The sequence below is a fragment of the Panthera pardus genome, unplaced genomic scaffold, assembly GCF_024362965.1.
Source record: "Panthera pardus isolate Hobbes unplaced genomic scaffold, ASM2436296v1 HiC_scaffold_25, whole genome shotgun sequence".
In the NCBI taxonomy this organism is placed as follows: Eukaryota; Metazoa; Chordata; class Mammalia; order Carnivora; family Felidae; genus Panthera; species Panthera pardus.
The window spans coordinates 48,092,353-48,232,619 of NW_026526821.1; the positions used below are offsets into that span (position 1 = coordinate 48,092,353).

General features: G+C 43.1%; 5 protein-coding genes across 9 annotated transcripts; 3 read left to right on the top strand and 2 right to left on the bottom strand.

Moving 5' to 3' along the window:
* The first annotated feature begins 15,333 nt into the window (after positions 1-15,333).
* Positions 15,334-18,635, top strand: NXT1 (nuclear transport factor 2 like export factor 1). The gene is made up of 2 exons (XM_019462360.2): positions 15,334-15,693; positions 17,888-18,635. Exon 2 carries the CDS (start codon positions 17,947-17,949, stop codon positions 18,367-18,369), a length of 423 nt encoding a protein of 140 aa, XP_019317905.1. The 5' UTR covers positions 15,334-15,693; positions 17,888-17,946; the 3' UTR covers positions 18,370-18,635.
* A 20,398-nt stretch (positions 18,636-39,033) lies between these two features.
* Positions 39,034-49,792, top strand: GZF1 (GDNF inducible zinc finger protein 1). Of its 2 annotated transcripts, none has more exons than XM_019462352.2 (6): positions 39,034-39,158; positions 41,539-42,937; positions 44,333-44,427; positions 46,014-46,181; positions 46,935-47,092; positions 47,646-49,792. In XM_019462352.2, the coding sequence occupies exons 2-6, from the start codon at positions 41,562-41,564 to the stop codon at positions 47,994-47,996; spliced, it is 2,148 nt and encodes a 715-aa protein (XP_019317897.2). In that variant the 5' UTR covers positions 39,034-39,158; positions 41,539-41,561; the 3' UTR covers positions 47,997-49,792. The 2 variants fall into 2 exon arrangements, with proteins under 2 accessions (XP_019317897.2, XP_053746448.1); XM_053890473.1 differs by lacking the exon at positions 39,034-39,158 and adding an exon at positions 39,512-39,783.
* A 1,796-nt stretch (positions 49,793-51,588) lies between these two features.
* NAPB (NSF attachment protein beta) lies at positions 51,589-92,513 on the bottom strand. 4 transcript variants are annotated; one of them, XM_019462354.2, is made up of 11 exons: positions 92,325-92,513; positions 76,619-76,698; positions 73,841-73,957; positions 71,963-72,009; positions 71,737-71,814; positions 64,639-64,694; positions 64,372-64,456; positions 57,059-57,163; positions 56,012-56,080; positions 55,591-55,641; positions 51,589-54,595 (listed from the first exon to the last, which is right to left on the bottom strand). In XM_019462354.2, exons 1-11 carry the CDS (start codon positions 92,420-92,422, stop codon positions 54,485-54,487), a joined length of 897 nt encoding a protein of 298 aa, XP_019317899.1. In that variant the 5' UTR covers positions 92,423-92,513; the 3' UTR covers positions 51,589-54,484. The 4 variants fall into 4 exon arrangements, with proteins under 4 accessions (XP_019317899.1, XP_019317901.1, XP_053746449.1 ...); XM_019462356.2 differs by lacking the exon at positions 92,325-92,513 and adding an exon at positions 86,332-86,546; XM_053890474.1 differs by lacking the exon at positions 92,325-92,513 and adding an exon at positions 81,048-81,214.
* A 14,848-nt stretch (positions 92,514-107,361) lies between these two features.
* CSTL1 (cystatin like 1) lies at positions 107,362-112,532 on the top strand. Its single transcript, XM_019462350.1, has 4 exons — positions 107,362-107,453; positions 108,095-108,511; positions 111,570-111,683; positions 112,415-112,532. The coding sequence occupies exons 2-4, from the start codon at positions 108,293-108,295 to the stop codon at positions 112,496-112,498; spliced, it is 417 nt and encodes a 138-aa protein (XP_019317895.1). The 5' UTR covers positions 107,362-107,453; positions 108,095-108,292; the 3' UTR covers positions 112,499-112,532.
* A 7,686-nt stretch (positions 112,533-120,218) lies between these two features.
* CST11 (cystatin 11) lies at positions 120,219-122,782 on the bottom strand. Its single transcript, XM_019462753.2, has 3 exons — positions 122,555-122,782; positions 121,824-121,928; positions 120,219-120,302 (listed from the first exon to the last, which is right to left on the bottom strand). The coding sequence occupies exons 1-3, from the start codon at positions 122,780-122,782 to the stop codon at positions 120,219-120,221; spliced, it is 417 nt and encodes a 138-aa protein (XP_019318298.2).
* Between the last annotated feature and the right edge of the window lie 17,485 nt (positions 122,783-140,267).

The following is a 140,267-nucleotide window of genomic DNA, read 5'->3' on the forward strand; positions in this document are numbered from 1 at the left end:
AGGAGGAGGAAGAGTGGGGGGGGGGTGGAGAAAAAGAAAACAAAAAGTAGGATACAACAGAATGTTAGGAAAAAAGGCCAGAGAATATGAGTTCATGAAAAAAATCTTAGAAAATAAAGATATAATTGGCAAAATAAGACAAATAATAAACCAATAGAAAGGATAAAAGATTAAGTTTTTTTTTTTAATTCATAGATTTATTAATCAGGGATATCCAGAGAACCAGGCCTAAGAGGATATATAGAGACACAGAAAGAACAAGGGATGGGGAGAGAGAGAGAGAAGAAAGATATTTATACTAGCAATTGGCTCATGTAATTATGGAGAGCAAGAAGTTCCGTGATCTGCAGTCTGCAACCTGGAGAACCAGCAAAACAATGATACATCATTGCTGGGAACAAAGACCACTGATACCTGAGGGCAGAAGAAGATGAGTGAGTGTCTCAGCTCAAGGAAGAAGAACAAAACTTCCCTTCCTGTCTTTTTGTTCTATTCAGGCCTTCCATGGATTGGCTCAAGCACACTTGCATTGGTGAGGGCAATCTGCTTTTCTCCTACAGTTCACCAATTCAAATGCTAGTCTCTTTCAGAAACACCCTCACAGACATACCCAGAAATAGTATTTTACCAGGTATCTGGGCATCCCTTAGCCCAGTCAAGGTAAAATTAATCATCATATCAGGTCATAGGCAAGAGGGAGAGAGGGGGAGAGAGAGATGCCCAAATTACGAGACAAAAGAAAAGGTAGAGAAAGTAGAGAGGAGAAATTCATGCAGGAAAAAAATGGGATAACATTTCACAAGTTGAAGAAAACCCATCTGAATTGGAAAGATTCAAAGGTCCATAAGGAATGGCTTTACTAGTAAAGGGTATTTAGTCAACAAACTATATTCTTGAAAGGCTGGTAGAATGTAGAGGGTGATTAAGGCACATTATTATTTTGTCAACAACAAAGACAACAAAGATAAAAACAATTAGAAATTCTAAGAAAAAGGGGCGCCTGGCTGGCTCAGTCAGAAGAGCATGCAACTCTTGCTCTCAGGGTCATGACTTCAAGCTCCATGTTGGGTGTAGAGATTACTAAAAATAAATAACTCCCCCCCCCCCCAAAAAAAAAAAAGAAATTCCAAGGAAAACAAAATGCTGCACCATAAAGACATGATCCAAATAGGAAACAAAGGAAAGTGAACATGATTTAAGACGTGTAGGACAAGAGAACAAATGGAAGTTTTGATCCGAGAACATCATCCTTGGGGTGGTACAGATGTTGGGAGAGAGAGAAAAGAGCAAATCCTCACATACTGTGTGGATCTGTAGTGATCCATAGTTACACAAACATAGTAATGTAAACTCTGTTTATTCATTTTCAATATTTAAATTCCACTAGACAAAGAATAAGAGATATAATCATTGTTTTAGAATGGGAGGTGAATATACTCAAGCTTGACACTGTAAATGCAAAGATATTCTCAATTAAATTAGTTAGGATTAGATTTTATAGCATCTAACAAATGAGCCCCAAATAATGTAAACAAAATAGATTTGTATTTCTCAGTCACTTACAAGAAGCTTGCACATAAGCAGTCCAGAGCTCTTATGGCAGCTTCATGAAATTACAAGGGAGCCAAGTCCTTCCATCTCCACGCTACCATCCCTAGGATATAGCCCACATCTGCCTGGCCTAAAAGGGCAGCCAGAGCATGAGCCATCACATCTGAATTTCAGGTAGTAGAATGGAGAAAAGAGGGAAATGGCCCAAGGCCCAACCTCCTTACTTTTGGGGAGTCCCACACAATACTTCAAGTTATGTCTCATTAACCAGAAGAGTCATATGTCACAGCTAACTGTGAGAAACTAAGAAGCACAGTCTTAAAAATGAACTATTGGGACCTCATCAAGATAAAAAGCTTCTGCATAGCAAAGGAAACAATCAACAAAACTAAAAGGCAGCCAACAGAATGGGAGAAGATTTGCAAATGACATATCAGATAAAGCGTTAGTATGCAAAATCTATAAAGAACTTACTAAACTCAACACCCAAAAAAACAAATAATCCAGTGAAGAAGTGGGCAGAAGACACGAATAGACACTTTTCCAAAGAAGACATCCAAATGGCTAACAGACACATGAAAAGATGCTCTAGGGAAATACAAATCAAAACCACAATGAGATACCACCTCACACCTGTCAGAATGGCTTAAATTATCAACTCAGGAAACAATAGATGTTGGTGAGGATGCAGAGAAAGAGAATCTCTTTTGCACTGCTTGTGGGAATGCAAACTGGTGCAGCCCATCTGGAAACAGTATGGCGGTTCCTCAAAAAATTAAAAATACAACTACCCTACAACCCAGCAATTGCACTAGTAGGTATTTATCTAAAGGATACAAAAATGTTGATTCGAAATGGTACATGCACCCCAATATTTATAGCAGCACTGTCAACAATAGCCAAATTATGGAAAGAGCCCAAATATCCATCAACTGATGAATAGATAAAAAAAAAATATGTGAAATATATATAATGGAATAATACTTGGTGATGTTAAAGAATGGAATCTTGCCATTTGCAACAATGTGGATGGAACCAAAGGGTATTACACTAAACAAAATAAGTCAGTCAAAGAAAGACATCATATGATTTCATTCATATGTGGAATTTGAGAAACACAACAGATGAACATAGGGGAAAGGAAGGAAAATTAAGATAAAAACAGAGAGGGAGAAAAACTACAAGAGACTCTTAAATACAGAGAACAAACTGAGGGTTGCTGGAAGGGGGGTAGGGGTGGGTTAAATGGATGATGGGCATTAAGGAGGGCCCTTGTTGGGATGAGCACTTGTTGGGTATCATATGTAAGAGATGAATCACTGGGTTCTACTCCTGAAACCAAGACTTCACTGTATGTTAACTAACTTGACTTGAAATTAAAAAAAAAAAAATGGGGCGGGGGGGGGAGCAGCACAGTCTTTAAGCTGGATAGCCATGTGTGACAGCAACTCGCTGACTATGTACAAAGGTGGGACTTCAGAAGAGATGGTTGAGAAAACCACTAATTTCCTCTGAGAGCACAGAGAGCCAATATTCTCTACCATAGATGGAGTAAGAAGCATAGAGGTGGTCATTTATTTAAAGCTACAAAAGTTAACAAAAGGCCCCGAATAGCCAAAGTAATTTTGAAGAAGAAGACCAAAGCAGGAGGCATCACAATCCCAGACTTTAGCCTCTACTACAAAGCTGTAATCATCAAGACAGTATGGTATTGGCACAAAAACAGACACATAGACCAATGGAATAGAATAGAAACCCCAGAACTAAGCCCACAAACGTATAACCAACTAACCTTTGACAAAGCAGGAAAGAACATCCAATGGAAAAAAGACAGTCTCTTTAACAAATGGTGCTGGGAGAACTGGACAGCAACATGCAGAAGGTTGAAACTAGACCACTTTCTCACACCATTCACAAAAATAAACTCAAAATGGATAAAGGACCTGAATGTGAAACAGGAAACCATCAAAACCCTAGAGGAGAAAGCAGGAAAAGACCTCTCTGACCTCAGCCGTAGCAATCTCTTACTCGACACATCCCCAAAGGCAAGGGAACTAAAAGCAAAAATGAATTACTGGGACCTTATGAAGATAAAAAGCTTCTGCACAGCAAAGGAAACAACCAACAAAACTAAAAGGCAGCCAACGGAATGGGAAAAGATATTTGCAAATGACATATCAGACAAAGGGCTAGTATCCAAAATCTATAAAGAGCTCACCAAACTCCACACCCAAAAAACAAATAACCCAGTGAAGAAATGGGCAGAAACATGAATAGACACTTCTCTAAAGAAGACATCCAGATGGCCAACAGGCACATGAAAAGATGCTCAACTTCGCTCCTCATCAGGGAAATACAAATCAAAACCACACTCAGATATCACCTCACGCCAGTCAGAGGCCAAAATGAATAAATCAGGAGACTATAGATGCTGGAGAGGATGTGGAAAAACGGGAACCCTCTTGCACTGTTGGTGGGAATGCAAATTGGTGCAGCCACTCTGGAAAACAGTGTGGAGGTTCCTCAGAAAATTAAAAATAGACCTACCCTATGACCCAGCAATAGCACTGCTAGGAATTTACCCAAGGGATACAGGAGTACTGATGCATAGGGGCACTTGTACCCCAATGGCAATGAGAAAGAACGAAATATGGCCCTTTGTAGCAACATGGATGGAACTGGAGAGTGTTATGCTAAGTGAAATAAGCCATACAGAGAAAGACAGATACCATATGTTTTCACTCTTATGTAGATCCTGAGAAACTTAACAGAAACCCATGGGTAGGGGAAGAAAAAAAAAAAAAAGAGGTTAGAGTGGGAGAGAGACAAAGCATAAGAGACTCTTAAAAACTGAGAACAAACTGAGGGTTGATGGGGGGTGGGAAGGAGGGGAGGGTGGGTGATGGGTATTGAGGAGGGCACCTTTTGGGATGAGCACTGGGTGTTGTATGGAACCCAATTTGACAATAAATTTCATATATTGAAAAAAAAATAAAGCTACAAAGGTTACCACAGCAAGAACTAAACATGATGAAATTTGCTAAGAATCTACCTTGTAACTAAGCTATTATTGTAATGGGATCATTGGAGATTATCTAAACTTGATAAATCAAGCAATTGAATTACAAGCTTATTGTTTCAATTTATAGAGATAACAAAGAGACAAAAAAATAGAAACAGTTGCAAGTGTTTGCCCCAGGGATGTGGATTGGGAGGAAAAGAGGGCAGTACAAGAGACACTAACTATGCTTTATAAACTCTTCCGTATGCTTTGATAATTCTATTATGTGCCAGAGGTTTGACTTCAGTTTTTAAATTAAATTCAAGGCAGCCTCTGCTTCCACTCAGGATGGAGGATCAGCACTTACTAGAAAGTGGATAGAGCCATGTGGCCATTTGCTGGCAGCTGCCCTCTGCACCCCAGGAAGCCAGGACATCCAAGGACTGTGGAGGGCATGGCTGGGAGGCTTGAGGCATGGGCAGTTCTCCTGCTCAGGGCCCCCCAGGGCTCCCCAGCAGAGACAGGATCCCTCACTGCCCTGAGCACCTCTAGGCACCACAGAGTAGGAGGACCACATTGCAAGTGTTGGCCTGTGTTGACCATCTGATGATCCCCTGGGGAGAAGCCAAGGAGCCTATATGGGGGCCAGGGTCATAGCACCGCCTCCCCAATGTGGTTGGGACCTGGTGGACAAGAGTTGGCTGACTGAGGGACCTGAGCTGATTCTTCCACCCACTCACCCTTTTAGTCATTTTGTCCCATTGTACACTGTTCGTTCATTGCCTTGAAACCACCGCAGGATAGAAGTTCAAAATGCCAAACATTTGACTAAAAACACTAACAAAGAGGCATTCTGAGACAGCACCTCAGAGACCCTAAATGACAGCACCAGATAATGCAAGGTCTTCTGCTTTGGGAAGGTAAAGGGACATCCACTCTTCCAAAAGACTTCTAAAACTTCCTCTTGGGGAAAGAAAAAACAAAACAAAACAAAACAAAAAAGTCCCTCTGCACAGCTACCTGTCAAGTCAAATGAGGTGTCCTGGGACTTTGCAACATTTTTAAATGTTTGATCCAGGAATGGAGAGATTTTGTTCATGATAAGAACAGCCTCACAGTCCCTGAGCCATCCATCCACTTGGGAGGCTGGCTCAGAATCCAAGAACAGCTCTCTCCAAAGTGTAGACTGCACTCCTGTGGCCGCTGCTGTGAATAGCAACCCAGAATGAAGGGCTGGAGGAGTCCAGACAGCTTCCAAGGTAGGAAAAGTATTCTCCATAGGCAGGTCTGAACTAATTGTCAGGAGAGTGGAAAATATGCTTGAATTTTTAATATTTTAACATTATTAAAGACATTAAATTATAATTCCAGGCATGAATGGGGGGTGGTCATTTTTATCAGCAGAAACTAGAAAATTTCTGCCTCAGTGAGCATTTCCCACCAGCCCTGACCCTGGAGCACCTCTGAGCCCTGGTCCTCATGTGCTTTGCCCTCTATCTGAGAGCAGAGATTCTCAAAGTGTGGTCTAGCAGTTCCAGCATGCCCTGGAAATTGCAAATCTTGTCCTCACTCTGTCCTGTGGCAGAAACTCCAAGGTTAGGCTCAAGCATCTGTAAGCTAAAACACCCTCCAGAAGGTTCTGATGCTCCCTCAAGTTTAGGAACCTCTGCTTACAGTTTGTTAACATTAGATGTGGTTGGGCTTATTACTGCTTATCACAGAAACTGACCTGATAACTGAAATACTGACCCTTCAGGGGACCAGGGGAACCCCTTTGGAGATTCCCTAGGAGTTTTAATGATGAGAGAGAGTCTTGTCTTATCATTCAAGGCATTGACTGGTTTCCCTCAGCATTGAACCCTGAGACCAATCACTCAAGTGCAAACAGCATATTAGGGAGGTGGTCACAGAATGCATCTGTTGGGTTGTAGGAAGAAGCCAGTATAGGGTGTGTCTCTGGGGAGGCTCGCACTGTCAGTGACTGGGGCTAGTCCCTGGGGAGCTCTTAGGGACAGTATAAGGCATATCTCACACAGGGGTCACGGAAGCAGGGATACTTCTCTTCCATCACCTTTCTGTCATTGTTGAGGGAGGCTCTTGGGTATAGCCCCCAACCCTGGGGGCTTCCTGCCCTGCCCTGGGGGAGGCCCAGGTCTGTGGCCAGAGGACCCTCATCCAGGAAGGAGGAAACAGAAGGCACCCCATCACCTGCTCCAGGCAGCTTTCTTAGGCTGATGGCAAAAAGGAAAATTCTTGTAACTCGTGTCTGAGCTCCGAGCCTCTGGTTCCTTATTAGAATCTTCCTCACCATCAAGGCACAAAGTCCATGAAGTCCAGAATAATTTTCTTTTTCTTTTTCTTCTTCTTCCCCTTCTCCTACTCCTTCCTCTTTCTCTTCTTCCTCTCCTCCTCTGTCTTCATTGCAGACACCCAAATCTCTTTCACTGAGGGGTATGGGGCCCTGGAAGGTGGGCCTGAGTCCCCCTCACTGCATTGCTTCCTGAGTCTTGTGACTACATCACATTGTGCAGCTCAGGCAGGTTGCTGTCTTCCCCAGACACCTCCATATCTCCTGGTTGAGAGCTGCCTCCCGGAAAACTAGGATCAGCCTGAGATCAATTCACCATTCAAACATCTCTGCTCACTCTGGGCAAAGCAGGGTCAAGACAGCCTGCTGTGCCCAATCCTCAGGTGGGAGAGAGCCTTTCCACAGATGACTGAGATAGATCAGACAGCAAAGAACAAGAGCTGTAAATGGGGCACAGGAACTGTTCAGACAGGGGATAGACAGTTCAGGAAAGTGGAGAAGGTTGGGAGGAGAGGGGTACCTGGACCTGACCTTGAAACTGGAGGGAACCTGTGCAGATGTGGGGAATTCCAGGAGCACAGGTGTGGTGGGGGAGTAGCCTGAGGCCTGGGGAAGCCATGAAGGACCCACTGTGGCTGGAGCTTGGTATGGGGGAGAGGAAGAGCAGGAGCCCATGTTGCATGATGAGAGCCCTGCCCTGGGCAAATCTTTTTGAAGAGCATGCTTGGGTTCCTGATCAGAAAAGCCAATATCCCTGTAAGGAAAGGAAGGGAAGATGGGAATAGATGTTGGGGTGCTGTCATGACAATCTGTGCCCCTGTGAGTCAGGCATCGCCTGTCTATCCACGTGTCAGCATTAGAGTTTGGTGCCCCAATTTTACAGGTGAGGAAACTGAGCCCCCAAAGGGTTTGGTCATTCAGGTCTATCTGGCCCCAGGTTCCCATGATCTTTCTGCTCTATCCACCTGCATTGTTTTAATGGCTCCAGAGAAAGACAGTGGAGCCTGAACTCCAGGATCCACATAGGAGCTGCAGGGGCATGAGTGATGGTGAGACCAAAGTAAAGTGCTGGAGGAAGGTGCCTGTGTTTTAGTCCAGAGGGACAGGCTAACTGACACACAGGGAGACAGAGCCTCATGAAGCAAGAGGAGCTTAATGCTCTGTAGACATCACAAGTCACTCCAAAGTGAAACCCCTCACCCATAAGCCATTTCTCTCCCTTCCTCCCTGCCTGCTGGCACACACCAATCTGTATTCTCTCTCTGGATTTATCTAGTCTAGATATTTCATATAAATGGACTCAAACAACATGTGACCTTTTGTGTCTAGCTTCTTTCACTCAGCATAATATTTTGAGGGTTCATCCACATTGTAGCATGTGTCAGTATTTCACTTATTTTGATGACTGCGTAATATTTTGTTGTACGGCTAACCCACAATTTGTTTATCCACTCATCCATAGATGGCTGTTTCCACCTTTTGGCTATTCATGTCCATACACTTGTTTGAGTACCTGTCATTAATTCTTTTGAGTGTATGCTTGAAAGTAAAACTGTGGGGTCACATGGAAACTCCATGTTTAGCTTTTTGAGAAACAACCAGACTGTTTCCACGGTTGCTGCACCATTTTACATTCCCTCCAGCAATGTATGAGGATTCTGATTTCTCTACATCCTTGCCAACCTTGTTATTTTCTGCTTTTTGATTATAGCCATTGTAGAGGATACAAAGGGGAACCTCACTGAGGTTTTGATTTGCATTTCCATTTGCATTTTATTCGACATTTTACAGGGTCATCAACCATTCCCCGAAGCTCCCATGTTGCTAGTTTTCATCCCCTCAGCTCACTGAAGGCAGGGATCTGGAAACATTTTATTCTTCCCCATATGGCCAGCTCGGAGAACCATGGTACACAGAGATGCTGGTGCCCCACCCCCAGATCTGCAGTCAGTCCACATGGTTGAGTGTCTGGGGGTGATAACGCTGGCACCAGCCATCTCACAGGCCACACCCACTAGTGATGTCTATGAAGGACACTGAGTATGCCAAGTCATTCGGGTGTTCTGTGCACTACCACTTACAATGTCTGCTGCAGTGAATACATTGTGCCCACCATGGGCCTGGTACCTCCCATTTCAGTGGTGTCAAATAACAAAAAATCAACTGAGTAAATTTGAAGATCTAATTGGCTTTATTCAACAATTCATGAATTGGCAGCATCCCATCTAGCAAGTAGAAAGGAGCTCCCCTGAGGTGTAGAAAAGGAAAGGTTTTTAAAGGCAGAAAGGGGGCAGAAAAGGAAATTATTAGCAAAGAATGCATTGTTTTAGGTCAAGTTGCCTTCCTAAGGGGAATGGAAGGGTCTTTAGGGTGCATTATTTCACTAGTTTTAACTAGGTCATTCCATGGTGACTGGTTAAAAGGTTACATGCTGGAGGGTGGGAGGGGGGCACTGAAACTTCAGTTAGGTTAGGTATTAAGTTTTGTTTGCTGGTGGGAGGTTTAGCACAAGTGATCTCATTTTGGGCCTGCTGTATCCTTTTTAACAGTGGGCTAGGGCTGATTTCCAAATGCCTAAGGGCTTTCTCCAGATGTGGAAGGGAAACCTCTGGGCCCCTCTTGCCAGCAAGGCCAGAAGTGCCAGGGAAATGACACCCTCCCAGGCAGCCCTCAACTCTCAGGAGTTGGCGTGTGAATACCATAGCTCCCTCCTCTTCCAGCCCTTCAGGTGGGCTCATTCTGAAGACTGTGTTCTGTGCTACTCTATGCTGAGTTCTGCATCATGGTTAGGCTCCATTGGCCATGGTGGGAACTGACTAAGTAATCTACTAATATTCTGATTGGGACCACCAATTCCAATGTGTGGGTTTTGTCCCCTGCAAGAAACAATTCTCCAACATCAGTTGGATGTCCTACAATTCACTCAATGCTGACACTATCTACCTGGAGAGAACATCAGATCCCACAGATAAAGGACTAAGTCCTACAAGATTGCCCCACACACACTTCTAATGTCATTTGCAAGTCCAGGTTGTTACCTGTGTTTCTGATTTACTGGCTAGGACCCCCTCCTTGGGTTTAATTCATTTTCTAGAATGAGTCACAGAACTGGGAGAAACATTTTACTTACTAGATGACTGGTTTGTTATAAAAGGATATAACTCAGGGACAGTCAAGGTATAGCACAAGGTGTGGAGAAAGGATACAGAGCTACCCTGCCCTCTCCAGGCATGCCACTCTCCCCAAATCTCCCTGTTATCACCAACCCAGAAGTTCTCTGCTCCCTGGCCTTTTGGGTTGCTAGGGCTTTATTTCATAAGCACAATTGATTACATTATTGGTAGTGGTAATTAAAATTCAATCTTCAGACCCTCTGCCCTCCGCAGTGGTTCACTGTGGGACTGAAAGTTCCAACACTCTAATCACAGGGTTGGTTCCCATGGCAACCAGGCAAGGTCCTCAGAGATCTAAGGGCTTTCCCCCAAATTACCTCATTAACATAACAAAAGCCTTTAATTAACACATTTATGGCTCTCAACACTTAGGAAATTTTGAGAGCTTTAGGAGCTCTGTGCTAGGAACAGATGATCAAATATATATTTCCCATCATAAATCGCAATATCACATCTACGCTATCCCTCAATTCTCCACTCCCCTACTGGTGCTTCTGCACCTCCCAAAATCTGTGACTTCCACCTCTTGGACAATCAGTGCAAACCAAGACATCTACACACCAGCCACTTCATATACATTAATTCACGAAACATGCTTAGAAACAGAAAACAAAGACCATCCCCTGAGGGTTAAAAGTGAGGGGGGTGGACATTGACTGGAGCAGACAGATGCAATGTCATATTTAAGAGAAAGGAGGCTTCCAGCCCCTAAGGCTATGATGTCAGTGAACAGATTGAGGTATTTGCCAGCAAAGTACAGAAACTCACAAGAAAAGGGGTAAACGTGGGTGGTGCTGGTAGGAAGGAGCTCTGCTCACTGAACTTGGTATCTGGTCCCCCCTTCTATCTGAGCACTTCCCTTCCTTGGAACACAAGTCCTTCAGCCCTCTCAACTCTATAGCCCTTTGGCTGCAGGGATCACACATATCATCGCCTCTCCTTGTTCTGACATGTGCTCACCAGGCCTTCTGCCCATGCTGCTGAGGCTCCCCCTCCCCTGCTCACAGAGAATATGCTTGTCTCCCAAAGAAGCATGTGCGAAGCTGGGAAACTGGTTCTGGCTGTAGATGAACAGCTGACACCTTCTCCAGAGTGCAATCTGGACTAATGCTCAGTGATCAGGAGGGAGCCAGCCTCAGGACCTTGGTGAGTTCTTTGAGGTGCTATCACCTTGCAAGGCCTCTTGGAACGCCATTTCAAGGTTCCTTTGGCAGCAGGTGGCAAACCTGATTCATACAGATGTAAATTTAAAAGAGAGGTATTGTCACTTGAGACTTTCTCTTGATACCTCAGGGCAGGGCTTCAGCAAGACTCTGGGATGATGGTGAGGAAGAGTCCTGACTGTCCCTGTGTAGCAGAACAACATGAACCCTACTGGCTTAATTGGACAATAATCGTTTATTTTGCTCACAAATCTGCAATTTGGCTAGGCTAGGAGGCCTCGTTTCTGCTCTATGCCACACCAGCCCTGGGAAGCCCACCCATGACTAGAGGGTTCATTTCCAAAGCTGTCTACTCAAGGACTGCTGGCTTCCAGGGTGGCCTGCCCATGTGGCCTGGGCTACTGACAGCACACAAGAACCGAAAAAGCCTGGCAGAGGCTGTATCTCACAAGTTATACGTTCACATAGCTCTGCCTAAGCCCATCAAGGGGGCCTAAGGCCATCTCCTAATGGGGTGAGGGGAGTGTGGCAAGATTCTGGACAGGCACATGGGACTGAAATATTTTTGTGGTCATTTTTGGAAAATATAATCTGTCACAATAAGGATGAAAAACTACTAGGAATCAAGGTAGCCACGCTCCATAGCTTGTGAGTGTGTATGTGTAAGTGTGAGGTGTGTGTGTGTATATGTGTGTATAATCTAGCTCACCCTCTTTCCCTGCTTCTGGTGGCATAGCTCTTCACCTCTTCTTCATTCACTCTCTGTGCTTCTCAAGACCACACTCAGCTTGTAGGCCTCAATTTTTCCTGCCTTCCCCAAAAATCAAGTCCTCAAGGGACAAAGAAATGTAGCCCCAGTTCACTCTGGTCCAGCAGCAACTCATTTGACTCTGCTAAGACAGGGGGGAAAAAACAAAAAAACAATACACATTTGGTTTTGGTGACAATGCATTGGGGGCACACCTGCCCAGCCACTGCTGTAGATTGTCTACCTCCAAGTGATGCAGCCTCTCGTGGCAAGCAAACGTGTTAGATCCTGCACCAGAGAACTACATTGACAATGGGGGAGAACTCAACCCTGTGTTTACAGACTGAAACATTCTTAAGTCAGGACTGTCTTCAGAGCTGCTGGAGGCACAGCATATGTGACCAGAAGTGCCCTTCCTCCATGAATGGACTCCATACAGCAAATGGGGCCACTGGCTCCACTGCTGCTTAAACCAGGCTCATCTTCCAGAAGGCCCACATGTGATTGGTGACAAATCCTACCAATCTGTCACTACACTTGTTCCAAGTTTAAAAGCCAGTTGTTGGAGGAATTGTTGGTGAATAAGCAAGTTGCTATTAATGCAAAATGTCAAAGCGTACTAATGTTTTCTGGATCCTTACTTTGTGCTTGGCCTGTGTTAAGCACTTACCATCCATTATTTCATTTGCTCCTCACATCAACCTAAGGAGATGGATATCATTACTGTTCCCCTTCTACTGATGAGGCAGCTGAGCCTCTGGGAGGTTAACTCACTGGCCTCCATCACTCTGCTAGTGCACCAAGCCACACTATTAAGTTATAAATACCTTGATGCTGACACCCAACTTTAAACAGTATTAAAAAATAAAGCAAATTCACTGGAAGTCCAAACTTCAGGTCTGATTTGGTTCCCAACACAGTCACTAAAGGCCTGAATTCTTCCCCTGTTCCCTGTCTCTCTGTCCAGGGGCTCCCCCTAAGGGTGGCAAGATGGCTGTAGCTGCACCATCCATGTTCCACATGTTTGGGAGGAGAAAGAAAAAGCATGTTTCCCCCAGTCCTCTAGCAAATACTTTCTCCAAGCTCAGTGACCTTAATTGGGCCACCCCAGAACTGTGTTCAGTGCAACTGCCATTTCTCTTAAGGCCAAAAGTATCTCTAACCTCCCAAATTTAAGGACTGCAGGGAGGGAGTAAAAAACAGGCTTGTTTCCAAGAGTAGCAGAGTGGCTGTTAGAGAGGAGTCATCACAACTAGAATGTTGTGGAGCAGTGACTTGAACCCAGGCCTGTTTATTCAAACAGTACTGACTGAGCCTTTGCCATGGGTCAGGCACAATTGTAGATGCTGAGACACAAACCTGAAAAGTTCTTGCTCTCCTAGCCTCCTGTTGCTGGCTCTGCTGCCTCCTAGGGATAAAGCCCTGTGCTCTTACAAGGATGTGAAGCTGGACTTATGTTCTCCTAACCAGCTTTTCTAGTTTTGAAGCAGTTTTGCAACACTTAATTTCTGCCTCTCAGCCTCCTCATCTCTAAAATCAAGAATAACAATAACTCCCCCAAAGTTACAAGAATGAAATGGAGAAGGCTTACATGGGAAACATGATGAAACTTAAAGCAGGACGACATCCAACCTAACCGGCACACAGTAAGTCAACCCTCATTCCATTGATGCTGTGATTTGGATTTTTGTACATGTTCCTAATTTCACTGTCCTGGACTTTATAAAGACAACGTCTGTATGAATACCGCTCCACAGATGCTATTTCACCCTCTCTACTCAGCCCCACCTTATTTCTTATAATCCAAATTCTTCACCTACTTGATAAGTGGAGGAGAGGGTTTGCCTGTATTAAATAGCCCATCCAGTTTCTAAATTTATCATGAAGCCTGACAGGAAGGGTTCTCTCAGGAATGCAACCAAAGGTACACCAAAGCCAGGAAGGTATGGGTTAAATGCACCACACTCTAAAGACATGACAACATCTGGGGCACCTGGGTGGCTCAGTCGGTTGAGCGGCCGACTTCGGCTCAGGTCACGATCTCGCGGTCCGTGAGTTCGAGCCCCGCGTCGGGCTCTGGGCTGACAGCTCGGAGCCTGGAGCCTGCTTCTGATTCTGTGTCTCCCGCTCTCTCTGACCCTCCCCCGTTCATGCTCTGTCTCTCTCTGTCTCAAAAATAAATAAATGTTAAAAAAAAAAAAATTTAAAAAAAGACATGACAACATCAGTAAACTTCACAGTGCCCAGAGGGTTCCCAGTTTTGCAACGAATTAATTCAGTCTCTCAGACCAGTAGATGGAGTTGAGGACCTGGTGTCTAAAGAAACCTTTTTTGTTTGTTTGTTTTTTTCCTGTAAACTATGTTTCTCAAGTCCCACATGAACTGTTTCCATCCGGGTGAGACTGTTGTTTTAAACAAAAGTTCAGTAAAAATTCAGCCCAACTTCCAGATTGGCTGAAATGAGCTAGTTCCAGGGCTGGAGAACAGGAACATAATACCAACCGGTCTATAGGCCATAGCTGGAATCAGGCAGTTTTCCTTGGAGCTTCTCAATTACCAGGACATGAGAGGAAATTGCCTTCGTTTCCCTTTCTGGCACACTTTTGTTACTTCCCAGACTAAGACTTTCTTCCCACTCTCCGCTTGAATCTTCACACGCATTTAGTTGAATTTCCCACTTAACTAAAGTGGGTTTTCCTGTGTCATTAGGACTCCTAGAGCCCTTAGGTGCTTAAACTATAAAGGAGAGTAACCAGCTGACACACTTCATCAGGCAGAGTTCAACAGGGGCTTTGCGGGCTTCACTAGCTCAGTAGAATTAATAGTTCTGTGCCACCCCAGGACATCCTGGTGCCGCACTTGCTATGCCTGTTTTAAAGCCTTAGTTGGGTCACAGTCGGCTGCTGGTGGTGATTTCCCGCGATTGCATCAAGTCGTCTTTTAACTAGAATTTTGACTAGAATTACCCCAACTGCAGGTGAATGGAAGTCGTAGGGCAAGGAACTAAGCGCGCCTCACACATTTTCCGCGTCTCTTGTCATGCGGCCTCCAAGCTGCGGAGAGAGACCTTAACCACCTCTAGCTCCGGAGGCGGGACCTGGGACATTTTATCCAATCAACAATCCCACCTAACCAGTTGGACCGGTTTCTGTGACTAGTTGGACCAATGAAAACTCGAGCGCGGATTTTCTGCGGGAGTCTAGAAAAAACGAGCTTCTCCCGGAAGCCAACACCTTCTTTGAGCCACACCAAGGCGGAGCTAGTCTCCCTGCCTTAAGTACCATTGGCTGACATGGCTGCCCGTCACGGGGAGGCGGGAGCGGGCGGAGCCGTGGGAGCTGGAGTCTGCGCAGCACACCGCGGGCCGCGCGCGGGAACCCGTGGTCGGCGGTGAAGATTCCTCGGGTTTCGGGAACCCGGCGACCTAGGCGGATCCAGGAGGAAGGGTGGGAGAAGAGCGGCTCTTCCGGCTCTTCCTGAGGCGAGCGGCGGAGGAGTGCGGAGCAGCGACAGCCCTGCTCTGCGACCTTCAGGGGTCGGCCCTCAGTGGAACTGGGGGCCGAACGGGTGCGCCCGATTGGGGCGCCGCCGCCCACGCTGAGTGGGGGACGCCCGCGCTGGCCGAGGTCCCCGCCCCGCTGACCAGGGACGCCCGCGCAGATTCGGGCCGCTCACTTGACCGAGGTCGCCAACCCCGGCCTACCGGGGACACCGCTCTCCGTCGACCCCGGACGTCACCAGCTACGCAAGTAGGTGTCCCTCACGGTTCCCCGCGCTTGGCAATCTGAAGACCCCAAGGCTCCCAGGGTCTCCCGAGATCTCTGCCACGTGCATTCCCCACGCCCTCCCCCCCCCCCCCCCCCCCCATTGTCAGGAAGCAGCCAGGTTTTGTTCTTTCCCTGGTAGTGTAGCTGCTGTGCTGCTTCAGGTGTTTGCCGGTGCGAAGTGCTGGGCAGTGAATCCGCTTTGCGGTGACCAGTGCGTGCACTGGAGCAGGTCTCGGGCCAGAGATGGTTAGCGTGGGCGGGCCTTATGTGTTTGATGAAAAGCGACTCACCGCCAGAAATAAGGCCTGTTGCATCCTCTCTGGTCCAGCGCCAAAGAACTTGACGGTGTGGCCTCCGAGAGAAGGCGGCATCTTCACAGCCTCTTATCTGACTTTTCAAGATTCTTTTCCCTGATCTGAGAGAAAAGGGCAAGGCGCCAGCTCTGTAGGTAGCAGAATCATGAGAAAGGGAGGTGGTTATCCTACTGGTATGGGGTCGGGACAGGTTGCTAAGCTGTGTTTGGAAAGTGGCTTTGGCAGAACTGAGCAAGGGTGGAGGAGGGGACGTCTTTGAGAATTGAGAATGAGTTGAAATGGTGGAGGGTCTGGAGCACGTCAGGGTGAGGAATACTACGGATGTCAGGAGGTTGGGAATTCCAGCAAGATAGAAAGTGAAGCCTGTGAAAGGACGGTTTCAAACCAGCAGGACTGGAATTGTGCTTTTAGAGCCTTGATTTCCTAAGCAGAGGACTTACAGAATAAGCAAGTAAAAGGACAGCATAGCTTTGACAACATTTTCAGAGGCCACACGCGTTCTTATAAATGATAAATCAGAGTGTACTTACTGTCAGGACCTTAATCCATCCCCTGGGTTTCTCCCTTCTCATTTGTGAGATTCTTTCATCGTTTCGTGGTGAGCAGTAAATGAGATGATGCATGTAAATAAAGTGCACAGCAGATTCCCAGCTGGGGCCTGTCTGTTGAGGCTTGACTTTAAGCTGGTGGAGGGAGTGGGAAGAGCTCTAACTGTGCCTGGTCCTGTCCTTGCTGGTCTCCAGGACCAAGCTCCTTGACTGCTTTTCACAGTTCTTGACACAGAGGCCTCCACCTTTCTCAGCCCTAAAAGTAAGGGACTCTTTCCCAACTCTATGTGAAATCTTGTATCTATTTTTCATAACCTGATATTTTTAAAAAAGATTTTTGAAATAAAAAAATGTTTTAAGTTTGTATATCCAAACATATCCATTATTTTAGTAATGTTCTCTCATTAATTTTTTCTAGTGAAATCTTTTAATGACACAAAAAGGAACAGGGAACTGTGACAGTTGTACCATACTCTGAGACAAGCAAATAATATTTCTTTATGCTTTTGCATTTTTTTTTAAGAACTGTGACATTTCAGCTACAGTTGAGATTCTTTTTTGATGCCACCATCCCCCACCCTCCATCCCATAGAACTTGCTTGATTCTAACCTGTCTTTCCATTGTGGCTCACAGGACTTGCCTGGTAGGTATTAGTGTTCACAGAAGCCAGGTGTCTTCTCTTCTCATTCCCATTCAGCTACTGGTTTGCTTGTCATGAGCGTCGTGACCACCATTTTGGTACTGTCCTAGTGACATTTGTTCTCTTATTCTCTTAAGAAAATTGCCTTCTTTTTACTCTCCCAGTATCTGTTGGGTGAGTTCATGATAGGCGTTCTCAGACTGTCCCCAGCTGAGGAGCATATGCCATCTGATTGATCTTTATTGGGCCACTGTTTCCTTCCACTATCTTTATCCAGGATCTGCTGCTTCTCCACTGCCCTACGGGCAGTCACACCTGGTCCACACTTCCAGGAAAAAGTGACCTTCCATAGTCAAATGTACTACCTTTTATAAAATGAGATTTTTAAAATTCACAGTAATAGCTACGATGTTTTGATCATGTAAGTGTCAGGCTTTTTAAGCACTCGGTATACAACATCTTATTTGATTCTCATGTTACAACTTTCATTTTAAAATGAGCAAACTGAGGTTTAGTAAAATTAGATGTTGGTAAAATTTGAGCCTGGAGTCGTTTCTCTATGGTATGTAATTGAAAAGGAAGAATTGTAATAGAAAAGGAGAATTGTTCCATTGTTGGGGCAAAATGAACTTGGGCATTCACATGGGTTCTCTTCAACCTTCCTGCCCCACAGCCCCGGCTCCCTCGGGCGCAGGAGCACCTGAGCAGAGGCTTCCTTCAGCAGGGCCGGAGATGGCATCGGTGGACTTCAAGACCTACGTGGATCAGGCGTGCAGAGCTGCTGAGGAGTTCGTCAACGTGTACTATACCACCATGGATAAGCGGCGGCGCTTGTTGTCCCGCCTGTACATGGGCACAGCCACCCTGGTGTGGAATGGAAATGCTGTTTCAGGACAAGAGTCCTTGAGTGAGTTTTTTGAAATGTTACCTTCTAGTGAGTTCCAAATCAACGTGGTAGACTGCCAGCCTGTCCACGATGAAGCCACCCCGAGCCAGACTACAGTCCTCGTTGTGATCTGTGGGACAGTGAAGTTTGAGGGCAACAAGCAACGGGACTTTAACCAGAACTTCATCCTGACCGCCCAGGCCTCACCCAGCAACACAGTGTGGAAAATAGCAAGTGACTGCTTCCGGTTCCAGGACTGGGCCAGCTAGTGGAGGCAAGAAAGGTCTCTGTTTCAGTCCCAGCTCTGTAGGGAAACATAGATCTCAAAATGTGGAGACACAAGTTCCTTTCTGTTACTCCAGGCCACACCACCCCATCTTAACTTTGCATTTTCTGGAGTCCCATGAGCCCCTTTCTGAGCATATTCTTGTTTGTCATAGATGCCTTTTCAAAGTAGTAAACTTTTCTATTTTTCTACGTGTTCAGTAGATATCCTGGTTCTGGAAATTCTGACAAATAAAACAATACAAATGTTGCCTCTTTTCCCTTGCTCAATGTGTTTGTCCAGATTTTGAGGCAGGAGGAATCAAAAGAGGATTAGAGGCAGGAAGCTTAGTACAAAGTACCTGCAAAGGTGTGAGGTCCAGGACAGAGCACTTACCTGGCTCAGGTGTGCTGGAGTTGGGGCTCTACCCAGATCTCAGGGTAGGCTGGGAATGGTGTTTTATTCCCAAGTACCTGGGTGTTTTAACCTGTAGTTCACTTTTAGAGTACATCAGAATTGCCTAACAGATGGCTGGGTCCTACCTCAGAACCTGAGCTGAGTTGAATGAATACCAACAGGTGAAATACTAAGGAGTTAGTTAATAACTACTTATAAATGAAGCAGCTGTATTAACTACTCTTATAAAGAGGGGTGAACTGCTTTTAAGAGGGAGACATACTGAGGTGGGGGGAATAGGCATCAGTATTAGAAGCTAGTTTTATTGACCCTGAAGGTCAACTCTAATTGCATTTTCCCAATGTAAAAAAAGAATAGAGAACTAGAAGGTTCCATCATCCTGTGACTAATAAAGGAGATCTCATGGCCATGTAGCTTCCCAGTTAAATTTTCTTTGACAAGAGTGTGCTAGTTTTGGGAGAGGTTTGTGGGCTAGAATATTGGAATGGGAACTTTTGAGAAGGAGAATACTGATGTGTGTGGTGGCACAGATGGCAGTTTCCTCCCCACACCCTTCCCCTTCTGTAGTTTCTGAAGCCTGACAATGAGAAGGACAAAGTAACCACCAAAAAGAGGGTTTGATGTATCACTTAAGTTCTGGCTAGTGATGGGAAAGCAGAGGGGGCTTGTGGGAGGAGTTTGCCTTCATAGACCCTTCCTTCCTCCTCGCATTTCCTGGAACGCAGTTAAGGTGGCCTGACCACTGGCTCTGGCTCATTCTGAGCCATGGAGACAGCTTTACCCTAGAGATAGGATTGTGTTAAACTGGAAGGAGCCTGAATCCTTGATGGTATGTGGGACCATTCAAATGGCCCTAATTTACCTACACTAATTCTTCTTTTTAAATGAGAAATTTTATCTAGAAGACCTTATTCGTTTGGGGTGGGTTTCAGCTACCACAGCAAAACCTAATCTCAAAGGAGAGCGCAGAATCCTAACCACTAGACCACCAGGGAAACCTAATCCCAAATGAGGACAAAGATTTGCAATAGGGGCAGACAGTGTGTTATATGGGAATGGCTCTGCTGTGGTACCCTGGGGAACCAAAGTAGACCCAGGTGCCCTCAGGAATTCACAGTCTAATCAGGAGGCAAGACATCAAAATAGTAAAAAAAAAAAAAAAAAGTCAGTTTCAAAACCACATATAACGAGTGGTCAAATCAGTCCTATAGCTGCATGGCATAGCAAGCCATGCAGACAACAGTTCAGCTGAGACGGGGTAAAATACACGTGAGGTTGGAAGTAAGGTCCCAAACCACGAGGTTCCAGTGTGGGGTTTTTGGACTCAAGCTCTGTTCCATAGGGAGGAGAGTAGAATGGGCTAGGAGGATTAGTGCAGAGACTGATGTGGAGATGGGCTTCAAATCTGAAAGCCCTTGTCCTTAAGGGGTGAGGTAGGATGCCACCTGCTTCACCTCAGCCCTGGATAGAGGGTGTGAGTCCCATCAGGCCATCAGAGAGCTTGATGTGAAATCTCTGGAGTCTGAGAATCATGTTGGCCGGAAAAGCTTCAAGACAGCAGCTGTGGGTGTTCCTGTGGGACAACAGGTTTGGGAAATTAAAAGTAAAGATGGCATTCTGAAGGGCACTAGGACAGACCTCTTAGTGGCCTCCGAATATCCATTTTCCCTTCTTTCAGGAACAATAGAAAGTGGATTCAGTTGAGGAAGGCACTCAAATGAAAGACCAGCCTTCCCTAGACCTCATAGTGTGCCCTGAGACCCGATGGGGTCAGTGAGAGATATGAGGAAGACACATCAGAGAAATCTCCTTGAAAGATTGGGGCAGCCAATCTTTCTTTTCTCCCACCAAACCTTCCTTTACCCTGCCATTTGGAAAGCAGGTGTAAGAATTGATACTCTAAAAACTATTGGGCCATGAGGCTTATTTGGCCACATGCAAGGGGTGGAGGAATGGAAAGCAGGCCCTGGGGTGCCTGTCAATCTTATGAAGCCCCTCATCAGCCTTGGATGACCACCTTTGGTTTCTCAGGGGAAACAAGAAATACACTTCCATCTTCTTGAAGCCACTGTTGTTTGGGCGCCATTTTACATGCAGTCAAACGTATTCATCAGTAACAAACTAGAGAAAAGTATGTACAACAAAGGAAAGGCATAGTATTTCCTTATTATCTAAAGAACCCTTAAATCAGTAAGGAAAAAAAAATAAGAGAAAAAATAGCACAAGAAAGAACAGGCAAATCACAAAAATATATATGGAAGGGTGGAAGAGAGGGAGGGAGAAAGGAAGGAAGAGATGGAGGGATGAAGGAAGATGAATAAACTAACAATTTCCATCCCCTCCCCATTGTATATCAACCACCTAAGTGATGGCAGGAGCTACCACCTCCCATCCAATCAGACTGGCAACAGCCAGGAGACCTCAGGCCCCCATGTCTGCCAAATGGGGCCATCAGGGTGCGAGTGTTGATTGCTTCATAAGTTAGGAGAGAGAGGGTGAAGAGAGTGGGAGAGCTGAATGTTTTGGGGGAGAGATTTCCTGAGAGAAAGCTGCCCCCCACAGCTCCAAGGCCCCTCAACAGGGAAGTGTGGTGAGGTGCCACCTCCCTTACCCCTAGCCCAGAGAAAAGGAGCTTCAACGGGGTCTGCCTAGCTTGACATAGATGGTCTGGGGTCTACAAGTCCCCACTGAATGCAGCCTGAAAGGACCTAGAGCCCAGGCTGTGGCCCCGATCTGGGATACCTGGGTTAGGGAGGACACTGCTGCCATGTTAGGAATGGTCTCCCTTCCCTCTGACATGGAGCAAAGGGGTCTGAACCATGGGAACTAGATGGACAGCCAGTGAGACTGAGGGGACAGGGTAGGAGGATGGGCAGTGACTGCTGCACTGAGGTGAGCCTGTACTCAGGAGGAAGCCCGAGTCAGTTTCCCAGGCTGACACGGGACTGAGCAGGGAGCCCAGCCTGTAGGGCATCTCCAGAACTGGGTGATTGGAAGGGCCAACAGGAATGTGGAGATGGTCGTCAGGGTTCCTGAGTTCCTAGGGGAGCAAGAGCCCCCCAGAAAAAGAGGTCTGTTCTCCAAGGGCAGAACACCTCAGCGATGTGAAAGCCCTCAAAACCCACTCACAGGAGAGGAAAAAATCACTAGTTCAGAGAAAGCAAACTCCCCCTACAAGAACATTCACCTCCAAAAGCTCAGGGTTGAGAAACTCAGAGGTGACAGTGGTGGGTTCAGGAGGTCAGAGGGGCGCCTCTGCCTCCTCCAAGATGGTGGTTGACCCGGCTGAGGGAAGGGGCAATGCACAGAGCCTTCTACTCATGCTTGAGGCTTTGGGGAGGGAAGTAGAATTAAGGTGAATGCAGGACTGTTTCATCTAGAAGTGAGCATAAGGTGTCATTAGGGTGCTGGTGAAAGTGTCTCCACTGAAGGAACCATGTGTGGCAGCATGAGCTGCCCTCTGGCCCCATCCCAGGAACAGCCCCATCAGACATTATTTGCTCTGTGGGTCTCAGTCTGGTAGACTGACCATCCCAGTTTGCCCAGGACCGAGGGGGTTCCTGGATGTGGGCTTTCAGTGCTACAATAAATAAAATCCTGCAAACACTAGTTGGTTACCCTGCTCTCAGCCCAATTTATGCTGCAGTTCAGTAAACCCCACTGCTTTGTGGTCTCTGGAAATGGGGGAGGAGGGGAGTGGTAGGGTCTGTGGCCCGCAGTGCTGAGAACAGGAGGGCATCAGTCTTTGCAGAGGAGCCCTTGTAGGCAGACATGTCCCACCAGCCACCTGCAACTCCTGAGCACTTTATACTCATACTCATACTCATGTGGCTGAGGAGCTGCGTTTCTATTTCACTTTAATTACTTTAAATCTGAATAGCCACATGCGGTTGGTTCCTGCTGTGTTGGATGGCATAGGGAAAGCAGAATGGCTGGTCTCAAGACATTCCCAGATAGCTGGGAAACCCAGAGATGAGGAAACAGTGTTACCACCACTGTGGCCTGAGTCTCCAGAGGGGATAGGGAGCTCCTTAGCTGGCATATGTCTCAGAACCCCACAGGTTTCTACAGTCCTCGTAGGGCAGAGGACAGAAAATGCAGAAACCCTCCATGTCCTAAGGAGGGAATTTCTCCTGCCCATCAAGGCTCCATTGAGGCAAAGCTGGAAAGACCTTGTTCCTTGACTTCTCAAGAACATCGGGAAACTTAATCTGCTTTCTCCTTAAAATGGGCTTGAAACTGTTCTGGGGAAAACCAATAAATGGAAAGGTAGATGTGACCTAAAGTCAATGCAGACAGGAAGACGTCCCCTGGCTGAGCCACCCTCAGGTAAAGTGAAGGCCCCGCTCCCTGCCTGTGCTCTGCAGGCACTGTTTAGTTGTCACCTGCTAGGTGGGAGAGGGAGGTGAGTCAGGTGGCCAGTTGGCTTATTTTCACTGACTAGCACAATTCCCAGAATATTCTTTCTCCTGCCAGGGTCACGTGGGAGTGGAAAGGCAAAGGTATTTGCCTGAATCTTCTGCTCTAGCCTGAAGATGAGCTTTTTCACTAAGGAATGCTGTGCACATGTGTGCATGTGTGTGCATGTGTCTGAACTGTGTGTGGGGCCTGGCCAAGGCCACGGGGCCCCTCCCATTTTGCCATAGGTGTCTTACTTCCCCCAAGCACTCCTCCAACCCACCCTCTCCAATGCCAACCACACAAAATTGGCAACATTTCCATTGCATCTTTATTTTTCAGGATTTCAGGACTAGGTCCTTTTATAGGGCAAGGGGAAAAATAGCTTTTTAAAAGGGAATCCTAGCAAACTGCAAATTACTCAGCAGATAGGCAGCTAACACTCAAGGTCTGAACTTCAGACACCACAGAGCTGCAGCAGCCCTGTCCACCACCAGGAAAGTGGGGCCTCCACTTTAGAGACCATGTGGAGGGTGTTCTCAAGTCCCTCTCCACCTGGAGCAACGGCTGTGAGACCTATCTGCATGTGGTGGCCAGGGGAGTGCTTTTGAGATGAAGGTCTGGTGGGAGTTGCATTGTGGGCAGCCCTCAAACTTCATTATCCCATAGGTCACAACAAGGATGCTCATCTGGCCATCCATTTCTAGGTGCTTCCTGGGCTGGTGGTGGACTGTGTTGACACAGAATAGGCAGAAGAGCAGAGAGCTGAGTAACTCGCCCAGGGCTTCTGCCTAGAGATGGGACTTCCATCACACATCAGTGTGGCATTCTCCACATACAGCAGGGACAGCTGGTCCCTCTTTTCATCCACGCTGGTGTAGGAAACATTGACAAGCTTGGTGGTGGCTGTTCATGCTAGCTTATGGCATTTTTTGAAATACAAAGAAGAGATCATAATCTTGGACGCTGGACAAGTGTTTCCATTTCGGGACATCAGGAGCTGTAAGCCTGGGAAGCAGCATGAGAATGACAGTCTTCAAAGACTGATCCCTATTTCCACATGCATTCTAGAACACTTCAAGAGCAGTAGTTCTCTGGACCATCACCTGGGCACTTGCTAAGGGTATAGATTCTCAGGCCCCACCAGAGACCAAACAAGCTGTCCATGACAATTCCGATATTCACTAAGGCTGGAAGACCACTGGTTTAGTGTAATATCTCACCTTTTCTCTTGCTGGGAGACTATGATCTGTCAGAGGAATATGAAGTTCAAAAAATGGGCATTGCAGACCCATGAACTGGACTCACATTTGGGCTGCTGCTCAGCATCTCCAAGCCTCAGTTTCTTCGTTTGTATGATGGGGTAAGTGTGTGAAGTCTTCTTAGGTCAGAGCCTGCTACATGGATCATGAACAACAAGAGTAAACGGGACTGGTGTGTACCTATTGCTCTGAGCACATTCAGAAGCTTCTTGATTTCCTGACATTCACTGAATATCCAATCTGAGTTACCATGGTTCCTCAGGACTCCCTCAGCTTTGCTCACTGACCATTTCACACGCATACTATTTCTCTTCTGCCAGAATGTTCCAAGTCACTCTCCCTTCACCTCCTCCTCCTGCCCCCACCCCTGCTCCTGTCCCTCTGCCTGTCAGGGCCCCACTACTTCTCCCTCAGACCAATGGACCACTTCCTTATTCTGGTATAGTGCCCTTCCACCAGCCTATTTCTGGTACCATCTCTGCTTTGTAAAGAGCAAACAGAAAATTACAGAAGGTTCCTTTGTCCTTTAGACAGGGCTGGGTCTGGGTAAGTGAGGTGCCTAGGGGACAAAATTTAAGGAGGTACCACTCTCAGAGCCTAAAGGATGCCGGTGAATCGGGGTAAATATTTGCTACACAGGACAATGGTATTTTATTAACAATTTAAAGTTAATTTCTTGGGGCACCTGGGCCCCACTGGCTCAGTAGGTTAAGCGACTGACTTCGGCTCAGGTATTCAAGGTTCATGGGTTTGAGCCCCCCATCAGGCTCTCTGCTGTCAGCATGGAGCCCTCTTGGGATCTCTGTCCCTGTCTCTGCCCTTCCCCTGCTTGTGCTTTCTCTCTCTGTTTCTCTCAAAACTAAATAAACTTAAAAAAAATGAAAACAATTTCTTACCATTTACCAATTCCTTTACCATGATTCCTACAAATCAGTAAAAGGCATGATTTCTACAAATCAGTAAAAGGCTTAGCAAATGCAAAACTTGGAAAAAGATTAATGCGTGCATATCATAGAAATACAGATGGCCTCTTAAGATCAGACAAAACACTCACTGCACCCTCATTTTTAAAATGCATGTTGCAGAGGACTGTAGTGGATGTTGTGGCCATGTCCCCGGAATCCCCTTTGTAACAGATTTTCAAGGGATTGACCTCTGCTCATCTCTGGGTTAACTTCCTAATTGGTCTCAGGCAGTCAGAATAATCCTGCTTCCATTTCCAGAAGTAACAGGTTCATGGACCTGGGCCCAGCAAACATTTGAAGAGCAGAGGAAAAAAGAAATTGGGTGCATCAGAGCTTTGATGCACTATGGAACTAATCCAACCACAAAACCCACGTGCACCACCTCCAGGTCTTTTGGGAGTCAATTAATCTTTTTTAACATGCAAGACAGCTTGATGGGCCTTTCAGCAACTTTCAATAAAGTTGTCCAATCAACATGAATCACTATTACTTTTCATTCATCATAGTGATAATGGACCAAAACATTTTGTTGTACTCCATGTTGGCCAGAGTCCAGGGAAAAGAGCATTCCTGCTCAGTTGTTTGGGGTGTTGATTAGTCCAGTCTCTTCTGAGGTCAAGTGACATTTAAAATCCACCTCTCTTATCTTTGTAGTTCCAATTCTATGTACAGGTGACCCTTGAACAACATGAGTTTGAACTACATGGGCCCACTTATATTGGATTTTTTACATTACAGTAAATGCATTCTTTTTTTTTAATTTTTTTTTAACGTTTATTTATTTTTGAGACCGAGAGAGACAGAGCATGAATGGGGGAGGGTCAGAGAGAGGGAGACACAGAATCTGAAGCAGGCTCCAGGCTCCGAGCTGTCAGCACAGAGACCGACGCGGGGCTGAACTCACGGACTGCGTGAGATCATGACCTGAGCCGAAGTCGGCCGCTCAACCGACTGAGCCACCCAGGCGCCCCATTAAGCATATAGTATATAACACATGTAACATAAAAATATGTATTAATTGACTGTTTATATTATCTGGTCAGCAGTAGGCTACTAGTAGTTAGGTTTTGGGGGAGTCAAAAGTTGCATGTGGAGTTTTAACTGCACAGGAGTCACTGCCGCTAACCCCTGTGTTGTTCAAGGATCAACTGTATGCATGTTTTGCAGATCCGATTGGCCGTATACACACACATCTTCATACAAGATAATTCATCATGGAAGTCTTTGTGTTAACAGTAAAACATCTCAAATATGAAAACACGAAGAGATTAAGGAAATTATAATATTCCCACAGAATGGATTATTGTGCAGCCTTGAAAACAAGTGGCAGACCTGTACATGATATGAATGGCATGAAATAATCTTTGAGATTCATAATAGAGAAGTTCAAACTCTTTGTAGAACATTAACAATAGTAATCACAGTCAGTGAAATCAGTATCCCAAGAAGTTTTCAAGGTGTTTTGCATTATTTCCAACCTCATTTTATAGATGAGAAAATTGATTCGTGTTTTTTAAAAAAATGGGATTCCATATAGGCTTACTCTGTAAGCATGGACCTTCTTGAAGGATTGGCAAAAACTTCACGATGGCTGTCCTTAGGGCTTGGATTCTAGGGTTTTAATGTGGGGACAAGGCATTTGCTGTTAAATGTTCTTAGACTCTCCATTTTTTACAGTGTGAGTGTCTTGCTTTTCAGTTCAAATTTCATTTAAGAATGAGGAATACGTTTTCGCAGGCAGAAGTAAAGGACATTCAAGTTGCAGGCATCCACAAGGAGAGGCCTCACTTCTCCCCACAGAACAGCCAACCTGAGCCTCACCTGGAGCAATGAAGTCTCCAGGTAGATGTTTCACTGAGATACATTGGGATCTCGCCAAAAAAATCCACATTTAAAAATCACCAATTAACCTTGTGAGAACTAATTTGAAGTTCTAACCTGCCCAAATTTAAGGCAGGTGTTAAAACTCAAACTCTTGATTGACCCCCAAGTTGTGTAAATATGTTTAATTTGCTCTCCTGGAACCTAACCTACTACTTTGTAGCATTTTGGAGCCCGGGCACCCAACCATTAGGAAAATCATCCACTAGGCGGCGCCGTTGGTACTCCAAGAGAGCCCAGACCCCGCAGGGCTGGGGCCCAGACCACAGGTCGCAGCGGCCTCCGGCCCTGAGGGGCCTGCTCTCCCCTCGCAGGTGCGCGTAGGCCGCCCGCAAACCCGATGCCCCGCCGAAGCTCTGGGCTTTTCCGTTCAGCTGACTGACCGTAGTGCTTCACGAGCGAGAGGGAATATAAGGCGATTGAGGGCAGCTATGCAGGGGAGAGGTGGAGACCACAAGCCCAGGCCTCGCTAGCCAGCAGCGAATGTCCAGACGCCTAAGCTTCTTTCGCCCATGCTTTAGCGGGACTTCCCGGGTCTCACGGATGGTGGCTAACGTCATCATCTGGCGACCACCCAGAGCGAACTGTAACACTGCCTGACCGCAGAGACTCACAACGGCGCGTCCCACGTGACCCAGCGCCCCAGCTTCGCTTCAAGCCCCCGGAGGAGCCCTGAAAAGGAGAGAACCTGGTCCCGGCGGGGTGGGGCGGGGCCGGCGTCCCAATAGCCAATGGGCGGTGAGTACCGCGGGTTTGAACCGCCCCTCCCCGGCGCTCCCCGAGAGCCGGTTGAGAGCTCCGGGAGAGCGGATCTGGCGGCACGAGTTGAATGGCTGGGCCCGGGGCGGTAGGCGGGGCTGGCGCCAGGTGGGCGGGGCGGGAAGTCAGGGGCGTGTCTCCGCTCCTCTCACTATGGTGTAGAGCTGGGGGTGTAATTCTTTATAGTTCTTTACAGTCTAGTTTTATAGATTTGTGCTGTTTTTTAATGTTTGTTTTTTATATTTAGAGAGATATAGCAGGAGAAGGGGAGGGGCAGAGAGAGAGAAGGAGGGAGAAAATCCCAAGCAGGTTCTGCACTGTTAGCAGAGCCCCACATGGATCTTGACCTCACCAACTGTGAGATTATGACCTGAGCCAAAATCAAGAGCGGGTGGCTTAACCCACTGAGCCTCCCAGGAGCCCCTTTAGATTTGTTTTTAAATCAGATAATTTATGAGAATAGTGTAATCTTCTTTACTCATTATGATATAGGGAGCATTTCTCCAAGCCATTACAAGTTTTTCGGTTTTATTGAAAATAAATGACAAAACTGTATTTAAAGTGTACACTGTGATTTGATAAATGCATACATTGTAAAATGATTACCACTAGTTCCAGTAAATAATTGTAAACGTTACTTTAATGACCACATAATAAGCCAATGCATGGCTATATTGCAAATTATTCAGTCATCTTATGGGTGAGTAGGTTTTTTATAAAGTTTTAGTAATATAAGTGCACTCGAGTGAACGCCTTTACGTGAAAATTGTTCACTCCCTTTTACTTCTTCAGGATGGCTAAAGGGTGAGGACAGTTCCATGGATAAACATACAGATAGTACATAGATAGATTTTTTTTTCCCCTAACTGCTCCTGAGATTGCATTTCCCATGCATACTTGTGCTGAGTCAGAGGTTATGTTTAACTGTAGATCAATTTGTCCAGACATTGGTTTGTCATTGTTTTTATAGTATTCCATTTGTCAGTGAAATCTCTGCCATTTGTACTCCTGTGTGTGAATTGCCTATTTGTGTTCTTTGCTAATTCTGTATTAGGTTGTTGGTGGGTTTTTTTCCTTATTGATTTTCAAAGTTCTTTTAAAAAGCTTGATGTAATTTCCATCTGGGAACCTGATTATGTAGCATTTCTAAAGGGAATTGAATATAAAGTTTATGATAATCATGTCTGGTTTCTTCACTTGGTCAGGCACTAAAGCTGTTATGACACCCATCTGTGCTTCAGCGGTGAACCAGTGAATGCTAACTAACTGGGGCAGAACAGGGATCCTAGCTGCTCTTGTCCACATATGTTGTTTCGTGTCTACTTAGACTTCTGAAACATTCTGAATACTTCATGTACTGTTTTAAACACTTACATGGGATTCTTCATAGTGATAAAGTAAGATTGCAGTAGTATTACAACAAGGTTTTATTTTAAATTGTTCTGTAAAAAGTGGTGCAATGCCCATTTTGACATTCTGTGTTTAAGCAAAGTTGATTTAAAAGCCGGATTAAATTTATCTAAATGTAATGGCTGGATTAAATTTATCTGACTGTGATGTGCCTGATGAGAGGAGATATGCATTTTTAACTCTTCCTGGAATCTGAGCTCTTTTCAAAATCAAGTGCCATTTGTTACTGTGTTTCTCGTCTCCCATCATGAGTTATCATTTAGACTTTTCCTGGAGACATTTATATTTGGGGTCAATCCTGAGCCCTATCCTGACAACTATTGTTTTTAACTATGGAGAGTATTGAGAGCTTTGATAAAACTATTGAGAACACCATGCTGAAAAGATTATATATGTGTAAAAATCCCTTGCTTAAAAATGCTTCAATCCATTGGTGAGGATATAGAAAAATTAGAAACATAGAATTACCACATGATCCAGCAATTCTGCTTCTAAATATATACCTGAAAGAACTGAAAGCAGGGACTCAGAACTTGCACACCAATATTTATAGCAGCATTATTCACAAAAGCAAAAAGATGGAAACAACCCAAATATCTATCAACAGATAAATAAACAAGAGTAGTATATACATACCATGGAATATTATTCATACTTAAAAGATAATGAGGTTTTGACACGTTTTGACATGGATCAACTTATGCTAAATGAAATAAGCCAGACCCAAAGGCCACAGTTTGTATACTTCCATGTACATGAGGTCTCTAGAGGAGTCAAATTCATACAGACAGAAAGTAGAGTGGTTGTCGCCAGTGCCTGGCGAAAGGACAGAATGGGAAGTTATTGTTAATGGATACAGAGTTTCTGTTTGGAATGATGAAAAAGTTCTGGAGATGCACAGTGGTGATGGTTGTAGAATATTGTTAATGTACTTAATGCCACCCAAGTATACACTTAAAAATGGTTCGACTGGTGAATTTTACATTACATATATTTCATCACAATTAAAAAAAAAAAAAAAGGATTCAATCCAGAACCACGGTGAAATGATTTACAAATTCTCGAAGGAGCAGTGCCTGCAATTTAAAAACACTTCTTAAAAAGCAAATGACCTTTTTCCAGCTCCTTCACCTTTAGTGTTTAGACTGTTGCCAATTTTTCTTAATACCTATAGTGACCTGGAAGTCATGCCGCTGTTGCTGCTAAAACTGAGACTCTGCGGCCAATACCTTGCCATTTCTGGCAGGCATGGCAGAATCTCATGATCCTGTGTGATGTGAGCTTAGGCCAATTGAAACCAACAACCTCCATTGCTCTGTTTCCAGTCAAAGCCATCAAGCACATCAAACCAAAAACTTTCAACAAACCACATCTCAGAGATCTTTATGAAGCCTTGTGCAGAAACCATGTCCCTCTGTCAGCTCAGCTTTGCCACCAGCTAGTGTGTTCTGACAGAATATGTCAGTTGTCCCCACCCCGGAGTCCAGCAGAGATGAGGTCTGGTGTGAATGAACATTGGTGCAAGCTGGGAGGATGCAAGGACGTTTGGAAGTGAGCAGAGGTTAACCTTAAGGAAAAGTGAAACTTTGGCCTAGACATATAATTTTCTTAATGTTTAAACACTTAAAAAATAAGTCACAAATTAATATCTGCTGATATGAGATAGCCTGAGGCCCTGGTCATTCTTTCCCTTTAACAGATGGGCCTGTGGAGGCCTGTGAATACTTTGAAACGATGTGCAGATTTACCTCTGGTTGTATGGTTGCTTTTTTTTTTTAATGTCTATTTTTGAAAGAAAGAGAATGCACATGCGCACAAACCAGGGAGGGGCAGAGAGGGGTCAGGAGAGAGAATCCAAAGCAGGCTCCAGGCTCCTGAATTCAGACAGGAGAAGCAACAAATAGTCATTTGAAATCGTGTAGTTGTCTCCAGTTTGGCTTCTTCAGGGCATATGACAATGCCCATATCCCAAATCACCATGTCCAGGACAGCACAGAGAGTCAAAAGTCTGTCAACCAGACATACTAACCATCAAGCAAAAGAGTGAGGAGGCTACAGAAAACAGGAAAGGCTAGGAAGCTGCATGACACCTGCTATGAAATTTCCAGGGAGCTGATTACACCAGAGGCAGTTGACAGCATAGCAGCCTGGCAGACCCTGTGCAAGAGATAATGAGTGGCCATTCCTTGATTTATTCACTCTCATTCCTTTATTTAGGAAGGACTTATGTGAGCTAGCTGCTGGATTCACCATTCTGTGCTCATAAACCTCACAGTCTAGTGGGTGGGGGGGAGAAAGATTTTTAAGCCAACAGTCACCAAATAAGTATAAAATCATGCTTGTCATTTGTGTGATTATTGAGTGGTACCTGGTATTCTGTGAGCTTATGGGACGGGGCTCTGTCACAGTCAGGGCACTGGGGTTGGCTTTCCTGTAGAGGAGACAACTGAATTGAAGCTGAAGCGATATGTAGGAACTAAATGGGGGAAGAGGGAAGATCAGACCAGGATGCGCAAATGGCCTGTGCTGAGGGGATGTGTGGCCATTTCCAGACTTGAACCCTGGCCTGGGTGGCCAGGAGTATAGACGTGCAATGGCAGCGATGTGGTCAGGCAGAGAAGGGCCAGATCCCTGACCTCTTGCATGAACCACACTTCTGAGTGTTCACTTTTGGAATCATGCAAACCAAAGATGTGGGACATTTAGGATGTTATTTAATCACACCCTCTCCAGTCCCCTTTTGATTTTTACCTGAGCTGGGAGGCTTTATGGTCTGGTCAGAGCTCACACTCTAGAGCTTCAAATCCTGGCTCTTTGTTGGCTCTCTGTGTGATCTTGGGTAAGTTCCTTACCCTCTCTGTTCCTTTGTACTTTTGTGAGAAGAAATGAGTAATGCCAGCAACGTGCTTGGCATGGTGGCTCACTCACTGTAAGCATGGAACACATTTTGTTCTTATTTTCATTATAATTAACCCGAAATGGGACCAGTTTGGGGGAGGTTGTGTTTGCAGGAGGAAGGCCACGCAGCTTCTAGGCTCACTGACTCCATGCCCTTCCACCACGTCACACTGTTTTCACAAAGGGCGAGTCCTTTTCATGCTGTAATTCTGTCCCTGAGCAAAAAAAAATTAAATGATGGTCCTTAAAATTATATTCAATTGATCCGGTTCTGCTTATTCCTTTTTTCCTCCTTCCCTGACCAAATGGAGAAGAAGAAACAGCTCTTGAGGCATGAAGTTGCTGCCTGGAGCCTCTGAATATCTTGCACGCCCCTACAGGCTGGGCCCATAGTGGGTGGCGATGCAGCACCTGGCTCCTTGGGGACCCTGGAAGCCCTTCTGGTCCACAAAGCATCTTAGCTGCTTCAAGGTCTATCTCAGACATCAGGAGAGAGATTGCTTTGATGACACAGAGGAATGTGCCTCATTTCTAGAATTTGTTTACAGTGCACAAACTGTACCAGAAAATTTGCACCATATAAGAGAGGTATCCGAGAGACCTGAGTGCTGGATATTTGTGAAGAAATGAGGGCAAACGGAAGGCTTGGAGGAACATTTCAGAGCACTGGCTGTGTGAGTGGCCGGGGATGGGAAAAGTAGACTAGGGTGTCTCCCTGACTGTGGCGTCTCCTGCCAGGAGAAAACTGTAGCATGTGTGTGCACAGAGCCTCGCCAGCAGGTGGGCAGCTAGAGTGCCCTGATGCAAAGGGCCAGGTGGGGCAAGACTGGAAACTAGAAATGCCTTGGATAGATGGAAGGGAGAGGAGCAGGTGGGGGCCACTACCAAGACAGTGAGGATGCTGCCAGCCTTGCTGGGGAGGCCCATTTAGGCATGGCTACATTCTTCTTGGACCCCAGAGCCTGGAGAACCACAGGCAGTCCAGAATGATGGAATCCTTGCAGGTGGGATCGATGACCTCCAACTGCTCTACTGCTCGAAGAACAGCACCCCTCCCAGTGCCCTCTGACAACAGGATAGAGTGGCTTGTCCTCTGGGGGCATGAAAGGAGGAGAAGCTCCAGGCTTGTCCCATCTGTCACCAAGTGCAGTGTACCAGGCACACGGGAACCCACACTACCAAGAAGGCCCTTAAATGTGGATGCTGCGGGGAGCCACCTGAAACACACACATTAGGGACTCGTGTGTGTGTTAGGGGGGAATATGTGTGCACAATAAATTATGGCAGGTTTTGTCGGTGTTTTGTCAGAGTTTACACTTCTAATCACTTGGAGTGACTGTTGGAATTGCTTAGTGAAGAACTGGCAAAAGAGATAAGACATTCAAATGGCAGAAATACTTGTTTAATCGCCAGAGAGCTAAGATTTATAATTTGATTTTAGAGTCTGTGTGCTGGACTCTTTCGTTTTGAACATTACAGTAGGCCAGGGAATCATCATCTAATGTCATATTTATTTCTACGAAGTTGAACTTTGCACCAGACATTCCCTTGAAAATAATAGTAAAATATAAAATCCAATTTTAATAAAAACTCTATCAGAATTTTTACATTGTAGTGGTGTAGATTCATTAAAAAGGGACCCTCTTTCAAGTATAAGGAAATTTGAATGCAGCATAATGGACTCATATGAGAAAATTTGACACATATTTCAAGAAATATTGGTTTGAGGACTTTGGAGAAGAATTAATTGAGGCCATGATTTAATAGGTTTTCTGTCCTGAGGGTATATCCTTATGCCAAGAATTTTCAGATAGGATCAGAAAGTGACAGAGTTAAAGTGAGGGGCGGGCAGGGGGGAATAGCTCAAGGTCAAGGTGACTACAGGATATGGAATGATAGACTTTGTCCTGGTGTATTAGTCCAGGATTTTCAGAGAAACAGAAGTAGGATAGAGAGATAAATAAGAGGAGATTCATGATAGGAACTGGGTCATGTGGCTCTGGAGGCCAAGAAGCCCCACAGTCTACTGGCTGAAGATGGGAACCAGGCATGCCAGTGGTATCCTTCAGTCTGAAGTCAGAGGCCATTGGTGTACATGGCCGGAGTCCCAAACTTCAAGCTCCAAGAGCAGGAGAAGATGGATGTCCTGGCTCAAGAAGAGAGAGAATTTGCCCCCTCTTTGCCTTTTTGTTCCAGGTGGGCCCCCAATGGATTGGATGCTGCTGCCCACATTGGTGAGGGTGGATCTTCTTTACTCAGTCTACTCAATCAAATGCTAATGTCTCCCATAAACAACCCCACAGACACACGCAGAAATACTGCTTCACCAGCTGTCAGGGTCTCCCTTGGGCCAGTGAAGTTGGAACAAAATTAACAGTCACACCTGGGATAAGACCTGAGGCTTGAAAAATCGAGGGGAAGAAAAATCTCAGTTCTTGAATGGGGAATTTTGTTCTTCTGTGCATTTCATCCTTTATTCTCTCCATAAGGAAGGCTGCCACTTGGTCAGCAGCATTTCTGCTGCTGAATTTATGGGTGCCTGTCTCCTTCCCTTGACCTGGAGGCCCTCCACACAAATCTTGTGTACAGATCACATGCTTCCTTTTATGCTGTTGGAGAATTTTAATCAGTTCTGTCTGGTCTGTCTCTGGATATTTGTAAGATCTCTTTGGTTCTGTTGTTCTGCAGTTTCATTACATTGTATCTAGGTATGAATTTATTTTTATCCATCCTTCCCAAATGTGAGAGTTTCTGTATTTAGTTCTGGAAAATTATCAGTCAATATAGATGCTGGCAAGGATGTGGAAAAATGGGAACCCTCTTGCACTGTTGGTGGGAATGCAAACTGGTGCAGCCGCTCTGGAAAACAGTGTGGAGGTTCCTCAAAAAATTAAAAATAGATCTACCCTATGACCCAGCAATAGCACTGCTAGGAATTTACCCAAGGGATACAGGAGTGCTGATGCATAGGGGCACGTGTACCCCAATGTTTATAGCAGCACTTTCAACAATAGCCAAATTATGGAAAGAGCCTAAATGTCCATCAACTGATGAATGATAAAGAAGATGTGGTTTATATATACAATGGAATACTACTTGGCAATGAGAAATAATGAAATATGGCCTTTTGTAGCAACGTGGATGGAACTGGAGAGTGTTATGCTAAGTGAAATAAGTCATACAGAGAAAGACAGATACCACATGTTTTCACTCTTATGTGGAGCCTGAGAAACTTACCAGAAGACCATGGGGGAGGGGAAGAGGAAAAAAAAAAGTCACAGAGAGGGAGGGAGGCAAACCATAAGAGACCCTTAAATACTGAGAACAAACTGAGGGTTGAAGGGGGTGTGCGAGGGGGGAAAGTGGGTGATGGACATTGAGGAGGGCACTTGTTGTGAGCACTGGGTGTTGTATGGAAACCAATTTGACAATAAATCATATTTTAAAATTATCAGTCAATATCTTCAAATATTGCCTCTCAGTCTCTATTTTGTTTTTTCTTCTTGAAGTCCTATTATGAGTATATTAGACTTTAGTATTCTCTCCTCCCCTTCTCTCTCTCTTTCTCTTTGAAACATAAATAGACATTTAAAAAAATTAAGAGACATATGTCTCTGAAGGAACACAGGGGCAGCATCAGACCCTGGATCCTCAGTGGGAGCCAATCACAGGTAATTTGCTGGCTGTGAAAGAGGAGGCAGCAAATTCATCTAATGTGAACTTGAAGAAGAGGAAAAAGATGAAAATCATGATGGAGAAGAGCAGAGGTCAGTTCATCTTAAGAATGCTCTTTAGGACATATATTGCCTACAATGTATATAAAACTTCCTCTGAGAAAACTAAATTTGCTTTGTAGACAAAGATTTACAGGTCTTTTTCTCTTTGGCCATCAGGAATCTCAGAGCCAAATCTGAAGTCTGTTCTGGACACTCAAGGCATCATCTCTGAACCTCCTTTCTTCCTATTCTCTCTGCTTTATATTTAGAAGTGTTTCCTGAGCTTACAATCAGCAGAAGAAACCCAAAAGCCAGGACTGGCTGATCAGCAAAAAATTTAAAACCTCTCCATGAAAAGGAAAAACATACACAATAATGGAGATAGTTTGGTACTGACATTAGGATAGTCCCGAGGATCAACTGACAAAGTCCAGAAGTAAATGGTGGCCTTTACAGTCAAATGATTTTTGACAAGGAGATCAGGCAGTTTAATGGGGAAAGGAATAGTCTTTCTAACAAATGTTGGGACAACTGGATAATCACGTGCAAAAGAATTAAGTAGGACCCCTATCTCATACTGTATACAAAAATTAACTCAAAATGGATCAAAGACTTAAATGTAAGAGCTAAAACTACAAAACTTTTAGAAGAAAACAGGTATGAATCATCATGACCTTGGATTAGGCGACAGGTTCCAAAAGCAACAAAAGAAAAAAATAGATTGGAGTCTTTCAAAATTTAAAAGTCCCATGCTTCAAAAGACACCATCCAGAAAGTGAAAAGACAACCCACAAGATGGGAGAAATATCTGCAAATTGTATTATCTGATGAGGGACTTTTATTTAAATATAAAAAGAACTCTTACAACTCAATAATAAAATGACTAATAACTAAAAAAATAGACAAAGGATTAGAATACAAATTTCTCCAAAGGAGATACAGAAATGGCCAGTAAGCACTGAAGATTTAAGTGAGGAAGCAATCACCTTTTCGTAATGCAAAACAAAATCATAAATTAAAAAATCATTCTGGACTGGGGCACTGGGTGGCTCAGCTGGTTAAGCGTCTGACTTTGGCTCAGGTCATGATCTCATGGTTCATGGGTTCGAGCCCCGCATCGGACTCTGTGCTGACTGTGCAGAGCTTACAGCCTGCTTTGGATTCTGTGTCTCCCTCTCTCTCTGTCTCTCTCTCAAAAAAAATAAACATTAATAAAAAAATTTTTTTTAAATCATTCTGGACCTTCTGGGGTCCAAGTGAAAACTGTGTTCATTCCAGTTTCCTGGAAGCATGGAGTGCAAATATAGTGTGCTTAAGCAAAGCCACCTCTCACTAATTCTTCAAATACTGAGTACCTGCTCTACTATGTGTGGTAAGCTGGCTCCTGTTAAAATTAAAAAGAAAATCTTCTCCCAACCCAGAAATCTTCTCCATAAAGGTAGTACACACTTTTATTATCAAATAAGCATTAAAGAAGAATGTGATGTGCATCACAGGCAATTGACAGACAGAAACCTCACCCCTTCATGTTAGCTGTTACATACATACTTTCTGGTGTGATCTGTTTCATATATATTCTCAACATAAACAGTAATAACTAGTCCCCCAGTAAAAGGACTAGACAGCACTACTGATCACATGTAGTTCACCCTCTCTACCTGGTGACTGGGATGACCATCTAGGTTGGCTGTTTAGTTTATCCAGAGGAAAAAACACGCTACTCATGATAGGAGTTAGTTGTGCAACTTGGAGCAAGGCGCTCACTAAAGTTAGTGTCCTAGGAAACTGGGAGACTGGGTGCTCTCTCTCTGGATGTTTACACTGCAAACAGCTGGCTCCAGGGCCCTGGAGCAAGACTCTTCTAGGTTCTAGGTCTTAAAGCTGACCCAAGGCCTAGGTAGTCTTCAAAAGGACTTAGGTACATTTCAAAGAATACTTACAATGATCCCTTTTCTAAACTAAATGTTGAAAGAAAAAGGAGAGATAAATATTTTCAAAAGGAAGAATTAAGCATCTTATTTTTTAAATGTCTGCTTTACAGTCCCACACATCACCAACACATCCTGTAGGTAAGACGACGCCCAGTGCATGGTTGGCCACAGAAAGCGGGAACAGGACCTCAAAAATCTTTAGCGGTGACTCGAAGAGGGAAGCCAGGGTCTGGATTGAGAACTTTAAGTTTAGTTTAAGACAAGTCTTCCAAAGCAGGATTTTGATTAAGACTGCACAAGGATGCGTGGCAGCAGCAAGGTTTTGGGCTTAAGTGTTCGAAGACGGAGCATGAATTCTTTCCACCCAAGGGCGGCAGGGTCTTGGGAAGCTCTGTAATGACCACGTGCGAGGCTGCAGACTTCAGGGATACTACACTGCACGCTGTAGTAAGGTGTGTGGTGTGCTCTCGGCTCTCGTGAGCTAGGGGGAACCCTGGGCAGGGGCCGTGAGGAAAGAATGCCTGCCGATCACCCCGCCCCCTCGCCAACCCCGTCCAGTCGCACGTGGAAGTCCTTTGTCCGCCGCCCACCAGTCCCAGGACGCGCGCGGGACGCCTGCCCCTTCCCGGTGCCGGGCAGGCGTTGCAGACGGTCCCCTACTCCGCATGGCTGACCCCACCCGGGACTGTGCGCAGCACAAGGGTAGTTGGCGCCGCGGGCTAGCGACCCGAGACGAACCTGAACGTGACCACGCCCCCGCCCCCACGCTCATGTGACCTTCTGGGGCTGGCCCAGCCCCGCCCCCGCCGCACCGTGAACACCCTCTGAGATGCCTTCGCGGTCTTCTACGCAGGCGCAGATTTTGGCTCGCGGCGGGTGACGCAATCCCGCGCGGACTGAGAGACTCAGGCCCTAAGCGTACGTCGAATCACGTAACTTTCCCTGAACGGCCTCCGCAGTCGGACGTGCGCGCGCAGCCCCTCCCCCAGCCGCGGGAGGGGGCGGGGATGTCTGGGGTGGGGCGGGGCCTGCAGCGACCAATCGGCAGCGTCCGCGCTGGTGCCGCGCCCCGCCCAGCCGGCCGTCGGTCCTCCGGGGCCTGGTCCGGCCGACGCGCGGTGGCTGCAGCGGCGGCGGCGGCGGCGCCGGCTGGGAGGTGAGTGTGCGGCCCGCAGGCCCTGCGGGCTCCTCGCCCCAGCTGCTGCCTCCCGACTTGTCCGCATGCGGGGAGCGGGCCGGCCGCGCGTGCCCTCCGGGAGGAGCCGCGGGCCTCGGGAGCGCAGGAGCCAGGGACTGCCGGGAGTCGGAGGTCCAGGCCCGGTCACGCGGGCGCCGTGGACGCCCGCGGCCCAGCAACCACCGAGTCCATTTGCAGCGGGGGCGTGTGTCCCTCCCTCGGAAGTGTGCTGGTCGGAGGGGCGGAGGAGGCGGGGGCGTCCTCCGTTGGAGCGCGACGCCCACCCGGACGCGGCTGGGCGGGAGCGCCGCACCCTCCCCAGTGCGGAGGGGCCTCGGAGAGCCGCCGGCTGGAGCGCGATGCTCGAGACGGAGGTGCGACCGGGTGCCATCCAATTACAGTGGGAGATGCAGCTGTCACCCAGGCCGGAGGATTCCTGTCGCCATGATCACTGCCTTTCCTTCCTGTGCTCAGACAGGATGGGAAATCTTGCTCAGAAATCATTTTGTTGATAGACTCAGAAATTACTATCAGGCCGCCTCTATGTTCACACGTCTGCCCGAGGTGCCGTTTGGCAGAGGTTTGGGAAAGTGGAGGGCTGCTGGTGAGTATGGGCATCATGCTGAGCAAGCCCTCTGCAGCCATTTCTCCCAGGCTGGGGCTGGAATGCATGACAGTCCTTGGCCTATTGTCCCCCTCCCCCCTTCCCCCCAACACCATAACTCTTTACCTAGGCTTATCGGTGTTTTCAGGTGAGTGCTCAGGCTTCCTGGATGTTCTTGTTACAGTTGAACTCTCAGAGGGCAGTCTTTTTTCATGTTTGTGGGGGTCTGGTGTTTGTAGGGAGCAAATTGTAGTGCCAGGTACTGGAAACAGCATCACTGGTGGGAATAGAGAAGTGGAGAGAGGTCAGGCTGGTTTTCCAGGGAAAATGAAGACAAGTTCTGCTCTAGACATGCTGAGTCTGAGATGACATCTAAGATCTGGCTGAAGGAGGACAGGTACTTTGGATGGGTGCTGGAGATTTAGGAACTAAAACATACTGGGAAGAGGAAGGGAGATTCAGGAGCATAAGCTTTCTATGAGAAGAAAGCACATAGTCAGAGAGTGTGAGGCGAGAGTAGTGCCAGTCAAGCAGAAGTGACCCATGATGGTGTGGGGTGCCATGGAAACCAAGGAGAGAAGACCTCTGGGTGGGGGTGAAATCTGCAGCATCCACAGCTGTGGAAAAACCTAGGGAGGAAAAGCAGCTCTTTGCATTTGGCATGGCTGAAGTGAGGGGCCTGCTGAGCAGTTTCAGTGCAAGTCAGTTCCACCAGGCCAAGCCTCAAACCTCAGTCTCAAGGTTTACCTTGTTCCTCTTCTGTGAAATGGGGATAACAGTAACACCCAGGCCTAGGAAGCCAGTAGCAAGTAGCTTACAAGTCTCAGGTGCGCTTGTAAGCACTTGACATGCTTGTACTCACTGAAGCCTCGCATGGCCTGGCAATCTTGTACAAAAGAGCAGACTGTATGTAGTTTAGAGAAATTAAGTTACTTGGTCACTAGCACAGCTCCTGAAAGTATTCTCATAAAGTGATAGGAATTCAAATTATGAGGTGTTTAGGGGTGCTGGAAATGGCCATGGATTATGGACTGCTTTTCCATGAAGTTTTCCTCATGGAAAGTAGTTATTTAGTTGGTTGTTTTCAAAGGCAGACATGATTCTCTAAGATTTGTTCTCAGTGGCAGCCATGTGTTTTGTTTTAATTATTTGGTTTCCTAGTCAAAGAGCTAGACATTATTGTTGCAGTAAATTCTATTACAGTTTTGAGGTCTGGGTCTATAAGGAAGGTAGAAAATGTTCTAGGTATGCAAGTTCCTGCCAGAATATATTTCATTAGGCCTCACTTTCGTCATTTATGGTTATCCCTGGGAGAAATCTTAGTATTATTTCTTTCATTAAATATTATGAGGGTACATCAAAACTTCACTTTAGAAACCCGCTAAGAAGTGGTATGATTTGGGGTCACCTGGGTGGCTGAGTCGGTTAAGCGTCCAACTCTTGATTTCGGCTCAGGTCATGATCTCATGGTTCGTGAGTTTGAGCCCTGCATTGGGCTCTGCGCTGACAGTGTGGAGCCTGCTTGGAATTCTCTCTCTCTCCCTTTCTCTCTTTCCCTAGCCTGCTCATGCTCTCTCTCTCAAAAATAAGTAAGCTTTTAAAAAAACGTGGTGTGATTTATATCTTTATGTGAGGAAAGTTGGGTTTTGGTTGTTAATCAGCTCCTATCCTCTAGAGAACTGAAATAATTCTAATTTTTAATCCTTTTGCTTTAGTGGTTGCTCATGCATGAATAATTCTTGCTTCTGTTTTCAGAGCTGTTTTTGGAAAGAAGAAACATGGAAAGTGGTGCAGTTCTGCTGGAATCCAAATCCTCACCATTCAACCTTCTGCATGAAATGCATCAGCTGCGCCTTCTTGGTCACCTGTGTGATGTGACTGTCAGCGTGGAGTACCAGGGTGTCCGTGAAGAGTTCATGGCTCATAAGGCTGTGCTGGCAGCCACCAGCAAGTTCTTTAAAGAAATGTTTCTTAACGAGAAGACTGTGGATGGTACGAGGACTAATGTCTACCTAAATGAAGTGCAAGTTGTTGACTTTGCTTCATTTCTTGAGTTTGTCTACACTGCGAAGGTACAGGTAGAGGAAGATCGGGTGCAGCGAATGCTGGAAATGGCCGAGAAACTGAAATGTCTGGACTTATCGGAAACTTGTTTTCAGTTGAAGAAGCAGATGTTAGAGTCGGTACTTCTGGAGTTGCAGAACTTCTCCGAGTCACAGGAGGCAGAAGGGAGTAGTGGCTCCCAAGCCACCATTGCCCCTGACCCCAGGGCAAGTCCCACCGTGGACAGTCCTCTTGCTAACGGCCTCGGGGATTCCTCAGATCCCCCAGCAGAGACAATCAGCAATGGTGTGTTGCCAGATATGCCCCCCAGGAAGTCCAAGGAGAAACCAGACAAGAAAAAAGATGCAGTCAAGCCTCCCTACCCAAAAATCAGAAGGGCCAGTGGAAGGCTGGCTGGAAGAAAGGTGTTTGTGGAAATCCCTAAAAAGAAATACACAAGAAGGCTCCGGGAGCAGCAGAGAAGTGCCGAGGACAACATGGGGGACTACTGCAGCCCCCAGGACCCTAGCCCGGATGCCATGGGTGCAGAAATGGAGCCCGTCACAAAACATGAAGAATGTGGCACGGCAGTGGAAGCAGTGCAGGTGCTGCCAAAAGTGGGTGGCCGGGAGGACGCAGGCCGTCGGGAGGAGGACGAGGACGAGGATGAGGAGGGTGAGAAGAGGAAGAGCAACTTCAAATGCACTATCTGCGAGAAAGCCTTTCTTTATGAGAAGAGCTTCCTGAAGCACATCCGGCACCATCACGGAGTGGCCACTGAGGTGGTTCACCGCTGCGATACGTGCGGCCAGACCTTTGCCAACCGCTGCAACCTCAAGAGCCACCAGCGCCACGTGCACAGCAGCGAGCGCCACTTCCCATGTGAGCTATGCGGCAAGAAGTTCAAGAGGAAGAAGGACGTCAAGCGGCACGTGGTGCAGGTGCACGAGGGTGGCGGCGAGCGACACCAGTGCCAGCAGTGCGGCAAGGGCCTGAGCTCTAAGACGGCGCTGCGGCTGCATGAGCGGACGCACACGGGCCACAAGCCGTATGGCTGCACCGAGTGTGAGGCCAAGTTCTCTCAGCCCTCGGCGCTGAAGACCCACATGAGGTAGGGCCATGGCCACCAGCTGAAGCCGCTGCAAGGGTGCTTTTTACCTGGGATGCAGCCTCTTGATGTTCTGGAGACAGGTGTCGAGAGATCGAGGTAGTTCCAGGGTTTGACCAGTGTGGCCACATCCAGAACATTCTGTATCTTAATCTGTGCCCTCTAGAAGTTGGGGGGCTGCTTTCGGACCTCTGTGAATTCTCTTCCTGAGTAGAGGTGTCTTTTCATTCAGCCTTCTTACAGGTCCCAGGCTGATGGCTGTCCCCCTCGCCCTGTGCCCAGTGCCAGCACAGAAGCCTGGATACCGAGCCCTGGCCCACCCAGCCAGAGGCCACTGGGAACACCAGGTCTACCAGTCTGGTTCTGCAGCCATGCAGGCCAGGCTATCCTGATCTCAGAGTAGCCTCTGGAACTTACAGTGCCACCATGCTTGAGGGGCAGTTGAGCTCATCACCTTCATTGCTCTTTTCCTGACTGTTTATTTAGAACTTGGGCCTGTGACCAGCTGGGTCCCATGGTCCCACTAACGACCTCAGTGAGAGGCCATTTAGGGCTTTAAGACATTCCTCTGGTCTTAGGTGTTTGTTCTCTGGGCTTGGAAAGTGTGCTGTTGGTTAGCCCAACCTCCAGAATCAGGACAGTGTTTTCTGTTCATAATTTCTAAAGTGTAGGGTGGGGTACACCAGTTTTTAAGTAGGTGTCCTTCCAGGCTTCACTGTTTATGCTTGAAATCCAGACAAGCAGTTTCTCCTGTAGTACAGACCTGCCGTCAGGCCGGGGCCAGTCTTTGGGGCGGTCACATGGCATTCATTGTCTTTTTACTCTATGTGAGAAGTTTAAAAACTTGGCTTAGGAAGTGCTTAGAGAGTTGTGGTCGATGGCTACTAGTTGGGAAACTAAAATGCTGAGGTGTCCTTCTCGGAAACCAGGCTTCTTCAGCATTTTGAGAACCGTTCTTTCTGGCCCGGTCATTTTTGTATATGTGCTGCCGAAGCGAGCACTGGCCTGGTCATTTTTGATCATGTGGTGCTTTGTCAGCCGTGGTCCCCAAGGTGTCTGTGGTTGATCACTCTCACGAGGAAGCTTTATACAAATGTGGCCCAGCACCATTCAGTAGTTAAGAAAGCGTGCAGAGGTGCGTGTCTGCCAGCCATGCAGTGTAAACCAGAGGGCGGTGAGGGGCTGTTCCGCGCCCCTCCCCCCGGGGAAGTGTGGCAGCCTGCTGGCCCCTGCTGGAAATGGATCTGGGGACAGAGGTCACGGGCCTGTGTCTTTCCACTTAGGCCATTCTCATTCGGTCTCTTGGAATAACCACCTTTGCAGGCTACAGTGGAAATTGTATTGCAAAGTCGGCTTTGAGATACATCCTAAGTTATCATCTGAATGTTGTACTTTCAGAATTCATACAGGGGAAAAACCTTTTGTCTGTGATGAATGTGGTGCAAGATTCACTCAGAACCACATGCTGATTTATCATAAAAGGTGTCACACAGGTAAATACTCAATGCTGTTGTGATTGAATGTCTTTGTAGCTGTAGAAGAAACTGCCATTTAATTTAGAAGTTGGCATCTCCCAAAGTGGTGCAGGCTAAGGCCATGATATAGCTTTTCCATCTCATAAGTGAGCAAAAACGAGTAAATAAAATATGCCTCTGCCCCTGGTGCTGGCGTGCTTGAGGTAGCGGCCTGTGCACACTGGGAAGTGGAAGGTGGCAAGGGAGTCTTACATATGATGAGGTATGAAACAGTTCCTAGTGTTTTAGCCCAAAATTCCATTTCTAGGAATCTGTCCTGAAGAAATTGTTCAAAATATGGGAAAAAACTATATGGTGTCACCCACCTACTTGCTCTTTGTAATAACAGAGCATTGGAAACAACCTGATTGTCCATCCACAAGGAAGTGGTCCAGTAAACTGGTAAATCCATCTCCTGCCGGCTCCTGATGGGGCGGCTCTCAGGGCTCTGAACGTTATGAAAAACACCTGTGCCCGGATGTGGCCTGGAAAACGCACAATTATGCATACAGCTAATCCCAGCTACATTGAAAACCTGCACATAAGAGACTAGATGAAAACAAATTTCTATGATGTATTAGGTAGTGGGATTATCTCATTTCTATCTTCTAAATTTTTGTGATGTGATTTTATTATGTGATGCAGAAAATGTAAGTTGGCTTTATTCAAATTCAGCACAGTAATGCTGAGGTTCAGAACCTTGCTGTATACAATACAGAATCTAACTATTGTATGCTGCTGTTACCATACTAACCCAGTTCTTTCTTACTTGCTTGCATTTTAAAATGTTTATCTCTAAACACTGCCATATGAGCCTCAAGTTCAAATGCAGGTGAAGCAGAGCCAAGGCATTTAATGATGTGAATTACTGAGACTGTGAAATGAGAATCAGTGCCTCATGGAAGATTGGGGGTGGAGGTGAGGTCAGGCTATACTGAATCATTAAATAAGCACTGGTCATTTGATGAAAATAGTAATGTATTTGGGTTCTGTTAAAGGCAGTATTTTTATTTTGTTGTTTGTGAAATCAGGGGCACATCTAGTAATCAGATGCGTTTGATTTGTGGGATTAAAAGACTCAAATTATACAACATGAAGTGGGAACATTTTTCTCCTGTTATGTACTCTAGTCCAGGTTGATGGGAGTTGCTGCCTGAGAGCAGCTGTGCATACGTAGCCATGTAAACTTCCTATCCTCCCAAGGGGGACTTTTGCCCTGATAAAGTGCCAGAGGAGTGCTGCTTTGCAAAATCCAACAGTTCCCCCAAACAAGTTGTAAAATTTGTTTGGAATGACTGAATTTCCAAAATGTGGGCTGACTGAATGATCTAATTCTAGGCTAGTGGAATCCTTCTTGGGATTTCCAAGTGTATTTTACGTGAACTTTCAGCAGATAGCAGACATCTTACACAAATAGGTGTTTTATGACAGTTTTAACTAGAAGATGTAACGTGCTGCCCAGCACGGTGCTTTCGAGTTCATAGGTGATCTAGAGTGTGGGCCAACTCTTAGAGTGTTCTGGTGCCTGTATCATTTCTAACTTTCTGTTTTATCTTTTCATGTAGGTGAAAGACCTTTTATGTGTGAAACATGTGGCAAGAGTTTTGCTTCTAAGGAGTATTTAAAACATCACAACAGAATCCATACTGGATCCAAACCCTTTAAATGTGAAGTTTGTTTCAGGACTTTTGCCCAACGGAATTCGCTCTACCAGCATATTAAAGTCCATACAGGTATGGCTGGAATGTAGCCAGGGAAGGGAGTTCAGTGTGGCAAGAATAATATCCCAAAGGTTTTAGATTCACTAGAAAATCATTTGGAGTTGAGCATTATTTTGTGTGTTGTGATAGCATTTTTAAATTTCTGAGTTTCTAGTTTCTGCCTCTGACAAACTGAAAAGGTATGAATGTTTGAATGTGTATGTGGATATGGGGACATTTGAACTTGGGGTAATGATCTACATGTTAGTGTATACACACACGCACAAATTCAGTTTCAGTGGGACTTGGAATTTTATATTCCGTTACTGTGGAAAACAGGTGAATTTCTGTAGATGTAATACCAGCTTTTGGCTTTGGCTCTCTTTGGGTGTAGGCCATAAACTCCTGTTATTCGAGGGATAGATTTGTACTTGTCAGTCGACTCTCCGGTCGTTCCCAGCGCAGCCTTCCTCCTGATGCTTTCTTTTTTTCTTTTTCTTTTTTTTTAAAGTTTATTTATTTTGAGATAGGGCGAGCAGGGGAGGGGCAGAGAGAGAAAGAATCCCATGCAGGCTCCATGCTGCCAGCGCAGACCCCAATGCAGGGGTTGATCCCAGGAACTGTGAGATCATGACCTGAGCCAATATCAGCTGGACGCTTAACTGACTGAACCACCCAGGCGCCCCTCTGCTGATACCTTCTAGTGGGCATGATTCCAGAGTGTATCAGAATTCAGTACAGTAGGCTGGAGAGATGAACCAGTGGTTTTCTTCTCTTCTGTCTCAGGGGAACGTCCTTACTGCTGTGACCAGTGTGGCAAGCAGTTTACCCAGCTCAACGCTCTCCAGCGTCACCATCGCATCCACACAGGGGAGAAGCCGTTCATGTGTAACGCGTGCGGGCGGACGTTTACTGACAAGTCCACTCTGCGGCGGCACACCTCGGTAAGCAGTACTGTAGCTTCGGAATGACAAATCTCTGGGCCCCACATACCCTTAACTCTAGACAGTCAGAAATGCTGGTCATCATTCCATAAGGTGGTTATAGAAGACAACAGGTCTCTCCTTTTCAGGTTTTCTCTTCAGGGTGTACATTCCCAGTGTGAATGAAGAACTGAGTTTCAGGACTCTAAAGGCACAATCTATGATAAGTACTTCCTAACAGTAACAGTGGTGGTAGAAAATGTTTGGCTATTAGTGAAAGGGTATTTTGTTGTGGTAGAAGCAAAATTAAGTTGAAAAGAGACCATTGTTTTAAAAGATGTACTTGTTCTTGGGGCACCTGGGTGGCTCAGTCAGTTAAGTGTCTGACTTCCACTCAAGTCATGATCTCACGGTTCGTGGTTTGAACCCTGCATCGGGTTCTAGGCTGAATGCCTGGAAGCTGCTTCAGATTCTGTGCCTCTCTCTCTCAGAAATAAATAAACATTAAAAAAAATGTAAAAGATGTACTTGTTCAGAGACACGTTGTGATTTTTGTTTTGTGTTTGATTTGTAGATACATGATAAGAATACTCCATGGAAGTCTTTCCTTGTTATTGTAGATGGCTCACCCAAGAATGATGACACACACAAGACTGAACAGCCGGACGAAGAATACACACCATCCAAACTTTCAGATAAATTGCTGTCTTTTGCAGAAAATGGCCATTTTCACAACCTAGCCACAGTCCAAGCTAGTGTACCTGCCGTGCACGAGAACAGTTCTGCAGACACGGCTTGCAAGTCAGATGATTCTGTGGTGTCTCAGGACGCTCTGCTGGCCACCACCATCAGTGAGCTTAGTGAGCTGACTCCACAGACAGACCCGATGCCCACACAGCTTCACTCTCTGACCAACATGGAATGAAAGCTTGGAGTCACCTGCCAAGCACATCCTACGCTGCGTCTCTGAGTGATCACTGTACACAAGTTAGCATCGGGGGCTAAGACCAAGAACTGTGTGGGCAAAATGGGCAAGAATAGCTTCTGCACATTTTCCTGAATCTCTGCTAACTTGCACGTCTTTATCAAAGCATTTTTAGAGCTTTCCCTTAAAAATCCCAGTCTGCATGACCTCAGCTACACTTGATCAAGAAACAAGGCAGTTAACATGACCTCACTTAATCCTGGTGCAGGTTGTATGCATAACCGTTCTATTGCTTGTCTTGATGTGTATGAAGTTTGGACAACTACATAACTATAGATCCAGAGCCCTGGCCCAGCTCATAAAGTTAGTGTTGGTGGTCTCCCTCGTCTCTCAGCCTGCCTTACACTTCAGTGTGGGTTTATTACTCTGATACCTTTAGGCTATTAAGCTGAAATAAAACTGGGACCATGTTTTCAACTCTTTCCTATTGAACTGAAGCAAGTCTGATTTGCTCTGGGGACCCTTGAATGGGACTGAAGAAATGGACAGTTGCATCCATTCCCTTCCACCTCTTGTTTTGTAGGCACTGAAGAAGAAATGACAAATTGAACGCTTGCAGAATGGCTTAGTATACTCTCTACTCACAGCACATATGCAGCTAGGAAATTGGTCCTGGAATAACTGCTAAAATGAAATGTGGCTGGTGGGTTTCATTCCTAAAATCTGATTAGGTAAAAGCTGTCCTACCAAAGATTCTAGCAGCAAATGGTATAGTTGTTTTGCAGAGGTGTAAAAGATTAAGCAAGAGGATTTAGAACACTTGAAACATCATGTAGTCCTTTTATTCACAAGTAGCAATGAGGTGGTCTGGCACATCTTAGAACACAGAGTGTTAGTATTTTTTGCTAGGTATTCTTGACTGACTCCGTGATGTTCAGAAACCCAGAATTTCTCATTCATGTATCAAGCGCTTGCCACAGGAAAGTAATTCCCAGAGTTTCCTTGGGAGCACGTGAGCATGTAGCAGAAGGGACCAAAGGTTTGGAACTCATCTTTGATTATGCCTTAAGAGTGGATTGTGAAGAACCAGTAACTTTGTCTTATGTGCTTCTGAGGCTGACTCGTGCTGGCCTTTTGCTCAAAATGAATTTGCAATGAAGATAACTCTGCTGTATTTGCTAAGCCTGATCCTTGGTTCCAGTGGCTTGGGTATGTTGCCACACGCTAAGTGCTTTGATTCACGTGTAACCCTAAACATGCTAATTTAAAAAGAGAATCCTGAAGAATTCTTTTATTAGTTGCTATTTTTCCTACATTTTAATTTATTAAACTTGCTGTGAAAACATACACACTTTCTAAGAGAAAGGCAGTTTATCCTGAGTTCCAGAATGAAGTCACACCTGCACTATGCCAGAGACTAATGCAGGAAGACATTCTCCCTAAATGCTTTGTTCTAACTTGTGACATGTTAAACACGAAAGCCACTCTGAGATGTTTTAGGTGCTGATAAAATGTTTCACACTTGCTCTTGAAAATCACAGTACTGAATTTTCAATGATAACGTGGTTGTGTTTATAGAATAAAAGTGATGTCACACAATCAATTTTGTTCTCGGTAAGAGAATGAGCCTGTCCAGCTGATGTACTGTTTCATGGGATAAAGTCATCTTAATGAGAAGGAATTTAAATAATAGATTATTTTGTTACCTACTGGAAGAAATTTTGTCTTGAATTTGTTTCTTTAGAAATTCTACAAAAAGTCATTTACTGTGTTAATAAATGTTTGCTTTGTAAAAAGTTTTGCAAATCTGAAGTTTATTTCCGCTGTTAGAATTTAGGCTCTGTAGAAATAAGATACTTAATTGAAACAAATATTTTCTTCATTTCATGGGTAATGAAATTCAAAATCAGGGCCTGTAGTCCTAGGATTCGTCTCTGTAACTATCTGCACTGCATATGCACTCTCCACGTGAACACCTGGCTGTGAGGGACGCTGGCCTTGGCATGCAGGGGTGGTAGCTCGAGCAGCCAGGACTCTGGCGTCTGCACAGAGGCCTCTTCAGTGTGATGTTACAGTTCCCATCACAGATGTGTCTCCAACTAGACCTGTTTGTCTTCCCAGGATGGTAAGGCTGCCTGGGAGAGCAGAAAAATGAAAAAACCTTGTAGAAGATCCAGCACAGCAGGATTTGTGGGGTGTTGCAATTTCTTAACCCAAGTACAGTCTTGCTGGGAAAAAGCAAGGCTACCCTCTGAGTATGTCAGTCCCAAATGCGTGATTAGGAAAGTGTCTTGGGTGCTGGTGCTGCTTGTCCCAGAGCATCATGAAAGGTGACCAAGGGGATGATTTATTGCCTTCCCAACATTTGTGGGAAATACTCTCAGTGCAAACTCCCAAGCACTCTGTTGCCTTTGCTTTTACCAAAATTTGCTGTACAGAATTTGAAAAAGAAAGCCATGTGGTGGTGGTGGTGGGTGGGGAAGACCTTTACACTAAAGTTGACTTTAACAGAAATGTGGTTTTGCTATAGGTGATAATCCAACAGATTTGAGTGTAAATTATAATTTAGTTCTAACCCATTAAAATCTTAAACCTTGCCACACCACGGACATTTTCTGAGACCAAATGAGTGCTTGTTCCCGAACTTGATGGTGTTCATGTTACTTGGAAGTTAACAGTATTATTTTGATGGGGAATATAGGGCCTGGGCACTCACACAAAGGGCCATTTGTACACCTGTACCAAGGTGGGCGTACAGAACTGGGCAGGCTACAAACGGCTCCAAGGGCCACCTGGCAGATCATCCTAGCAGAACCCCAGAAACCATCCACATACCTCTGCCTGTCTACTCAGGGACCCTTACCACAGCAGCTCCCGTTAGGAAAGGGTCCTGGGGAGAGACACCTGAATGAGAACTAAACTAGAATGATCAACAACTAAGAATGCCTAGGCTGGACAGCCTATTCCGCCATTCATTTTTAAAAATTTGCTTTGAATTCTCTTTAAATTGTTGTGAATATTCTTATGGACCTGACCACTCTTCTCGGAGGGGAGGAGCCGGTCTGCAAGAGGCCTCGTCCCCAAGGGCATCCTCTTACTCCCCAGAACTTGAGGCCCGAGTGGCCCATGGGCTTGCTCCTCCCCAGGGGCACGTGTTGTCCCTGTATAGACATTTGCAGAGTGACATGAACACCCACACTGCACAGAGGTGAGGGGCTTCAGAGTTCCTCACCTCCCCCCACAACAGTCTTCTAGGAACCTGCTCTCCCTGCACTTGGCAAGTGACTGTGGCCTAAAGGGATGCCGGCAGGAGTCCTTCCCCTGGCAGCCAGAGGGATGGTACCATGCAAATCCAGGGACTGCGTCTACAGGCTGAAACCAGGGCTGCCGCCAAAGCCTCTGCTGGCAGAGATGCCCCAGGGCAGCAGACCTCCACCAAGTGAGGGAGGTTGGGCAGAGCCCAACTCGTGTTTGGATGGAAATTCAAAGAGCTTAGAGAATATTAATGCCCATTACCTTAACCTTAATGGGAACAACTTCAAGGAACTGAAGTTTGATTTGTTTAAATTTATCTAGAAAAGACCCATCAAAGTATTCATAATTTCCACTTTATTTTCTGTACAGGGTGATGTAAAACATACACACTCTTTCTGCTAAGGTAGAGTGATGGTCACACGGTTAGTTTTCATAATATAATCCTCCACCCGAGAGGTCAAGGGAGGAGACCCCGCGATGGCCGGCTCAGCACGTGGCGGCGGGAGCCTGCTCTGGTCCACAGCTCACACTGCGGGCAGGCGGGTCGCGGGTGGCATGCCGTGCTGCCGGGTCCTCCGACGGAAGCCACAAAGGTTTGCATTTGGACATTTTAAATGCACAGTATCAGAGGATACAATAAATGCACACACTTTGGTTACAGGGATGTCATCACGCATGGTCACAACTGTGCAAAAATACTGTTTTCAAATCATTAAATAAAAAAAGGAGGAACTCACATAAGCTATATAAAAATGTTGCCACAAAAAGCAAAGCTTTCCTGTAAGAAATTGTGACTGACTCGGACTATGAACTAACCCCCAATCTGCTAAAATACAAGAGCTGGAACATAAATACTCATTATATTTTGTTCATAAAGAATATTCTGTAACCCCTGAAAACTAACTCGGGCCTCAGTCATGGTACTACCCAACGTTGATGTGACATTTCAAAAGAAGGAAGTTTGGGTAATGTTAACAGGACTGTTCTCATTTTCCTTTTATTTTCTGGCAGTTCTGTTCTAGCCATTACAATTATTTTAACTCTTTTCATGTAAATATTAAACACAGAAAATTATTAACTCAGCCACTGATCCCTGTTTACTTGTTTACTTCAATACAAACAAGCAACTCTCCAACTGTTTTCACAAACCACCACTTCCTCAGACAGGGCTTGTAGGGGCCACGAGCGCAGGGAAAGGAATTGCCTTAAGAGAAATCATCTTGTTCTTACTTCAAGTGGTCAGGCCAGAAAGTCCTTTTAACAAGTGAAACAAACCTTCACACTAGTGATTAAACAAGCACCTGGCAGGTAGGATTTAAATGCTCTCCAGGTGGGAAAGACTCACAGCCTGAGGACACAGGCTAGGAAAGCACTCACCACGCCTCACTTTCACACAAGTGCATTCAGCTGGCTGTGGAACAGACTGAGCATAGGAAACCACCCTGTGCAAATCATTTCTTCATAAGAGATTCCAATAGGAAGTGAAGAAAGTAGCAAATGGGCCATGTTCTCAATTGTACCATAAGTGATAGCCCTCTTTCTTGTAAGAATCCCAGACCTTTGGAGGAAGGAAGGAACACTCATCAGATTTCAGGGCCAAAGGCAGGAGTGTACCATGGCTTCTGACCTTCCTCTCTAGCCATCACTGACCTTCCTCCCCACCAGGCTACCTTGCACAGGTGACCCCACAACTGCAGCCAGGAAATCCTCAGCCACCTGAAGGACAGCCTCCACCACCAGGACTCAGCTGGCCCTTTCCAACTTCCTTTCTTGCTATGTTCTCCTTCATCCCAGCCCAACCTGCTTACCACCACCATGCCTTCCTTCTCTCTCAGCCCCTGGACTGGCCACACCCTCTACTTCTGCCCAGCCAAAGCCTACCAATCCCAGCTGAGGGACATCTAAAAATGAAAACACCCTTCAAATTCCAGTTACTATCTGACCTAACATGGGGAATTTCATTATGTGTATTTAATGACAGCAGCATAATTTAGAAAGACCCCTAAACTAGTCTAGGAACAAATGCATATCAAACTTAAGTCATTTAAGCATAAGAATACACACAGAGAAGATTCAGGAAATAAGAGCATGTCTAAAGCCACAGAATGTAAGCTTATAAGTCAATAGAGCACATATTATGTAAACCAAAATGATACAACTAAATTAAAATATACAAGCTCAAACAATTCCATCAGCCAAGAGGCAAATCGATCCTCCTCAGAAGCTGGTTGGCCTTCTTCCCTAACTGGACACACAGTAAACCCCTGTACCTGTACTTACCCCACCTAACCCAACACATTCAACAAATGGGTAAAATAATGACTGTTCTCTCAAGCTCTGACCTAGATAAACCCCAGCTCTGATGAGGAATCACATGGCGGGGGCACAGCAGGCACCGTCTCAACGTGGGCAAGTATCTGAACATGAAAATAAAAGGGACATGCCAATTGAATCACATTTATGTGAATATAAAGAAAGGATTCCACCCCAACAAAAAGTGGAAACAAATTCCAGGAAAAGGAAAAATTGTTTCTTATAGATCTTACATGTGTGAGTGAGTACAAATTGGTCAAACTCACCCTGACATCCACCCATACATGTAAGCAAGCCCTGCCAGGAAGCTCCCTTTTCTCACAACGTAAGTCAGCGCTGCTGACAGACCCTGGATGTTCTGAATTTCCGCATGCACATCAGCAAATACAACAATATAAAAAGCAAACACACTGGTCACTAGCACCATCATAAGAATCACAACAACAAATAAACAATTTCTAATAAGTGAAGTCATAAAACTCATTCCTAACAGCCATCCTGAACTAAACATGTACATTTAGAGAATACATCCAGGTACGAATTTATAGAAAACAAGCAAAGCATCTATTACCATGATTAGGTTTGGTACTCCAGTCCAAGAAAATGACATAAAAATACGTGGCAAAGTTAAACATGGGCTCTGCAAATATCAAAATGATAGGAATAAGATTGTGAAGTGGTTCTCAAAAAACCATGGGGGCTCCAGTGAGCATGGAATAGCCTATCACACCTACAATATGCACAGGACCTTCCCAGCTGTCTGCTTCACAAAGACACAAACACAGGGAGCTTACACACATACACACACGGTTTGGCTCATATGCAAAGAATTAAGCCATTAAATGGGCATCCCATAAAGATCATGTGGCCCTAACATGAAACTAAAGAGGAGTCAGCTGCATGCCACAAAGACATAATGTTCACTTTAGGTCCCCGTCTCCTTCTCCATCCCCTTGGATGGACTTTTTGATACGAAGCAACATGGTCGTAAGCCACTGATCCAAGCGAGATATTGAGTCAAATTCCTTCACCTAGTTTAAAGAAAGAGGAACAGGAATTATTCCATGGAAATACAACCAAACACACAAAAAAATAATGCCCCAGGCTGTTTAAATATTTCCAGTGATAATCCTCCAGCTTTTTTTCATTTAAACCTTTCATTCCAGTTTATAGCTTTCATCTTTAAAAATAATATGTTTTTTCATTATCCTGGGACTATTTTGGTGGAGCTAGCGACAAATTCCTGTGCTTTTTATACTGCTCTGTATGCTAACATGCTAAACTCCTAACCACCTTTATAATTGGAAGAGCATACTTCATGTGACAAAGGAAATGAGACTGTGTATAAGAAGAAAATGTGGAAAATTACTGGTGTTGCATGCATGAACGTGCTTGCAGACACAGAACATGTGAAAGCAGAATCCCTTTAACTCATTTCAACGCATTACCAAAGAGTGATATCTTAACAGGATGTGATGGTTTGGTAGCAAAAGTTAAATGGGAAAATATTCCTTTCTACTATCACTTCAAAGCCATGATGAATAAATTAATGGAGGATACTGAGAAATCTGCTGGATTCTAAACACAAGATGGCAAAAGATGGGAAAATAGAAAACTAATGAGCACAAAAAAAAGTCTTCCATTTTTTTTATTCCAAGAATATAGCAATCTCTCACTGCTTTGTTTTTATATTTTAAGCTATATTTAACTGATTTTACTTTAGTTATTTATAGATCAGGTATTTTCAAAGGAAAACATTAAAATAGCAAAGTGTAACAGTTTATGATACTCTCTCTTAAATTTGTCTCCCAGATAAACTCAGCATGGCTAATAGAACTGTCTAATTGTAAAGGTTTGTGGGATATATAAAACATGACCTTTGGAAAATATAACTTGGGTATATTGGATAAATGTTCAAACAAATGTTCCCCAATCCCCATTCCAAAACATTTATACAGGAAAAGGAAAAGAAGTTTCTGTAATTTAAACTTCAAAGAATGTACTGCATCCCAAACACATAACTTACTGCTTCAGTGTAAGCTTCACTGTTCTGTTCTTCATGAGCTTCTAGAAGTTTCTGGTAGTGTAAGTATGGAAAGGTTAGTTTGATAGGCTAAACAGTCCCACCCATGGATAGATACTTCAAATATAGAAATAGCCTTAGTATCACATTAACTGATGTTGCCAAACGCCTTACAGAATTGAGGAAATACTCAAATGTAAGCCAAGAGCTACCCTAAGGCAGGGACCCAGTTTTTGGGCTAACATTTCCGAGCTGCCTGGGTTAGAACACAATATTTCCATCCTTGACTCTGGTGGCATTTGAGACCCACTCTGCAAAGGCAGGAGAATGCCAGCGCTCCTCACAGAATTAGAACTTCACTTCAGATCCAATCCCACCTGACAGCAAAGACTGTTTTTCTTCTTCAAATTGTGATGTTACTTACTTTCAATAACTTACATTCTCTTGAATCAGTAAAGGCTGGAAACATTTCCTCATACTTCTCAAGAGCAAGCTAAAAGAGAAAAAACACTTGTTAATGTGTGACTTGCTGAATCAGGAAATAAAGCACTTTCTATCTGAACATCCTAGTCCTTCAGTAAGATCTACCTGAAGCCTACTTAGGTGTATAACAAGTATGCTGTTACACTATCAGCACAGGAAACCTATTCAATCTGAATTACCAACTTCAATTATGAATACATTTCTAAACTAATTTTTCTGTATTAGGTTGCTGTAGAGATGACAATGTGGACCAAATCTAATTCTTTTTATTAGTTTATTTTTGAGAGGCAGAGAGAGAGAGACAGAGTGTGAGTGGGGGAGGGGATAGATAGAGAGGGAGACCCAGAATCCGAAGCAGGCTCCAGGCTCTGAGCTGTCAGCACAGAGCCCGACGCGGGGCCCGAACTCACAAACCGTGAGATCATGACCTGAGCTGAAGCCGGGCACTCAACTGACTGAGGCACCCAAGCGCCCCACCAAATCTAATTCTTAAAAACAAACAGACAAGGTGTCCATTTCCATCCACTACACTGTCCAGATTGCAAATAAATCCCAGTGAGACCTTGGCTGGAGGCTGGAAGGAAGGACACCTCCCCTTCAGTGGCTTCACTTCCGCCCTCCCACCTCCAGAAGGACACAGCAAGGATGCCCAAATCTCTGCCTCCTGTCTCCCCAATCCCCGTTCCAAATTGATTTTGGAGTCTGAAAGAAAGGATGTTATTCTACTTTTACTTTTTCCCCCTTAACCCCCTAATTTCTTTAAAGTAAAACTACTGAAGGGAATGTGACTACCAGTTTGGCAGCTGTAACAAGATTACAACTGGGATGCATAGCACAATATTAGCATTATTATTATTATATTAATGAGGGCAGCTTGGTCTTGTTACAACCACTATCACCCAGTGAAGCACACCACGAATGACAGGGGGCCTGAGGCTTGTTCTCATGGGTCAAGTGCAGCAGAAACTGGCACTGCGGGCCTCCTTACCTTGGCATTCAGCTCATCTACTATGAAGTGACAGAGGGCCGCTTTAAAGAAGTAGTCCTTTGCACTGTACTTCAACAAAGGATTATCCATAGTGTTTGCCCCAACCTAGGCACAGAAAGCAGAATTAGATTTCAAAGGTTTACCTTCCTATTAGGCAAACTGATCCTCACCTACCCTTTAGAAGACACTTGTTTTATCTTACTTACATCAGTTTAGCTATAGATACATCCTTTTAACCCAGTATCACACACTAGGAAATTCTACTAGACAAGAAATGGAATTTAATACATAAAGTGCTAACCTGTTAAAAATGACCCAGAAGACTATTACTTTCAGGAAGACGGAATAGACATTATTTTTCTCCATCCCTCCTGCTAAGTGCAACTAAAAGCCCCATTTTATATAAAACCAACATAAGGAGACTGAAAGGAGGAGACACGTGGAAAACACAGCACAGGTTCCCTGCGTTTTCTTTTTCTTTCATATATCCTGGACTTGGAACAAAAAGTTAGCAACCCATAAATGCCACACTAGATGCAGCAAAAAGAGAGAGACAGAGAGAGAGAGAGAGAGAGAGAGAGAGAGAGAGAGAGAGAGAGAGAGAGAATATACAGAAGTTTGCTTTGTCTAGCTGAAAGACCAAGAAAGGGGGAGCCTAGCAAGACAGAAAAGTTTAGGAAGTTACTGCTCTACTCCGAATACCACAGAAAACTGTGGCTCCACCCCCACTCACTTCAGCAAAGACCCCAGACATAGCTAAGATGTCCATCCTTCTGAGACTGCAAGGGAGATCCCCAAAGCCCTGCCCCCTGCCTAGGTGGCTTCACAAAGGCCCAGTAGGGAACCAAGCCTTTATCCCCACCAGCTAGTAGTGGCCCACCCTTCACCCCTGCTTCAAGGCAGTGGAGACCTGGAGACCTCCTGGGGAGCCTGGGCCTCACTTCCACCCAGGAGGAAGGAGGGAGGGGTCATCCCCCATCTCCCAGCAGGTGAGATGTCAGAAGAGGCCTATGGAGGCTTACAACTTCCACCACCACCTGGCAGAGCAACCCCAATATAGTATTGGTGGCCGCCTCCACCCAGCAACAGTAGTGAGGGCCCAGACGTTAATGGAGGCCAAGTGGGGGCTGAGCTTCAAGCTCCAGCTGGCGGCAGTGAAGTGACAGGCCCCTACTGCAGCCAGAGCAGGGTCACAGGACACTAGCTGAGAGGAAAGGTTTAAATAGGTTCCAGTCCAGTTGTCAACAGTAACTCACTCACAACACCAAAAAAGGAGATCTTAACCTGAATGGAAAACAACAACCAAAAGATGACAGCTTTGAGGGGATAGAATTGTTAGAATTACACAACAACGATTTAAAAGGAGCCCTAATAAAAATGCTTCAAGCAGCAATTACAAAATAATGCTTAAAACTAAAGATAAAACAGAAAGCATCAACAAAGAAAAAGAAATTTCTAGCAGAGAAAAAAATCCATAAGATATAAAAAAAAAAAAAAAAAAGTAGAAATTTCAGAACTGAAAAACACAATAACCAGTATAAAAAATGGATAGGCTCAACAGCAGAATACATGGAAAAGAAGAATCAGTGAACTAATGACAGAAATTAGTAATTAGAAATTACTCAGTTTCAACAACAGAGAGCAGACAGATTGAAAAAAACAAAAAACAAAAAACAAAAAAAACAAATGAACAGAGTATCCGGGACTATCAGACTATAAAACAAAGTCTAATACTCAAGTTGTCCAAGTCCTGGGAGAAGAGAACAGAGAGAGGGGCTGAAAAAGTACTTGAAGAAATAATGGCTGAAACTTCCTAAATGTGGCAAGAAACATAAACTTACAGACTCAAGACGGTTAGTGAAACCCAAACAGGATGAAAGCAAAAATACCCGGGCCAAACTGCATAAAATTCTGAAAAACTGAAGCCAAGGACAAAATGTTAAAAGCAGCCAGAAAAAAATGATACCTTATCTACAGGAGAAAAACAACTTGAATGACAGCAGACTTCTCGGAAGTCGTAAGTGGCACATTTTTCAGGTACTAAAGAAATCAATTGTCAACCCAGAGCTGCATACCCTGGGAAAAGATGCTTCAAGAATGAAGGGGAAATGAAAACATTCGCAGACGAAGGAACACTAAGAGAATTTGTCACCAGTAAACCTGACCTAAAGAAAATGGCAAAAGGATATCTGTTCCTTAAATGCAAAGGAAAAAATGAAAGAAGTAATCTTAGAACATCAGAAGAAAGAAAGAACATAGTAAGCAAAATATGGGTAATACAATGGGCTTTTCCTGTCTTCTTGGGTTTTTTAAATTATGTTGGACAGTTTAGGTAAAAATTGTATCATTGACTGAGGTAGTTCTCAAAGTATGGAGAGAAAATTATACATTGAATGAAGAGGAGAAAGGGACAGAAAGGAAGGTTTCTCTATTTCACTGGAAATAATAAAAATGATGATACCATTAGCTTGTGATAAATTCTGTACATGGTATACCTAGAACAATCACTAAAAACAGCTACTCAAAGACATTTACTTGAAAACACTATAGTCAAGCAACCCACTGTAAGTTATGGCAGGACAAAGAAAACAAAAAAACAAAAAACAGAGCATAAATAGAAAGTAATAAATAAAATGGCAGACTTAAGTCCTGATACATCAAAAATTACATTAAATGTGAATGCTCCAGGTAAACCAATTAAAAGACAGACATTAGTAGAGTAGATTAAAAAGCATGGCATAACTACATGCTGTCCACAAGAAACTCACTCGATCAATTACGGTAATATAGGCAGGCTGAATGAAAAAGATGGGAAAAGCTATCTCATACAGACATTAACCAAAAGCAAGCTGGAGGCTATATTAATATTAGGTAAAGTAGCCTTCAGAGCAAAGAAAATTAACAGAAACAAAGTAAGACATTATAAAATGATAAGAGTATCAACGTACCAAAAAAACATGGCAATCCCATGTATGCAGCAAACAGAGCTGCAAAATATGCGAAGCAAAGACTGACAGAAATGAAAGAAGAGAGACAAATCCACAATCACAGCTGGAGACTCCAATACTACACTCTCAACAATGGACAGAAATAGAGTATACAGAAAAACTCAACAACGTCATCAACCAGGAAAGTCTAATCAACATTACAGAACATGCCACCAAGCAACAGCAGAACCACAGAACAAATGCCAAGTTAGACCATGTTCTGAGCCATAAAACAACTTTAACAAATTGGTAAGAATTGAAATCACACAGAGTGTGTTCTCCAGCTACAATGGAATCAAACTAGAAATCAACAGAAAGATAAACAGGAAAATCTCCAAACACTTGGTAATTAACCAAAACATTTCTACATAATCCACGGAAATCAATAAATACAATGAAATAAATAAAACAATTTAACAGAATTGTAAGACACAAAGCATTGTTTAGAGGGGAACTGATAGCACTCAACATGTGTACACAACAAAGAGGAAAATCAGTAAGCTCAGCTCCCACCTCAACTCCCTAAAAAAGGAAGAACAAAATAAATCTAAAGACAGTAGGAGGATGAAATAATAGCATTAGAAATCAAAGAAACTGAAAACAGAAAAACAGAGAAAATCACTGAATTCTACCAAATGTTTAAAGAGAGGACATCAATCCCTCACAAATTCTTCCAGAGACGGGAAAATATTTCCCAACTCATTCCATGAGGCCAGTATTACTTTCCTGCCAAAATCAAAGATCTCACAAGAAAATTAAAGAATACAGATTGAAAATCCTCCACAAAATACTAGCAAACTAACTCTGAAAACTTTCAAAAAGGCTTACACATTATGACTATACAGTAAAAAATTAATTTTGTCCAAAGTGAGGTCTTGCTTTTGTCTGTGGCTCCTGGGAAGTCATCTTTAAGCCCTTGCTTGGAATGTCCTACCTGAAGAGTATTTTTGTTTACCTGAGTGTCTCTGACAACGTGGTTCAGCTCAACATATGGAGGGACTGGAGAATAAGATCAGCCATGTCTATGAGCCACAATAAAAATTCTAGATGCCAAGCGCAGGTGAACTTCTTCCCCTGTTGGTAATACTCCATGCATATTTTCACACATTGTTGCTCGGGGAAGTACTCCACTGGGGAAGGACAATAGGAAGTTCCACACTTGCAACTCTCCTGGACCCTGCTCCTAAGCACCTCTTTCTTTCACTGATTTTAATCTGTATCCTTCTGGTATAATAAACCATAACTGTGGCATAATAGCTTTCACTGAGTCCTATGGGTCCTTCTAGAGAATTATCAAACCTGAAGGTGCCCTTGAAGACCCCCAAACTTTGCAATAATCAAGCAGGATTTATCCCAGGAATGTAAGGTTGGTTCAAAACATGAAAATCCACCAATAAAATACACCATACTAATAAAGAACAAAAACCATATGATCATTTCAACAGAAACAGAAAAAAAGCACTTGACAAAACCCAATATGCTTTGAGGATAAAAACACTCAACAAACTAGGAAGAGAAGGGAACTTCCTCAAACTAATAGAGGGTATCTGCAGAAGACTTACAGCTAACATATTATTTAATGATGAAAGACGAAAAGCTTTCTGTCTAAAATGGGAATAAGACAAGGATGTGTGCTCTTGCTACTTATTTACCATTGTTCAGGAGGGTCTAGCCAGGGTAACTAACAAGAAAATTAAGTAAAAGGCATCCAGATTTGAAAACAGGTAAAACTATAGCTATCTGCAGATGACATGAATACATGATTTTCTAAAAAGAAATCAAAACAAACAAATAAACAAAAACCCCAAACCCACTAGAGTTAATAAACTAGTTCAGTAAGGTTGCAGTATATAAAACTAGCAAATAAATAAATAAAAATAAAACTAGCAATTAACAACCTGAAAAGGAAACAGAGAAAACAATTCCATTTACAACAGCATCAAAAAGAATAATATACTTAGCAGTATATGTAACTAAAGAAGTGCAAGGCTTGCGCACTTTTTAAAAACTATAAAATATTATTGAACAAAATTAAAGAAGATCTAAACACATGAAAAGGCACCCTGTATTCAGAGTTTGGAAGATTTAATGATGTTAAGATGTCAATACTTTCCAAATTGGTCTATAGATTCAATGCAATCCCCATCAAATTCCAGCTGGCTTTTTAGCACAGATAAGTTGATCCTAAAATTCATATGGAAATGCTAGGGTCCCTGAATAGCTAAAACAATCTTGAAAAAAAGCAAGAAAAAAAGCTGGAGGACTCACAGTTCCTGATTTCAAAACTACATAATCAAAACAGTGTGACTGATACTGGCAGAAAGACAGACATATAAGGCCAATGGGATAGAAGAGATGGTCAAATAGAATATCCGTTAAATAATTTCCAGTGAGGGGTCCAAGACTATATTCAATGGCAAAAGGACAGTATATTCAACAAACACTGCTGGGAAAACTGAATATCCACAAGCAAAAGAATGAAGGTGGACCCTTACCTAACAGTATACACAAAACACTATACACTCACAATGAATCAAAGACCTAAACAGAAGACCTCCAATTATAAAACTCTTACAACAAAACAGGGGAGAAGCTTTCAGGACCCTGGGTTTGGCAATGACTTCTTGAATATGATGTGAAAAACACAGGTAACAACAAAAACACAGAGAAACTGGATTTCATCAAAGTTAAAAACTATATATCAGAGGACACCAACAACAGAGTAAAAAAAGCAACCCACAGAATGGGAGAAAATATATAAAGAATTTCTAAAATGTAATACAACCCAACTCAAAATCAGGTAAAGGAACTGAACCAACATTTCTCCAATGAAGATAGACAAATGGCCAACAAGCTGGGGTGCCTGGGTGGCTCAGTTGGCTAAGCGTCTGACTTCAGCTCAGGTCATGATCTCACGGCTTGTGGGTTCGAGTCCTGCATTGAGCTCTGTGCTGACAGCTCAGAGCCTGGAGCCTGCTTCGGATTCTGTGTCTCTCTCTCTCTCTGTTCCTCCCCCACTCATGCTCTCAGCCTGTCTCTCAAAATAAATAAATAAACATTAAAAAAAATGGCCAACAAGCACATGAAAAGGGTCTCAACATCACTAACCATCAGGGTAATGGAAACCAAAACCACAATGAAGTGTGACTTCATGCTCATTAGGGTAGCTATTATCAAAAATCCAGAAAACAGAAGGTATTGGTGAGGATGCAGAGCAACTGGAACCCGTGCACATTGCTGGTGGGAACGTAAACTGGTGCAGTCACTGTGGAAAAGTTTGGCAGTTCCTCAAAAAGTTAAAAACAGGGGCACCTGGGTGGCTCAGTTGGTTAAGTGTCTGACTCTTGGTTTTGGCCCAGGTCATGATCTCACAATTTGTGAGATGGAGCCCTGCATCGGGCTCTGTGCTGACAGCATGGAACCTGTTTGGCATTCTGTCTCCCCATCTCTCTCTGCCCCTCTCCCACTTGCACGCTCTCTCCCCAAAAAAAGGTAGAAACAGACTTGCTTCATAAACCAGCAATCCGAATCCTAGGTATATATACAACCAAGGGAATGGCACCGCCACAAAAACATGAACACAAGTTTTCAGAGCAGAATTATTCATAATAGTTCAAGTGAAAAAAGCTCAAATGTTCATTAAGTGATAAACAGGTAAACTAACCACGGAATATTACTCAGCTATGAAAAGTATCAGTACATGCTAAAACAAACGTGTTTCAAGGTTTTAAGAAGAACCTTGAAAAAACTATGGTAAGCAAAAGAAGCCAGTCACAAAAGGCCACATTTCCTAGAAGGCCTAGAATAAACAAGTCCAGAGACAGAAAGTAGAGAGTGGTTTCAGAGACCAAGAGAAGGGGAGATAGGAGTGTCTTCTGGGGGATGATGAAAATGATTTGGAATTAGGTACTGGTGATGGTTACACAACTTTGTGAATATACTAAAACCTACTGACTTGTATTCTTTACCAGGATGAATTATATGATGTGTGAATTATATCTTTTTTTTTTTAATTTTTTTTTAACATTTATTCATTTTTGAGACAGAGAGAGACAGAGCATGAACGGGGGAAGGTCAGAGAGAGAGGGAGACACAGAATCTGAAGCAGGCTGCAGGCTCTGAGCTGTCAGCACAGAGTCCAATGCGGGGCTCGAACTCACAGACCACAAGATCATGACCTGAGCCAAAGTCGGACGCCCAACCGACTGAGCCACCAAGGCGCCCCAAATTATATCTTGATAAAAAGGAAAATTAAACAAAGTTTAATTAAAAAAAAAGACTCAGAGTGACTTCCACTGTAAGTCGGCAAGACTGCGGCAGCCTCACCTGCTCGTAGATCTCGATGGCTTTCTGGTACTGCTCCAGCTGGGCGGCATACGCTGCCACTTTCAGCAGACACTTGTTAGCTGAACTGCAATCAAGAACCAGAGCAGAGCAAGTAACAATCCAATGGAAAAAAGTATCAAAAATGAAACGTATTCCAGTACACCCTCATTTGGTACAGCCCGATATGCTCACAGAGTATGGTGAAGGTTTTTCTTTTACCACACATAACAAAACCCATTTAATTATATTAAGAAAAACAACACTTGCCTGTTGGATTCTTCCCCTTTGTAATAATCAGCTGATTGTTCATAATGTGCGATAGCCTGAAAAACACAAATGTATTTTACCCAAATTGTCTGAAGAACTACGTTTAAGAATTACAACTGCATAGGTATTATTCCTATAGCTAAACCTATTTCAACAGCACACCTTTCATAACTTGGCCTCCTTTACTTGAGGAATAGAATATAGTATGCATATCCGGAATACTCACTGTCCACCAAATTTTCTTCTTCCCTTCCTCCAAGGCAAATGCCCAGCTACACTATTTCTCCAGCCCCTACTTGCAGTTCCGGGCAGCTGTGACCTGCTGTTTCCAACAGAATGTAAAGAGACATGCTGTGGGCCTCTACAAGGCTTGCCTTATCCACCTGAACGTGTATTCTTCTTCAGGCCTCATCCCTTTCAATGAGCTAGAATGGCAATGACCAAGTTTGGAGTGACAGTGGAAGCCACAAATCGAAGATGGCAGAACTGTCCACCTTGTTCCAAAATAACTACAAAGGGCAGAATGTACCTCAATCACCATGTACCCACTGCTGCCAAAATCAGAACAGCTACGCTGGATGGTTATTTTAGAGACACACAAAGCCCTATTACATTTTAGGTCTACAGCTTGCCTCAGCAGCATAGACTTTCCTCATCAATACCTTAAGTGTCATCTAGAATAATAGTGTTGCCTTCAATCTAAAATGTGTGGTGATGAATTAACAGTCAAGTGGAGAAGAAACAGAGGTTTTAAGCTGGAAAGCTAGAAGCCCTTGTCACGCTGTGGCATAACAGTTAGTGAAATCTAGCATATGACAGCTCAGAAGGCAGAACACATCCCTACTGGATCCAGAAACTCTACAGGAAGAAGCTGTATGGAAAGAGACAGATAATAGTGTGTATTGCTGTTTCCAGCAAAGCTTTGTAAGAGAGAACTCTGGAAAGAATTAGCTTGTTTTGTAGGCAATTATGAAAGAAAACAGACAAAGTCCAGTGATAGGGCCTCATACAACTGGAAAGGCCAATGGCTTCTATACCCCAAATGGCAAAAGATAAGTCTGAACATTTTAAACTAGGGGCCTGGCAACCTTTTCTGTAACAGCCCGGGTTATAAATATTTTAGGCTTTGTGAGTCATATGATGTGTTGCAACAACTTAGTTCTCCTGCGGTACCACAAAAGCAGCCACAAACAGTAAACAAATGAGTGGGTCTATGTTCCAAAAGCTTTATTTATGGACAATTTTAATTTCACATGGTTTTTACATGTTGTGAAGTGCTGTTTTCTGACTAATGATTAAAAAACATGAAAACTATTCTTAACTTGGGTATACACAAACAGGTGGTGGGTTTGTGGACCTCTGCCTTAAATTTCAAGGTTTTCCCAGTAAGCCATAAAGAGGAAGATGGCTGGTATCAGACTACAGGTGCTCCCTTCCCACTAAGCCCATAGCTTCAAGGAAGTCCTACCCAATGACTGAACAGAGAGGCACAAAGACAAGAAAACAAACAGGCTAGGGAACTATGTTAAAGATCACTCTAGCCGTGGCTCCTGGGAGCTGACTGGAAGCAGAAAGACCTGGCCATAAAGCCTCAGCCCCCACCTTCTTGCAGGTACTAGTGTAATGATCAAGACCAACACTGACTTGGTTTACAAAATTTGTTTACCTCTGAGGCCAGCATTAGCCATGTCTGGACTGCAGAGCATCATGGACGGTTTGTGAAAAACTGACACTTCTGGGCTTGAATAATTATGTTTTGGGTCCATTTGGTCAGCCTACCCTAACTAATATACTCCCCAAACAAATCTTCTGAGTATTATTTATAACAGGGGCAAAACTGGAAACAATGTAAATGGTTAAATATAATAAACTACTATGCTAAGATTAAGAATAATGACAGAAAGTATCAATACGGAAAGTTCTCCATGAAATATTAAATTAACAAACAGCCATGAAAGAACAGATACATTGCAGTCCTCTTTTCACACATACATAGACACATAGGGAAACCATCTGGAATAGATTCCCTGCACACTTATCAGAGCTGTCACATACACAAATGTGTGGGATGATGTGATGAATATATATGTTCTCCCACTAAAATGTAAGCTCTGTAAGGGCAGGTGTCACCATTATGTCGCTGAACCTAGCAGAGTGTTGATCATATAGTAGGTGCTCAATAAACAGATGCTAAGTGAGTAAAGGCAGACTGCATTTCAAGTGATAGCCCCCTACTAAACTACTGCCAATATCTTAATGTGGAATGCCCAGAAAGTGTTTCAGTCAATTCCTAATTAATCAAAAGTAATCTTCTTTGAAATGTTCCCATGCTCTCTAAAGTATTTAACATAGTTTTTCATTGTAACAGATGGGGTAAAGTATGAGAAATGTGACTGAATCTTTACTAAAGAGTGTCAGATGATATAACCTCAGGGAGTGGGGCCAGGGGGTGGGGGGTGGGGACTCTCACTACTTATCTTTCTAGTTCTCACAACACCAGAACTCAATGAACAGTATTGGGTTAACTGTATGTAACTGCGGTTTTGAGGTAAAAATAAGTGGCCAAATAGGGACAATTTGGTTTAACCTAATACTTATTAAGTAATGATACTGGTTCATCAAAATGTAACTGTAAACTACAGCTAGATTCATCACAGTAAAAAGAAATTTAAAGCTTAGTTTTTAATAGTGCTAATTAAGCCAATAATGAAACTAATACTTCCAAGTTTTGACAGAGGTTATAGTTGAAATCAAATCTTATCTAGTGGCTTAACAAAGAAGTTTCAGAGAAAAGAGGTTGGCACAGGTTATCATTGGATGTTCACACCTAGTTTGGAGTTTTAACATGCAGTGAAATTTACCAGCCACAAGTAGACCCTCGCACCTTACAAAATTACCCACTGTTTTTTACAATTTAACAGACCATGATAAATATCAAAAGTAGAAGACAGCCACCAATAATAACTGCACACATAACTATAAACCCAGACACAAAATCATCCGTTATCCTGTTATTTAAGTAGCCCACCAAAGGAACTACATTCATATTCTTTTTTGGGGAATCTGGTGAAGGTCACAATGCTGGAAAATACATGAATCCTGAAATGAGAGACAACACTCTTTAGGACTGCAGTCCTCATCAGTCTTAAAGCAAATGCAATTTCCACATCTCAAGCTTAAGAGTCCACTTTATAGGTCAACTTAACCTTCAGATGGGATCAACTCTTTTAGAATATATACCTCCAGACAGGACATGAACTTGCCATAGGCACATCCTACATGGTAACCAATAGTATTAAATCATGTTCTCCAGGGGCTGAAACAGAAATGGTCACAATTCCTCTGGGTCATTTAAAAGCCCATTTAAAAAGGACCCATTTATTAGTTTGTTTAATGTTTTATTTCATGAAATCAAAGGAATAATGTGAGCCTTTGAAACTTCACACACTTCATTGGTCACTAGCTAAAGTCTGTGCACGACTTATAGAACATACAGTGGCTTATATTAACAGAGAATAAATTCATTTGTAATAAATCAAATGTAAGGTACCTTAATAGAACTGATTTTCAAACTTAAACTTCAAGCACTACTGACCATAATCTGGTGAGTCCAACCAAGGAAGCAAGGGTAATGATTTCTAAACACAGGAAACCAAACATCAGGGAATACTGCAAGGTAACCCTCTGTGTGCTGAGTAATATTCTTTTTTTTTTTTTAAATGTTTATTTTTGAGAGAGACAGAGCATAAGTAGGGGAGGGGCAGAGAGACAGGGAGACACAGAATCCAAAACAGGCTCCAGGCTTTGAGCGGTCAGCACAGAGCCCAATGCAGGGCTTGAATTCACAAGCCATGAGATCATGACCTGAGTTGAAGTTGGACACTTAACCCACTGAGTCACCCAAGTGCCCCATGCTGAGTAGGGTTCTTAAACTGCTTTTAAAAGGGCATGTCACATTAGTGTAGGGAGATGCCACCTGCTGGCCAACTTACAGAATGTCAGGAACACCATGAGTTCTGGGGGGATTCAGAAGCTGACAAAACACATTTTTTTTTAAAAGAAGGAAAACAAGAGAACACTACAGATCATTTTATCCACCCTGAATTTCACAAACGGAGACCCATGTGTGAAGTGGTTGCTCAAGAGCATGCCCTGGCAGCAGAGATGGCACAGTGCTGCAGGCTCCTGGCTCCAGTGTACTCTCCTGACCACCCTGGGAGAAGCCAACGAAGGAGCCTCCACTGGAAAGATGGTCTGCATGAGTGCTTGTCCCCCTAAGATGATTCAACCTTGGTGAAGATACTGTGCCCACCCGAGACACCCTGAAAAATAAATATCCCAGCCACACCAGACCCATCTCCTTTCTGTTCCATCACCAATTCTGCAGCAGGGAGCACAGAAGGGCTTAGGTCTGGGTCTCCCCATCCTCTCCAGGGTCTGCAGATAACTTCTCTGATGAGAAGGGCCACATGCAATGCAGTCAGTGGCTCTGATTTAGTCAAGATTGGAGCACCCTTAGAAAACCATGGCATATATGACAAAATGGCCAAATCATGAATTCTATTAAATAAGTCATAGTGAGTTTTGTGCTACATAACCACAAGGTGGTGATTAGCATGAAGTCAGAGGGTGAAGGTTAATTCCAGTCCAACTTTAGTAGTCAGAGACACCTCCCCAAACAAAGATTCTATGTGCTTTGGCAGGTACATTGCTATGGCAGAGATAGGGGTGTCAGAGTCTACTAAGTACATAGAGTTCTGGGTTCTTGGAATTCATCAGTAAACAAGAGGCAAAGCTCCGTGCTGACATGGGGTGCCCACCCTAGTGCAGGTAAAGACGATGAATAACAGGAATGATGAGTAAGCATTTGTAGCGTATGACATAAGGTGACATGTGCACTGCAATAAAAAGAAAAAGCCGAGTTGGGGGAGGTGTTTGGGTATGTATTCGTGACAAGATGGGGTTCCAATTTTAACTAAGTGGTCATGATAGGTCTCATAGAAAAGGCAACAAATTAAGCAAAAATTTGAAGGACAAAGGGGAGTAAGCCATGTGGGCATCTGTGGAAGAGCCCCAAGGACAGAGGAAACACAGTGCAAAAGTCTTGAGGCAGGAGCTCATCTGGCATGTGTGAGGATCAGCAAAGAGGTCATGGAGGCCACAGCATGGTATATAGCACGGGGGAAGAAGGTGGGGAAGAGCAAGAAGAGAGTTCAGAGAGGCACAAGGGTGGGGGATGAATCAGTGGAGACTCGGAGGCCATCTGAAGGCTCTGGCTATTCCTCTGAGTGAAGATAGGGTAACGTCAGGTTGTAAGCAGTGAAGACACAATCTGATCTACTTTACCTAAGGATTTCTCTGGCTGTTCTGTTACACTGGAGGGAGGGGGGACATTACTATTGACAAAAACCAGTGTAATATATATGAAATTATCATTTCACACCAGGAGAAAAGTTCTCATATGTTGGCAACAGTACCTGTCTTGCTAACTTCCAAGTGGCTGCCATACTACACCTAACTCCTTGATGCTCCATTAGGATTTTAGTCAACATTGCTATTTCTTAGTATAAAGCCCCCCTTTCCCTGAGAAAATGCACAAAAGCAGAGAAGAGAGTGAATCCAAAAGGAAAGGGTGATGGGGACCTTATGCCCAGGGCTCAGAACTCAAGCAGGAGCAAAAACAGGAAGGCCAATTTAGAGGCTCCTGCAGTGACCCAGTGAAAGCTGGGGGCACAAGGAGGTAGTGAGGGGGCGGGGACTTGGGAGCTTAGAGGACAACACTGTAGAAATCGCCCACAGACTGGATGTGGAGAAAAAGAGGATGCCTGTGGTTTGGAGGGGGAATATCACAGTGGAGGGGGGGGATCGGAATCCTGTCTCAGACACACTGGACTGGCAGTGATGGTTGGCAGACAGGAGGATACAGGGATCTGAGGTGTGGAGGGAGGTCTGGGCTGCAGATAGACTTGTGAGCCACTGGCAGACAGTCTGTAAAGCAGTGACGATGAGTGCAGAGAGAGCACCAAGAGAGCAATGTGGAGTGAGAGAAGACAAGGAGTTAGCCCCAGGGTGCCCCACACCAGAGTATGGGGAGAAGAGGAGGCACCATCAGTCACCTGTTCCAGAAGCAGAGAGACAGCATGAAATAAAAGAGGAAGAGGGATGCCTGTCTGATGCTGCATGGGGCTCAGCGAGTGCCCTGACCATTCAGATAGGACAGAACTGTAACCCCAAGAGCATGCCAGGTGCTCATCAGCCTGACAGGAACCATTGGCCTCCACTGCCGCTTTTCTTTCTCACTCACACCTCTGGTTTCCCACAGTACTCAGGACGGTGTTACATAAACATGTGTCTCTAGTCTGAGCTGACGGAGTCTCTGGATCTGACAAATGTCTTCCTCTTGCCAAGGTGCCCTGAGCCCTGCAGGTGATCCTGTAACTGAGAAGACAGGGTGATAAAGGATGAAGCCCTGTGCTGGGGCCGGCTTTGCATCAGCTCTGCTGGATCCAATCTGAATGGTTCCAGGCAGCTCAGTCCTTTCGAGCCCTAACTTCCACATCCATAAAGGGGCCTCTGTGCTATAAGAGCTAAAAAGTGGTAAAATTTCACAGCATGCAAGCAACGACAGAGCCTGGGAAAGAGTGGTGCTCAGTGTTTCCTCTTCTCTTCTTTTGCTGCTATAAACCACAGCTCAGAAAACCAGCCCCATGTGAAACAGAGGTATGGCTAGGCCAGTGTTCAGTTCCCTTCTTCCTCCAGGTCAGGGCCTAAATTATAAAGGTGAGCACATCCCTGCAGTCCCAAAGCTTCCTTCCTGAAGCCCAAAGGAAGACTTCTGGAAACACCACCATCCTGACACAAATCACCCAGAGCAGAGAGAGCGGGCAGGCTTGGTAAATGTTACCCAGCTCTCAGGTGTCAGGCACTTCCCTGAAGAGAAGCCTATCCAGACCTTAGCCCGCCAGGTCCCCCATCTCTACAATGAAGCAATCTCAATAGTTCTGCACCACTCAGCTCCACTGGAAGGGGGAGGGCTCCCTGAGTCATGTTGTCTACCTGCCTCACACCCACCTGTGGAGGAACACTGCCCTAGCTCACCTTCTCGATGTCCACGAGTTCAGTCTCATAGATCTCTGCAATGGTGATGTGGTGCTTGGCTGCAATCGTAAACCTTCCCTGCGGGAAAAACAAAAAACAGTCCCATTCTGCTTTCACCTTTTTGAAAGCCAAACACTTTGGGAAGCAAAAAACAACAACAAAAGTACAACTGTAAGCCATCTCCAGGACTCCACCCCACAGCCGCTCACGCAAGGCAGGGTCTTACCATGTCTGTGTAAATGTCGATGGCTGCATTTAAGCAGTTGATAGCCTCTGAAGCGAAGGCATTTAAGAAAAACAATGAAAAATCCATTCAGTCAAAGAGGGTTCTGGGGAGCCTATCTTCTTGGCTGTTACTAGAATGTTAAGGAGGTTGCACTTGGGGTGGAGGGTACGCAGGTGAGTTAGTGAAAAGCAAGCAGAAATCACACAAGGCCAGACCCCACAGTATGCTCAGTCCCCAGCAGGTTCAGTGTCAAGTAGGGAACTGTAGCTGGGGGGGTGGACTGGCTCAGTTGTCTCAGCCAGACAGTGAGGACCCAGCCAGGGTGAAGCCCACATTAAAGAGCAGACAAAGCCATGGGGGCTGTCATCAACACTGATCAGCTCTAGCTGCTAAAACATAAGTGTAAATGCATTCTTCACTGATATCATGTATATATATGAATTCTGGAAGACAGTCCTTCACAAGGAAGATCACTTCAATAGACTCAACTCTTCATGCAGCCAATATCAAAAGCACTTTGAAAATACCTGTTCACACAACTCTTAAGTGAAGTCAGCATTTTGTACAATGTTAAAAGATGCTAACTTTTGGGGTATGAAAAAGAAACCTAGTAAGTGATACTGCTAATAAGTTCTATTAATTTTCTAAAACACTGAGCCAACAAATTTCCTGTCACAAAATGGTGGTGTTTATAATGCTAGCATACAGATGACAGCTCCAAGTTTATTGTTCTTGCTTTAAAGGAGGTAAGCAAAGAGAAAAGGCCTGACTGAAAAGTAGAAAGGTAACACAGAGTAACAAAATTAAAAGCAATTTCTTCCCAAGCTATGTAAGAAATGTGAATTGTTACACCTTTAAAAATATAGAAAAGTAAGCTACCCACAGTGCCACTCAAACCCACTGCTGGTATTTTGATGTACTTTTCCTTCCAGTGTTTTCTGGATGCATTTCCATGTGCACAAATTTTTTAATAAATTTGAGACCTCAATTCTTGTGTGGTTCTTTGGTTACCATGTGGACATTTACCAGGTCATTGGAGATGCTCTGAATCCAGGGACTTTAATGCCTGCATCATATCCTGGAATACTGATGCATTATAATTTTATTATTCCACCCTTGTTGTTCATTTAGGCTGTGTCCAGTTTTTCACGTTCAGAAACAGAATGCAATTAATCTTTATACAAAAGCCCTTGAAGTATCTTAGTTCTCAATGATACATTCATAAAAGCTGAGATTTCTGTGCTAAAGTGCACTGCTAAAAGAAAAATACGGAGGCTCCACAGCCACCAGTGCATGTGCCACAGGGAAGATGTTAATGCTTTTAATTGCTAAGTGTATACTCTTAACTAAAAAAGAAATAACATTTGTAAACTTTTGCCATTTTAAATACCCAAGTTCATTATTTCTTCAAAACCAGTACTTGAAAAACCAGTACTTTTAAAAAAGTCAGATGAATACGGTGTGAATAAGTTGTTTTTAACTATCAGATATTACAATCTCCCATTAACTGGATCTTAAAATGTACCAGGTATTTAGGAGTGAGGGACCATTACTTTTATTTAATGAGTAATATATATTCATAAATTAAGACAATAATAAGATGTAGATAAAATTAAAGCTAATTTCCAAAACATTCTCCAAAATGCACTGTGAATGGAGTTTAAGAAAATAGGTATTATGACAAATTGAACATAATTTCTCCTTGTAAAAGCTCAAAGTGATTATAGAAAAAACCCTGAAGGTACTAAAATCTCTATTATCCCAAAGCACAAACATTTCTTTTTTACAGGACTCAAAGGTCCAGCAGCGTAACCTGAGAGAAGGCCCCCAACATTGATCCGATGGCCCTGGGTACGCAGAGGTGGAGGCATGTCTTACCTTGAGGGTCTGCCTTTTTGTAAGCATTCCCAGCATCCACAAAGCTGGTGGCAGAATCATGCTTGCTCTGAAGCTGCATGTGGAGCTTGGCTGCCTGACAAAATGCATTTCCTGCAGCTGAGGAAGACAAGTCACTACAATTAATCACAGAGGAGCAAGTGTCCCCAGAGTGGCCCATGCTCTAAGTGCTGCACCTACTCCTAGAAAAGTTCCATGTCACTGAAAAGAAGCGTTGCAGTCAGACGGATGTGTAAATGTGATCAAGTGCCTCTCAGGTGTGTATAAAAAAACAGAAACAAGTTCAACCGGTGACAAAAGCCTCTCTCAGCCCCAGAAGACCTCCCAAGTGGCACCTGGGTGATGGGCCTCCATTTAGTACCAAAGCCAGTCATGTTCAACTCTGTCCCCCAGCATATACTAAACAGTGACTGGGGCTTCAAGCCACACATGTTTAAAGAAAGCTAAAACACTGAGGTCAAGGACACTTATTTGCTCATCTTTCTATCTCATAGTGTCCACTGGCCTTGGCTGTCATCACTGAAGAAACTGCTAATGGAAGCTCCTTGAACAAAGTAAGTATCTCAAGAGTGAATGTTAGGTCCACAATTTCAAAACTCAAAGTTTCTTCTTAAATTATAACAAAATCTGACTGAACTTTATATGAGGTTTAACCTGACTTTAACTCCCACTTAGGGTGGACAACTTGCATATTCCCTGCAGGTTTGGTTACACAGTGGGATTGGTTACAAGGTGCTGCTGAGGTTTCTGTTGGGACGAGGTACAGTGTAAAGGTTTATGCACTTAAATTTTTCAGAAAAGGTTTTGATCAGGGACTGTAGACTCTAGAGGGGCAGAAAAGAATGAGGGAAGGAATCCACAGCAGAGCAGTCATGTGAACAAGGAACAAATGTTTGAAGGCAAGAAAAGGCTGGGAACAGAGGCTGGTGACAAGTCCATGCTGCCTGCAGGAGGGATAAATGTAGTGGGCAGGAGAGATGAAGGCTGAAGATGCCATTGGGCCAGTTCTGGGAGGCTTTAAATGTCAGCATGAGGAACCTGGACAAGGATAAACCCCCACTGTCATGAGGTTCTTGGCTCAGAGAGAACTACCACAGACTGGAAAACATGAGGCCCGTGGAGAACAGAGCTCAGTAAGGTGTGGAATAGGGAAGTCAGCACTAATAGGAATGGAGGGGAAAGAATTCCCTCTACAAGGAAAAACATGATGAAGAACATCATGAGACCTTTTAGTACTTAAAAAAATATATTTTTTGTAGCCATTTCAAAAACATTCAGAGAAGTACAGAAAATTGTGGGAGACACCAAAATACCCACTGCTGGTACTAAGAAATAAAGCATTCAATTCAACTAAAGCTTTGGCTGTCATCCCTTGTCCTGACCCCTCTTCCAGAGGTAACCACACAATTCCTACTCAGGTTTCTGCACTTCCACCAGAGGGAAAAGTAGCAGTACATACTCCTGATCCAGCCTGCCCAGGTTCAATTCTGGCTCTGTGTAAGACAAAAAGAGTGCCCAGGCAGTTTTGAAAATACTCAGCCATTACATGGCACAGGGGCTGAGCAATTAGGATGCTGGCCCCCAGCTGGAGCTGGGACTGGAGAGCCCCCACCTACCAGGCTTTAACTCTTACACTGTGGATTATGGGGTCGGGGGTCCCGGAGAAGGGGTCAAGGCTGATGCTGCCAGGGGAGTGCCTCAGTAGCGGCTAACTGAATGGCAGCCTTGATGGGCTCTGCCTCAGGAGAGTACAGTTACAACATGGACCTCCCAATTACAGTGTTTCACTGTACTGGCTGGCTCCAGTTTTTCACATGCTGGCCACTCTCATTAGTACATGCAAATCTATCCTTAGACCACACCCTTACACCATGCAAGAGATACAAATACTGAGACAATACTCCTTTCTCCTCCACTGTTTTTAATACATTATAATTCAGGTGTAATGCATTTTGGAAATATATCCTTTTAACCTAAAACTAAACCTATAAAAGAACTGTACAGTCAGAAAGGGCTTTCACATTCATATATTTCTACAGCAATTTCTTCATTAAAATGCTTTTAAAGTGTCAGCCTTAATGGGTTGATTTGAACACACTGTACATACACCCTAACCTTAGACAACGTTCTATGTCAGTTATATCTCAATAAAGCTAGGGAAAAAGCAGATGGGGAAATGCACTTGCAGAGTGTAAGCGTCCTACTTTAGATCAAGCAGCAGCTACAGGCCAGGGCTAGACAACAATGTCCCTGCTCCAGGTGAAGGTTGTCTCCATTTTCACTAAAGAAATACCCTATCACAGAGACAACAAGCCCTCTTTGTGCACAAGGGTAGGGGATGAATTTGTTTCCCAAATCAGTGTATAGAGGGTTATCCCCTCTCAGACCGATAAAATAATTCCACTGATTGTTATGTGTAATTTCACTGGATAGAAAGCATTATGTTAAAAAGTGATAGTAAATCTGTTGGGGTTTATAAAAATAACACCTTGGCTGTCACATTTCTCAATGGAACCTCAATCAGCTACTACAGAGCTGTTCTCACAGTAAGAAATTCTCAACCAATGTGTAAGTAAAGAAAAATAGGCTTTGTTCACTTAGATCAAAGTTCTTTTCTCCCACACCATGGTGGCCACACCAGTTATTCAGCACACACACGTCTCAGCCAACAGTAGGAAATGCAGACAGTTATTTCCTCCTTCAAGATGATTTTAAAGTTATTCGCCTGAAAAGTGAAATAAACAAAAACTTTATACATACCACTCCAATTTTTTGCCATCTTGAACATATTTGCAGCTCTGGTATACATTTCACAAGCCTCTTCTATTTTTGTGTTTCCTCTGAGAAAAATTTAAAAATGAGGTTAAGTTTTACTGTAGCAACCATCCACATCTCCAATTCACCCTCCCTTAAATAATAAGCATTTAATGAATGCTTACTATGTGCCAGCCAAGTATTCTAGAATTTTAACAGGTGCTCAAATGGTACGCTCTTATTATCCCTATTTCCCAAATCAGGAAACAGAGGCACAAAAGTAAATAACCCAAGGTCACACAACAAGAATGTCACAGAACTGAGACTCAAATACATATCTGGCTGATCTCAGAGCCTACAACCTTAACCAGAGTCCTTTTCATGCATGGAAATTGTAGTTTTGGATGAAGTGGAGAAATAAGAAGTATATTATTCAAATGGGATTAAATTTGAAGGATACATTTTTTACCCTGTTAATTTGGAAGAGTTTAGCACTATGCTTATTCAAAAACAAACAAGCAAACAAAACAACAACAACAACAACAACAACAAGTTGAAGCCGGAGCATAAAAGAAAGTGCCATGTTGTTTGACTGCTTTATTATCAGCTTTGGCAGGGAATGTTCCTTTCTCCAACATAGAAGGGGCCTCAGGGTCCAGCTGCTCACCCCATGTGTAAATGTATTTTACAACATCCTGAGAGGAAGAAACTCTATTGCTACTGGAATACATACTGTTCTGGAAAGTTCTTCAGTAGACAGCTGATTCCACTCAGGGAAAGCTCTAGCTGCTCAGACATTTCTTCTCACATAAAGGCAAAACTAATCCTCTGTAACTTGCACCAGGGTTTTCTAATTCAACCTTGTTCTTAGCTAAACTAAGGACCCTCTCTACCTCCTCTATCTACATTGAAAACATAAATAACCAGAGAATGAAGACAAAGCACTCTGTGCGAGTGGTTTAGGACATAAGGACTAGGAGAAAGGGGAGGTCAAGGCTGACCCTTAGAGAGTGGCACAATCTAAACAAGAGTGAGCACATACGCATATGCCAGAAACTTGAACAGGCTCTGTGCTCCCACAGAAGGACACAGACAGCTCTGTGTCAATACGTGTCCCAGAGCAGTACACTAAGGCCCAAGTGTGACTCACACCTTAGGCAGTAACTACTAACTGTCTTACCCCAGTTTAGTTCTTTAACTTCTTTGGGCCTCCATTGTTGCATGTGTAAACAGTGGATAATATGATCTATACTTGTGGGTTATTATCTTTTTTTAATTTTTAATGTTTATTTTTGAGGGACAGAGAGAGAGAGAACAAGCATGAGTGGGGTAGGGGCAGAGAGAGGTAGGGAGACACAGAATCTGAAGCAGGCTCCAGGCTCTGAGCTGTAAGCACAGAGCCTGATGGGGGGCTTGAACCCATGAGCCGTGAGATCATGACCTGAGCCGAAGTTGGACGCTTAAACGACTGAGCCACCCAGACGCTATAATACTTGTGGGTTATTATATAGATCAAAAGAAAAAATCCATATATAGTTGCCCTTGCAGGGTCTGACCCAGAGTAGGTACTCAATCAGGATGATTATTGTAACTAGATTGATGTACTGAAGGCATAAAAACTTTTGGGAATATTTGTACAAATAAGGGATCTGTCTTGATAAGGGACTTGTATCTGAAATATGTAAACAACACAACTCGAAAATAAAAAAGACTAGTAACTCAATTAAAAAATAGGTGAAGAATCTATTAGACGTTTCTTCAAAGACGACACACAAATAGCCAATAAGCACATGAAAAGATGCTCAACATCATTAGCCATCAAGTAAATGCAAGTCAAAACCACAAATGAGATCCCACTTCACACCCACTAGGATGGCTAGAATCAAAAGACAGATAAGAATAAATGTTAGGGAGGATGTGTAGAAACTGGACCCTCCTATACAGCTGGTACAAATATAACATGGCACAGCCACTGTTAACTTGGCAGTTTCTCGAAAGGTTAAACATAGTTACTGTATGAGCCAGCAACTCTGCTCCTTGGTATACACCCAAGAGAAATAAAAACACTATGTCCACACAAAAACTTGTATACAAACATTCACGTTCAAGGCAGCATTATTCGTAACTGCCAAACAGTGGAAACAACATAAATGTCCATCTACTGAAGAAAAGATAAATAAAATGTGGTCTATACATGGAATGGATATTGGACAATAAAAAGGAATGAAGTACTGATATATCAATGAACCTTGAAAACATCACGCTAAGTGAGAGAAGCCAGTCACGCATGAGCATATTGCAAATCTATAGAGACAGTAAACAGGTTGCCTACAGTGTTGGAGAAAAAGGAGGAGGGGCAAGGAGGATAGAGTTTTTTTTTGTGGTGGTGATGATATTCTAAAATGTACTGTTAGGATAGTTACACAGCTATCTGGACACTTTAAATGGGTGAATCATGGGGTGCCTGGGTGGCTCGGTCGGTTAAGTGTCCGACTTCGGCTCAGGTCATGATCTCACGGTCCGTGGGTTCGAGCCCCGCGTCGGGCTCTGTGCTGACAGCTCAGAGCCTGAAGCCTGTTTCAGATTCTGTGTCTCCTTCTTTCTGTGACCCTCCCCCGTTCATGCTCTGTCTCTCTCTGTCTCAAAAATAAATAAACGTTAAAAAAAAAATTAAAAAAAAATAAATAAATAAAAAAAATAAATGGGTGAATCACATGGTATGTGAATTATACTTAAAGTTGCACCACTCCCTTCCCCCAACAAAAAAAGGAAAAAACAAACAAACAAACAAAACTTTGGCAGCTATGTCACACAGCAAATGACACGATGGTGAAAAGCCACACCAAAAATGTGGTGTCAGAATAAGCAAAGCTTTCCTTTAATCACACCCTCATGTCCTTTTTCTCAACTTCAAATCTGCATATTAAAAAAAACCAATTAGCTAATTATCCTAATGGAAAATTCCTAAGTTTTCAATCTTTAGCCATAGCTCCTTGGAGTTAACAAAGACTTACCACTTTCTTGTCTTATTTTTCTAAAGCATACCAGGAATCTTGCACTGTAATTATAGTTCAATCATTCTTATTAAAGGTTTTCAAATAAAACCAGCTTAATTAAAATGTACTTTATCCTATTATTTTCAGAGACAGATTCAGCTAGGAATAATAGAACGCCTACATTATGCTAGGGTTTATGCTGGATATTTCCACATATGTTATGTCATTTTCTTTATTACAACCACCATTAAAGATGCTAACTACATTTGACAGAAGAGAAAATTGTACCTGGAAGTCAATGGCTGGCCCAAGGTCATCCAGCTAAAGTCAGTGGTGGAGCTGACACCTGATGTCAAATTCAGTGATCATTATATAAATAATGAATGTATTTTTTTATGAAGACTTAAGACCCTCACCTCTCCTAAAACAGAATCACAAGAAGTATACTCATTTTCAAAGCACCAGAGAAACTCACTTGTCATAAACACAACATAACTTTAAGAATTCATGAAAAATGTACTTCTGAAATCACTCCAAATGCCTACTGTGTTCTATGCATGTGAAAGTTAAATTTTATAAGTTTTAAGGACAAACATTCAGAATTCACATTCAAATAATTCAAATGATTGTTATCCTAGGCCTCTATAAATGAGGTATAAGATCCTTGAAAAGAGAAACAAGTTTCTATGAGAGGATCTACATTATGAAGTGATAGAATTTAAGTACATGGCACTGAACTGACAAGAAGAAAAGCTAACTTGAGACAAACTTAACTATTTTTGGAGATTATCCTATCCTGAATTTGAAGAAGAAAATGCTTTCTCCACCATGAAAGAAAACAGTGACTAGCCTGCATAAGAACCACTACCACCACTACCATTCCCTCCACCACTATCATCTATCACCTTCACCACCTCCACCACTATCATCACTATTACCAACACCTCCACTACCATTACCACCACCATTACCACCTCCACCACCATCAATCACCTTCACCACCTCCACCACCATCATCACCATTACCAACACCTCCACTACCATCACCACCACCATTACCAACACCTCCATCACCACCACCACCACCACCTACACCATCATCAATCACCTTCACCACCTCTACCTTCACCACTACCATTACCGACACCTCTACCACCACCACCTTCATCATCATCACCACCACCACCACTTCTACCACCACCACCATCACCTCCATCCTCTCCACCATTCAGCCCCAGCTGACCCCACCACCCCTCAATTCTATGAGCAAGGCTGACTCCCTCCTCTTCTTGATTATGCTTATTCAGGAGACATTCACTGAGATCAGTAAATGTCAGAAAGGCTAAGAAAAGAATGTTCTTGCCCAAGAGGAGATCAGAATGCTGAGGAAAAAATATTTAACTTCAGGGCTGGAAAAGATCTGAGAGTACTCATCCCACCTTCCATGTTCCACTGAAGAGATGTGGTCAGAGCCATGACATGTCCCACTGGTGAACTGCAGAGCTGCAATCCCATCCTGTCTGTTCCCATTCAGATGCTGGGGAGGTGGGGGGAGAGGGAGAAGAAGCCAGACTGGGAAATTACATCCCATTATTTCAAGGAGCTCCAATAATATTTACATGCAGACAAATCACTGATCTTTTAAAAACCAATTAATCCTCGAATAATCTAAAGTCTTGATTTTTCCTCATCCTGAGTAAGAACTATTTCAGAGCACTACAAAACACTGGCAACTATAGTACATCCTCTTCTAAGACTGTGGGTGGGAAGAGGGGGACGTTAAAGTAGAATCATGAGGACTAATGGCACACACATCCTGAGACCTACCCAAAAGCAAAGGAGGCAACTGGTGAGGTACAAATAAAGCTGCTTCTAAAATCACAAAATACCTGAGTAAAAGTATAAAAGGTGATAACTGACAGTGCTGTGATAATGTGAAAGCAGAATTAGAGACAAAATCTAACCCTATCATCAGAGTATGCTGAAGGGATGTCAAACTACACCAAAGGACTACAAACAGGGAGAAGCCCCACAAACAGGACAGCTCCTTATGTTCACTATGAGCAACATTACTTTAGCCTATAGGCTGACTGAGGACAGACACTACCACAGGGCTTGGCACACAGGCCTCAATAATAATGCTGACTTCTCAGAGTCTGGATGGAAGAAACTATCCATAGTACAGTTTTTTGATAGTGTTCCCATATATCATTCGAAACAATAAGCAAATACAGAAAGCATCCAGAAAAGGAGAGGAAAATTAGGAATCTGTTTAAAATATCTCTATTATTAATAGAAACACTGTTTCTCTACTCACAACACTTCTGACATCAAACCTGCAGCATTTTCCACACCAAGCAATTTTCTAGTTCTCTGCAGCCACCAGCTGGGTGTCCTACAATTCAATTCAATTGTGACACTACTCAGTCAGTGCAGACCTCACAGGTTAAGGGCCTAGTCCCACAAGACTGCCCCCACTTCAGACACCAATCTCAAGCAGTGAGTCCTCAAAGTACTCATATCTCTAACTTGGCTACAAATCAGGGGTTCCCACAACCCCCTCTTCAATCTGATTAATTTGGTAGAACTCACAGAACTGAGGGAAACTATTTATGATCACAAATGATGTAACTCAGAAGCAGCTAAATGGAAGAGATGTATCCAGGGAGGTATATAGGCAGGGAGTGCAAGGGGCATCCACACCAGCTCCAGGGGTGCCACATGCTCACCACCTCCACATGCTCACCACCTCAGAAGTTTTCCAAACCCATCATTTAGAGTTCTGTTAAGGTTCCATACACAGGCATGACTGATCACTGGCCACTGGTGATTAACTCAGTCCCCAACCCCTCTCCCCTCCTGGGAGGCTTAGGGGTGAGGCCGAAATTTCTAACCCTCTAATCATATGGTTGGCTCCTCTGACAACCAGCCCCCATCCTGAAGCCAACTGGGAACCCACCAACAGTCACCTCATTAGCATACACTACAGTATGGTTGAAAGGGGCTTATTATGATACAGGAAATGCTTCTCTCACCCTCACCACTCAGGATCCCACAAGGTCTTTACTGTGTCAGGAACCAGGGATGAAGAACAAATATATACTTCCCATTATATCACAACATCACAGCCACATAGAACTATTTATTCTATTTTTTACCTTCCATAAGCAACTTATTTTCATCTGCACTTCATTTCTATAATCTCTAGATTCTAAAAACTTGTTTTCCTAGATAAACACAACCCTTTCAAGATTAATTAACTGCTAAGTTTAATATATTTCTAAACAGTCCAACTTCTTTCATGCGATGCAGAGAGTAGAGGTCTGCAGCAGGGAGAAGCTCTTCATCAAGCTACCTTGAACTCTTATACCAAAAATGTCTATAAAACCATTAGATCAAGGTCATTTGTTTTTTCACAAACAGTAATAGGAGGAGTAGTGACAAGGACACAGTTTTGGACAAAGTCAGACTATAGGAATACTGTCATTTATTAGATAGGTCCTGCCAGCACAGAGCAGGCAGCCCCTCCAGGGCCTCAGAGAAATTCCACCAGAGCAGCCAGCAGAAGCTGGGCATGAGGACCACACCATCAACACTGATGCAGCCTCAGTGCCCTGTCTTGGCCTCTGGATTCCATTTTCTGAGAACTTTTCACTTTAAAAATAATCATAGATTCTTAGACACAGGAAACAATCTGAGACATTTAAGGAATGTCTGACAAAAGTGTCATTTCCTGAAATGAAGTTTGCGAGAACATGTAGAGCAAAGAAAGTTGGTTTTGATTTTGGTAACAGTCCCAGTGCCTGGACTTGGTATGGAGAGTCACCTTTCTTACAGAGAAGAGAATGTATATTTGGACCTATTAATAAAACAAATCAAGATACTTAAATATACAAGAAAACGAACAACAGTAATTATTGGATAAACTCAGAAATGACATGCACAACATGACTTGTCATGAGAAGTTTTTACATTTAATCTCAATCTTTATAAAAATTCAATCTTCAAACTGAATCTCAATCTGGAAGAAACACTGATGAGACCTGTAAATTCTACAGGATCATGGTTAGTGACTAAATACCAACTTGTCCTAACATCCTCCAAACCCAGACACATCAACAAGAAGCAGATACAACCACCTGTAATCCGTGCCAACAGCAAAATTAGGAGAGAGAATTCAACAAGATGAAGAAATAATAGACTGGAGAAATAAAACCCCCCAACTAGCAGAGCCAGTGACACTGCTCCTGCTGGACGACAGGAGGAAATGCATGGACATGAGGGGATGAGGCAGGGTCCAGCAGCAAGGAAGGGCTGCACAAGAGTGAGGGAACATGGAAGCCAGGTGGAGACCTAGAGGGCTGGAGCACTGGGCCTGGGGAACTAGAGGGGAACTTGGCTAGAGGTGGCCCTGCTTCTGGGGAAGGCAGGGGCAGATCTATGGAAGCTTAGTCGTGAAGGGAAAGACAGCAAGTGGTGGAAGCTAAGAGTCTTAGAAAACAAAGGGGTGTCACAGCACTGGGAGTCACACCAAGCCCCTACTCACCCCTCCCTTATACTTGTCATCAAAAAAAGTCCTTAATGGTATCAACAGAAGAGAGCGTTCAAATTAAGAAACCCGTGAAACCACCCAAACCCCTCATCTTTCATCACAGAAACAAATTTTGTTATGAGACCAAGAAACTCCAACACTCTCTAAACAGAAAAAGGTAAGCAGCATCCATACAAAGCTACAATGTTCCAAGAATAAAAACTCTGCGGCTGACAAAAATGTTCCCCCCAAACTATCCCAAGGCAAACAATCCCATATAACTTAAATATTATTAAACAATCATTTATAGATATGAAACTATACCACAGTTCAGAAATTCAAAATTCAGAATGCAAGAGCATTCAGGGGAACAGAATATTCCACCTCAAAATAAACTACTTTGGCATAAGGAAAATGAGAATGGAGGAAAATGAGAATAGCAGATACAGAAAGACCCTTTCTCAGAGCTTCCCCTATTTGAATAAATGCCGAAACTTCTAAGAAATGGGGACTGCCATAAATCCCCTCTCCTGGAAAAGTTTTATGGTCGTGAAGCAGATGGAAAGTTGATACAGAGATGGGCTTGCACAAACAAACCTCACTCCTTTGTTCTCCAGTCTGCTGCTTCTTGGAAGCCTAAAACCTTTTGTCTTGACACTTCTCTACAAATGCACTGTTCTTTAAGATGCTATAAGCCCAAGTTCCAATCACCCCTTTGAGTTACCCATCACTGTACATGTTCAATACACTATTTATTCTTGTTAGTCTATATTCTGTCTAATTTGTAGAGCCCCAGCTGGAGAACCCAGGGGAGTAGAGAAAAAAGGTGAAGTTCTTCCTTCCTTACATGCACAAAAAATAAGACTATGAACTCGTTTTAAATTCTAGAAATTCTAGAAGGAAAGAAAGAAAAAGACCAAATAATCTCAGAAATAAAATCTTGGCTAGAACACACCTACAGGGAGAACAGATTCTACTGACACTGAGGAGAAAAATAAAAACACCCACGAGAATGGAAATGAAACAAGGGAGGGAAAAGGATCTAAGAAAAAGTGACAGAGAGGATAAGCAAAGAGCCAATATCCATGTAACTGGAGTCCCTGAAAAGGGAAGTAAAATATATCAAAACATTGAAACAATACTTAAAACTACACTTTCAGAAAATTTTATGGAAACAAAAGAAGAACTGAATCAAAATACCAAAAGGGCCTACCATGTACTGGGAAAACGGACTCAGAATGGTCTACTGTAAAACACATATAATAAAACTATTATATTTTATAAAGAAAAGCTCCAGGCTTCCAGGCAAAGTCACTTACAAAATTAAGAAAATCAGGTTAACTTCAACCAGACGTCAACAGCAACATACAAAGCAGACAACATACAAAGCAAAACAATAGGAAACATTTCTAAGCAAGCTCAAGGGAAAAACAGTGTGAGCCAAATATTATACAACCAGCCAAGCCAACCATTAAATACCAGCGATAGAAGCAAGAACTTAAGGAATATCGCACTGGCTTCCATCTATGAGATAACTAGGGAACATAAGTAAAAATGCTGATGGTGGTGGCACGGAATATGTTTTATTATAGATCTAAGACAAAAAACAAACAAAAAGAGACAGAATCTGTTCCCAAAACAGATCTTCCCAACATCTGTTCCCAAAAAGTACAAATAACTGAACCCTGTCCTCCCACATACATATCACTGGACAAAGGGGAAAATTTAGAACAGGCTCAGTGATTGGCACATAGGTAATGGGTGTCTTTCACAGCAAACAAATTCTAGATGCTTACTGGAGCTAAGGGTACTAAAAAAGGTTACCAGTAGAACAAAAATACAAAATTTCCTAAATAAAAACCAAAGAAAAGAGATCACATGAAGACTGCAAATAAAACATTACACGTAATAAATAGAACAAAGCAGGATGACAGAATTAAAAACCAATCATATACCAGTCGTACCAATAATATAAATGGACTGAAGATTTTTAGATTTTCTCAGAAAACAAAAGCCAATACAATATTGTGTGCTCAATACAAGAAATACAACTAAAATAAAGCTATTCTGAAAGGTTTAAGAATAAAGACATGGTCAAAAGGATACCACATACATCAACCAACTTTTATTTGATTTGTTCCAACAACAAATAACCGCCCAATCTCCACAAGCTTCTTTCTCACTCACTTTACCTGTTATTGCAGACTGATGGTGCTGGTTCTTTCTCCATGTGTCATGTCTCTCTATTCTGAATGCAGCCCTCTCTCTAGTGTACTCTTATGACAGAGAAAAACCACAGCAGAAGCAAGGGATACCCCTGCAGCTTCCGCGTGGGTAGAGTGCACACCCCCTTGCACTTGCTCCCCCAGTCAAAGTCAGCCAAGGGCCAGGACAGACTCAATGGGGAGGGGAAGTGCACTTTGCCCAGAGCCCAGCAGCACAGGTCCCACGGCAGCAGGCAGAATGTACAATCCTCTTACATAATACAGTCCTAAAAGCAGGCAAACGCAAATAAGAAAGCAAGGACTGCTACTCCAGTATCAAACAAGGCAGAATTTGAGCTCAAAAACATCAAAAGAAAGAAAGAAATTCACTTCTTAATGCTAAAGATACAATTCATAATGAAATTATAGTAGTTGTGAACATCTATATACCAAAACATAGTAGACACCTTTATAAAGCAGAAACTACAAGACAAGAGATGCAAGAAGACAGAAACACACTTATAAGAGGAGACATGACTATACCCATTAGTCCAAAGCAAGTCAAGGGGACAAAAAATAAACACAAATGTGAAAGGCCTTGACAACATAATCAATGCCTAGATTTTCAGGATCTCTATCAAGTCATACACTCCGAGGAGAACATCCACCTTCTTTGCAAGTGTGCACGGGCCATTCATGAACACCAATCATATATCAGGTGGGAAAGAAAACCTCAGTAAGTTCTCTGATTATAATGAAATAAAACCAGAAATAAAAAATCAGGCTGCCTGGGTGGCTCAGTCAGTTGAGTGTCTAACTTCGGCTCAGGTCATGATTTCATGGTTCCTGAGTTCGAGTCCCACCCACATTGGGCTAGCTGCTGTCAGTGTAAAGCTTGCTTCGGATCCTCTGTTCCCCTTTTTCTCTGCCCCTCCCCAGTTTGTGCTCCCTCTCTCAAAATTAATAAACATTAAAAAAATAAAAAAATAAAAATCACATACAAGAAAAAAGCACCTTCATCTGGAACACAACCTGCAAACAACTCTTGGGACAAAGGGGAAACGAATTACAATAAAAAACACTATATACCAGGATCTGGGGGATACAATTAAAACATTAACACAATTTTAAAGGAAAACTCATACATCAATATTTGGATCCACATAACTAAAATAACGGAAATACTGAAATATTCCATCCTCCATTTTCCCCAAAGGAGCCAGAGGGCAAAAGAAAAGGAGCAACAGAGGTAAATAAAGCAGTAAACAGGAAACTCATAATACCTCTCAGTCAAAATATTAGCTGTTAGGAGAAAAAGGATCAAAAGAATCAAGAGAGAAGGGGAAACACACAAACACAAAAGTGACAGAGGAAAACAACTACTGAAATAAAGAACATTAAAAAAAGTCCAGATTTCACTAGAAAAGGGTTCCAACCTGAACCTTCAAAGACCAGAGCACCGGGTGAAAGGAAAATGTCTGTATTCTCATGAGGCACTTGTCACATCAATACTTCAACTTGATGGACCATCCACAAATGAATTGCAAAGACAGTAATTCAAAAGAAAATATTTAAAAACAGAATCTAATAGCACATTAAAAAACAATACATTATAATCCATAGGAATTCAAGGAACGCCCCAACAGTTCAATATGAGGCTATCCAATCATTAACATATTAGTAACTAAGGAGAAAAATCATGTTTGTCTCCACAGATATTAAAGAGACATTCAAAATATAACTCTTCTGGGGTGCTGGGTCCCCTTCTACCTCTTCTAAACAAACACACCTCACAGGGCTCATGAGAATGAGAGAATATACGGTGAGCACTGCAAAAACTGCAAAAATGCAAACAGAATAAGGCCAATCTAGAAAGAGTTTGCCATTTGATACATAAACTGTAACTTGGCACTAATATTAGAAAACCAAATGTTCATAAATTAACAGTAATATAGCTCCATGCAGCTTAATAAGCATTCTAATACCTCAGTCAATCCTTACAATTCCGAAAAGCAGATTCTTTCCCTTTGCCCACTTGAAAGCTGAGAAAAACAAACTCCAAGAATGATTTACTGGGCTAGGGGTCACCACACTAATAGAGAGAGACTGAACTTAGGTTTGGTCTTCCTATATGTAATAATATAGGATACATTATTATAGCTTGTATATATGTTATAATTACCCAATATGTAGGTCTATTTTTTATATTCTAACATAATAAATTTATAATAAATGTACATATATATTTCATATACTATACTACTTGTCTCTAAATAAATCTGAGCTTAATGATTTTTCTTTTTTTAACGTTCAATCTGCACTTGAGTATCTATTGTAACTGAGGGGGTCCTAAATGCTTTACAAATGCTATCATATGTCCTCACCATATTTTGGCAAAACTTAAACACAATCTCTGTAGAAATAAAGCTGAGTGAAGAATACTGAAAATTTATGGCCTACAATGTTTAAGAAATATTCCCAATTTTCAAAATCAGCTAGGAAATTGTAGACTCATAATTGTTTCAAGATAACCCAGTAGGATCTTTCATTAAATTTACTTTGACACTGCCAAATTTATGGCTCTTTACAAGCTTTATGACTGGACAGCATTCAAAAGCAGGAGAAGGCAGTATTAACCATGCAGAACATCTTCTGACTGTCATTCTCAAGCAGCCATTCCCTTTCATGTGTACTGTGCTGGTTAGCCCCCATCTGGCCTCCTACAACAAGATGGAGAAGACAGCAAGAGATGCCTTAGCAACTCCAAACTTTACTTTACTGTCATACTCAGGCCAGTTTAAGATCTCACTTGCAGCTCTTTAAGATTTTACATTTGAATTTGAAATTAACTACAAAATTTAATAGCTCACTCCTGGGAACAAACGAATTGAAAACGCTACTCTTTTGGTGGTAGTTTTGCTATACTGTGCTAAGCCCTTCAGAAAGAGTAAGTTTTAATTCAATTCCACAACTACAAAAACTCACTACTGTCTAAATGGCAGTCAAGAAGAAAAGAAGAACACCAATAAGGGGTATTTTGTGATGGTTGCACCCCTTAGTGGCTTAGGAACATCTTGCAGACTAGCATGGGACTTGTGCCTTGTACACAGAATACATGACTGACCTTTTCTCGGGAACATACAATGTATATTTTCATGTAATCTTACTGAAAGCAACAAAAAAGGAAGAGCTATAGTATAGTAGTAACAATACAGTATTGCCACAAAACCAGTGTGGGTGCTGGATAAACATGGAGTGAAGGAGATGAGCTCCTAATACATTTTAATCTGCAGTTAGGATAATGAGAATGAGTCCATGTAAAATATGCTGCAATAGGCTGAGCACCTTCTAATTCTAATGGCTGCCATGTCATCAAAACAGCATCATCTGTCGCCTTTAAAGCACGAACTGGTCGGCTCTTAAATACATGGCTCAAATGATACTGACACTGATGATACATCGGTATGTGAGTTTTGTTAACTCAGGAGTCTGACATGGAAGTGGACTACACTGTGGTTTCAAGAAAGAATAACAAGTAGATGGGAAAATTCTGTATCAAAAGAAGGGTGACAGGGTAGACTACCAGGTAACCCAGTCTAGAAGGATGAGGACAGGTACAGATGATGCCAGACATAATAGAAGATTCTAAACATCTAAAATTGACACAGAATCGGTCTTCCCACAGTAACTGACAGAGAAACTAGGGCTGGTTTTTAGCTTCAAGTAATTATATACTATTAAAACTCAGAGAACTGAGTACTCTTCTTCCCCAAGATTTCCTGGAACCAAGTATCACTGAAAATAACACAATTACTCCCCATAGGATAAATAACACATGGTACAAAGCCCTTTCAAATCTTTCATTAAAGGACCAAAGATCCAGTCCTAAAGGTCTTTGGCTCTGAAATCCTGTCAAAGTCACTTAATCTGTCTGGCCCTCTACTTCCTTGGTAAATATCAGCTGACAATTTTGGCAAGTATGCTAATTAATATCATAGTCACCTTCTCCAATGGTTCTAAATGTTTTACATGCATAAACTCACTGAACCCTCACTATTAGATGTACTATTATTACCCCTTTTTACAGCAGACGAAACTGGGGCACGGAGAGGCTAAGTAACTTGCCCCCCATCCAAAAGCCTGCCATATCCAGGCCAGACCTGGGACGCAATGACTTTTATGCAGGTTAAAGACAACAGTTTTCCTATAAGGCCTGTCAATGAAATAGGTGATCAACAATCAAGGAGAGAAAAGATGTTTGTTTACAAACAAAAGCCTTTTCAAAATCCTTTTAGGATTATTGGCTCAAGACTTGGCCAAGCTTCATCAAAACAATAACGCAACACCACTTCACAAAAAGGAGGGTTCCCTTGAGTCAAGTATCAAGTGCTGTAATGTTCTCCTCTGCCAATTATAGATTCTCTTCCAGGGAAACACATCCTGACTTGAAATATGCTGTGACATTAAGATCACCTCCAGGCAGGAGGTGCTAGGACATTAAATTCTATTCAAATATATTTTAAATGCTTTATGAATCACAGAAAGGCGCTATTGTTTGGTGTTAGCATCAAGCATGAGAGAATGCTCCTTATAAATCATCATAACTTTTAAAGGGGAACAAAGTTATAATTCCCTGCTATGTTCCAAACTACACATCACAGGAGAATTTAGAAACCAGCTAGGATAAATGCCCTTCCCAAGGTTCTTGAGGTTAGGAACCTTTACTTTTATGCATCTTTGCTTCCTGTACTACTGTGCACTGCATGAAACCTGCATCTAAGCATTTCCTGGAGATGTATCCACAATGGTAAAGTATTATATTATAATCAAGAGAATGAAGATGGCAAAACAAGCAGATTCCAAACTGAATTTAGTACATAAAATAAAATTGTTGAATAATGTAACAATTAAGTATTGGTCCTTCTCAAAAATAAAAATATGTTCTTGCTGTCGGCAAAGGATCTTCACTTTCAAAAAGAAAAACACCACCACCACCACCACCACCACCACCACCACCACCACCACCACCACCAGGAAATTTCAGCCTCTCTAATCCTAAACAGCTGAATCATTCACATATTCAACCACCCAGAACGGTCAGTACAGGCTCTGCTTTTTGGGAAGTCCGAATTTAAAACCTTACCCCAGGAGAACAGAAAATTACAGAAAATTAACGGGATTCCCAAAAGACGCCTACTTAGGAGCTGCGTTTATCCTTAATCAAACAGGAGGCCCTGGCAAACCGATCAATCTCTGGTGAAGTAAAAATACTATACTGAGAAAACGTATTCCTTCTCCAACGAACGTTTATTAAATGTCTACTTGGCGCAAGGCAAAGGAGCACCCCATCTCTGGAACGGGGGCGCCGCGCCAGTCTGCTCTTGCTCGGGGCCCACCGCCCAACCAGATGCCCCCAGATGCGCGGGCCAGGCGCCGGGGCAGGGGTCCCCGGACCCGCCCCTCCGGCTCCTCCTGGGTTCGCCTCCGGCCAACCCAAGTCTCTGAGAGATGCGGGTTCAGCCGTGGGGAAAAGAACAAACTGTCCTGCGGCGGCGGTGACGGCCCTCCTCCAAAAGAGGCCACGGGACCCCCGCAACAACGCAGGGACAGCGCCGGGCCGGAGGGGGCGTGGAGGGGTGGGGGGGCCCTCTGGGGACCCCAGGGGATATCTGGAGGGTGCGCTGCGGCTGACGGACCGCGAGAGACTGTAGAGGTTCTGGGGAGCGTGTGAGGGAGAGGTCTGGGGGCTTTAGGGGATGGGGGGCACGCAGGGGTGCTGAGATCCCCTGGGGCGTTCTTGGGAGAGGGGTCCCTGGGAGGCTCTAAGACTTAGGAGCTCTCTGGAGGATGTATGGGAAATGAGGGCCGCTGGGCGTTCCAGAGGTGGAGGGGGGATTCAACAGGGCGCGCATGGGGGTCGGGCAGCTAGGGAGAGGGCCTGGGAGGAGACCCCTTCAGGGCACGCGCGGTCTAGCGCTCACCCAAACAGCCCTCGGAGGAAGGAGTGGGAGGCCTTGACTCTCTTCTCCGCCTCCGCCATCAGCTGCACCGCCTCACGCTCCTTCCCCGCGCTGTCCATGTCGCCTGCTATCGCCGCCACAACCTCCTAACCTGGCTCGGATGCGCCTTCCGCGCTTTCACCCTCCTCTCGCAGCAGCCGGTCGCGCAGACATGGCGCGCAAGGCCTACCGGGACTTGTAGTCCAAGGCTGGTCACTGGCGGCGGAGATGCGCGAGGCCTCAACTACAATTCCCAGAAGGCCGCTGAGCCGGGCCGGGTGGAGATCTGAGCTAGCGGACTAGCGGCGCCCGGGATTTCGAGATGGGGGGCGTGACTCTCTGTATGGGTCTTAGTCCAAGGTGAACTTTAATCTTTCAAGTATACGGGGAAATGGAAAATGCCCCGTGGCTTTCCAGTAAGGATAACCTCAAACATGCAGCCTCACGTTGGTTCAGGAATCCCTGCTCACCACGACTGATAACCTGGCAATGGGATGGTTGAGCAAACGGAGGATAACAGATTGGAACGTTCAACCTACGCCCCAATTTTGCAAAAGGGAATGTAACGCAGCCACCAAAAGCAATTTCATTAACCATGTGATGCCTATCCACCCACCCACCCGCCAGCAACAGCTGGCAGAGAGAGCCATTTTTATCTCCAGAGCAAGGCGTTTAAGAATGTAATTATTTTCCCCAATATAAATTCAGAGTTATTTTTCAGTCCCCCCATATTTCAGCCTTATGTTGGCCCTCTCCTCCTTGGTTATAAATGAGTTGCATTTATGCTATATATGCGTAATCCACTCTTTTAATTGACTGAATTATTTTCTATGGATGGGAGGCTTTGAACTCTCGTATCCTTTACGTGGTGCTGGCCATAGGGGGTGAGTCTTCTGGAGCACAATTCTGCCTGCCAGGAAGACTATCCATAGATAGATGCTATCGTGTGCCAACAATTTCCAGGCCTGTCCGGGAAGGAGGTGTTTTTTTGTTTGTTTTGTTTTGTTTTTTGCTTTTGTTTTTTTTTTTTTGTTTTTTTAAATACAAAGTCTAGACCATTTATTTGGCAATGCTAAAGCAGAGGTGGTGAAGCAAATATGAAAATCACTGCCAAATGAGAACTTGTGACAACATTAAACTATTAATAAATACACTGTGGGCACTGGAACACAATATATATCTAAGAAAATGAAGTCTATCTTTAGAGAGAAAGACAACAAGGGTGAAACTCCTTGAAAGGTAACTAAAGCATAGATCGCAGAGTTCATACATTGAAGGTGCTCTAGAATCACTCTATCAGATCTTCAAGCAGGGTTTACTTACTATTACTACATGCAATACTCTAACTTCGAAATCCCAATTTGTGTGCTTTTGAAGCAGTATTGGAGAAGAAGGAGGCAGGAAATTAGAGGTGGCAGTAAATGCAGGAGTAATGAGAAAAACTGCAAAACTGGAAATAAGCACTTGCAAAGCAGAGCAGTCCACAGGGATTTTCACAGAGTGAGACCAACTCAAAAGCTCTTAAGTGCGGCATCATTATGTTGAATAAAGCAGCTCCCAAAGCTGGCCCAATGCAGAAACTCCAAAGGATGTTCAAGAAATACTGATTCCTAAGCCACTGGCTTTTTCTGTTAGGATCTCCTGAAGTTGAGATCTAGGAAATGTACATTTTAAAAGGAACTCTCTGCTGCTATTGTCAAGCACACAGTTCTAGATTTTCAAATCTGTGGTCAGCTCAAAAGGAGATGGAATGGACTGCCTCCTCCAAACCAGAACATGCAGTTAAGAGTGGCAGGGCACATAGTGACATTTTTTATGTTTGGGTATTTCCTTCATTCTCTTCTTTCTGTCAGGCACATCCTTCCCCAGTCCACACCCAAGTGGCATAAAAACTTCAAGCTGTAATTGTTGTGTAGAACACATGTTTCTTCTCCCAGAGGCTAGATTAGGGGATGTGGCAGGGCAGCGAGGCAAACCTCACAGAGTGAGGATGGCTGAGAGACAGATAAGGAATCCACCAAGCAGGAGAGAAATGGAGACCTGCTCTCATGTGGGCCAGGGAGGGCGTGAGGCCCTCAAGTAGGAGCCGTCCTAGAGTAGGTCCAAAGGATCTACACCTGTGCTGACCAGGATGCTGGCCACTCACCACAAGTGGCCATTTAAATGTAAATCAAATAATATGAAATCAAATGTAAAATTTCATTCATCAGTCACACTAGCCACATTTCAACTGCTCAATGGCCACATGTAGCTAGTCAGCTACCATATTGGACTACACAGATACAGAGCATTTCTATTTAAAGCATAACCTAGTGGACAACGCTGACTTAGATATACTTTGCCTTTCAGCAACTCTGGGCATTTAGAAGAAAAGATTTCAGACTGTTTCTGAGAAGATGGAGCAGGAAAGGAGAAGCTTGCACCCTGAACCAGGCAGAACCAAGCAGGATCTGTAGGTCTTCCCCTATGATCATGGTAGACATACAGACATTTAGAGTGAATGAACACACAGGAGGTTAAATTGGAATGTCAAGTATCCCTCTATTCACCCTGAGAGGTGGTCTGCAAAGGCAAGGCTGAAGCCATCTGAGAATAGCCAGCTCTAAGAGAGGCAGAGTCAGAAAATTATCTGTGTGAAAAACAAGATGTGGCCATCTGCACGTGTTCACAGTAGGGGGTGCAGCATGGCTAGAGTCCTAAGTGGAGACTAGCACCAAGGGAAGGTGCAGAAGGCACAAATGCATTGTACTTCCAGGATTGCGTGGGCTGGTGTCTTCAGTGACCAGTGCAGGTGCCCAGTGCCCTGGGTGAGTATCTCCCTAGAGCTGAGTGTAGCTGGCTCCTGCTACTACTGCCCTACCCACAGCTGAACAGCAGGTACCAGTTACTAAGTGGTACCAGTTCATTTAGTGTCACCCACCTCCCTTCCCTCTGATTCTAAAGTCTGTAGGAAACTTCTGGCCGTGACTAGCATTGGGTGTTCCCATGCCTGTGGGTCCCAACTGCCAGCACCTGGAGTTCTCCTAAGTGTTCTCTTTGGCCTTCCAGCCTGATCTGCTTGAATGCTGGAGAAGTGGGGAGGATTAATTAACTACGCTAATAGGGGAATTAATGCCTCTTGGCCTTCCACGAGCAGCCCTCAATTAATGAGTGTTGGAAAATTCGAAGATAATTTTCTGGCGGGACATCTCTGAGCAATGTTTCACACTGTCTTGTGTAGTTTCCCAGTGGTAATGAGCCCCACTCATTACATACAGTAGTGCTCACAGGAGAAGGTTGCTAGTTCTGTACTCTTTATTGACTTTCTTCCCTTGCCTCTCCCCATACTCCTACCAGTGCTGCCTTCTGGTGTCACCTTCCAGGAAATTGCTTCCACTGGAATCCTTGTCTCAAGGTCTACTTCTGGGAGAACATAAACTAAGACAGGGAGTGTATGCAGTGACGACCAATAGGCATAGTCTGGTGCCCATGCACAGTCGTGGTGTTCATTACAAATTCATAAATCAGCATTGTCATCTGTGGATAACTGTATACTTGGGGTTCTGATTGCCACTTCAAACTTAGTGGTGTCAAACTACAATGATCATTTATTAGTATCATCACTTGTGGTTCTGGGGGCTGACTGGGCTCAGATGGGTGGCATCTGAGACCCCATTAAGTTGGGGGTCTCTCTTTCAGGTAGTAGCTGGAGCTGGGGTCACCTCAGGGCTTTCTGCTAATGCTTGCTGCCTGGGATAGGAAGACATGAAAGACCAGAGCAGCTGAGGCTCCTGGTATTTCTCTCTGAACATTTACATGGTGTTCAGGGCTCCAAAAGTGATGGGGGGAGGGGAGCCAGGCAGCTGCTGGATTACCTTTATGACTTAATCTCTGAAGTTCCAAGGCGTCATTTCTGTTTCCCTAAAGCAAATAGCTCAGGCTCACCCATATTCAAGGGGAGTGTCTCTAAGGATTTGCAGATGTGGTAAACCCCCCAGAGTTACATTCAAGGGAGCCAGTCCCCACCCTGGTTGCATTGACAAAACTGTGAAGCTACAGCCCCCGGGCTGGGGAGCAGCCCCTCACCTCCAAGGGCCTTTGAATCCCTAGAGGGTCTGCCCCATCTTCAGCTGCCTCCTCCAGTGCTATCTCAGCTTCACTTCTGTCTGTAACCTAAGAGTGGCTCAGAGGCATTGGAAGGGACAAGGCCAGGGCTCCTCTAGTGTTGTCCCCTTTAGAAGACAGGTAAGAAAATAATTCATTCCAGAAAGCTCTTCATCCAAAAGCATCCAAGTAATTAATTAATGAAAATAAATGTTCCCTATTCATGTTGATGAGGTTGGGCTTCTGTACTTTGTGCAGCTTTGAGGATAGAATTTAATTACTCTATTTACAGTGATTCTTTTCATTTTCCTCGTGGACTCGCAAAACCTGAGAGCAATGAATGGGAAACTTCAGGGGGATAATTTGATAAGTGTTTTTTATTATATATTTTTTAAACTTTCAAACAAACAGTAGTTAGTGTATGTATGTGTGTGTGTTTGAGACATTTCATGCTGTGTTGAAATTGCTACAAATATTCCTTTGTTGATATTATTTACCATTTTCTTGAGAAATTATTCCGTAAAATTTAGACCAAAGAATTAGAAAAGGCAAAATTAAATATACAAAGTATCTGTTAGAGGTAACATAGAAGATAGTAAATTAAGTTCAAGTAAATACTTCTGAAAAAAAAAAAACATTATGTCATTAATTAATGTTATTCTTTTCATTAACTGATTTGAAATCCCAGAACACATTTTGAAATTAACTGGATGTTTTTAAAAGTGGCAAATGGTACCTGGGTGGCTCAGTAGGTTAAGTGTCTGACTCTTGATCTCTGTTCAGGTCATGATCTCAGGGTTTGTGAGATCCAGCCCTGAGTTGGGCTCTGTGCTGATAGCACAGAGCCTGCTTGGGATTCTCTCTTCCTCTCTGCCCCTCCCCTGCTCGTGTGCTTCTCTCTCTAAATAAATAAATAAACTTTAAAAATGGCAAATGGATGTAAAACAAAGATGCCCCAACTTTTTTTATATGATAAATTCTAAGACCTTTCTCCTATAGGCTCAATATGTTTCTTCCCAGAGTTATGGTTCTGAGCTGTAGGCACAATGGCTTACAGAGAAGAATGGTTTATTTCCTGGACCATTTTGATTTCCTTTCACATTATTATTTTAATTTAATTGATTTAAACTTCTTTAATTAAAATAAATTTTAGGAGAATTCTTTTCTATTCATTTCTATTCATTTTTATGTATATGTTTCCTATCAAATCTTTATTAAACCTATAAATATGCAGATATTATCACAGTGTATATTTGTATTTTGTCTGTTTAGGAAACATAAGCATTTTCAAGATTGCTACCAGTCTTTGCAATGAATTGTTGATGGATAATAGTTCTTTGCACAAATTTTATATAACCCTTTCCTATTATGACACATTGGGGGTTCATCCTATTTGCCTATTACCAAAATAGTTGGGTTTGTCCCAAAATGAAGAAGGTGTTTCCTATCAGTGGTCACACGGTCACAAGCTTATTTAGGGTGTGGTGCTAACATCTCTTCATACTCAGTCTGAAAGAACTGAGCCTTCATAAGCCCACTCTGCACTGTTGTAAATACAATACAAATGCTCTGCATTTGAAAATACAGTTAATGCTCAGCATTCGTGGATTCTATATTTGTTTTTAAATTTTAATGTTTATTTATTTACTTTTGAGAGAGAGAGAGAGAAAGAGAGAGAGAGAGAGAGAGAGGCTGAACAGGGGAGGGGCAGAGAGAGGGAGACACAGAATCCAAAGCAGACTTCATTGCAGAGACTAGCAACTCTTCTAGAGGATTAAGATCATCTTGTAACCCTGTCAGCACAGAGCCTGATGCACCCCTCAAACCCATGAACTGTGAGATCATGACCTAAGCTGAAGTCAGATGCTTAACCAACTGAGCCACCTACACGTCCCATATGGATTCTATACTTGTGAATTTGCCTATTCGCTAAAATTTATTTGTAATCCCCAAATGAATACTATGGCATTTCTACAGTCATTTATGGACATATGCAGAGCAGTGAAAAATTGGAGTGACCTGATATACATCTTTTCAGCTTAGGCTGGACAAGGCAACATTGTCTTTTTTGTGTTTGTTTGTTTGGTTTGTTTTTGTTTTTGTTTTTATTTTTGGCTTTCATAGTGTAATAAGTATTTTTCTCATGGTCTATTTAGTGCCATGGTTTCCATTTTTTTTATACTTTTTTGGTGATTTCACTATTTTAAGTGACTTCCAAAGAATGTGCTGGAATGTGCCTTCCTCAGCACAAGAAAGCTATGCTGTGCCTTCAAGAGAAAATACATATGTTAGATAAGCTTTGTTCAGACACAAGTTATAGTGCTGTTGGCTATGAGTTCAATGTTAACTAGTCAAGATGTAGGTCAAATAAAGTGTCCTTAAATAGAAATGCATATAAAACAAGGTTATGTGTTAATGGGTTGGCAAAAATGTGACCAGAGACTCAAAGGAGCCAAACTTGTGCTCTCCTTAGATGCAATAGTTCAGTATTTGTTAACTCAGTGTTTATGGCGACTTTATAGACCATATTTATTTTGATTGATGAAAATTAGCTGTATACTGGGAGGCTTTCTCAATAAAGAAAATGAAATGAAGCCAGATATAGAATCTCTCTTTCCCAATCCCTAAAAGGAATAGACAAAAAAAGTAAAAGACTAGCAACTCTTCTATAGGATTAAGATCATCTTGCAACCCCTCTTCTCCATCCCAGTCACTATCCTGCTTTATACTGTTCTCTGCCCCAGCATGCTGACCTACAGGGGCTCCATCAATAGGGTCCTGTGTCTTCTGGCATCTTGTTGCATTAGGCCAGTGAGATGCCCAGCATACGATGGAGGGCAGCAGGTGAGTGAGATCATGGCATTTGTTTCCCAGTCCTTCTGCAGGGTGGTCAGCTGAGGCTCTCTGATGTCTAGATCGCTCCCCTCATCTTCCAGCAAATGACAACCATGTGCCCTGGATTCCCTTGCACCTGCAGCACTGTAAGTACCTCCAATAAATAAACCTTCCTATAGTGAGTGTACCTCTGTTTATTGTGGGGACTCTGATTGACACGCTCCCCAGCTTGTTGTATGGGGTGTAACCTTGAAACTCAAACTATAAAAGTCTCATATGAGAAAGGAAAATCTGGGGCCAGTCTTAGTCATGAACATGGATAAAAGAATTCTGAACAAGATATTAGCAAACACACCATGCACAAAAAATATTAATGGTTATGGACATAAGTGTGAAATGCTTAACTTTAAAACTTTTAGAAGTTATTTTTTGCTTTTTTAAAATTGAAGTATAGTTGACAATGTCACATGAGTTTCAGGTGAAAACTTTTAGAAGTTTTAAATGAAAATACAGGAAAGTAGCTTCATGACCTTGATTTCCTAAATGAGACATCAAAATTGCAAACCATAAGAGAAAAAAATCAATACATCCACTCCATTAAGATTAAGGATTTCTTTTCACTAACATAGCATAACTGAAATGAAAAGACAAAACCACAACCCAGAAAAAGATATTTACAGTAAATAAACCCCAAAATAATTATTACTAAGGATAAATAAATCCTACAAATCAATGGAAGGCAAACAACCAAGTAGAAAAGATGAGCAAAGGACTTGAACTTGAAGACTTGAAGGTTACAACAGAGTTTTGGCCTGCTTCAGCATTGGCCGCTTGTTGTGTCAGAAGATGGAGGAGTGCTCATGGAAAACAGCAGTAGAGCAGGAGACCAGAAGCTGGAGCACAACAGTCTGCAGAGCCTGCATGCCTTTTATTTGCTTTTGAAATGAGACGTGATGGTTACTTAAATGGCATAGCCTGCTAAGGAGCTGGTAAACTAATGCTGCACAAGTGAAAACAGCTGCAGAAAGGACAACAAAAGTAGGGCTCCTAGGTGGCTCAGCCAGTTAAGTGTCTGACTCTTGATCTCGGCTCAGGTCATGATCTCACAGTTCTGAGTTCAGGCCCCGTGTCAGGCTCTGCGCTGACAGTGCAGAGCCTGCTTGAGATTCTGTCTCTCCCTCTCTCTCCCTGGCCGTCCCCTGCCCATGCTCTCTCCAAATAAATAAATAAACTTAAAAATCAAAAAAAAAAAAAAGAAAGAAAAAGAAATGAGACCAAAGGCTGCATGAAGGATGATGGCCTGCCAACAAACCATGCCACCCTGGGTCCCCAGATGGAGATCCTACAGAGACAGTGAGAATGTTCTGTCTCTTGTGACATCTCTGACATTCTGAGCCTCATGGTTTCTCAGGTTTCCTTGTCTGGAAAGAGAAAATGTACACTGAGCCTTTTGGGGCGATGCCAGCTCTGAGCCATCTGTAGCACTACCTTGTCATTGTTGGCATTCTGTGCCTGCTGCTGGCCTGCTCCCCAGGACCAGCGGGCATCTCCAGCCAATGTCAGCCACGTCCTTCTGCTGCAGCCCCAGGATGAGGGCTCAGGGGCTGAGGGCTGCAGTGGGGGCTGCTGCTGGTAGCCTGGGCAATGCTTCCTTGCAGCTTCCCTTGGGAGAGTACTCAAACAGGTACCCAGACGGCAGATTGCTCCTTGCTGGGATGGCTTTGAAGGGTTTCTGGTGACAGGGCGGGTCTCAAATAGATTTTCTTCTTGCCAGGGTAATATCCAGGTCAGCAGCTGGTTGAGAGCAGGACAAAGAAGAGTTTATCAAACAGTGCTTGAATGAATGAAAGAAAGAAAGAAAGAAAGAAAGAAAGAAAGAAAGAAAGAAAGAAATAAGGTGGGAGAAGAACCCAAATGAGATCAACCCTGCTATTTACAAGGGCATATTTGTTCTCTGAGAGTTGTCACATCATCTTCTCTCAGCCCCTATGATGTCAATGGTGACAGGGATAGAGAGAGGGCAGGAGGGGGGAGATCACAGAAAATAGCCTGGAGCCCCAGGGAAGTTCTACCTGCTGCACCTCCATGGCTTCTTGGAGGAGGTTTCCCCTTCTTGAAATAGTCAACATGATTGAGCCCTGTGTGCCAGGCACTATGCCAGGCACTTCTGCACCCTTTACAATAATCTGATGTATTTACTATTATATAAATTTTACAGATGAGGAAACAGACTCAGAAGGTAAAGCAGCTGCCAAGCAACAGTGGAAGGGCTGCCTCACATCTGACTCTGCTCTGCATCTCTCTGACCCCTCATAGCAGCTCCAGACTCCACAGTGAGAACAGAACTGACCAGCCTGGATGTCTGGACTCAGCCTGGCTGGGTAGGGGATGGTCTACTTGGCTATCTGTCCTGGAACATGCCTGGCATCCTAGGGCATGAATTCTCACCTGCTAGATGACCTCCAGGTCCCTTCCTGCTTTGGGGAGCAGTGGCACTACACTTCAGGTTTCCAATCAGAAGCATATCATGATGAACAATGTTTTGACCAGGCTGATGAGTGGTCTATGCCAGCCCAAGGGAGTTGGGATCAAGGAGGAGCCTAAGAAGTTCATCTGGGGTGGAGGGTCAGGAATGATAAGATGTGGTTTTAAAAACCACAGCCAGGAAACTCCCCATTTCCAAACTCCTCAGCCCACACAAGCAGAACCTTACTGTCTGCAGTGATAAGACATATTCTCCCTCTATTTCCTGCTAATTTTTCCCTGGGAGCAGCCTGACAAAGAATTTCCAAGCCTGGTTGGCAATAGACAAAACCAGGAAGTTGTGCAGCTCACAGATAGCTCCCCATACATTCCCACCATGTCACCCACAAACCATACAGCTGTAGGCTGATGGAAGACAAATTCCATGCACTTGGCGCTATGACTGCTCCAGCAGTGGCACTGCTACCAGGTTCATCCTGTGACTCAGAAGGCCAGGTGTTCTGGGTTCTTGGAAAGATGCTTATTCTTTCTTAAGCACCAACTACTAACAAGGTTGACTGTTTTCCTCTGGATCGTGCAGCAGCAAATGAGAAGGTGGCCTAGGCCCAGGAAGGTGGGAGGGGCTGAGGTTCAGGCCTCAATCTTCTCATACTTGCTCCCCTGTGGCTCTGGATAAGGCCAGTCTTTTCTTTGCTTTTTATATTTAATATTTTTTTAAAAGTTTATTTGTTTATTTTGAGAGATACAGAGACAGAGTGAGGGAGGGAAGGGCAGAGAGTGAGGGAAAGAGAGAGGATCTCAAGCAGGCTCTGTGCTGCCAGCACAGAACCCAATGTGGGGCTCAAACTCACGTCCCTGAGATCAAGGCCTGAGCTGAGATCAAGAGTCAGGTGCTTAACTGACTGAGCCACTCAGGTGCCCCTAATGTAACTTTATTCCATGGAAAAAAATCAGGGTCCCTAGTTCCTCTTCTCCCACAGCTGTAACCAGGCAACACAATTTCCTATTATTTGATGAAAGTAAATAGATTCTCTATTGTCTCCTTGTTTAGTGGACATGACCAGGCATATATAGAGCCAGGACCTCTACCTCCCCGTTATTCATGGACATAATCAAGTTTCCTGTTTAATAGTAAATAGAAAATATATATATTGGTGTCTGCCTCTGGTTCTGGCACAGAACTGAAACTCTTGTAATTTCCTAAGTAGTAAGAGAACTAAGAGCATCTTTTGTTCTAATATTTGGTCTTTAACCCTGGTTCCTGGCATAGAACTCCTGAAATTTTTGTATTTCCTAGGTGATAGGAGTGCCTTTTGTTCTAATGAGGTGACTTTAGATGGGTTCCTGGATGGAGGCTGGCCATCATACAGAACAACCCATGTTTAGAAACTTGGAATTTTTAGCCCTGTCCCTCACTCTCTTGAGAAGGGAGAAGGGCGTAATAGATCATGCCTACATGATTAGGCCTCCATAAAATCCCTAAAATATAGGGTGTGGAGAGCTTCCAGGTTGGTCATCATGTGAAGGTACCAGGAGAGTTGCCTTCAAAGATAGGGCATGGAAGCCTTCCCAAATACCTTGCCTTATACCTTCCTTCCATCTGGATGTTCATCTATATCCTTTGTCATATCCTTTTATAAGGTAACTGGTAAAAGTGTTTCCCTGAGTTCTATGAACCAGACTAGGAAATTAATTGAACCCAAAAGTGGGCCATGGGAACGTCAGGTTTATAGGAAGTTGGTCAGAAGCATAGCTGACAACCTGGAATTGCACCTGGCATCTGAAGGTGGTGGTGATGGTGGGGCAATCTTGTAAGACTGATCCCTTCACCTGTTTACAGGCAGAGTGAACTTGTAGGACACCCAGCTAGTGTTGGAGAGAATTGCTTGTTGTGGGGAAAACCCCCACATATTTGGCAGCCAGAAATGTCAGAAAGTATATTTTGCAAGATGGAAAATGATACTTATGGGAGAAAAAGACCATAGGGAAGAGCTGGCGTTTTCCCTACCCAGGTGGGAAGCTGAGTTTTTCCTTGTTACCTACTTTCCCTTTTTCATGGAAATATCTAGAAACCTACTTTTCTCTAATTCCTTGGACATGACCAGGCTCCCTGTGTCCCCCTATTAAATATATATAATCATTCCCTGTCATTTCTTCCTTATAGACTTTCATAGACTTAACCAGGTCACATGTTTTCCCCTTATTCCATGGACATGGCCATCTTTCCAATTTTCTTCTCATTCCTGGACATCTAGGGCTTCTATTTTCCCTTTATTCCGTGGGAAAGAGTGAGACCCCCATGCCCTTCCCTGTTTCACAGACACTATTAGGCTTCCTATTTTCCTCTTCATGCATGGACATGCCAGGTTCCCTGTTTCCCTTCTTTTGCATACTCACATTCCATGGACATGGCCAGGGTCCCTATATTCCCCTCACTACATAGACATAGTCATTATCTCTATTTTTTTCTTTTTATATGGACACGATGGGGCTGCCTATTTTCCTTTCATTCCATAGATATGACCAAGGCACTCTGCTTTTCCCCTATTCTATTGATATAATGAGGTCCCCTACTTTCCCGTGTTACAGGGACATGCTCAGCACTGTATTTTCTCCTCATTGCATGGATATAATAAAGCCTAATGGTTTCCTTTTCCATGGATTTATCAGGCTCAGTGTTTTTATCTTAATTCATGAACATTTTCGGGCCCCTTATTTTCACCATATTCCATGGACATGACTAGGGTCCTCCATTTCCCCCTCACTTTATGGGCAATATACTGCTGTCTTTTCTTGCGGTCTATTCTGGATATAGCCAGGCAATTTATTTACTCTTTATTCTGTGATTTTAACCAAATCTCCTGCTTATCCCTTACACCACAAGCATTATTGGAATCCTATTTTCTCTTCATTCCATGGACATAACCAAAACCACCATTTCCCCCTCAATCTATGGAAATCATTTGTCCTCCTGTATTTTTCCTCTGATCCATCGATATAATGCTGGTCCCCTATCTTCATCTTATCCCATGAGTATTATCAGATCCCCTATTTTTACTTACTCCATGGACATTAAGCATAGAATTGATGAGGCCTCCTATTTCCCTCCATTTCCATGGATGTGTTTATTTTCATTTTTCCCTTCTCCAGGGGCATCACCAGGGCCGCTGTTCTCCCTCCTTCCAGGGAAATAATCACCCCTCCTATTTTCCCTGAATCCATGATGTGGAGAGATGAATAATAACCCACTGTAAGATGTCCACATCCTAACTCCTGGAGCTTGTGAGCATTGTCTTACGTGGTAAAGAAGGACTTTACAGATGTGATTGAGTTCAAGATCTTATAACAGATCATTCGGGATTTTTCAGGTGGGTCTTAAATGCCATCCATATTTCCTTATAAAAGGGAGGCAGACAGAAGAGAAGGAGGTCATATGCCCACAGAAGTAGAGACTGGGGTGATGTGGCCATAAGCCAAGGAAGAGTAGCATCCAGTGGATTTTCCCCCAGAGCCTCTGGAGGGAGTTCAACCCAGTCAACACCTTGATTTTGGTCTAGTGAAAATGACTTCAGATTTCTGGCCTCCAGAATGGTAAGATAATACATTTCTGTGGTTTTAAACCACCAATATCGAGGTAATTTGTTACAAAACCATGGGAAACTAATACACATGGACACGTCCATACTCCCAAATTTCTCTTATTTGGTGGACATTTTAGTGGGGTGAACTGTGGTCCCCAAAAATATATGTGCAAATCCTAGCCCCTACTACTCATGAATGTGAACTTATTTGGATATAGAATCTTTGCAGGCCTAATTAAGGACCTTAAGATGAGATCATATTGGATTTAGGGTAGGTCCCAAATCCAATGACTGGTATTCTTAAGGGAAAGAAGGGAGAAATCTGAGACAAAGAGACAGAAAAGAAGGCCATGTGGAGACTGGTGGAGATTGGATTTATGCTGCTATAAGTCAAAGAACTCCAGAAATGACAGAAAAGATCCCTGTTTTCTGTTTTATTCTATGGATATCACCAGGGTCTATATATTTCTTTCTTATTCCATGGAAATTACTGGGGACTCATTTTTCTCTTACTTTATGGACGTGACCAAGGTGCATATTTCTATAAGTAGATCATTTTTTTAATGTTACTTTTCCTTCCTCAGGTCCATGGTCTGATGGGCATATCTCAGGTTTCCAGGACAGGCTGCCCTTGTCCAGGTCTGAATACTCACACATATTACTCAGAATCCTTATGTATCTATTTGACAATGACACTCCTGCAGCTCTGGGTCAGAGTGTTCCAAAGCAGACACCTCCATCAGCTGGGCAAGTCCTACAAGGCAGCCTCTGAGGGTCAGGGGAGGATGTCATAACATGTCTAGTAGGATTTTCACTAGGTGGTCTGTGTTCCAGGGCAGTTGGCATGCGAATCACTATGGGCTTCAGCGTTTGGGTTCAGAGTCATGAAAGAATCACCCAGAGGATGTTTCTGAGCACTGACTGATGCCTGACCGGGGAACAGGTTGTTTGCTACATGGATTTAGTCTCCACCACAAACCAAGATTAGTAGTTTTCCCCATTCTCATATTATAGATGAAGAAACTGAGACTCAGAGATTAACTGCCTCTCCTAGAGTCACCTAGCAAGGGATCTGAACCCAGGAGAGTTGGACTGCTAGGTGGTGCTGCTTCTCAAAGACAGGTCCTATTTATTTCTGAACATTTTAACCTTTATTTGAAATAATTCCAGACTTAGAAAAAGGCAACAAAAGTTGTGTGAATTTTGTTATATACACTTCATCCCACTTTCCCAAATGTTAGCATCTTTTGTAACTACAGTGAAATGGTAAAAACTAGAAAGTTAACATTGGCGCAATGCTATGAACTGATCTACAGACTTTCTTCACATTTCATCAATTGTCCCACTATTTTTTTTTTCTTCAGGATCCCATTTAGGGTCCCACCTTAACAAAAGCTTTTAGAATAGGAAGCTATTACAGCCTTCTGAGTGCAGGTGATGGGGTTCAGGACATACTATGCCAAAATATGGCACCTTGGCGCATTGAAGATTTTAAGACAAAGGAGTTTTAGGAAACGGTGAAGCAGGAAGGATACTCTGACCCCCTCCATAGCCCTCCTTCCTTGAAAATAGGAGACAAACCTCTCATGTGAAAGACACCCTCCTGGTACATGGACATGGAGGACATCCTTATCTCTGGAGACACGGAATTCAGGGTCAAGAAGCCTATATAAACAAGCCTTACAACTTCTTCACCATTTATTACCCCTAGTCTCAACTTCATTGTCTTGTTAATTCTTCACACATTTATTATTTCCTTGTCTACAGGGTATGCAAGCTTCTTGTTCTGGCCACTTCACATCCTCATTCTCTTGTGAAGTTTCCCATGTATATATAAAAGGTCAATTAAGCCATGTTTTTCTCCTGCTAGTTAATTCTAAGGCCCAGCCAGAGACCCAAAGAGGGTAGAGGAGAATTTTTCTTGCCTGACATAAGTAGCACCTAACCTTCAGGGGGCCACATGATTAATCTGTGAATAAGGATCAGGGTTTATTCCTCCCTCACAGGGAGGCCAAGATTACCTCACAAAGCTCTGTTGGAGTCACACCAGTATAGCAAGAGCTGGTGCCAGGGCCTGCAGGCACAGTGGGATCCAGCAGCCAGAAATCTGTGGTGAGAAAGGTGGCAGGTTAGTAAAGAGAACCTGTCCCTAAAGGAGGCACGGGGAATAGTTGATGGCCAGGTTAGACAGGTAGAGCCCACAGAATGTAAATAGAATGTATCATGCCCTGTCCCATGTCCCTGATTCCTCATATCCCAGTTCAAATATTACCTTCTCTGTAAGCCTTCCCCAATTTCCACAACTGGAACTTCTCTGTCCAATATGCTTCTTACTGCATAGCACTGTAAGGCTCTGTTTTGGGGGCTTTATTCCTCAATAGATGTGAGGGTAGGGAGAGGGTCTTGCCCATTTTGGCAAGGTGTTTAGAAATTATGCTTGTCTGAATAACTAAGGGAACCAAGCTGGTGTCATAAATATGTGGAAAATGTATGGACCTGAGAGTGAATTGGGCAACCACCCAAGGAGATTTCATGGGTTGGTCCTTTTGTTTTTCCTTTAATGTTTGTTTATTGACAGAGAGAGAGAGAGAGAGAGAGAGAGAGAGAGAGAGAACACATGCATGCATGCAAGCAGGGGAGGGGCAGAGAGAGGGGGAGAATCCCAAGCATGTTTCACACCGTCAGCACAGAGCCTGTCATGGGCTCGATCTCATGAATTGAGAGATTATGACCTGAGCCAAAATCAAGAGTCTAATGCTCAACCAACAGAGCCACCCAGGAGCACCACGGTTTGGTCCTTTGGTCAGATTATGGTAGAGCCTTGAAAGACGAGGTTGGGTTCTCAATCTCCATTTAACCTGGGAAAGCCCACTTGGCAAAGACTGCTGTAGGAGGGTGAGCGAGTTACAGCCTGGCCCCAGCCCGCCCTGGCAGGTGCAGCGGATAGGAGATTTCTGAGGCTGTGAGATGGGAGTTGGATGCTGGAGGAATCCTCTGTTGCTGTTGGCTGCTCTCATCCTGGCAGCCAGGCTGGGTCACTTTCAAAGGTGGGAAGGCTTCCAGGAGAAGTCCACGAGCATGAAAAACATGAATTCAACCCTCAAGTTCTTCATTGAAACCTACAACAATGCTAGCAATGACACCTACTTATTTCAAGTTGACAAGCTACTTCGAAGTCAGATGCAGGTTTGTGCCTCGGTTTCTCTGGATATGGGCAGTGCCCATTTGGATATGCGGGGACATGGTATGGCTCCCAGAGAGAACCAAGTGATTGTTTCACCAAGGCAGGGGGAGGCTTCACTTAGGATGAGCATGCTTTGCAGTTGTTTGGACCCCAGAACTGCGTTAGCAATGCTTTTGAAATGCCAGCCTGAGGACTGGAATGAAACTCTGTCACTCTTGGTCTAAAGTAAAGATGGCCCCTGAGGTTCTCAACTATTCTTCCTTGGGAAGAATTGCCTTTTTAATTCTGAAATTAGTCCTGCCAGAGTGACAGCAAATGAGGATGATTTTGTTTCTTTTAATGTTATGCTTTGTTAAAATATAAATATTCTCTATAGGTTCCCCCTCAACAAGAGTTTTTCAATGTTCAGGGCTGTAGAGTTTGGATTTTCTAGCTGTATTCTACAGAAATCCGAAATTGTACAGAGGGTTTTTTTTGGGTGGAGGCAAGAGGAGGAGTGAGAGATAGGCTTCAACCAGATCATTTCTCTTTTTATGTGTTTTGAATACAAAGCTTCTCTGAGATATGTTAATCGGGAATAAGAGAGACAAAAAGTTATTTGAAAACCACTTTTGTGGGTCCAACTGTCCCTCAAATTTACATGGTAAACTATATGTAAGTGAGGGCAGAGACAATAGCACATTTTAGTTCAATTAATACAATTTGGAAAAAAAGATTGACAGGAGAAAAGGTCTCTGGCCAGAGAGAGGGGCAGTGGGAACAGGAGGAACCAGCAAGGGCGGGGAACAGAGAGGGTTGGGCAGTGTTAGTGTGACACAAAGCATGCCTGACATCATAGTGTGTGGACATCAGCCTGTCCCTGTTTCAGTCACATACTTTTGCCCCAAGGTGGTGCTTATCAGGACCAAGAACACTGAAGTGACTTGGCCACAAGGTGGTGGCTGTTGACCAAAAATCTTGCCAAATTGGGAATCCCAGAAGGCCTGTCTTGTGGAGTCAGCCCATTATTATTAACAGTTAACTCTAAAAGAATAGTTTATGAGCAAACTTTCGATGTCATTCAAATGGATGAAAGAACAGCATGTGTGTGCCCCTTGGTGGCAGTGACCTGGGTTAAGGGTCCTTTTACCACATGATTACCTCTGTCCTAATACCTCACAGAGGGGTATAGGAGGTGGGCCTGGTGGGCTGCCTGCACCCAGGCTCTAGGTCCTCCTAATTGTGGGATCTTGGTCAAATGCCACCCATACTCTCCAGGCCTCAGTTTCCTCACCTGCAAGTGGGAAGAATGAGTGAAGCAGCACTCATGAAAATAATTGTCTTACTTGATGATTCTTCTTATTATCTAGCAGTGCAGTCTAATAATAAATAAGAAAACATTTTGCACACTGAAATGTTAAATTTTTTTTAACATTTTTTTTTTTGAGAGACAGAGAGAGACTGAGCATGAGCAGGAGATGGGCAGAGAGAGAGGGAGACACAGAATCTGAAGCAGGCTCCAGGCTCTGAGCTGTCAGCACAGAGCCTGACTTGGGGATCAAACTCACAAACCATGAGATCATGACTTGAGCTGACACTTAACCGACTGAGCCACCCAGGCACCCTGCACACTGCAATGTTAGTAAAATTCATGGCCAGTGTTTTAGATTTTTCATACATACAGAGCATGATGAAGGTCCATGTGAAAGCCCTGCAGGATGCCAATGCCTGGATGGAACTGTCCTTTGATGAAGAGCTTGGAGCCCTGCATCTGGAAGTTCTTCCAGTAGCAGATGGTGGAACCAGGATGCCAACACTACCCTCGGGCCTCCTTCCCCTGCAACCACCCTGCGCTTTTCTGAGGACACTTTCCTCCAGGGGCAGTGTGGGCACACTCTCCTTCTACTTCCATCCACCTGGGAGAGTGCCAAGACTTCTCCTTTGGTTTGACACAACACTGGGACAAGGAAGCAGGGAACTTCCAGGAGTTTCTCCCCTCCCCCAGGCAGAGCTCTCTATCCTGTACATTGACTTGAGGGATCCAGCTATTTCCAACAGAGAACATGACTCACCAAAGCATTGATTAGAGTTTCATTTCAGGTTGTGGGTCCTCCCGGCCACAAAGGGCTTTCCCAGCCTCCCTGCCTGACACTTGACTCCACTTTTCCCAGACTACCTGTCTGTGTCCTCACAGCCTGACACTTGAACATGAGCACAAGAAGACAGATCCCAACAGCTGGGAATAGCCCTGGTGTGTGTTCTCCATGGTTTACACATTCACTCTTCTCCCCATTCTCTAGATGAGAAAACTGAGTCAGGGAGGTGGCAGGGGTTAAAGCCAGAACTGTAGCACAATTCTGCTGTGTTCTGTTGCTTTCCCCAACTCCATTGCTGCTTCAGAGCAATGTTCCCCACACTTTGCTAAAATATTTAATAATTCATAATAAGTTATTTTAAAATTTTCTTTGTGCATTCAGCGAGAAGCATGCTTCTCTTTAGCCTAGGCAACAACTCCTTGAGCAGTCACAATTATCTGGACTCTGTAGTTGAAGAATTGGAGGCTGCTGGGCATTTGCTCAAAGGCAAAGTGTTAGTAGGTGGGGAATGAAGGCCCCAAATCAGTTCAGTTCCTAAGCCTGTGTTTTTCAGCTCTGTTGTTAAACTTCCATTCAGGTTGGTTGGGAAGGAGAGTAGGGAGGAAGAACATGGATGAAGCTGAGACAAGATGCACCCGTAGGTATTCTGAGGATCACGTGTACAGATGTGGCGGGTATTCTGGGACTGCTGGCAGCCAAGCTCCATGTCTTGCCTCCCTCATCCTGGGGATGCAAGGGAGAGAGGTGAGAAGCCATCTGTGGCTGTAGCAGTGAAGCTGGTCCAGAGCAAGGGGCAGGGCTCTGCACATGCTGGGGACTGGCAGGGGCCATGCTTGACTTGAAGAGGGAGCCATGCTTTTGGTGGATGACCTCTGGGAAGAGGGGCTGTGGTTCCTGGGGCTTTATCTCATCCTAGCTTTACTTGGAGAGGTCCAGCAACTGGATGCTTGGAGTCAATACTAATAGTGGCACTATTTCTTGGTAGCTGACGACTGGAGTGGAGTATATGGTCACTGTGAAGATTAGCCGGACCAAATGTGAGAGGAATGGCACAAGGAACCATTCATGCCCCATTCAAAACAAAAAAAAGCTGAAAAAGGTGTGTGGTGGCAGGGCCTTTTGATCAAAGGGGGGAAAGTAAAAATCTTAAAAATAGACCAGAATTGGACATTGACAGCTTTTCCAGCTATGTGGATATGGGCAGGGTGAGGGATAGCCTGAGGGTCTCCTGATGCCACTGGAGATGCTCAGAGGTGGGAGGAAGAATGGGCAGTCTTTCCACCTGCAGCTCGTACAGCTTTGGCCACAGGCCTTCTGTCTCCTCTCCTAGTCCCATCCTGGCCCTCACAAGTGGAAGTGGTTTACTTTCCCTGGCGATTTACTCTGTCTTGGCTCACACCCCCCAGCTCCCTGAGGATTGTCTAGTTTCCGTCTCATCTTCCAACCTCTGCCCATCTTTTCCACCTTTTCCCAGTTCCTCCTGGTGATACCACCAGCATGCTGGCAGACATGAGGAAGCCTCTGTGCCTGAATGCAGGTGCAGGAGGACTGATGTCCTGCACAGACCTCATCCCCATGTCCTGCTGGGCTGCAAGCGCCAGGCACACCTGTTCCAGGTCCCAAGTAACTGGGCAAGGGGCACCCATGGTGACATCCCTGTTCAGGCTGGCCCCACTCCTCCCCACAACATGACTGTGAGCAGATACCCCCACCCATGTGGCCAGTGTGCAGATAACAGTGACTGGTCCAGACTCCCCAGACAAGGGCTTGGGGCGAGGGCAAAAGTTTTTTGTTTACCTTCAAAAAGTGGTTTTCTTTCTCCTTCCGCAGAGTTTCATTTGTGATTTTTTGGTGTACACTGTGCCCTGGATGAACTACTACCAACTCTGGAACAACTCCTGTCTCGAGGCTTGAATGTATCGGTGCAAAGATCTTTGATGAAAACTTAGATGGCCACTCTGTGCACTTTCTATTAGACTTCTGAAAGGCCTCATTCCTTCTCAGCAGGGTCTCCACACACCCACTCACACTTGCACCACAGTCACATACATGCATGTGTACTCACAATGGATGCATACACAGGCACACTTACACATATGCAGTCTCACACACCCACACTCATGCACACACTCATATGCTCACACACTCACACTCACTCATGCACATGTTCAGTGGCCTTTAGGGGGCTGATACAATTTGAACAGAAGGCTGTTAACTCTTTGGAAGAAACACATAGTTTTTCTACTTTGGCACATATCTCTGAGAGTTGTGATTCTGGCACATCCCGACCTCTGGTCTGAGCTTGCAGGATCTCTGTTTCTTCCCCACACTCTCTGTGACTTGCACATCTTTGTGAGTGTGGCTGAGGTCCCCAAGTTCACTAGTCCAGTAACTCAGTAGGAGGACCCCAAGGACACAGCATACAGTTGTACTCATAGCTATGGCTTATTACAGTGAAAGGATACAAGACAAAACCAGCAGAGAGAAAAGGCTGATGGGAAGAAGTTTTGGGGAACTAGATGCAGGTTTCCAGAGTCCTCTCCTGATGAAATCACATGAATGCACTTAATTCTCCATCAGTGAGTTGTGATAACATGTGTAAAATGTGTTTCCCAGGGAAGCTCAGCAGAGACTGAGTGCCACAGATTTTCCCTGGAGTGCACACATGGGGAGCCTCTGCTTAGCATGTGTCCAAACTTCAGACTTCCAGAAGAAAAGCAGGTGTGTGGCATAAATCACATTGTACAAACAGTGTAGACACATGAGGTCCTCTCATTACTTGGGGAAAGTTTTGTATCAGTGTAGGGAACTGTTTACCATCCAGGTTCTGACACTCCAATCAAGGCCAACTTTACAAGTGGGCCTTTCCAAGGACAGCAGTCTTGACTGGCTGTGTGAACTCTTTCCTTCACAGAGAGTTCCTGAGCCTCCCATGTGCTCAATGCTGGTGGAATGAGACTTATGGGGTCTTCCCTCATGTGACTCAGTTGAGCAGAATAGCTGTACACTGGATCAGAAATGGGGAGCAGATGTGGGCTGAGAGCTTCCTCAGGGACCATGCCCATCAGCACACTCATAATAGCAACTTGAGAGAATATGTCCAAAGGGGAAGAGTGAACACACAAACTAGAAATTCAAATTCACCTGAGAGGCTTCAGGGAGAAGGGAGAGTAGAGTTGCAGTGTTAAAGGTGGGGAAATTCTCATGCAAGAGAGAATCCCAGAGCATCCAGCTCTGCAAATCTAATGTCATTAAGGGCTGAGTGAGTGCCTGGCATGGGCCTCCTCTCCTCACTTTCTCATTTGGTTATCACGACAATCCTATGAAATGGCAACTCTCACCTCCATCTTACAGGTGAGTAGCCTCTCTCCAGATCCTGCCATCCTAGCTGAATTTGGCCTGTTTGTAGAACTTTTACAAATGGAATCATACAGTATATATTCTTTTGTTTTGGATTTTTTTCACTCAACATATTTCTGAATTCATTCACATTGTGTGTAATTGTAGTTCACTTTAAAATTGGGTAGAATACTATTGTGTGAATATACCTAACTGTATTTATCAATTCTACTGATAATGAACTTTATGGTAGTTTCTAACTTCTAAGAATAATAGCTATTAAGAATGAACAAGCATGCTCCTGTCTAATGGTGGACATATGCATGTGTTTCTGTTGGGTACACACCTAAGGGTGGAATTGGTGGACAATAGCAGAAGTGTGCATCCAAACATTAGCTAATTTATTCAAGAGTTTTAAAAACATTTGTGATTTTTTTTTTACTTAATTACCTCTCTAATGTTACTTAATTATTGATTTAAACCTTGTTCAAGTTCTAAGTTCTTACTTTTTAAAATACATTTTAGTTATATGGCTTTTTTAGTTAATTTGTATCTTTATTTTATGTAATTTCAAATGTCACTTTATTCTTTTGATAATATGCTACCAAGCTTTATGGCTAATTTTTAAAGTGAACTTTTTAAAGTGAACTCTCCCTGCTCCACCCATCTGCCTTGCTTTTTTATAAATGGCAGCTACGAAGGACAGGCACAAGTTATGCCTCTGTAATAGGAGTCGGAGTCTAAGTCCTGATGTCTAAGAGACCCAAGAGAGGTTTCCTTATAATAGAGAAGCAGAGAAATATTTAGCAGAGACACATGGAGGAGAACGTGTGTGAAGACAGAGGCAGAGGGTAGTGATGTGGGCGCAGCCCAGGAAAGCCAGCAGCCACCAGAGGCTGGAAGAAGCAAGGAACAGATTCTCTCCTACAGCCTCTGGAGGAAGCACAGTCCTGCCAACACCTTTGACTTCAGACTTTGTGGCTCCAGAACTATGTAAGAAAAAGTTTCTACAGTTTGAAGTCACCAAGTTTGTGGAAATTTGTTACAGCAGCTAGAGGAGGATAATACACTGGGTTTCCTTTTTGCTTCATATCTCAGACTTAGAGATGAAGAAGCTGAAAACCTGGAAATGACAACATGTGAAGATAAAAATGCCTCAGCAAAAGCTTTCTCTCTCTAGCCAAAGGGCCAATGTGGGGCAGCCCATCAGGAAAGAGAGCATTTAGTCATAAGTGCTTTACTCCAGACAAACACCACAGTAAAAAAATGAGGCTCCCCGAATCTTCTCATTCCCAGCAAAGGCTGAGTAGGGAACATAGGTTTTCACCCTCTTGAGACTTTAATGAGGATCCCAATACTCATGTTGAAATGGAGTCAGAGAAAGCCAAGTAAGGTGCCAGGAATTTCACCCCATTGAGTATCAACAAGCCCCACACATCCTGTGGTGATACTGGAGGCCACGTGGAGAGCCTAGACTTCTGTTTCTCCCCACTGAGCTAGTGTGAGAAGAGACATGTGGGGAGTAGTGATGAGACACCCTTGCCCTTTCCAGTGAGAGTCAGAGTCACCCCAACAGAGGTCAGGGTGCATGGAGGCTGAACTCCTACACATCCAGCTGTGATGAGGGTTCCCCACACCTGTTTCAACCTGACCTTCAGTCCCCACCTAGCAGTGGTGAGGTGTTGTCTCTTTTTCCTTCAGAGCACTGTCAAGGTTTGCTAAGAGAGATATAAGTGAGATCCAGAGGTACAGTATGAAAACACCCAGGTTTTAATAGAAAATCACTTGTCCTACTAAGAATGAGGGAAATGTCAACTTAAATGAGAAAAAGCAATGAACAGATGGCAACATAGAGATGACACAGATCTTAAAATCATCTGATAAGGATTTTAAAGCAGTCATCATCAAAGTGCTTCAATAACCAATTATCAATATGCTTCAAATAAATGAACAAATGGGAAGTCCCAGCAAAGATATAGACAATCTCTTCACAGAGACAGAAGATGTAAAGAAAAAAACAATTGGAAACATTAGAATTGAAAACTAAAATAACTGAAATACAAAATTAAATGGGTGGGCTCACCAGTGGAATGGAAGGAATAGAGGAAAAATAAGTGAACTGGAAGCGAGAATAGTGGAAACGACCCAATCTGAACAGTGAAAAAGTTGACCAAATAGAAGTGAACAAAGCCTCAGAAATTGGTATGAATATTACAAAATATCTAACACATTGGAATCCCAGAAAAAGAAGAGAGGTGGGGATAAAAAATGATTTGAGGAAATCATGATTAGGAACTTCCTAAATTTGGCAAAACATCTAAACCTGTAGATTTAAGAAAGTGAGTGAATCCTAAATAGGATAATCCCCCCAAAATCCACACTAAAACATGGCAGAGTTAAGCGTCTGACATTTAAAGACTGAGAAAAAAAATCTTGAAAACAGGAGAGAAAAGCCACCTTCTCTTTAGGGGAAAAACCCAATTTGAATGACAACAGATTTCTCATAATAAACCATGGACACCAGATGTGCTGCAATGTTTTTCAGGGGCTAAAAGAGAAAACTGTCAATCTAGAATCCTATATCCATCAGAAATATCCCTCAAGAATAAAAGGGGAAATCAAGCCATTCCCACATGGAGGGAAACTCAAGAATGTGCACCAGAAGACCTACATTAAAATAATAGCTAAAATAAGTTATCTAAATAGAAAGGAAATGCAGTATAAGAGAAGGACTCTTGGAGCATCAGAAAAGAACATAAAAAGTAAAACTATGGGTAAATACAATAAGTTTTCTTTCTCTTGAGTTTTCTAAAATATGTTTGATGGTTAAAACAAAAATTATGTCATTGTCTGATGTGGTTCCCAATGTATGTAGAAGAAATATTTAGGACATTTGTAAATGAGGAATGATAAAGATATAAAAGGGAGGTAAACTTTCTATACTTCATTTAAAGCGGTAAAATATCAACACCAGTAGACTGATAAGTTACGTATACATAATATCATATCTAGATCAACCACTAAGAAAGCTATGCAGAGAGATATACTGAAAAATAGTATAGATACATAAAAATGGAATTCCTTTAAAAAATGTTCATGTAACTCACAGGAGGGAAGAATAAAGAAAATAGAGACAAAACAGAGAAGAAAAAACAAAAGTAAATACTTAAGCTCTAAGTATCAGTAATTATACTAAATAGTATATGCAAACTACATGTAAATGGTCTAAATAAGCCTATTAAAAGACAGATATTGGTAGAGTGGGTTAAATAAAACATGACCCAACCTATACACTGTCTACAAGAAACTAAATTCAAAAAAATTGATATGAGAAGGTTGAAAGTGAAAGGATGAACAAGTTATATTATGCAAACATAATAAGAGAAGCTATATTAATATCAGATAAAGTAGACTTCAGAGTAAAGAAAATTACCAGTGATATAGAGGGACAGTGTATAGTGCTACATCTTTTGGAAAATAGTTTGGCAGCTTACTTTTTCACAAAAAAGAATACCCTAAAATATACTTTACCATATGATGCAGCAATTGCACTCCTCAGCATTTAACCTGGAGAAATGAAAACTTATGTCCACACAAAAACCTGTAAATGATTGTTCACAGAAGCTCTACTTGTGATAGCTCCAAACTTGAAAACAACAAACACATCCTAAAATAGTTAAACTGTGGCTTTGGAGTATACCATTAGTATACTAGTATTTCATGATAACATAGAACACATTGGATGGATCCCAAGGGCATTGTCACCAATCTCAAAAGTTCACATACTGTATTGATTCCATTTATATAACATTCTAAAACTGGCACAACTAAGGAGATGGAGAATAAGCTAGTGGTTGCCAGGAGTTTCAGATGGTGGGGAAAGGGAGATGTGACCCTAAAGGGTTAGTAAGAGTATCTTTGTGGTGATGAAATAGTTCTATATCTTGATTATGGTGATAGTCACACAAATGTACACATATGACAAAATAACACACATGCAAACTATATCAGTGTCAATCTCCTGCTTGTTATATTTTTTTTATTTTTTTATATTTATTTATTTTGAGAGAGAGAGAGAGAGAGAATGAGAGAAAGAATATTAAGCAGACCCCATGCTCAGCGTGGAGCCTGATGCAGGCTCAATCTTATGAGTGTGAGATCACAACCTGAGCTGGTATCAAGAGTCAGATGCTTAACCAACTGAGCCACCCAGGACCCCTGCTTATGGTATTTTTCTATAAGTACAAAAGATATGCAAGGAAAACCATGCAAGGAAACTAGATTAAGGGTACAAGAGACCTCTCTGTGCTATCCTGTAACTTTCTTCTTCTTATTGTTTCAAAAATAAAAAACAACAACAACAACAACAACAACAACACTGTGTGCTGAGAAATCTGAGAAATCCAAAAGATTAATGGGCACAAATGTTCTACCTTTCCTTCATTATACCCCAGGTTAATAACCACTGCCTTCAGACAAAGTAGTTAAAATGCCAGAAGACAGTTGAATGACTGATTAATATTAAATTACTATGCCAATATTCTTACTAATCATTAACATTTGTTTAAATATTTGCTTTGTGTTAGGCACTGTGTTAAGCAATTACATGCACTATCATCATTAATATTTATAACTATACCCCAAAATAGGTACTGTTATTCTCAGTTAAAGATGAGTAAATTGTAGGTTAGCATTTTTCTGGATAGTTGGTGGAGGGCAATCTTACCTGGGCCTCACCTGAAACAAGGTCCTCAGCACTCCAGAACTTTGGTAGGGAGCATAAAAGGCAAACATATTATTCTTTCAAAACTCCCAGCTATCTCCAACTGGTAGAGAATTGGTGTCTACTTTGCATCCCAGTGCACAATCCACATGTGGAAAGAGTATCCTGTTGGCACCCTACTTTTATCCTCTCACATCTTGTCTTTCTATGCACACCAGCTCCAAAGCTCCAATTGCCCCATCTATGCCCCTTTATCTCTGGCTGCCTGCTTTGCCCTCAAGCCACCCCACGCCCAGGGTTCCAGGGAATTAATGCCTCCTAGGAGATTTTCTGCACCCAATAATTGACTGGGGCTGTTCAATAAATACCCTAACTCTCACTCCCTTCAGGTAGACACATGCTGTGATGCTCTGTGTGTGTGTGTGTGCGCGCGCACGTGCATGTGCACATGTGTGTGAAAAAGAGAGGTGTGAGTGTGAGTGTGTGTGTTTATGTATCCTATAATGTCCCTAGAGTTCCCCAGTGGTATTAAACCACATAGCTTTTGTCTCAGCTCTTCGGGATGAGATCTTTTTCTCCCCTACAGGATGAGGACAGATGTGACGCAGTGAGCTGCTGGCAGCGCCCTTGAGACTACATGAAGGAAGTGGAGTGAAGAGATGAAATTGGTGATATTGTTCAAAATACTGAATCAAACTGTTGGCTGGGTGGAGGGGAGAGTTGCTTATTCCCCACTGCTGATATGGCACCCATGAAAAAGGATCCCCTTTAACATGGCATTCCTGGTTTCTCTCTATCCTTAGTCATATCTCTCCTGGAGGAATTATTCTGATTGTTCTATCTGGGAAGAATAATCTAGGCATGGTAGTCTCCTTCCTCCTCCTTCCCACACAGGCAGTTTCCTTGGTAACTCTAGAAGAGGAAGTTTTCTCTGAAGAAACCTGCTCTGGTCCAATTTTGCTGATGCTGGGGGTGTAAGTCTAACGTTAGAGTTTCGTATTAGAAAGTGCACTTTCTTGCAAAAATAATGCATATCTCCCGACTTAATCCTTGTCAGTGACAAAGACGCTCATCTTAAAAAAAATACGTGTATTATTTCTCCTTATTCAACACATTATGCAAGAAAAGAGGTAGTCCTCATTGGGCCCCTAAGAGATGGCATTGTAGGCCATACTTACAAACATGTCTTGTTTGATCAGGTAAATAACTTAGAACTTCTTCCCTCCTTCTCTTCCTCCTCCTCCTCCTCCTCCTCTCCTCATTTTTTACTTACTGTAAAGTCTGAAGACTCCTACTTGATATGAGGATGGGGTTGAAGTTCTCCTATCACGCAGGTATAGGCTATAAGGCCAGGAATTATCTATGTCACTTCATTAGAATCCTAAAACTATCCTAGCTCAGAATACCTTCAGATTACATTATTATGAGCTGAAGAGTTTAGGGGAAAAGTGGACTAATAAACATTAAGAGTGTTGAGATAATAGTTTGACAAACATTTATTTTCTATATTGAGACTTACTGCTTATTGCATGATATTTTAATGTATGATTGCTGATATGTGCTTCAGGACACCTAGCCATCGGTGCAGTTTTTGTTCAGAATTTTGTACTTTTCAAACCAGGGAACAACAAACACTGAGTAGAAGCACTCAATTTGCTAAAAAACAAAAACAATATTTAAAAAAGGTCAACATGCAAAGTGAAAATTTTAAAAGAGACATTTTAAAAGTCTAAAATTGGAGACTAGAAAAGGGTCCCTCCTGCCATAGTCACAATAACTAATGATTATTTTTTCCTCTTTATTTTTAGTTATTGTGTTATTTACTTCACACTTTCCCTTTTTTGGCCTCTTCTGGCTCCATCCATCCATCCATCCATCCATCCATCCATCCATCCATCCACTTACCCACCCATTGCCATCCATATTTCCTTCCTTGTACCTTTCTTCATTTGTCTGTCCAGCCATTCACCCATCATACCCTCTCTCTCCTTACCATGTCCCTATTCTCTCCCAAGATTTTTCATTTTCACTTCCTTTTTGTCCCATAATGAAAAATCAATAAACATAACTTCTTAGTATAATTTTGTTTTCTTGTTCTTCATTTGAAAGCCAAGGGGATGGGAGGCTTAAACACTTATATTTCTTCTAAAATGGAAATCAGAATACCAACTCCACCAGTTCAATCACTCACATAAAGGAGATCCTCTAACTCTACTGTTCTATCCAGTTATTCTTTTCATAGGTTTCATGATCTTCTCCAGGGAAGAACCAAGAAAGTCTGCTTTGCTAGATTTTGAAAAATTTCTATGTGGAAGGTGATAAAGGGATGGACATATTTCTGTGTTGATAACATCCAGATCACTATAACCAGGTGACCACAGAATTTACGAACCGGATCAGGACACATTGTAAGCCTTCAGAGCTCCTATAAATGATTACAAGAAGCTAGGCATAAATCAGAACTATTTCAGGCAAGGTGGGACATATGATCATCCTCATAGTGATTTTCAGGGCTTATAGGACTTGAGACTTTTAAGGTCCTTGTGCAAGTGGGCCCATCCCAACTGTGCACATTGCAGTGGTGATGGTCAGGTCAGCATCCCTTATATGTGACCACACTTGGTGGGAATGAAATGCTTAGGGAAGTAAGCCATTGTTGGGGGAGGTGGCTTCTCAGTAGATAACACACATGCAGGTTTGTAACCACCTCTGTCTTCCTCACCACCTACCCCCTGTTGAAATATTTCTGAACCCATTTTCTTGTCTCCTCCTATTTTCCCAAACACTGCTTGATGAAAGGAAGAGGCTTGTAGCCCAGTAACTGTGTGCTCCCATCAGGCTATTGTTCAGGTATTTAGCTGGGTGCAACAATAAGGTCCCACTGGCTGCTAAAATATTACTTTTCTCAGCCGCCAATTGCCCCCCTCAGCTCAGCCACCCTCATCTGTCTTTCCCCATCTGGACCCCTTCCACCTCCCATAATGCTTCCAACAAAGGAGCAGTGCCTGCCAGGCAGGATCTTGATCACTCTTACCTTCACTTTTCCTCTTTGAGCAAGCCTATGTTTTCTTCTCAAGTAAGCTTCAATATATCCCCAATAATTCTACCCCACCTCATCCTAAAAGCACAGAAAATCCCAGTGACTTCTTTCTGAGTTAATGTGCATTCACCCAGTACCTTATAAAGTTCCCCTTCTTGAAACATGCAGTTAGTAGTCTCCAGCTTTTGACAGGTGGTCCGCCGCATCTCCATGTTCACATGATACTCCATGTGGTCAGTAACCTGTGGGGAGCAAGTGGAAAGAAGATAAAAGGACTTCTTGTCCTTTATTTTTAGATTCTGGTGGCAAGATCTCCTTTGCAAGGTGCCTAAGGTTAAGGATCTCATCCTGGACAAGTTGGTGGGCTTCTCTCTCCCCTTCCTATCTGACACCAATGCCTCCATTTGCCATGCAAGGAGATTCTCCAGAAACCAATCTCTGAGCAAAGACATGCTTTAGACAACTAAAATGATGCTGTTTGAGTAAGAGTCTGTAAACTTTGTCTGGAAGAGGCTAGATAGTTAAGATTTTAAGCTTCGCAGGCCATGGGGTCTCAGTTGCAAGTATTCCACTCTGCTGCAGCAGCTCGAAAGCAGTCCTGGATGATATGTGCATGCATGGTGTGGCTGGGAACCAATAAAACTGCTTACAAAAATGGGCAGCAGGCTTACTTGGCTATTGGGGTATAATCTGTCAATCCCTAGTCTTAGGTATCATTTAAGTGACTTCATCCATTCCAGTGAATTTATGTTTTTCTTAAAATGCCCACGTGAAACTAACTAACCAAGAATGAATTTCACTTGTGTGGGTGTCCCCTTTGGAGAGTCCCCTTGGAGGAGCATGACTAGGAGAGGGGGGCTGTGCTGACCTGCTTCCAGACCTTCAGGACCCGCACAATCCGGAAATTGTACTTGTCATCACTCTTCTTGTTGAAGTCGTTGATCACAAACTGCAAGGTGGCTATCACATGGGGCTCTGACACAGGCACTTCTTCGACACTCATAAAGGTTTTCCTTCTTTCTTGGTGGGTGAGGGCCACCAGGGCCACCAGGATGGCCAGCAGGAGTTGTGGGGTCTGCCAGGGTCTGGCCATCATCCCTCAGCTGGGGAAGAACAGGAAGAGCCCCTCTTCACCCTCCAGGGCCCGGCAGGATCCCACTGATCCTCTGTGGCTGGCTGGATTTAAATGGTCAGGGGACACCCACAGTCCTCCTCCTCCATCTCCATCTGCAGCTGGACCTGGCAGAGGAGCAAGAACACCCTGCCATGGTTGGCAAGCTTGCTCCCACTTCTTCTCCTTCTTTTTGCATAATGTTTGTGTCACACACACACACACACACACACACACACACACACTCATGCAAACACTCATCTCTTCTTTTTGGGGAGCTTCTGTCTTAGCAACACATACTCCCCTGATGCCCCAGCAGGTGGAAGTCAGGCCAGGGGCTTCTGTCTACTGAACCCATCTCAGCAGAGCTGTGGGCAGTATGGAGTGACAGGAAGCAACGGAGACACGGGGGCTGCTGGATCACAGGGCACTGGAGCAAGAGCAGCCAGCCAAGTGAACACCACATCCTCCCTGTCCTTTGACTTTCCCTTGTATTCTTGTCACCCTCTCCCCCTTCTCTGGCTGACCAGGATACCAGCTCTCCCTCAGACCCAAACCTTGGTCTCTTTCTCTGTGTTAATAATTCTTTTTTTAAAGAATTTTTTTGTGGTTTTATTGTACCATCAGGCATTGAAACATCTGAACAAATCAATATCTGGATGGTGAGACAGCTGCTTTCTCCTTCACTTCTTTGAGTTACTAGGGCAATTTGTCAGGAGATTAACAATAAATAAATAAATAAATAAATAAATAAATAACAACCCTTTGAATTACTTAAGTATTTCTGATGAAATTTTGGGAGTGATGGTAGGGTGGTCTGGAGCCGACAGCCAAGAAAGAATTCTTGAAGATGTCTTTGGTGCAAAAAGGTGATTTTATTAAAGCACGGGGACAGGACCCATGAGCAGAAAGAACTGCACTGGGGTCTCAATGGGTAACTCAGTAACTTTCTCAGGTTGAGAAGGGGTCAGGGATAGAGTAAGTTTCTAAGGTATTTTGGAAGCAAGGTTTCCAGGACCTTGAGGCGCTAGCTGTTGTTAGGGAAATGCTATTTATTACTATTTAGTAAAACCGCAGTCATGAGACCCTTCAGATGTAAATCAGGGGGCCATAAACTTGGAGTATGATTGCCGGCATATATCTTGGGGGGTTGAGATAAAGGAAGTAGACTTACAGGATCCTCGAGGTTGGGATAATGTTAAGGTAAGGTTCTCTTTTGGCCCTACCAAAGTGTCATCACCGAGGCAGCTGAGCTCCTAGAGGGAGGTCACTCTGCCAATTTCAAGGACATGTCAATAGGAATTTAATTTTTAATTTATCTTAGTTTTCCCCATTGGCAAGCACTTAAACCCCTTTCCGGGGACATGACAAGTAAAAAGTTGCTGTGGCCAGTGTCAAAGAGTTGCTGCCTGTTTTCTCCTCTGGATTTTGATGGCTTCCTGTCTTACATTTAGGTCTTTCATCCATTTTGAGTTTACTTTTGTGTATGGTATAAGAAAGTGGTCCAGGTTCATTCTTCTGCATGTTGCTGTCCAGTTTTCCCCCCAATACCATTTGCTGAAGAGACTGTCTTTTTTTCCACTGGATATTCTTTCCTGATTTGTGAGAGAGTAGTTGGTTATATGTTTGTTGGTCCATTGCTGGGTTCTCTATTCTAGTCCATTGATCTATGTGTCTGTTTTTGTGCCAATGCCATGCTGTCTTGATAATTATAGCATTGTAATAAAGCTTAAAGTTCAGAATTGTGATGCCTTTACTTTGTTTTTCTTTTTCATGGTTGCTTTGGGTATTTGGGATCTTTTCTGGTTCCATACAAATTGTAGAATTGTTTGTTTTATCTCTGTGATGAATTCTGATGTTATTTTGATAGGGATCACATTGAAAATATTGCTTTCAGTAGTAGAGACATTTTAACAATATTTGTTCTTCCAATCCATAAGCATGGAATGCTTTTCCATTTTTTGTGTGTCTTTTTCAATTTCTTTCTTAAGCTTTCTATAGTTTTCATGTACATATTTTTCATCTCTTTTGTTAGGTTTATTTTTAGGTATTTTATGGTTCTTGGTGCAATTATAAATGGGAGAGAGTCCTTGATTTCCCTTTCTGCTGCTTCATCATTGGCATATAGAAATGCAACCAATTTATGTACATTGATTTTATATCCTGTGACGTTGCTGAGCTTATATATCAGTCCTAGCAGTTGTTTCATGGAGTCTTTTGGGTTTTCCACATAAGAGTATCATGTCATCTGCAAAGAGTGAAAGTTTGACTTTCTCATTGCTAATTTGGATGCCTTTCATTTCTTTGTGTTGTCTGATTCCTGAGACTTCCAACACTATGCTGAATAACAGTGGTGAGAGTGGACATCTTTGTCATGTTCCTCACTTTAGAGGAAAAGCTCTCAGTTTTTCTCCATTGAGGATTATATTAGCAGTGGGTCTTTCATATATGGCCCTTATGATCTTGAGGTATGATCCTTCTATCCCTAGTTTCTTGAAAGTTTTTATCAATAAAGGATGTTGTATTTTGTCAAATGCTTTTTCTGCATCTGTTGAGAGAATCATGTGATTCTTATCCTTTCTTTTATTAATGTGATGTATCATATTGATTAATTTGTGACTATTGAGCCAGCCCTGCATCCCAGGAATAAATCCTACTTGATAGTGGTGAATAATCCATTTAATGTATTGTTGGATCTGGTTTAATGTATTGTTGAATCTGGTTGTATCTTGTTGAGAATTTTTGCATCCATTATCATCGAGGAAATTAGTCTGTAGTTCTTTTCAGTGGGGTCTTTATTTGGTTTTGTAATCAAGGTAATGCTTGCCTCATAGAATGAGTTTGGAAGTTTTCCTTCCATTTCTATTTTTTGGAACAGCTTCAAAAGAATAGGTGTTAACTCTTCTTTATATGTTTTGTAGAATTCCCCTGGAAAGCCATCTGGCCCTGGATTCTTGTTTGTTGGGAGATTTTTGATTCTTGATTCAATTTCTTTACTGGTTATGGGTCTGATCAAATTTTATATTTCTTTCTGTTTCAGTTTTGGTACTTTATATGTTTCTAGGAATTTATCCATTTATTCCAGATTGCCCAGTTTTCTGGCATATATTTTTTCATAATATTCTCTTATAACTGTATTTCTGAGGTGTTGGTTGGGATCTTTTCCCTTTCATTTGTGATTTTATTTATTTAGGCCCTTTGTCTTTTCTTTTTGATAAGTTTGATTAGTTTTCTTGATATGTTTTACTGATTTTTATGTTTGTTTGTTTCTATATTATTTATTTATGCTCTAGCCTTTATTATTTCCCTTCTTCTGCTAGCTTTAGGCTTTATTTGCTGTTACTGTTCTAGCTCCTTTAGGTTAGTTTTGTATTTGAGATCTTTCTTGCTTCTTGAGGTAGACCTGTATTGCAATATACTTTTCTCTTAGTACTGATTTTGCTGCATCCCAAAGGTTTCAGACTGTCATGTATTTACTTTCATTAGCTTTCCTGTTCTATTTTATTTCCTTTTTAATTTCCTGGTTAACCAACTCATTCTTTAGTAGTATGTCCTTTAACCTCCATATATGTGAGAGATTTCCAATTTTTTTCTTGTGGTTGACTTCTAATTTCATAGCATTGTGTTCTGAAAATATTATCTCAATATTTTTGTACTAGTTGAGGGCTGATTTGTGATCCAGTTGTAATCTCTTCTGGAGAATGTTCTATGTGTACTTGGAAAGAATGTGTATTCCACTCTTTTAGAATGAAAGGTTTTATTTTATTTATTTATTTTTTAAAGATAGAATGAAAGGTTTTAAATATATCTGTTAAGTTCATCTGGTCCAGTGTATTATTCAAAGCCATTTTTTCCTTGTTGATTTTCTGATTAGAAAATCAGATTGATTTCTGATTAGATAATCTGTCTATTGCTGTAAGTGGGGTGTTGAAATCCCCTACTATTATAGTATTATTATTAATGAGTTTCTTTCTGTTTGTGATTAATTGATTTATATATTTGGGGGCATAAACATTTACAATTGTTAGATCTTCATGGTGGATATACCCCTGAATTAAGATATAATGCCATTCTTCATCGTTTGTTACAGTCTTTATTTTAAAATCTAGTTTGTCTGACGTAAGTATGGCTACTCTGGCTTTCTTTTGATGACCATTAGCATGATAGGTGGTTCTCCATCCCCTCACTTTCAACCTGCAGGTGTCTTTGTGTCTAAAATGAGCTTCCTGTAAGCAGCATATAGATGGGTCTTGTTTTCTTATCCATTCTGATACCCTGTGTCTTTTGATTGGAGTGTTTAGTCCATTGACATTTAGAGTGAGTACTGAAAGACATGAATTTAGTGCTATTGTGTTGTCTGTAGAGTTGGTGTTTCTGGTGATGTCTTTGCTCCTTTCTAGTCTTTGTTGCTTTTGGTCTTTTTTGTTTTGTTTTGTCTTTTCTGTGCTCAAAGAGTCCCTCTTAAAATTTCTCGCAGGGCTGGTTTAATGGTCATGAACTCCTTTAGTTTTTGTTTGTCTGGGAAACTCTTTATCTCTCCTTCTATTTTGAATGAAACCATGCTGGATGAAGAATTCTTGGCTATTACATCCACATTGTTACAAAAAGCCATATTTCATTCTTTCTCATTGCCAAGTAGTATTCCATTGTATATATAAACCACAACTTCTTTATCCATTCATCAGTTGATGGACATTTAGGCTCTTTCCATAATTTGGAGAGTGTTATGATAAGTGAAATAAGTCATACAGAGAAAGACAGTTATCATATGTTCTCACTCTTATGTGGATCCTGAGAAACTTAACAGAAGACCATGGTGGAGGGAAGGGAAAAAATAAGTTAGAGAGGGAGGGAGGCAAACCATAAGAGACTCTTAAAAACTGAGAATAAACTGAGGGTTGAGGGGGGTGGGAGGGAGGGGAAAGTGGGTGATGGGCACTGAGGAGGGCACCTGTTGGGATGAGCACTGGGTGTTGTATGGAAACCAATTTTTATTGATTTATTCATATTAAAAAAATAAGTGAATAAACTTTAAAAAAGACAAGATGCTTAATACTTGATTAAATAAAATTAATCTTCATTAAAATATTCCTTTACTTAAAAAATAAAAAAAATTAAAACTAAAAAATTAAAAACAAAACAAAAATAAAATAAAGAAAGCTAGAACCTAGGTGTGTTTCGTTCTGCTTTTTGAAAGAAGCTTGATATAATAGAGAAAAAAGTAAATAAAAGGGAAAAAAAGATAAGAAAAATTTTAAAAATTAAAAAAAATTATAGAATAAAATAGAATAAATTGAAATAAAGAAAATTAAATAGAATAAAGAATTTAAAGAAATAAAAAAAGAAAGTAAAGAAAGAAAATAAAAATAAAATTTTCTCTTTCTGTATCCAAGAAAAAGGAGGAAAAGAAAAAAAAATCAACTTAAGCAAAAACAAAAGCAAAGAAAATGAACAAATAAATGAACCAGCAAACAGAATGAAACCCGAATGAAGTTACATCCAGTTTCCACTAGAACTGAAACTATGAAGCCTCTATAGCCCATGTACTAAATGAGTGGAGTGACTTGTGCTGATCTTCTAGGGGATGTGCTTGGGGGCGCCATTGGGCAGGGCTTGGTGTAAGGGTTCTGTTCTCTACTAGGTTGTGCTGCTTAGCTTACTGGGGTGGATCAGGGTGCACACACGTGTGTGTGCATGCCTGTGCCTGGGAGAGGTGAAAATGGCTTCACCCAACTCCCTAGTCTCTGACACAGGAACTTCATGGTCTCACCAACCCACAATCAAGTACCCCTCCTTTGTCTCAAGCCTCTGTCCACTCCCTGCCTCTACTCTGTTTGTGTCCAAGCTGTCTGCCTACCAGGCAGCACCGCTCTTCACAGTTTAATCTCAGATGGGTTTGTGTTTCAAAACCTCAAACTTCGGAGACCCCTGTGGTTTGGACCTGCACTGACTCTCTTGGGGATGGTCTCACTGAGCAATGGCTGAGAGCCAGTTTGCCCCAGAAAACGTTCACACAATTGTTCAGTGGCAGAGGTTCAGAGATTATGGCAAATCACAACACACAGCTGGTGCCAGGTTTCACTGCATTCGGGCGTCTTTGTCCCAATACCAGCAAACGTGGCTGCTCTATAGGGTCTCCTGGGACCTTTGCCTGTGAGGAGGCTGTATGGCCTCTACCAAATGCACTCCAAGCAGGGGAACTGCTTCTCCACCTGTGGTACAGAGACCCCTCAGGCCCTGCTACCTGCTCCTGGGGATTCATCCTACTTCCTCACTAGAGCACTGCCAGGCACTGAGCTCTGGAACTTCAGATTCTGTGCTCCACTATTTATAGAATTCTAATGGTATTGCAACCCTCTCCTTTTTTCCCATAAAGGTTTTGGGGAACAGATTTCTTGTTCAGTCCCCTGTGAGTGTCTTCACTTTTTCTCTCTCTTTCTCTCCAGCTACTTTTGGGGGAGTGCTTTTCTTGAACAATCCTGATGCACCTCACTTTCCCTCTTTCTCTGTCCTCTCTCTGCAAAAATATCTCCCTAGCCTCCCCGGCTTTTCTCTCCCCCAGTTCACCTCTTCTCACTACATACCTGCTGAATTCTGTAGCCCAAGTTGTGCAGATTGTTGTGCAGATCAATTTCCTAGGTATTCAAAAATGGTTTGGTGCTGATCTAGCTGCGTTTTAGGGATGAGACAAGCTCAGGGTCTCCATGCTGCTCCACCATCTTAACTCCTTCCTTCTTTTTCTTAAAAGCAGGAGATGAAATTCCTATGTGAAAAATGTCCTCCCTTTTCAAGATAATTTTTATCTTTTCTGTTCCTGCTTGTAATGCAGGCTGCAATGAGTGGTATGTGGAAGAGAGCACCCCCTTCTGGGCTTCCTGACTCCATTTCAAATGAGGTGTCCTTTGAGTGTCTGAGAGGCTCAATTGGTTAAGTGTCTGACTCTTGATCTTGGCTCAGGTCATGATCTCATGGTTTGTGGGTTTGAGCCCCACATCAGGTTCTGCCCTGACAGTGCAGAGCCTGCTTGGGATTCTGTCTCTCCCTCTCTCTGCCTCTCCCCCACTCACTCTTTCTCTGTCTCTCTCAAAATAAATAAATAAACTTAAAAAAATAAATGAGGTGTCCTTTGTGCCTTTTCGCATTTACCCCTTTTGGTCAAGATCTTCCCTTGAAAGCAGCACCAATTACAAGTCAGGTTTTTCCCATTTAATGGTTTTGTTCCTTATTGTCAGAAAGGTCCTGTCCTGGCTGTCATGTCCATGCTGGAGGGAAAGTGCACCAATTGGAAACCACTGAGACCACATGTGAATAACTAGCAAGGGTAAGAGGGATAACTCTCAGGCCTCTTCCACCTACAGTCTATATCTTATCAAGGTCATAATGTTGGAGATCAACTCCAAGCATTGAAACAGCATCGCCCTGTTTGGTGCATTGTTTCTGCAGACATTTGACAGGCAACAGGTACAAGGTTTAGAAATAATTATGCAAAGCAGAATTAGAAGTAATATGACAAATCCAGTTTGTATGATGACTCTAAACCAGGAGCTCAAACCTGAAGGTAGCCAGCTAAACAGATCAAAAGACCATGGGGAAATTTCTTGTAACCTGTGTGCTTGTTCTCTAATCTTGTGTGATTGGATTTCTACTTCTTTAGAGGCATTTATCCATGTACAACAAGAGAAATTCACTATTGCACAAATGTCTCCTTCTTCATTAAGTAAATAATCAAGGGCCATGTGACTGTCCATAACTACTTTAGCCAAGGAGTCAAGTGATCATTGTTGGGCTGCTACTGCTTTGGCTGTGGGACTGGCTAGCTTTCCTAATGTTAGGGAGAGATTTCTGGTCATGTATTTATTGGCAAGGGAAAAAGGTTCTCCTATGGAAGCAAATATTGAGTCATGTACCCCTCCTGCAAGTTTTCGTTGAGAGTGGTCATGGAGGCTCAATGGCAGGACCAAAGGGAAACTTCTGATCTGTTATAGATGCTAACTGGGACAGTTTAGTGTTCTTGTAAGCATTGAGTCCTGATTCACTAGCTGTCTAAACATTAAGACCTCTGGGAAATGCTGTCCACTGCAAACAAAAATGAAACCAGGTGAGGCATGCAAGACTCCAGCTTTGGTTAACTTGAATTTCCTAACTGGCCCTTTCAAACCGTGGGTTGGAGGAGTTTGGGATAGCATTCTGTGAGAAGCCATACCTTCTAAAAGAGTCTTTTCTAAAAACCTTGCAAAGAGGTGTAAACAACTTCTAAACTTTTGGCAGAATTACAAATATCTGGGATGGTGTTACCAGAATTCCTAGCCTTGTAAGTAGTTACAACATATGCAGGATGTTCTTTTTTTAAAAGTTCTTTTAAATAAGGATCACTCCCTGATTACAAATATGAAAACACAAGGCAACAAAGTATGAGCCTATCAAAGAGTGATTATAGGCTGGCCTTGAGGAGTTAAGATGGTGTGTGTACAGAATGGAAAGGGTGGTTGTTCTTGTACTGGCCTTTTCAGTTGGCTACACAGCTTCTTTCGTTGCTCAATGTACTGGGATATAAGAACAGTGGATTTCAAACATGTTGGATCATTCCACAGTAAGAAATATAGTGTATTTTATGGTCCAGCTCATACCTAAATATATAAGACCATATAAGTAACTGAAATAAAAGTTTAATGAACTAATGTATATTTCCTGTTTTCAGTATATGCCATGCATGCACTCTATTTTGTACTTTATTAAATTATTTTTAAGCTAATGTAGATAATAAATAAATCTATATTATCTATAAATTATAGATAAAACTGAAGATTATCTATTTATCTATATAGATATAAATAACATGCATATTTTCTATTTAAATAAATGTCAATCATAACTCAGCAATGGTCTGTGACTACAGTTTGAACAACAAGAAGTCACAGTAAAGCCTTCTATGGTAGGAGAAGGCTCTCATGAAAGTTCCGTAGCTTCTCACCTTCCAAAGGGGCTTCTGCTGCTTTGCCCACATTCTTTCAGCTTCAATGCACACAGTCTGTGCAGAGTTAATTTATATTTAGTATTCTAAGAGTTCTGACTTTTTCCTTGGGTTTATTTTGTGTTCTCAGCTCCTCTTCCAACTTTTTTTTTTTTTTTACAATAATCTTTGCTGTGCTTTCCTTGGCTGAATTCTTTCATGTGTCGGGGTCCTCAGCTGGGTCCACTTGGTTCTGTTCTACATGGTCTTTCATGTTACAACAAGGTAACCAAGGCCTGTGCTCACAATGGTGAGAGGATGTGCTCTAGGTCCTTGGGGCTTAGGCTTGGAATTGGCCCATAGACACTTCTGCTACATTCCATGGAATGGGAGAGTGGACTCCATCTCTCAGAGAGGGGAACTGCAAAGTCATCTTTGCAAAGTGTGTGGACAGAGGGAGGTTTAAAGAACCGTAACCATTTTGTCAGTCTAGCCCAGTATTAATTCCAAATTAACCTATATTTTCCTATTTTTAAAAAGATAATCATGCCTACTGTTCAAGACTATTATCTGTTCACTCCTTCCCTCCCAAAAAATGAACTCTTTAGACTTGTTTTGTTTTTCTGTGCTTCTGATCCCCCTAGGATGAGCATGGTAGGATGACTTTATTTCTTCCTTCCCTATATTTATTCCTTGAGTTTGAGGTTCATTTATTGCATAAAGGAGCTTGATTATTCCAACACAATTTGTTGAAAAGAGTGTTTTTCTACATTGAATTGACTTTAAATCAAAGTAAAAAATCAGTAGGCTATCAAGGGTTATGTTTCTTGACTATTCTGTTCCAAGTATCTATATACAACTTTGCAAGAACCATACGCTAGCTTAATAGGATTTGGGGGTAGTTTCCTTGGGATTTTCACAACACAATGCATATAATCATACAATGTTTCTAGGTATACATATAATCATGCTGTATATGAATAAGGAGAACATATAGTTGGGTCATATTTTTATTCATTTTGAAAATTTCTTTTAATTTAGATCACTTACATCTAACGTAATTATTGATGTATTTGGATTTAATTTAGTATTTTAGTATTTGCTTTTGTTTGCTACCTCTTTTTTTGATTTTCTCATTTTGCTAATATTTCCTACCTTTCCATTCATTTTAAAAGTGCTTATCCTTACTTCTTGGAACGTTTGGTAATAGTCAATATCTGAGTTATGTCAGCATTGGCGTCTGTTTTTTTTTTTTTTTAAGTTGAACTATAGTTGACACAAAATGTTACATTAGTTTCAAGGGTACAAAGAGTGATTCAATAACTCTATATGTTATGCTATGCTCCCCACAGGTGTAGCTACCCTCTGTCACCATACAATGCCATTGCAATACCATTGACTATATTCTCTATACTATGTCTTCCACCCCCTTGACTTACTCATTCCATTACTAGAAGCCTGTACTTCCCGCTCCCTTCACCCATTTTTGTCCCTCCTTCTATCCTTGCCCCCCATGGCAACCATTAGTTTGTTCTCTGTATTTGTGGGTCTATTTCTGGTTTTTGTTTGCTTGTTTTATTTTTCAGATTATACATATAAGTAAAATTATATGATATTTGTGTTTCTCTGTCTGACTTGTTTCACCTAGCATAATACCCTCTAGGTCCATCTGTGTTGTTGTAAATGGCAAGATCTCATTCCTTTTTCTGGCTGAGTAATAATCCATTATATTATCTATCTATCTATCTATCTATCTATCTATCTGTCTTACATCGTCTTTATCCATTCATCTATTGATGGACACTTGAGTTGCTTTCATATCTTGGCTATTGTAAAAAATGCTGCAATAAACATAAGGATGTGTGTATTTTTTGAATTAGTGTTTTTGTTTTCTTTGGATAAACATGCAGTAGTGGAATTACTGGATCATATGGTATTCCTAATTTTTTGAAGAACCTCCATACTATATCCAAAAGTGGCTGTACCTATTTACATTCCCACTAACAGTGCACGAGGTTTCTTTTTTCTCCACATCCTCACCATCACTTGTTATTTCTTATCTTCTTAATTCTAACCTTGGTGTTTGTTAATTGTTTTTTTTTTTTTTTTCCATGGGAGCTGAAATTTTCTTGGTTCTTCATATGCTGAGTAGTTTCAGATTGCATCCTGGCCATTTTGAAAGTTATGTAATGAGACTCTGTATCTTGTTTAAATCCTCTGGGGAATATTGGTATTTCTTTTCTCAACAGGCAGTTAACCCATTGGGCTCAGGTTCCAAGTTCTGACCAGCCTTCTGTTGGTTGTGGTCTCAATGTCAGCTTCGTGTCAAAGCAAGACTTTGCTGTGCTGCTTGTATCTGTGTTGAGTGTGGGTCTTCAAGTGGCCAGTCTGGCTGGGTTGTGCTAGATCCCTTCATTCAGTTCTACAAGTCTTTGGTGTGCAGTGTAGGATTAGACCTGCACTTATGCAAATTAGGGTTTGTGTTTCTGAGATCCTCACTCCCCACAATCTCTCTAGTACTGTCTGGTTCCCTGAGCCTCCCATACCCTGCTCTGCTGGGCAGGTCCATATCTACACCCAGTTCTGGGGCCACAGAACAGGACAGATATAGGAAAAAAAGCAACAAGGGTTTGCTTCTTGGTGTCTCCCCTCCTGAAACACTGATGTGCTCTCTGCTGCCACCACTGGATTGCCCCAGGGGCCAGGGCATCAGGAGCAGAGAAAAGAAAACATGAGGGTCACTCCTACTGTCTGTCTCATGAGTTCCTTGACTGCTTCTTGAGAAGGAATAGAAGACTTCTCCCAGAGCTCTCTCCACACCGTGGTGCCCACTTCTAGGTTCTTGGCTTCTTGAGGGCCAGACAGGGGGACACAAGAAGAAAAGCAATGGTAAACCTTCCTGGTTCTTTGGTATTTAAAATTCGAATCTTCTTTTGTCTGTCTGCTGCTATGTATGTTTTAGAGTGTCTGGGTGGCTGCTCCATGAATTCTGTCCAGGTTTTGATGTTTATTCTTTGGTAGAGCCAGGGTGTCATGTGTTAACTCTGTCTTACCTGGAACTGGAACATTTCATCCCAATATTTTAAAAGCCACTTTTCCATGAAACACTCTACATCCATGAAGCCTGTATTCTGGGGTTTCAGGGTTGTCTTCCTTCCTCTAGTAACTGACTTCCCTGAAGGAGTATAGAGGGCCCTTCTCTTTCCTTCCCTTTGGGAATGCCTTTGGGGAAAAGACAGAATTCTGACTTCCCTTGGGACCCACACTTTCCCTTGTCTCTAGCCATGTTTGTAAGAAGAACTGAACCCACCCCTATCAGGGATGGTCTCTGATGGAACCAGGCCGATCAGTGCAGACCATAGCCTTACCCACAAATAGGTAGAGACAGGCACATTTTCTCCAACCCCAGTCAATGGTGGAGCATCAGTTGTGTGCTGACCCTCCCAGAATAATGAGCCATTTCCCTCTTTCACAGGAACTTCCAGAAAGCCCATAGTCTCTCTCTGCACTGGATGGAGCAGGGATATAGGGCTGGATTGGTGCAGCCAGCCTGCTCCAAGGCATTGCCAGCCATAGAACAGGACCAATCCCTGGGGGAATAGAACAGAGAAGAACGGAAATAGACCAGACTCAATCCTCTCTTATTCACACTCCTCATTTAGAGGAGGACTCAGTGCATGCTCCATGGTTTTGTCTGAAGTTTTCTCTGGGTACATGACACATTTGCCCATTGTGGAATAGGCCAAAAGTGGCAGACAATGTATGCACTTTGGAGCAGCCACTATACATGTCAGGCAGGAGCTGAGGACTCAATATTCTAGTTTGTGACTCAGATGGACAAACATACTTTTGTATGTCCATATGTCCATACATATGCTCCAGATTGTCTCCCAGACATCCTCATGGAACACAGCCCCACCTGCCCACAGCAGTCAACTACTCATCAGCAATCTGGAACTGGCTTCCTTCCTTGCCTCTCTCATTGTGCTTCCTGGTACCAATAGAACCTGCTATGCAGTTGTCCTACAGGCAGATGTGACAGACCATGGTGTCTTCACCTATCTGAAGAAGAACAGCTTTAAGCCAGAAATGACCAGTGGAGGAATGGCCTTTAGAAGCTTCCATTCAGCTGTTCAGCCTCTCCTCTTTCTCATTTCCATAGAGGTGGCATTGGTCTATATTTAAGACCCTCCTGGCTGCAATAATGGGTGATCCTTTGTCAGAAGCAACAAAGGAAAAAACAAAAGTATTTTACTGCTGCTGAGTCAAGAGAGATGGATCACAGTACTGCACAGGGACACAGCCACTACTTCAGCTTGTGTTCCCCACTGTTGGGACAGTGTCCTATCCTACTGGCCCATCTCCCTCCTTTTCTCATGCATCTCCATGTGCCAAGGAGACTGCCTTGTCTCAGTCTTGCTGAGTTTATTAAAAGAAGTTTAATTTTAAAAGAATCTGACCCTTATAGAAATGCTGTAATTACAATGCAAAGAACTTTTCCCCTGAAACATTTGAAAGGAAGTTGATGAATTGATGCCTCATCACCCTGAATATATTAATGAGTGATTCCTACAAACAGGCACATTCTCCTCCCTAACCACAATGCAAACATGAAGGCCAAGGAGTGAACACAGGCATACCTCCTGCCTGATTCTCAGTGCCTGTCAGGGAATGAGCATGCTTCCTTCAGCCTCAGCCAATGGCAACGTGGCAGGATATGTGTGCTGGGCCTCCCAGGATAAGGGATCTCTTCTCCTCCCAAGTTCCCCGCAACAAAAGGATGAAGAACCATGGGCACACTTGCTCTTCCATCTGGAAATGTTCCTCAGTCTTTCCTTGACTTTTATGACCTTGACATTTTTGAAGTGCCATTATAGTACAGAATTTCCCTAAGTTTTTATTTGTCTAATGTGTGTGCTAGCATGGCATCCTGGTAAGGGCTCTTCTGGTGCAGAAGCTTGTCTTTAGATTTTTCCTGGTCTGTGCCCATTGGCCTCGGTGAACACACACCTCCCACCTCCTCTCAAGGCTCCAGCTCTGACCCTGCCCCCTTGAAAATGGGAAGCTCTGGTCTTTCAGTGGTTGCCTTGCCAGCTGCCTTGATCTCTCACAACTTCTGAAATGGTAACAATCAGACCCATTTAGAGCTAAGGAGTAGGAATGTCCTTGTAGAAAGCATGTGTATTCACTGGTTTATCATCTCAAAGACAAGGTCAGAGTTATGGGATGAGACAGGAGAGCAGAAACCTATTGGCTTTGTTCTGGGCTCCCCAAGCATTTGAACTACGTTGGTGCTTGATCCTGGTTCTGATATATGGCTGAATGACTAAGGAAAAGACCTTTCCTTTGCACCATTAAAAAAAACCCAACATTGTTATCTAAACCTTCAGATCTCTCAAGAGGATAAAATATTCTTATAACAGGTCATTGCTCTGCTGTGTTCTGTTGAGTTTTCCCATGGAATGATCAATGTCAAATGTGATACAAGAATTAGACACCCAGGCAAGCATCAGATATTCTGAGACACGTGGCACAGCTTTGAGAAGGGCCAACATTAGCCCCTAGTGCTCTTGGACAACACTGATGCTCTAGAAAGAGGCAGCAGTGCTCAGGCCAGCTGGGAGACCAGAGGAGAGCCAGCAGGTGCAAGCTGGGTTGTGTTCAAGGAAGAGGTTCTCTTCCCTTTTGCTCCCCCTGCTGACACATGTGGACCAGAGGGCAGTGCCAGCAGGTGTTTATAGGAGCAGCATGCCCTCTGGAACCATGTGCTTCTCTTTTTTGTAATTCAGGATTTTCCTGAGTCCCTATCATGTATATATAATGTTTTTCATTGTGGTAAGACACATAAGATGAAATTTATAGTTTCAACCATTTTTAGTTATACATTCCACTGGTATTAAATATATTTACATTATTGTGCAGCACCACCAATCTCTAGAAATTTTCCATCTTCCTAAAATTAAACTTTGTACCCATTAAACAATAACACCTCATCTCTTCCCACTGCCCCTCCCCCCTCGCCGGAAACCACCTTTCTACTTTGTTTGTATGGATTTGAATATTCTAGGTACTTCATGTAAGTGAAATCATACCATATTTGTTCTTTTGTGACTGGCTTATTTCATTTAACATAATGCTGTCAATGTTCACCCATGTTATAGCTTGCAACAGAAATTTCCTTCCCTTTTAAGGCTGAATAGTATTCTATTGTATGAATATACATTATTTTGTTTATTCATTCATCTGTTGATGGGCATAAGTTGCTTTCAGACTTTTGGATATTGTGACAAATGTTTCTGTGGACATGAGTGTGTACATATCTGTTCAGTCCTGAGCCCCATTTTGGAGAATTAACTGTTGAACTACAGCAGAACTCCCAGGGGCCCTGACCTGGGTAGCTCTCTGCTTCATCTATGAGCCTCCAGTGAGTCCAGTCACCTGGAGGCCTGACCTTTATAGGGAAGAAGGGAAACAGCCCTGCTGACTGTCCCAGAGACAGTGTTGGACCCTGGATGAGAGGCCAAAAACAGAATGAAGAAAGCTTTAAGGCAGAGCCAGGTTGAGAAGTTCAATGTTATTTCAAATGGAATCAAAATTTTCTTCTTTTAACATAAACCTTCTGAAAGTCAAGGATTACAGGAGAATTGCTCAGGAATCAAGGAAGGACATGTCACTTCTGCTTCAGGCTGTATCCACCAGGCTCACAAGACCCAGGTATTATCTAGATGAGCCATACCCAAATCTGAGAGACATGAGAGAGTGGCCAAGGGAGGTTCTGTCCACCTATAGATGCCCACAAGGGGCACAGCACAGGGGCCACCAGATTGAAAGAAAACTTCCACCAGTACTGCAATTGAATTCAGAAGGCAGCAGCTCAATTCAGCATATCCCTACCTACTCCTTGATGCTTAAATTCACACATGTGGGGGCTCAGCCTGGTATTCATGGTGAGGACTTTGGCTGAAGCACTACTCACAGCCCCTGGAAGAGACAGTGATGGTGGACACTTCCCTGGTATGGAACTGTATCATCCCTATACTGTTTGACTCAAAGAAAGACCTGGAGGGGAGAGAGGGATGGGGGAGGGCACTAGGGTATGAATGGAAGAGTAGGAGGCAGTGACTTTCAGTACAGTGGAGAAGAGGTGCTTTTTTGCCTCAAATGGGTGACAAAACATGGAGTTCAGCACCTCTGAAGAAGAAGAGCTGATGAGACCATGAAGGGCTATATTTTCTGTGTAAAAGTTGACTGGAAACAGACCACTTCAAAGTGCCACTTTGAATCTTCAAAGAACTGAAATAAAATAACTACCTAGAATTCTATAGCCAGCAAAATTATTCTTCAAAAATGAAAGTAGGGGTGCCTGGGTGGCTCAGTCAGTTGGGTGGTGGACTTTGGCTCAGGTCATGTCACAACTGGCAAGTTCAAGCCCTGTGTCATGCTCTGTGCTGACAGCTCAGAGCCTGGAGCCTGCTTCAGATTCTGTGTCTCCCTCTCTTTCTGCCCCTCCCCAACTCATTCTCTGTCCCCCCCACCTCAAAAATAAAAAAAAAACACTTAAAAAATTAAAAAAAAATTAAGGTAAAATAAAGAAATTCTCAGACCAAGTAAAAGGAGAGAAACCTCAAAAATATTTAAAGATTGGAAGGGTTCAGAGTATGTTTTCTGTTTACAGTAGGCAGTTACAATAGAAACTTAATTTGAAAAACTCTAACTGCCTGTACATTTAGTAGTATATTTCTAAATAATCCAAGGGTCAATGAAAAATCATATAAGAAATAAGAAAATACTTTGAACTGACAGATAATGAACATATGGCATAGCAAGACTTCTGAGATGCAACCAAAGCAGGGCACAGAGGAAAATTTATAGCCTTAAATTTCATATATTAACCATGCTTGAAAGACACAGAGAGGGGAGAAGTGGGAAAATTGGCTAAATCCCTAAGACATGGGCTCCCATGGGAGTAGAATTATTTAGTGATAAGACAGGTTTAAAAAAATTAACTAACTAAAAGATATATTATCAAGTTCCAACCAAAAATAAATCCTTAAGAGAGTTCTTTAGGGGATAGAAGATGGTCACAGTGAAAGTAATGTTGAAGGAATGATGCAGAGAAGAAGGGTAAATCCAATTTATTTAAGACAATCATATTGTCTTATGGGCTTTCAAATATGTAGAATTCAAACACATGAGAGCAAGAACATACAAGGTGAGTGGGAAGTTAGGAGTAGTAGTATTCTAAAGTATTCTCACCATCCTTGAAATGATAAAAGTATTAATTTACAGTAGACTCAATTAACTAAATGTTGCTTATCACAATTTGTTAGAAGCACCACTAAAAGAAGAGTAAAATAAGGAGTAAATAAGGCCATTAAAAGGAATAATTGTAATAATAAAAATATCTTGATAATTCAAAGGAATGTAAGAACAGACAATGAGATAATTAGAAAACATGTAGAAATATGGCTGATTGGAACCCTAACATATTAATAATGGCAATAATAGCTGTCAGTGAGC

Excerpts from the sequence above, each read along its gene's own strand:
- NXT1 (XM_019462360.2), top strand. The coding sequence starts at position 17,947 with ATGGCATCGGTGGACTTCAAGACCTACGTGGATCAGGCGTGCAGAGCT.
- GZF1 (XM_053890473.1), top strand. The coding sequence starts at position 39,624 with ATGATCACTGCCTTTCCTTCCTGTGCTCAGACAGGATGGGAAATCTTG. Across the intron at positions 44,428-46,013 it reads TCATAAAAGGTGTCACACAG|GTGAAAGACCTTTTATGTGT; the intron begins GTAAATACTCAA and ends CTTTTCATGTAG. Across the intron at positions 47,093-47,645 it reads CTCTGCGGCGGCACACCTCG|ATACATGATAAGAATACTCC; the intron begins GTAAGCAGTACT and ends TTTGATTTGTAG.
- NAPB (XM_053890474.1), bottom strand. The coding sequence starts at position 81,199 with ATGGGATGTAATTTCCCAGTCTGGCTTCTTCTCCCTCTCCCCCCACCT. Across the intron at positions 73,958-76,618 it reads GATGGCAAAAAATTGGAGTG|CTGCAGGAAATGCATTTTGT; the intron begins GTATGTATAAAG and ends TGTCTTCCTCAG. Across the intron at positions 54,596-55,590 it reads GTGAAGCTTACACTGAAGCA|GTGAAGGAATTTGACTCAAT; the intron begins GTAAGTTATGTG and ends TCTTTAAACTAG.
- CSTL1 (XM_019462350.1), top strand. The coding sequence starts at position 108,293 with ATGGGAGTTGGATGCTGGAGGAATCCTCTGTTGCTGTTGGCTGCTCTC. Across the intron at positions 108,512-111,569 it reads TACTTCGAAGTCAGATGCAG|CTGACGACTGGAGTGGAGTA; the intron begins GTTTGTGCCTCG and ends ATTTCTTGGTAG. Across the intron at positions 111,684-112,414 it reads ACAAAAAAAAGCTGAAAAAG|AGTTTCATTTGTGATTTTTT; the intron begins GTGTGTGGTGGC and ends CTCCTTCCGCAG.
- CST11 (XM_019462753.2), bottom strand. The coding sequence starts at position 122,782 with ATGATGGCCAGACCCTGGCAGACCCCACAACTCCTGCTGGCCATCCTG. Across the intron at positions 121,929-122,554 it reads TCCTGAAGGTCTGGAAGCAG|GTTACTGACCACATGGAGTA; the intron begins GTCAGCACAGCC and ends TGCTCCCCACAG. Across the intron at positions 120,303-121,823 it reads AAGAAGGGGAACTTTATAAG|CAAATTGAGTGCTTCTACTC; the intron begins GTACTGGGTGAA and ends TTTGTTTTTTAG.